We start from the raw sequence: 144,179 nt of genomic DNA, 5'->3' as shown, positions 1-144,179 counted from the left end.
AAACTAACTTGAACTCAAAAAAAATATGTAGAACACAAATATAAAACATAACTTGACTTTTGGAGAAGTTTCTAAATATGTGAATTTGGATATATTTGATCTAATACCAATTCTCGAAATGCATATCAAGGTTTTTTTTATGGATCACTTTGAGGTACTAAGTCCAGTAGCACATCTGGCCAAATTATTTGAACAAGAAGAAAATATTCAAATTTAAATATGAGGATTTGAGTATTTTCACATGGAATTAATTCTATAATTATGTTGCACATAATTCCTTTTGCAAGAATTATCCTTATAAATCATACCTATCAACCAAAAAAAAAATGCATAGTTTATCTTGATCCATTCGTGCCTAGCCATCCGAATATCCTATATGCTTTCCACAATGATCCATAAAATATATAAAAGACTAAAACCAAATGTATAACAAATCTATCCAAATAGTTTGTTTGCCCTGCTTGATTTTGTTGCTATTGGAATGTGTGTTTATGTTGTGTTATTTATCTTATAGATAGTACGGAGAGTTACGTTTATTACCGAGACAAAGAGAATGCTCTACAATTTACCAAAAAGGCAAGTGTCACTCATGTCCTATGTTTTCTATGCATGTAGTTTTTACTTAGTAGATATTGCATGTGTAGGATGTTTTCAAAGTATATGCTATGCTATGCTAATCCTATAGTCTTAGGATTTCCTCTAGTTTCCCTTAAGTTGCCATCGTAGGTAGTTTTGCTTAGCCATGCTATTAGATACGTGGTTGGGATATCATGATGAGATGAGATGAAGAAATATGTTTTTGTTATAAATGAAAACAACTCGATAAATGAAACACCTGGGCGGATTGGTAGGAGTGGAGCGTCTGCACGGTGAAAATTGGTGGGGTCCGCCGCCCAGGAACAAAAGAGATTGGACAGGTTTCATGTTTAGTAGCTTCTTGTACAACCGCATGTCATATGGGCTCTGTCTTGACTAAGTAGGTTGTAGGGTCCTGTCCCGACGTGACCAGCAGATGTAGATGTGTAGGTTGGTACGGGTCCGTCCTGAGGGCTCAGGGCCTTACTTCCGAAAATAGTCTCGTCTTAGTCTTCTCCCAACCATTTGAGCAAAATGAGCATCATGGTGGAAAATGGGCTGACTAAGTCGTGCGGGTAAAGTGTACAAACCTCTGCAGAGTGTTAAAAACTAAGTACTTAGCCGTGTCCCCGGTTACGGACAATTTTGAGCAACTGGACCTGGAGCTGTTGGAAGATTTCTCTCATCCCAATTTCATAATAAAACTTGATGGGTAAACTTGGGTAGTAATGTATGAAGCTGGATCGTCTGGTGTCTATCCCTGGTTAGCCAGTGTGATGAGAACTTGGGTTCATGCTCTTATACAATTTGAAATGTTTGAAGCTGGATCGGCCGTATCCTTCCCTGGTGAGCCAATGTGATGAGAACGTGGGTTCATGCTCTTAGACATTTTATATTTTCAAAGACAAATGATGTTTACAAAAGATAGGGAAAATGCCCGCTTTTCTGCAAAGAGCCTAAACTCCACCAGCCAAATATACATGTAGGTATTAGGCGCCATTTGTGTCCACTAAATAGTGACATCTTGCCAATACATTCAAAGTATTGACCAAATGTTTTTGGCTGTAACTTTACCTGTTGCAGATATTTGATAGACGAGTGAGTTACGATGATTAGGGTTACGAGTCTATCCTTAACATGCTCGCCTGTGGCACATGAAGACGAAGGACTCCATGCTATATGCTTGTTCGTTGAAAAACTCTGATGTAATGCCAGCCTTGTGCTATGCAATTTGTAAGTCATTATGTAATTCTGGATCATACGATGTAATAAAGACCTTTGTTTCTTGGTATTACATCTTAAACTGTGTGTGCTAGCGATTGATCCAGGGACTAGCACAGTAAAGCACAGGGATCGACACCCTACCGGGTGAGGTTACTACAGACAGACACCCGCAAAGCCTCTTATGCAATACAAGTTGCATGTCGAACGAGGAACAAGTCTCATGAACGCGGTCATGTAAAGTTAGTCCGAGCCGCTTCATCCCACTATGCCACAAAGATGCAAAGTACTCAAACTAAAGATTACAAGAGCATTGATGGCGTGTAACTCACACGTTCGTTGGGAACCCCAAGAGGAAGGTATGATGCGCACATCAGCAAGTTTTCCCTCAGAAAGAAACCAAGGTTTATCGAACCAGGAGGAGCCAAGAAGCACGTTGAAGGTTGATGGCGGCGGGATGTAGTGCAGCGCAACACCAGGGATTCCGGTGCCAACGTGGAACCTGCACAACACAACCAAAGTACTTTGCCCCAACGAAACAGTGAGGTTGTCAATCTCACCGGCTTGCTGTAACAAAGGATTAGATGTATAGTGTGGAAGATGATTGTTTGCAGAAAACAGTAGAACAAGTATTGCAGTAGATTGTATTTCAGTATAAAGAATTGGACCGGGGTCCATAGTTCACTAGAGGTGTCTCTCCCATAAGATAAATAGCATGTTGGGTGAACAAATTACAGTTGGGCAATTGACAAATAAAGAGGGCATGACCATGCACATACATATTATGATGAGTATAGTGAGATTTAATTGGGCATTACGACAAAGTACATAGACCGCCATCCAGCATGCATCTATGCCTAAAAAGTCCACCTTCAGGTTATCATCCGAACCCCCTCCAGTATTAAGTTGCTAACAACAGACAATTGCATTAAGTATTGCGCGTAATGTAATCAGTAACTACATCCTTGAACATAGCACCAATGTTTTATCCCTAGTGGCAACAGCACATCCACAACCATAGAACTTTCACACTTTGTCCCAGATATCAATGGAGGCATGAACCCATTATCGAGCATAAATACTCCCTCTTGGAGTTACAAGCATCTACTTGGCCAGAGCATCTACTAGTAACGGAGAGCATGCAAGATCATAAACAACACATAGACATAAGTTTGATAATCAACATAAAAAGTATTCTCTATTCATCGGATCCCAACAAACGCAACATATAGAATTACAGATAGATGATCTTGATCATGTTAGGCAGCTCACAAGATCCGACAATGAAGCACAATGGGGGGAAGACAACCATCTAGCTACAGCTATGGACCCATAGTCCAGGGGTAGACTACTCACACATCACTCCGGAGGCGACCATGGCGGCGTAGAGTCCTCCGGGAGATGATTCCCCTCTCCGGCAGGGTGCCGGAGGCGATCTCCTGAATCCCTCGAGATGGGATTGGCGGCGGCGGCGTCTCAGTAAGGTTTTCCGTATCGTGGCTCTCGGTACTGGGGGTTTCGCGACGGAGGCTTTAAGTAGGCGGAAGGGCAAGTCAGGAGGGGGCACGAGGGCCCCACACCATAGGTCGGCGCGGCCAAGGCCTGGGCCGCGCCGCCCTAGGGTTTGGGCGCCTCGTGGCCCCACTTCGTCTCCTCTTCGGTCTTCTGGAAGCTTCGTGGCAAAATAGGACCCTGGGCGTTGATTTCGTCCAATTCCGAGAATATTTCGTTACTAGGATTTCTGAAACCAAAAACAGCAGAAACAAGAATCGGCACTTCGGCATCTTGTTAATAGGTTAGTTCCAGAAAATGCACGAATATGACATAAAGTGTGCATAAAACATGTAGATAACATCAATAATGTGGCATGGAACATAAGAAATTATCGATACGTCAGAGACGTATCAGCATCCCCAAGCTTAGTTACGCTCGTCCGAAGCGGGTAAAACGATAACACAGATAATTTCTGGAGTGACATGCCATCATAACCTTGATCATACTATTTGTAAAGCATATGTAGTGAATGCAGCGATCAAAACAATGTATATGACGTGAGTAAACAAGTGAATCATATAGCAAAGACTTTCATGAATAGCACTTCAAGACAAGCATCAATAAGTCTTGCATAAGAGTTAACTCATAAAGCAATAATTCAAAGTAAAGGTATTGAAGCAAAACAAAGGAAGATTAAGTTTCAGCGGTTGCTTTCAACTTATAACATGTATATCTCATGGATATTGTCAACGTAGAGTAATATAATAAGTGCAATATGCAAGTATGTAGGAATCAATGCACAGTTCACACAAGTGTTTGCTTCTTGAGGTGGAGAGAAATAGGTGAACTGACTCAACAATGAAAGTAAAAGAATGGTCCTCCATAGAGGAAAAGCATCGATTGCTATATTTGTGCTAGAGCTTTGATTTTGAAAACATGAAACAATTTTGTCAACGGTAGTAATAAAGCATATGTATTATGTAAATTATATCTTACAAGTTGCAAGCCTCATGCATAGTATACTAATAGTGCCCGCACCTTGTCCTAATTAGCTTGGACTACCGGATCATCGCAATGCACATGTTTTAACCAAGTGTCACAAAGGGGTACCTCTATGCACTTTGTACAAAGGTCTAAGGAGAAAGCTCGCATTGGATTTCTCGCTATTGATTATTCTCAACTTAGACATCCATACCGGGACAACATAGACAACAGATAATGGACTCCTCTTTTATGCATAAGCATGTAACAACAATTAATAATTTTCTCATATGAGATTGAGGATATATGTCCAAAACTGAAACTTCCACCATGGATCATGGCTTTAGTTAGCGGCCCAATGTTCTTCTCTAACAATATGCATGCTTAACCATAAGGTGGTAGATCTCTCTTACTTCAGACAAGACGAACATGCATAGCAACTCACATGATATTCAACAAAGAGTAGTTGATGGCGTCCCCAGGAACATGGTTATCGCACAACAAGCAAATTAATAAGAGATAAAGTGCATAAGTACATATTCAATACCACAATAGTTTTTAAGCTATTTGTCCCATGAGCTATATATTGTAAGGCGAATGATGGAATTTTAAAGGTAGCACTCAAGCAATTTACTTTGGAATGGCGGAGAAATACCATGTAGTAGGTAGGTATGGTGGACACAAATGGCATAGTGGTTGGCTCAAGTATTTGGATGCATGAGAAGTATTCCCTCTCGATACAAGGTTTAGGCTAGCAAGGTTTATTTGAAACAAACACAAGGATGAACGGCGCAGCAAAACTCACATAAAAGACATATTGTAAATATTATAAGAATCTACATCGTCTTCCTTGTTGTTCAAAACTCAATACTAGAAATTGTCTAGACCTTAGAGAGACCAAATATGCAAACCAAATTTTAGCATGCTCTATGTATTTCTTCATTAATGGGTGCAAAGTATATGATGCAAGAGCTTAAACATGAGCACAACAATTGCCAAGTATCACATTACCCAAGACATTATAGCAATTACTACATGTATCATTTTCCAATTCCAACCATATAACAATTTAACGAAGAAGAAACTTCGCCATGAATACTATGAGTAGAAACTAAGGACATACTTGTCCATATGCTACAGCGGAGCGTGTCTCTCTCCCATAAAGTGAATGCTAGGATCCATTTTATTCAAACAAAACAAAAACAAAAACAAACCGACGCTCCAAGCAAAGCACATAAGATGTGATGGAATAAAAATATAGTTTCAGGGGAGGAACCTAATAATTGTTGTCGATGAAGAAGGGGATGCCTTGGGCATCCCCAAGCTTAGATGCTTGAGTCTTCTTAGAATATGCAGGGGTGAACCACCGGGGCATCCCCAAGCTTAGAGCTTTCACTCTCCTTGATCATGTTGCATCATACTCCTCTCTTGATCCTTGAAAACTTCCTCCACACCAAACTCGAAACAACTCATTAGAGGGTTAGTGCATAATAAAAATTAACATGTTCAGAGGTGACATAATCATTCTTAACACTTCTGGACATTGCATAAAGCTACTGGACATTAGTGGATCAAAGAAATTCATCCAACATAGCAAAAGAGGCAATGCGAAATAAAAGGCAGAATCTGTCAAAACAGAACAGTTCGAATTGACGAATTTTAAAATGGCACCAGACTTGCTCAAATGAAAATGCCCAAATTGAATGAAAGTTGCTTACATATCTGAGGATTACTCACGTAAATTGGCATATTTTTCTGAGTTACCTACAGAGAATTAGGCCAGATTCGTGACAGCAAAGAAATCTGAAACTGCGCAGTAATCCAAATCTAGTATGAACTTTTCTATCAACGACTTTACTTGGCACAACAAAACACTAAACTAAGATAAGGAGAGGTTGCTACAGTAGTAAACAACTTCCAAGACACAAAATAAAAACAAAGTACTGTAGGTAAATACCATGGGTTGTCTCCCATAAGCGCTTTTCTTTAACGCCTTTCAGCTAGGCGCAGAAAGTGTGTATCAAGTATTATCAAGAGACGAAGTATCAACATCATAATTTGTTCTAATAATAGAATCATAAGGTAACTTCATTCTCTTTCTAGGGAAGTGTTCCATACCTTTCTTGAGAGGAAATTGATATTTTATATTACCTTCCTTCATATCAATGATAGCACCAACAGTTCGAAGAAAAGGTCTTCCCAATATAATGGGACAAGATGCATTGCATTCAATATCCAAGACAACAAAATCAACGGGGACAAGGTTATTGTTAACGGTAATGCGAACATTATCAACTTTCCCCAAAGGTTTCTTTGTAGAATGATCAGCAAGATTAACATCCAAATAACAATTTTTCAGTGGTGGCAAGTCAAGCATATTATAAATTTTCTTAGGCATAACGGAAATACTTGCACCAAGATCACATAAAGCATTACAATCAAAATCTTTAACCTTCATCTTAATGATGGGCTCCCAACCATCCTCTAGCTTTTTAGGAATAGAGGCTTCGCGCTCTAGTTTCTCTTCTCTAGCTTTTATGAGAGCATTTGTAATATGTTGCGTGAAAGCTAAATTTATAACACTAGCATTAGGACTTTTAGCAAGTTTTTGGAAGAACTTTATAACTTCAGAGATGTGGCAATCATCAAAATTCAAACCATTATAATCTAAATCAATGGGATCATCATCCCCAACGTTGGAAAAAATTTCAGCAGCTTTATCACAAGCAGTTTCAGCAGTTTTAGCAATTTCAGGCAGTTTCTCGCGCTTTGCATTAGAAGTGGAAACATTGCTAACACCAATTCTTTTATTATTAATAGTAGGGAGTGCAGCAACATGTGTAGCATTAGCATTACTAGTGGTGGTAATAGTCCAGACTTTAGCTACATTCTTCTCTTTAGCTAGTTTTTCATTTTCTTCTCTATCCCACCTAGCACGCAGTTCAGCCATTAATCTTATATTCTCATTAATTCTAACTTGGATGGCATTTGCTGTAGTAATAATTTTATTATGATGATTCTCATTAGGCATAACTTTCGATTTCAAAAGATCAACATCAGCAGCAAGACTATCGACTTTAGAAGCAAGTATATCAATTTTCCCAAGCTTTTCTTCAACAGATTTGTTAAAAGCAGTTTGTGTACTAATAAATTCTTCAAGCATGGCTTCAAGTCCAGGGGGTGAATTCCTATTATTGTTGTAAGAATTCCCATAAGAATTACCATAGCCGTTGCCATTATTTTAAGGATATGGCCTATAGTTGTTACTAGAATTGTTCCGGTAAGCATTGTTGTTGAAATTATTATTTTTAATGAAGTTTACATCAACATGTTCTTCTTGTGCAACCAATGAAGCTAACGGAACATTATTAGGATCAATATTAGTCCTATCATTCACAAGCATAGACATAATAGCATCAATCTTATCACTCAAGGAAGAGGTTTCTTCGACAGAATTTACCTTCTTACCTTGTGGAGCTCTTTCCGTGTGCCATTCAGAGTTGCTTCACCAAGAGTGATGGACATAAAGGTACCTCCAGCAGCTGAATCCAATAAATTCCGCGAAGAAAAATTTAGTCCTGCATAGAAGGTTTGGATGATCATCCAAGTAGTCAGTCCATGGGTTGGGCAATTTTTAACCAAAGATTTCATTCTTTCCCAAGCTTGAGCAACATGTTCAGTATCTAATTGTTTAAAATTCATTATGCTACTCCTCAAAGATATAATTTTAGCAAGGGGATAATATCTACCAATAAAAGCATCCTTGCATTTAGTCCATGAATCAATACTATTCTTAGGCAGAGATAGCAACCAATCTTTAGCTCTTCCTCTTAATGAGAAAGGAAACAATTTTAATTTTATAATGTCACCATCTACATCTTTATACTTTTGCATTTCACATAGTTCAACAAAATTATTGAGATGGGCAGCAGCATCATCAGAACTAACACCAGAAAATTGCTCTCGCATAACAAGATTCAGTAAAGCAGGTTTAATTTCAAAGAATTCTGCTGTAGTAGCAGGTGGAGCAATAGGTGTGCATAAGAAATCATTATTATTTGTGGTTGTGAAGTCACACAACTTAGTATTTTCAGCGGTAGCCATTTTAGCAACAGTAAATAAAGCAAACTAGATAAAGTAAGTGCAAGTAACTAATTTTTTTGTGTTTTTGATATAGCAAACAAGATAGCAAATAAAGTAAAACTAGCAACTAATTTTTTTGTATTTTGATTTAGTGCAGCAAACAAAGTAGTAAATAAAATTAAGCAAGACAAAAACAAAGTAAAGAGGTTGGGAAGTGGAGACTCCCCTTGTAGCGTGTCTTGATCTCCCCGGCAACGGCGCCAGAAAAAGAGCTTGATGGCGTGTAACTCACACGTTCGTTGGGAACCCCAAGAGGAAGGTATGATGCGCACAGCAGCAAGTTTTCCCTCAGAAAGAAACCAAGGTTTATCGAACCAGGAGGAGCCAAGAAGCACGTTGAAGGTTGATGGCGGCGGGATGTAGTGCGGCGCAACACCAGGGATTCCGGCGCCAACGTGGAACCTGCACAACACAACCAAAGTACTTTGCCCCAACGAAACAGTGAGGTTGTCAATCTCACCGGCTTGCTGTAACAAAGGATTAGATGTATAGTGTGGAAGATGATTGTTTGCAGAAAACAGTAGAACAAGTATTGCAGTAGATTGTATTTCAGTATAAAGAATTGGACCGGGGTCCACAGTTCACTAGAGGTGTCTCTCCCATAAGATAAATAGCATGTTGGGTGAACAAATTACAGTTGGGCAATTGACAAATAAAGAGGGCATGACCATGCACATACATATTATGATGAGTATAGTGAGATTTAATTGGGCATCACGACAAAGTACATAGACCGCCATCCAGCATGCATCTATGCCTAAAAAGTCCACCTTCAGGTTATCATCCGAACCCCCTCCAGTATTAAGTTGCTAACTACAGACAATTGCATTAAGTATTGCGCGTAATGTAATCAGTAACTACATCCTTGAACATAGCACCAATGTTTTATCCCTAGTGGCAACAGCACATCCACAACCTTAGAACTTTCTGTCACTGTCCCAGATATCAATGGAGGCATGAACCCACTATCGAGCATAAATACTCCCTCTTGGAGTTACAAGCATCTACTTGGCCAGAGCATCTACTAGTAACGGAGAGCATGCAAGATCATAAACAACACATAGACATAACTTTGATAATCAACATAACAAGTATTCTCTATTCATCGGATCCCAACAAACGCAACATATAGAATTACAGATAGATGATCTTGATCATGTTAGGCAGCTCACAAGATCCGACAATGAAGCACAATGGGGAGAAGACAACCATCTAGCTACAGCTATGGACCCATAGTCCAGGGGTAGACTACTCACACATCACTCCGGAGGCGACCATGGCGGCGTAGAGTCCTCCGGGAGATGATTCCCCTCTCCGGCAGGGTGCTGGAGGCGATCTCCTGAATCCCCCGAGATGGGATTGGCGGCGGCGGCGTCTCAGTAAGGTTTTCCGTATCGTGGCTCTCGGTACTGGGGGTTTCGCGACGGAGGCTTTAAGTAGGCGGAAGGGCAAGTCAGGAGGGGGCACGAGGGCCCCACACCACAGGTCGGCGCGGCCAAGGCCTGGGCCGCGCCGCCCTAGGGTTTGGGCGCCTCGTGGCCCCACTTCGTCTCCTCTTCGGTCTTCTGGAAGCTTCGTGGCAAAATAGGACCCTGGGCGTTGATTTCGTCCAATTCCGAGAATATTTCGTTACTAGGATTTCTGAAACCAAAAACAGCAGAAAACAGCAACTGGCACTTCGGCATCTTGTTAATAGGTTAGTTCCAGAAAATGCACGAATATGACATAAAGTGTGCATAAAACATGTAGATAACATCAATAATGTGGCATGGAACATAAGAAATTATCGATACGTCGGAGACGTATCAAGCATCAACGCCCACAAAACCATTGTGTTCTACTCGTGCAACCATCTATGCATAGACACGGCTCTGATACCACTGTAGGGATTCGTTGCATAGACAACAAAAAATTTCCTACCGCGAACACGCAATCCAAGCCAAGATGCAATCTAGAAGATGGTAGCAACGAGGGGATTATCGAGACTCACCCTTGAAGAGATTCCAAAGCCTACAAGATGAGGCTCTTGTTGCTGCGGTAGACGTTCACTTGCCGCTTGCAAAAGCGAGTAGAAGATCTTGATCACGGCGCCACGAACGGGCAGCACCTCCGTACTCGGTCACACGTTCGGTTGTTGATGAAGACGACGTCCACCTCCCCGTTCCAGCGGGCAGCGGAAGTAGTAGCTCCTCTTGAATCCGGCAGCACGACGGCGTGGTGTCGGTGGAGGTGGAGAATCCCGGCAGAGCTTCGCTAAGCGTGCGGGGAAGAAGGAGGAGTGGGGCAGCTAGGGTTTGGCGAGACGGGGGCGCCATCCACTTGAGGGGTGCGGCCACCTTGTGGTGTTGGGGTGGCCGGCCCCCTCCCCTTGTCCCTCATTATATAGGTGGAACACCCAAGAGTTGGTCTACAAGTCTTCGAATAAGACCCCAAACCAAAACCTTCCATATCACATGAAACCTACCCAAGCTAGGACTCCCACTAGAGGTGGGATTCCCACCCTTCCTTGGGAGGGGGTGGCCGGCCCCCTTAGGGGAGTCCACTTGGGACTCCTCCCCCTTAGGGTTGGCCGGCCATGGGAGGTGGAGTCCCTCCGGGACTCCGCCTTCCTTAGTGGTTTCTTCCGGACTTTTCTAGAACCTTCTAGAACCTTCCATAGAACCTTCCGGATCATTTTAAATCTTATAAAATGACTTCCTATATATGAATCTTATTCTCCGGACCATTCCGGAACTCCTCGTGATGTCCGGGATCTCATCCGGGACTCCGAAAAAATATTCGAACTCCATTCCATATTCAAGTTCTACCATTTCAACATCAAACCTTAAGTGTGTCACCCTACGGTTCGTGAACTATGCGGACATGGTTGAGTACTCTCTCCGACCAATAACCAATAGCGGGATCTGGAGATCCATAATGGCTCCCACATATTCAACGATGACTTCAGTGATCGAATGAACCATTCACATACGATACCAAATTCCCTTTGTCACGCGATATTTTACTTATCCGAGGTTTGATCATCGGTATCACTCCATACCTTGTTCAACCTCGTCTCCTGACAAGTACTCTTTACCCGTACCGTGGTATGTGGTCTCTTATGAACTTATTCATATGCTTGCAAGACATTAGATGACATTCCACCGAGAGGGCCCAGAGTATATCTATCCGTCATCGGGATGGACAAATCCCACTGTTGATCCATATGCCTCAACTCATACTTTTCGGATACTTAATCCCACCTTTATAACCACCCATTTAAGCAGTGGCGTTTGATGTAATCAAAGTACCTTTCCGGTATAAGTGATTTACATGATCGCATGGTCATAAGGACTAGGTAACTATGTATCGAAAGCTTATAGCAAATAACTTAATGACGTGATCTTATGCTACGCTTAATTGGGTGTGTCCATTACATCATTCATACAATGATATAACCTTGTTATTAATAACATCCAATGTTCATGATTATGAAACTAATCATCCATTAATCAACAAGCTAGTTAAGAGACATACTAGGGACTCTTTGTTGTTTACATATCACACATGTATCAATGTTTCGGTTAATACAATTATAGCATGGTATATAAACATTTATCATAAACATAAAGATATATAATAACCACTTTTATTATTGCCTCTTGGGCATATCTCCTTCAAACCGGAAGGTGGATTATTAGTCATAGACGCAGTTGGATTACGGTCTATGTATTATGTTGTAATGCCCAAACGAATCTCAAAGTAATCATCTTGTCATGTATGATCTTTATTCTGTCAATTTCCCAAGTGTAATTTATTCATCCAAGATGTTATTTATCTTTATGGAGAGACACCTCTAGTGAACTGTGGACACCGGTCCTTTCCTTTACACTGATAAATCCATCCACTGCAATCCTGTTCTGTTTACTTACTACAAGCTCTGTTTTCTTTAATTACTACAAACATCTCCTTCCACTCGATACATTTAATCATTTGCGTTCAGCAAAACCTCACTGTAAGTTGGGACAAAGTATTTTGGTTGTGTTGTGAGCAGGTTCCACGTTGTTGCTGACGCTGGTAGTGCGCCCTGCCACTAGTCAGCTAGCAACACCTTCAGAAGTCACGCCTTTCTTCTACTGGTCGATTAAACCTTGGTTTCTTACTGAGGGAAAACTTGCTACTATGCTCATCATATCTTCCTCTTGGGGTTCCTATGCCGAAGAAGACGCGCGCTGGGACGTGGCGGGGGCCGGTGCCGCCCCGCCGTGTTTCTCCACAGGCGGTACTAGGGCATTTCATGCCGGCTGCTGCGACAAGGTTTCCACTTAATGTAATTATAGCATGAGATATAAACATTTATCATAAACACAAAGATATAATAATAACTATTTTATTATTGCCTCTCGGGCATATCTCCAACAACATCGGTCCAAAAAACTGAAGGGGTGCCTTGCTGATGCCGGCTGCTTGCTTTGCCAGATTTCTGGTCTCCAAGCTTTGACGTAATAAAAAGCACAAATCACAAAGAACAACTTGAGAAATATGCATGAAATTGATCAAAGAAGGGCCAAAAATAGCAAACAACCGACATCCAAAATTGATTGACCTTAGACCCAATCGCAAAGCAAACTGCAGCACCTTGCAAAACATGTCAGTCCTGCCCGGAAGGGGAGGAACGGCAAGCGGAACCAAGACAAAGCTCTGTGGAAGACCTATTGGCCTACTTTGGCTTGAACGTATGCCCCCGGGTGGGCACGAACGACTACACAGAGGGGGAGAAAAGGGAGCCAACCTTGTACTGTGCGCCACACCGCCGGTGACCATAGTCGCAAGGAGACGGAGAGGCGCCGGCGTCGGATGGATTGAAGGCCAGGCTGCCGTATGGCCAGCCCTGGCGGCCGCGCGGTCGCAGAGATGGAGAGGTGGCAGCGGCCGGTTGAGCGAAGAGCAGCATTGATACGTCCAAAACGTATCTACTTTCCCGAACACTTTTGCTATTGTTTTGCCTCTAATTTGTGTATTTTGGATGCAACTAACATGGGCTAACGCTGTTTTCAGCAGAACTGCTCTGGTGTCTCGTTTTTGTGCAGAAATCCAACTTTCAGGAAAATCCTCGGAATTTATGCAGAAGGCCCTATTTTCCCAGAATATTGGCGGAGCCAGAAGGGCAAGCCAGGTGGAGGCCCGAGGGCCCCACACCATAGGGCGGCGCGGCCCTATCGTGTGGCCCCCTCGGCCGGCCTCCGACGCCCTCCTTCGGACTACTTATTGCCTTCGACCTAAAAACACACGGAGAGAAGTCGAAGTCGCCAGAAAGCCTCCAGAACGCCGCCACATCGCGAAACTCCATCTCGGGAGCCAGAAGTCTCCGTTCTGGCACTCCACCGGGACGGGGAATTGGAGGAGATCATCGCCATCATCATCACCGATGCCTCTCCATCAACCAGCCATGCTTCCCCCATTCATGTGTGAGTAATTCCCCCGCTGTAGGCCGAAGGGGTTGGTAGGGATTGGATGAGATTGGTCATGTAATAGCATAAGATTGTTAGGGCATAGTGCCTAGTGTCCGTAATTGGTACTTTGATGATATTGTTGCAACTTGCTATGCTTAATGCTTGTCACTAGGGCCCGAGTGCCATGATCTCAGATCTGAACATGTTATTATTTCATCATGATATTCATTGTTTATGGTCTTACCTGCAAGTTGTATACACATGTCGCTGTCCGGAACCAATGGCCCCGAAGTGACAAGAATCGGGACAACCGGAGGGGATGGTAGTGATGTGAGGATCACATGTGTTCACGAAGTGTTAATGCTTTGCTCCGGTACTCTATTAAAAGGAGTACCTTAATATCCAGTAGATTCCCTTGAGGCCCGGCTGCCACCGGCTGGTAGGACAAAAGATGTTGTGCAAGTTTCTCATTGCGAGCACGTACGACTATAATTGGAACACATGCCTATTGATTGCTTTGTACTTGGACACCGTTTTATTATTATCTGCAAATGCCCTGCTTGATTGTTACATGAGTTTCTCTCATCCATGCAACGCCCGTTATCCGTCCCCGTGCCTACAGTATTTTAATCCTGCTGTTTACTAAAATCACTACTGCTGTCTCTGTTACTCTGCTGCTGTTATTCCACTACTGCTACTGCTATAAAAATGTTACTACTGATAAACTCTTGCGAGCAAGTCTGTTTTCAGGTGCAGCTGAATTGACAACTCTGCTGTTAAGGCTTTCAAGTAATCTTTGTCTCCCCTTGTGTCGAATCAATAAATTGGGTTATACTACCCGCGAAGACTGCTGCGATCCCCTATACTTGTGGGTCATCAAGACTGTTTTCTGGCGCCGTTGCCGGGGAGCATAGCTTTATTTGGAAGTTCACTTGGATTGATATTGTTCGCTGCAAATCCTCCATCATGGGTAAAATTCGTGATCCTAAAGTCGCCATATTATCATCCACTACAAGAAAAGGTACGACTCTGAGTACCTCTGCTACACTTGATTCACCATCTGTGATAAGTCAACTTGTTTCACCGCCACAAGCTTCATTTGCTGGTACTTCTGCTGAATCTGAAAACTCTCATAATATTGATAATGTTTCTGCTGTGCTTGATGATAGTGGTTCATTGGGATCCTTTCTAGATGCTACAATTGCTAGGTCTAGACAAATTGAAAATGCTGAAACTCCTAATGAAAATGCTACTACACCTGTTAATTCACCTGAACTTGATTATTCTAGTGATGATCCTGATGAAGATTATGTGGAGCTTAATGATGATTTTATTAATAGATGCAATGCTACTGCTGATGCAAGTAAAATTAAAAAGTTTCTCACACAATATACTGTTAGACATAAGCTATCTCCTGATCCTAAATTTGCCACATCTCCTATATGCATTAAGGATAAAGATTATGATTTTTCTCTTGATCTATCTCATATAGCTATTGTAGAGAAAGCACCCTTTTGTGGTACTGAAAAAGAAAGTGCTGTAGAGCACATGATTGAACTTTCTTCTATGAGTAGCTTGTTTTCTGATGATGACAAGATGTGTACTTACTTTGTCATTAAAAATTTTCCTTTCTCATTAAAGGATGATGCTAAAACTTGGTATAATAATTTACCTCCTGGTTCTATTAAAAGTCCAACTGATTTGCGTGATGTTTTCTTTCGAAAATACTTTCCTGCTAGTGCTCAACATATTGCTTTACAGAGAATTTATAGGTTTGACCAGGGAGATGAAGAGAAATTGCCTAAGGCTTGGGCAAGATTTTGTTCTCTTATCAGAGCTCGACCTGGACATGATTTAGAAAAGAATGATCTACTTGATATATTTTTATAGTGGACTAACCATTGAGTCTAGGGCATTGATACGTCTCCGACGTATCGATAATTTCTTATGTTCCATGCCACATTATTGATGTTATCTACATGTTTTATGCACACTTTATGTCATATTCGTGCATTTTCTGGAACTAACCTATTAACAAGATGCCGAAGTGCCGATTCTTTGTTTTCTGCTGTTTTTGATTTCAGAAATCGTAGTAACGAAATATTCTCGGAATTGGACGAAATCAACGCCCAGGGTCCTATTTTGCCACGAAGCTTCCAGAAGACCGAAGAGGAGACGAAGTGGGGCCACGAGGTGGCGACACCATAGGGCGGCGCGGCCCAAGCCCTGGCCGCGCCGACCTAGGGTGTGGCCCCCTCGTGCCGCCTCTTGACCTGCCCTTCTGCCTACAAATAGCCTCCGTCGCGAAACCCCCAGTACCGAGAGCCACGATACGGAAAACCTTACTGAGACGCCGCCGCCGCCAATCCCATCTCGGGGGATTCAGGAGATCGCCTCCGGCACCCTGCCGGAGAGGGGATTCATCTCCCGGAGGACTCTATGCCGCCATGGTCGCCTCCGGAGTGATGTGTGAGTAGTCTACCCCTGGACTATGGGTCCATAGCAGTAGCTAGATGGTTGTCGTCTCCCCATTGTGCTTCATTGTTGGGTCTTGTGAGCTGCCTAACATGATCAAGATCACCTATCTGTAATTCTATATGTTGCGTTTGTTGGGATCCGATGAATAGAGAATACTTGTTATGTTGATTATCAAATTCATGTCTATGTGTTGTTTATGATCTTGCATGCTCTCCGTTATTAGTAGATGCTCTGGCCAAGTTGATGCTAGTAACTCCAAGAGGGAGTATTTATGCTCGATAGTGGGTTCATGTCTCCGTGAATCTGGAGGGGTGACAAGAACCTCTAAGGTTATGGATGTGCTGTTGCCACTAGGGATAAAACATTGGTGCTATGTTCAAGGATGTAGTCACTGATTACATTACGCGCAATACTTAATGCAATTGTCTATTGTTAGCAACTTAATACTGGAGGGGGTTCGGATGATAACCTGAAGGTGGACTTTTTAGGCATAGATGCATGCTGGATAGCGGTCTATGTACTTTGTCGTAATGCCCAATTAAATCTCACAATACTCATCATAATATGTATGTGCATGGTCATGCCCTCTCTATTTGTCAATTGCCCAACTGTAATTTGTTCACCCAACATGTTGTTTATCGTATGGGAGAGACACCTCTAGTGAACTGTGGACCCCGGTCCAATTCTCTATACTGAAATACAATCTACTGCAATACTGTTCTCAAGTTTTCTGCAAACAATCATCATCCACACTATACATCTAATCCTTTGTTACAGCAAGCCGGTGAGATTGACAACCTCACTGTTTCGTTGGGGCAAAGTACTTTGGTTGTGTTGTGCAGGTTCCACGTTGGCGCAGGAATCTCTGGTGTTGCGCCGCACTACATCCCGCCGCCATCAACCTTCAACGTGCTTCTTGACTCCTACTGGTTCGATTAAACCTTGGTTTCTTACTGAGGGAAACTTGCCGCTATGCGCATCACACCTTCCTCTTGGGGTTCCCAACGGACGTGTCAACTACACGCATCAAGCAAATTTCTGGCGCCGTTGCCGGGGAGATCAAGACACGCTGCAAGGGGAGTCTCCACTTCCCAATCTCTTTACTTTGTTTTTGTCTTGCTTAGTTTTATTTACTACTTTGTTTGCTGCACTAAATCAAAATACAAAAAAATTAGTTGCTAGTTTTACTTTATTTACTGTCTTTGTTTGCACTCTATATCAAAAACCCAAAAAAAAAAGTTACTTGCATTTACTGTATCTAGTTTGCTTTATTTACTACTGCTAAAATGAGTAATCCTGAAGTTGAAGTTCGTTCGTTTAAGCAACAAGGGGGAGAATGTTTAAAAGATGCTTGGTATAGAATTAGTGATGCTCATAGTAGGTGCACTAAGAAACACTCCACCACTATCCTGCTCAGGAATTTCTATGTTGGTATCTCTAGCTGGAATAGATATGTTCTTGATTGTCTCGCGGGAGGTAACTTCCTAGGCGCTCCCGCTTTAGAAGCTAGTTGCATTATTGAGAGTTTATTTGGAACACCACCTGTTAATGAAACTAAAATTGAAATCTCTCTTGAGGATGTTATGAAAAAATTGGAAACCATAGAGAAAAATTTTCCGAGTGTAGAAACTAAATTGGAGATGTTACTTGATAAAACTGATGAACTTGATAAATCCTTAGGAGGAATTGATGAAAGAATTAGTGTCCTAGGAACTTGTGTTGTCCATGATGATCAAATCAATAGGATTGGTGAGCTTGAAAAAGCTATGGGAACCTTGGGTTCAACCTTTTCATCTATAAAGTTTGGAGAAAAAGCTTATGTGGGTAAGGAGCAAAAGTTTATGTATGTCTCTAAAGTGCCTAAACCAAAGAAAAATTATTATAGGCCTAAAATTGACAAAGCCCTTAGTACCACTACAGATGGGGGAAATTATGATGTTGATGCTTCGTCTCTTGATAATACTTGATACACACTTTCTGCGCCTAGCTGAAAGGCGTTAAAGAAAAGTGCTTATGGGAGACAACCCATGGTTTTTACTACAGTACTTTGTTTTTATTTTGTGTCTTGGAAGTTGTTTACTACTGTAGCAACCTCTCCTTATCTTAGTTTAGTGTTTTGTTGTGCCAAGTAAAGTCTTTGATAGTAAAGTTCATACTAGATTTGGATTACTGCGCAGTTTCAGATTTCTTTGCTGTCACGAATTCCGACCTGCCTCTCTGTAGGTAGCTCAGAAAAATATGCCAATTTACGTGCGTGATTCTCAGATATGTACGCAACTTTCATTCAATTTGGGCATTTTCATTTGAGCAAGTCTGGTGCCATTTTAAAATTCGTCAATACGAACTGTTCTGTTTTGACAGATTCTGCCTTTTATTTCGCATTGCCTCTTTTGCTATGTTGGATGAATTTCTTTGATCCATTAATGTCCAGTAGCTTTATGCAATGTCCAGAAGTGTTAAGAATGATTATGTCACCTCTGAACATGTTAATTTTTATTGTGCACTAACCCTCTAATGAGTTGTTTCGAGTTTGGTGTGGAGGAAGTTTTCAAGGATCAAGAGAGGAGTATGATGCAATATGATCAAGGAGAGTGAAAGCTCTAAGCTTGGGGATGCCCCGGTGGTTCACCCCTGCATATTTTAAGAAGACTCAAGCGTCTAAGCTTGGGGATGCCCAAGGCATCCCCTTCTTCATCGACAACATTATCAGGTTCCTCCCCTGAAACTATATTTTTATTCCATCACATCTTATGTGCTTTGCTTGGAGCGTCGGTTTGTTTTTGTTTTTTGTTTTGTTTGAATAAAATGGATCCTAGCATTCACTTTATGGGAGAGAGACACGCTCCGCTGTTGCATATGGACAAGTATGTCCTTAGGCTCTACTCATAGTATTCATGGCGAAGTTTCTTCTTCGTTAAATTGTTATATGGTTGGAATTGGAAAATGATACATGTAGTAATTGCTATAATGTCTTGGGTAATGTGATACTTGGCAATTGTTGTGCTCATGTTTAAGCTCTTGCATCATATACTTTGCACCCATTAATGAAGAAATACCTAGAGCTTGCTAATTTGGTTTGCATATTTGGTCTCTCTAAAGTCTAGATAATATCTAGTATTGAGTTTTGAACAACAAGGAAGACGGTGTAGATTCTTATAATGTTTACAATATGTCTTTTATGTGAGTTTTGCTGCACCGTTCATCCTTGTGTTTGTTTCAAATAACCTTGCTAGCTTAAACCTTGTATCGAGAGGGAATACTTCTCATGCATCCAAAATCCTTGAGCCAACCACTATGCCATTTGTGTCCACCATACCTACCTACTACATGGTATTTCTCCGCCATTCCAAAGTAAATTGCTTGAGTTCTACCTTTAAAATTCCATCATTCACCTTACAATATATAGCTCATGGGACAAATAGCTTAAAAACTATTGTGGTATTGAATATGTACTTATGCACTTTATCTCTTATTAAGTTGCTTGTTGTGCGATAACCATGTTTCTGGGGACGCCATCAACTATTCTTTGTTGAATATCATGTGAGTTGCTATGCATGTTCGTCTTGTCTGAAGTAAGAGAGATCTACCACCTTATGGGTAAGCATGCATATTGTTAGAGAAGAACATTGGGCCGCTAACTAAAGCCATGATTCATGGTGGAAGTTTCAGTTTTGGACATATATCCTCAATCTCATATGAGAAAATTATTAATTGTTGTTACATGCTTATGCATAAAAGAGGAGTCCATTATCTGTTGTCTATGTTGTCCCGGTATGGATGTCTAAGTTGAGAATAATCAATAGCAAGAAATCCAATGCGAGCTTTCTCCTTAGACCTTTGTACAGGCGGCATAGAGGTACCCCTTTGTGACACTTGGTTAAAACATGTGTATTGCGATGATCCGGTAGTCCAAGCTAATTAGGACAAGGTGCGGGCACTATTACTATACTATGCATGAGGCTTGCAACTTGTAAGATATAATTTACATGATACATATGCTTTATTACTACCGTTGACAAAATTGTTTCATGTTTTCAAAATCAAAGCTCTAGCACAAATATAGCAATCGATGCTTTCCTCTTTGAAGGACCTTTCTTCTACTTTTATTGTTGAGTCAGTTCACCTATTTCTCTCCACCTCAAGAAGCAAACACTTGTGTGAACTGTGCATTGATTCCTACATACTTGCATATTGCACTTATTATATTACTCTATGTTGACAATATCCATGAGATATGCATGTTACAAGTTGAAAGCAACCGCTGAAACTTAATCTTCCTTTGTGTTGCTTCAATGCCTTTACTTTGAATTATTGCTTTATGAGTTAACTCTTATGCAAGACTTATTGATGCTTGTCTTGAAGTGCTATTCATGAAAAGTCTTTGCTATATGATTCACTTGTTTACTCATGTCATATACATTGTTTTGATCGCTGCATTCTCTACATATGCTTTACAAATAGTATGATCAAGGTTATGATGGCATGTCACTCCAGAAATTATCTTTGTTATCGTTTTACCTGCTCGGGACGAGCAGACCTAAGCTTGGGGATGCTGATACGTCTCCGACGTATCGATAATTTCTTATGTTCCATTCCACATTATTGATGTTATCTACATGTTTTATGCACACTTTATGTCATATTCGTGCATTTTCTGGAACTAACCTATTAACAAGATGCCGAAGTGCCGATTCTTTGTTTTCTGCTATTTTTGGTTTCAGAAATCCTAGTAACGAAATATTCTCGGAATTGGACGAAATCAACGCCCAGGGTCCTATTTTGCCATGAAGCTTCCAGAAGACCGAAGAGGAGACGAAGTGGGGCCACGAGGTGGCGACACCATAGGGCGGCACGGCCCAAGCCCTGGCCGCGCCGACCTATGGTGTGGGCCCCTCGTGCCGCCTCTTGACCTGCCCTTCCGCCTACAAATAGCCTCCGTCGCGAAACCCCCAGTACCGAGAGCCACGATACGGAAAACCTTACTGAGACGCCGCCGCCGCCAATCCCATCTCGGGGGATTCAGGAGATCGCCTCCGGCACCCTGCCGGAGAGGGGATTCATCTCCCGGAGGACTCTACGCCGCCATGGTCGCCTCCGGAGTGATGTGTGAGTAGTCTACCCCTGGACTATGGGTCCATAGCAGTAGCTAGATGGTTGTCTTCTCCCCATTGTGCTTCATTGTTGGGTCTTGTGAGCTGCCTAACATGATCAAGATCATCTGTCTGTAATTCTATATGTTGCGTTTGTTGGGATCCGATGAATAGAGAATACTTGTTATGTTGATTATCAAATTCATGTCTATGTGTTGTTTATGATCTTGCATGCTCTCCGTTATTAGTAGATGCTCTGGCCAAGTTGATGCTAGTAACTCCAAGAGGGAGTATTTATGCTCGATAGTGGGTTCATGTCTCCGTGAATCTGGAGGGGTGACAAGAACCTCTAAGGTTATGGATGTGCTGTTGCCACTAGGGATAAAACATTGGTTCTATGTTCAAGGATGTAGTCACTGATTACATTACGCGCAATACTTAATGCAATTGTCTGTTGTTAGCAACTTAATACTGGAGGGGGTTCGGATGATAACCTGAAGGTGGACTTTTTAGGCATAGATGCATGCTGGATAGCGGTTTATGTACTTTGTCGTAATGCCCAATTAAATCTCACAATACTCATCATAATATGTATGTGCATGGTCATGCCCTCTCTATTTGTCAATTGCCCAACTGTAATTTGTTCACCCAACATGTTGTTTATCTTATGGGAGAGACAACTCTAGTGAACTGTGGACCCCGGTCCAATTCTCTATACTGAAATACAATCTCATCGCAATCGTTTCTACTGTTTTCTGCAAACAATCATCATCCACACTATACATCTAATCCTTTGTTACAGCAAGCCGGTGAGATTGAAAACCTCACTGTTTCGTTGGGGCAAAGTACTTTGGTTGTGTTGTGCAGGTTCCACGTTGGCGCCGGAATCTCTGGTGTTGCGCCGCACTACATCCCGCCGCCATCAACCTTCAACGTGCTTCTTGACTCCTACTGGTTCGATTAAACCTTGGTTTCTTACTGAGGGAAACTTGCCGCTGTGCGCATCACACCTTCCTCTTGGGGTTCCCAACGGACGTGTCAACTACACGCATCAGGCATATTTGGATAGTTGTGCTGGTTGTGTTTTCAGGAAAAGAACTCCAGACGAAGCTGAAGAATTATTGGCTAAAATAGGCCGGAATCATGATGATTGGACTATACTTGAACCAACTCCAACGCCAATATTGAAGAAGAGGGGTTTAATTAAATTGAATGATGAAGATATGAGGGAAGCCAAGAAGTCTCTCAAGGAGAAAGGTATTAAATCTGAAGATGTGAAGAATCTACCTCCATTAGAAGATATATGTGAGATAATTCCCCCTTCATCCATGATTGAGGTAAACTCCCTTCAACGCTTTACTAGGGAAGATATTCCGTATTCAAAACCTCCTGCGCAATGCTTAGATGAGTTTGATAATTATATTGTTAAGCAAGAAAATTTTAATATGAGAGTAGAGTCATCTAATGGAAAATTCTCAAGCTATTAGCAATTTGCATGATATTGTGGAGAGAACCTCCAATGATGTTAAGATGCTTGTTAAACATTTTCAAATGATTCAAACTCAAATTGATCAACTTACTAAAGTGCAAAATGACTTGTTAAAAAATAATTCTAAAGAGAAACATGCTTATGAAGTAACAACTAGAGGTGGTGTCTCTACCCAAGATCCCTTATATCCTGAAGGGCATCCCAAAAGAATTGAACAAGATTCTCAACGCATCGAACCTAGAGATCCTTCTAAGAAAAAGAAGAAGAAACATAAAAATGTTGTAGAATCCTCTGAACCTGTTAATGATCCTAATAGTATTTCTATTTCATATGCTGAAACTGAAAGTGGTAATGAAAATGATAATGATAATGATAAGAATGATGCTTCTGATAAAGAAGAATTTGAAGATGAGCCTGAAAAGCATGCTAAAAATAAAAAGTATACTAAAGAAGATTTTATTGCTAAGAAACATGGTAATGAAAGAGAACCTTGGGTGCAAAAGCAAATGCCTTTTCCTGCTAAGAAATTAAAATCAAAGGAAGAAGAACACTCTAATAAATTTTGTGATTGGATGAAACCTTTATTCTTGCAAATCCCTTTGACTGATGCTATTAAATTGCCTCCTTATTCAAAGTATATGAAAGATATTGTTACTAACAAAAGGAAAATCCCCAATGAGGAAATTTCCACTATGCTTGCTAATTACTCTTTCAATGGCAAAGTGCCAAAGAAGTTGGGCGACCCAGGTATACCTACTATTCCTTGTTCTATTAAGAATAATTATGTTAAAACTGCTCTATGTGATTTGGGAGCCGGTGTTAGTGTTATGCCTTTTTATCTTTATAAGAGGCTCTATTTAGATAAGTTGATACCTACTAATATATCTTTGCAAATGGCTGATAAATCTACTGCTATTCCTGTTGGTATATGTGAGGATGTTCCTGTTCAAGTTACTAATAACTGCTTGATATTAACTGATTTTGTTGTGTTGGAAATGCCTGAAGATGATAATATGTCTATTATTCTTGGGAGACCTTTTCTTAACACCGCAGGGGCTGTTATTGATCGCAATAAAGGAAAGGTTACTTTCAATATTGATGATAAGGAGCATACCGTCTATTTCCCCAAGAGGATTGATAAAGTATGTGGAGTTAATACTATTTCTAATGTGAGAACTATCAAAGTTGGAACTATTGATTGTCCTATATATGAGCCTAAAGAGGGATATCAAAATCTTATGATTGGATCCATATCAATACAATTCAAGGTAACATGATTGATTTGAGGTTTATTTCTTCATATGCTATGTAAAATTTATTTGGTGGCAAGACTTGATCAACCTTGTTAGCAAATACTTTTTATATGCATAGAGGAGGTAAACAACATCTCTTTCTTCCTCCACTTGTCTTATTTGCTGTAGCACTTTTGATTTGCAAAGTTCCTTAGTTAATTAGAGATTTCAAAAATTTTCCTGGCCAGTAATAATAAACTTAATGCCCAGAAATGTGCATTTTTCAAAGTTTTCAAAAATTCACAAAAATTATACCGTTGGTCCTATTTTTCGAAAATACACCTGGGAGCACCTGGGGATGACCAGTGGGGCACCCCAGGGTGGCACCCCACAGGTCGGCGCGGCCTGGAAGGGGGGCGCGCCACCCTGGCGTGTGGGCCCCCCTTTGCCCCACTTTAGCATCTCTTCCTCCCAGACTCTTCTCTCTCCCAAAAAAATCGACACCAGCTTCCTCTCACTCGCGTTTTTGCTCAAGAGCTCAGGATTTTTTGATCTCTTTGCTCAGCCCAGATTTCTGTCTGAAATTTGGCACATTTGCTCTCCGGTATGTGACTCCTCCGATTATCCAAGTAGAATTTTGTTTGGTTGAGTATATCTTGAATATTTTGCTGATGTAGGTAACATGTTTAGTAAGCTTGCATGCTTGTTCTAAGTTGTATAAACTAGTTTTGATGCATGATTAGTACTCTAGCAAGTTCCTATAGTAGTTCCCCTTGATTATATGTCACCAAATCAAATTTTATATTGTTTGTTGAAAAATTTCAGAAAATGGAGTGGAATAGATATCGACTAAACCAACAAGAATTGGAGGTGCAACAAGTCATGAGAGTGAACCGCGAAGAGGGAGTATACCCCTCTTACTACCCGTGCGCAGATTTCATGAGAAGCGCAGGAATATTGGAAGATGTTCAGAATCTAATTTCTCGTGCAGGGTTGAATGATTTTGTTGATGGAGAACCATGCCAATATGCAAAATTGACTATGTCTGTTGTGCAGGATTTTAAGTTCAATTGGTCACGATCTAACCCCATGGTTCAGTATAAGATTTATAATAAAACTGTCAACTTGCCATTCAATGATTTTTGTACAGCAATTAGAGTACCGCAATGGGGATCATGCGAGAAGATAAGGGGATCGCCGCGAGAGCTCTTAAGCCTCTTCGAGATGATTTGTTATGGAAGGAGTTTCTCAGAGGATGGTGGTAAAATTACTAGCATTCAACTCCCAGCTATCCGCTACTTTGCTTATTTCATTACTAAATGCGTTCTTGCTAGAAAGAGTGGTGGTAAACTATCTATCCAAGATTTAGCTTTTCTAGCTGCTGCACTGCAAGGTAGTAAGACTTATAATTTGGGGGCATTGATAGCTTATAGACTTGCCACTAACCGTGAGAAAGGAGGAATTTGTGGAGGTCTCATCGCCTCTCGTTTACTAGCTTTGCATCGTGTAGAACCTCATCATCTTGATATTCAACTTTCCATAGAAAAACTTGACATAGTCTCTATGATCAAACATGAATTTGTTTCTGATTCATCTAACTTGGGTAACCTGTTTTATAAGATGACATATTACAAGAAGTCTTGGAGAACAACTAAGAAAACTGAAAAACTAGTAAGATTGCCTGCGCCTGTTCTATTTAACCTTGATTTCAGGGAGGATTGGTCAGTCACAGAAGGTGCGCTGAATGCACACATAGAGGGAGGAGGCCATCATGCAAGAGACGACACGGAGGCCAAGGAACACCTCGACTCATCATCCGATGCAGCAAGTTTCTCGCATCAACATTTTGGGCATGTGGAGCCTCCACGCTTTTCTTCTGCACAGGAACCTTACTATGACTACGCCATGCATTATCCACCGGCAAGGAACAGTGACCCTCGCTGGGGTTGAACTCCACTTAGGCCAAAAACCTAAGCTTGGGGGGAGGTATACCGGCATCACTCATTCTTTGCATATTATGATTGCTGGATACTTGTATATACTTGTTTAGTTTGTTTGAGTGGTTTTCTAATGAGAGGGAGATGATATTTGGGGAAGTGCTGCCTGAAAACAGATTCTGGACTGTTACCGAAAAATTTCCCAAAAATAGCCAGAACAGTATTTTGCGAAGCCAATTTTTGTGCATGTTCCCCAGGTTGTTATCTAACTTTCATTAGTTGAACACTTTTCGATTTGAGCAGTGGAAGAATTTCTTAAAAATCGGGTACTGTACTGCTGTCAAGTTTGACGAATTTCTGCTGCTTTGTGTTTATGTGACTTTTCTAGTTTGCCATTTCTTGTTTTTGCTTTGTTTCTTTCCCAAAACACAAAAAGACCAAAAATATTTCTGTTGTTTCTCTTCACCATTTGTTTGTTTTGATTTCTTGCATTTATTTCGCTTTATTTGCTATTGCTAGTTTGCTATAACAAAACCCAAAAAGATTTTGCTTTATTTATTTGTTTTCCTTTGTTCTTGTTTCCAATTCGAAAACTCCAAAAATATTTGCTATTCTTCTTTGGTTTGTAAAGTTCATCTTGAGTTCAATGGTCTTCGGTGGCTGGAGCGTGGTTTTCATTTCATATTATCCAAGCTACACAAGTGAAAGGCAATAATAACGATCTATGACAATTGGATTGTGGTGAGAGGCTGGTATGAACTCTATTTGTTTTCATTTTTGTACATATACTCATCCATGTGAGCATGCTTAGTTGGTTCATGTGAGGTATATGTCATTTGAGAAAGTCTAGTAGTTCATGATCTCTCATGTTTAGCTCCAATTTATTAATATGAGTAGCATGTCATGGATGTTTGCTTGCATTGTTTTATTCATAAGTATGTATGGCATTGTGGTATCCTCCTCTGAATAATTCATTTATATCGACTTGGCACATGCTCACGCATGCATATGACTGAACAAAAGTCAATTAAGCCTCGATGATTTACATTGTTTCAGAGTTCTTGTATCACTTTTATGCCTCCGTTAATTTATTTTGCCGCAAGCATGATTATGACAGTTACTGCTCTCTTGATTTGTCGCTCCCTAGTCTTTTGCTAGCCTTCACTTGTACTGAGCGGGAACACTGCTCATGCTTCCAAACACCTGAAAACCAAGTTGTTCCAAAGTGTCCACCATAAATACCTATGCATGGCATTTCAAACCATTCCAAGTAAATTCTCATGCGCTACCTTTAAAACCTTCAAAATGCCTCTCAATTTGTGTTAGTGTTTCATAGCTCATGAGGAAGTATGTGGTGTTTCACTTTCAACCTTGTCATTTACTCTTGACGGACTTTCATATGGACTAGTGGCACATCCGCTTATCCAATAATTTTGCAAAAAGAGCTGGCAATGGGGTTCCCAGCCCCGATTAATCAAACTTCATTAATAATTCTCTTCACATGTTTTGCTCTGATTCATCAGTAAGCAACTTAATTTTGCAAATAGACACTCCTCCATGGTATGTGATTGATGCAAGGCACCCGAGGATTCGGTTAGCCATGGCTTGTGTAAGCAAAGGTTGGGGGGAGTGTCACTCATAATAAAACTAAAATACGTGTGTAAACAAAAGAGAAGAGGGATGATCTACCTTGCTGGTAGAGATAACGTCCTTCATGGGAGCCGCTCTTGGAAGTCCGGTTGGCGAGGTAGTTAGTGTACCCATTACCATTCGTTGACAACAACAAACACCTCTCAAAATAAGTTTACTCATGTTTTAAAAAAAATGAAAAGCTCTAGCGCATGTTAATCCCTGCTTCCCTCTGCGAAGGGTCAATCTTTTACTTTTATGTTGTGTCCCCATTCTTTCTTTGAGCACTATCTTGAGAGCACAACTGTCATTCTTAGTACAATATGCTTGTCTCAAAATATGATTGATTGTGGTATAACTTTGATGCTTTTATCTTTGACAATCACTACTTCTAGTCTTTCTATGAACTTCAGAGGTGCCTGGGCATTTATGTTTTGCCGATCAAATACGGGCAAGCGAGATACCACTTTATCATACTCTCTTATGAACATTGCAATCCTGCTTATATACATGATTCATGATGCTTATTATTAATTGTTGGTACCTCTCCATGATTGACATAGCTGTTAGACGATCTTATTTGCATGCATCTTATTATGAACTGCCTAAGTGTTAGCCATAGCATGAGAATATATACATCATATGAGCAAATGTGTTCGTGAAAGTTCTTTTATCGCTCAGTTGTTAACTGAATTGCTTGAGGACAAGCAATAAGCTAAGCTTGGGGGGAGTTGATACGTCCAAAACGTATCTACTTTCCCGAACACTTTTGCTATTGTTTTGCCTCTAATTTGTGTATTTTGGATGCAACTAACATGGACTAACGATGTTTTCAGCAGAACTGCTCTGGTGTCTCGTTTTTGTGCAGAAATCCAACTTTCAGGAAAATCCTCGGAATTTATGCAGAAGGCCCTATTTTCCCAGAATATTGGCGGAGCTAGAAGGGCAAGCCAGGTGGAGGCCCGAGGGCCCCACACCATAGGGCGGCGCGGCCCAGGAGGGGCCCGCGCGGCCCTATCGTGTGGCCCCCTTGGCCGGCCTCCGACGCCCTCCTTCGGACTACTTATTGCCTTCGACCTAAAAACGCACGGAGAGAAGTCGAAGTCGCCAGAAAGCCTCCAGAACGCCGCCACATCGCGAAACTCCGTCTCGGGAGCCAGAAGTCTCCGTTCTGGCACTCCGCCGGGACGGGGAATTGGAGGAGATCATCATCATCATCATCACCGACGCCTCTCTGAAAGTATAGAGATGGTAAACCTAGAGGGGGGGTGAATAGGTTTCTACAAATTTTAATTCTTTCTTTGCAATATTAGGCTTTGTGGAATATAAAGATGAGCCTAATGCAAACTAGGTGAAGCAACCTATATGAAGATACAACTATCTCGAGCACGAAGGCTCTCCCAGGCAGTTTAAATCACAAGTAAGGAGTTCGGTTAGAGATAACCGATAGCACGCGGAGACGAGGATGTATTCCCGTGTTCCCTTGCTTTGCAACAAGGTACGTCACGTTTGGAGGGGTGGAGGTCCCACGAAGGATTCCCCACGCCACGAAGGCTCACCCTATTCTCCGGAGCCTATCCCACGAAGGAATACCTCACTCACTTGTGGTAGACTTTGAGGTAGCCTCCAAACCTTCACAATCTTGCCCGGAGCAAATCCACAACCCGGATGCTTCCGGACTCCTCTTGCCCACCTAGGGTTTCCAAGGAACCCTAGGAAGCAAGCTTCTCGATGAATACAAGGGGGAATGAGATTTGGCTTGGTAGAACAGTAGATCGGGTCTTCCTCTAGTGATTCCCCGGAGAGATTTGAGTTTGGGTGGAGGAGGAGGGAGATCGGAGGCTTTTGGTGTTTCTAACAATGGAGTAAGAGAGAGAGAGCTCAAGAACAGTTTGTAGTATGTTGCCTAACCTTTCCAAGGTAGGAGAAGGGGTATTTATAGTGTTCTTCAAAATCTGGCCGTTGCCACTTGCCACCTCAGCATTTTCCTCATCAAACCCGGTTGACCGGGCCACAGACCGGACAGCCCGGTCGTCAGGCCGGTCAGACCGGATCAGTGACCGGATCTCCTTTGCGTCGTCCTGGCGCTTCTCCGGTTGGTGGCCGGTTGCCGCCCGGTTGCCGCCCGGTCGACCGGACGGAGCGCCGGACCCGCCGGTCAAGCAGTCTTGGCTGACCGGGCGCAAACCGGATCTGCTGGCTCCTCCTTTGGAGCCCGGTTGCCGCCCGGTTGACCGGCCAGCACGCCGGACAGGCCGGTTGCTGGCCCGGTTGGACCGGGCTGTAGACCGGATTTCTCCTGTAACCCCTTTTTGATTGTTGTTGAAATGGGGGGTCTCCTTTAGCCTTCTTGTTCCTTTGATACACCATTTACGCCTCATTGCCTAATACCTGAGATTATCCTTATAAACATATTAGGCCAAATACTTTAGCACGGTGTCATCGTTACCAAAATAATGGATAAGGGTGAAATACCCTTACAATCTCCCCCTTTTTGGTATACGATGACAAACCGAGCTAGAGTCACAAATAGATATTATGATAAGCTCTAAACCTTGATTCCATATAAGATATTACGAAAGCTCCCCCATAATGTGTGCACTTGGAGAATTTGCGTTTGAATGCAAAGTGCACCATTTGTGAAACATGAGAACCTCCCCCAATATCTTTAGGAAACAAGCATGGTATGGAGATGTGCATATCAAGATATATAAGCATAGCACACATAATCATCCTAACATAGAGTAGCACACATAATAGTCGTCCATACACATCCATACACGAATTATTGGAAATAGCAAATGGTTCTTGAAAAACTCAAAGTAAACAAGCACAAGCCATATAAAATCCAAATAAAGCAACTCCCATGGCTAGCTTGTGGCAATCAAAGAACCCCGTGGTCCTAGACTCTACTCTCTTCTCCCCCTTTGGCATCGGAACACCAAAAAGGCGAAGAAAAGAGGAGAGATGCTATCGCACCCATCAGTAGTGACCAAGCCCGGTCGAGGAGGAGCTCTCGCCATCACCATCGCGTGCACCCGCATCAACCTCATCATCATCATCATCATGACCATCATCATCATCATCAGGAGTGGGAGCACGAGCAGTCCTAGTAGGAAGAGCGCGCACTACTAGGGAAAAGCCTATAGGTGGAGGCAAGTGGTGCCGGCGCACCACCATAGGCATGCGCCGGTGGAACTTGTTGCCGGCGCACCAGAAAACCGCCGCGCCGGCGATGCCTTCCCACTGCCGGCGCACCAGCTGACACGACGCGCCGGCGCTATTTCCTGGCAACACCTCCCCCCAACTCGGCCAGGCCCACGAAGCATTGCCGGCGCACCAGCCCAGGAGCGGGCCGGCGGTAATTTTCTATTGCCGGCGCGCTCTTGGGCTGGTGCGCCGGCAATGCTTCATGGGCCTGGTCTCTGGAGCAGATATAGCCGGATGGGCTATACACTGCCCGGCGCACCCAGTCCTGGTGCGCCGCGGCAGTAACCTGGGACTTATTACAGCCACCAACCAGCACTCACAAGCCACTACACTCACTCCTCATCCACACAACCCGACCCTTCTCCCAACCCACCTAATTTTTGCCCATTTCTACCCCAACTTTAGCCAATTTGACCAAACAAAATCATATTTTTTGAGCAAATCTTCCCTTCCTACATGCATCTCCCACATCCCTATGTAGATCTAGATCTATCTATCACGCATTGACCGCTCAATCTAGATCTAGATCTAGAAAGTTGGCTTCCATACGCCGTGGTAGCGGCGCGACGTCTCGATCTCGTTGACGAATATATCAAACAAATAGGTGATTAATGAACAAATTGAGGAATGAAATCAACTTATGTTGGACATTTGAAGCAAAGCTCTCGTGTGTGGCATATATATATGTTGTGCTTGTGCTTGTGTGTGTTGGCGTTGAAAATGAGTTGCCAACGTTGCGCCGAAATGTTGATTCTTTAAGTTTCCGTTTCGGCACATTTCTGGCGCTCCTATGTCCTACCGTGTAGGAAGGTCATGCCGAAATTTTCCGTGATAACTACCGACGGATGCATGGTTCTAATGAATTATGTAATCTTACCATGCAGGCGATAATGGTTATCGAGATGAGTGAAAGCATCTTGATGAGATATCTGAAACACGCGATCATCGACATGTATGAAAATAACCGCACGGAGGTATTGTGTCCGTGCCGGAGATGCAAACGAGGGAAATGGTTTGACCCGTATTCAGGCAAATTGCAGGGGCACCTGCTCACTAATGGTTTCATGCATGGACACACTCAATGGATGAGTGATGATGGCGCGGAGGTCAATGTGGCGACGGCGGCAGGTGGTAAAAATGGCCGGCAAGAAGGAGGGCATCATGATATTGATGACGATGAAGAGTTTGTCGCACATGACGATAACCTTGACGACTACAATAACCTTGACGACGACAATAACCTTGACGATGACGAAGAGGTGCCGCTAGCTTCAGTCGTGCGGGACCCTCATCTTCAAGATCTGCTTCTCGAAAAGACGAAAGGCGCCAAGCGGAAATCAAAGCTTGAGCAACTCGAGATAGACTCGAATACTCCGTTGTACGACTCAAGTCGCGGGTTGGGGGAGTCTCGCTTGAGAGTAGCTCTCGATGTGCTGCAGATGAAGGCGAAACACGGATGGACGGACACAAGCGTCGACGACATCCTGGAATACGTGAAAGATCTCCTTCCTGCCGGGAACACGTGTCCTGGTAGTCTAGCCGAGGCCAAGAGAATCACGTGCCCTCTCGACTTACCCCACGAAAAGTATCACGCCTGCATCAACGACTGTATCATGTATCGCAAGGAGCACATGGACAAGACCAAATGTCCTGTGTGTGAAGCTGAACGGTACAAGAAAGGGAAGAAGAAAGCTCCTCGGAAAGTTGTGTGGTACTTCCCGCTCGCCCCCCGGCTTCAACGGTTCTACGCGGACCGCAAGGAAGCAAAGCTCATGCGCTGGCACGCAGAAAGAAAGGAGGCAGTGTTGAATGATAAAGAGCGGATTGAGCACCCAGTGCTGACGCACCCTTCGGATGCAAGCCAGTGGAAAGCATTAGACAATGAATTCGGAAGTTTTGGGGCAGATCCCAGAAACATCAGGTTGGGTGCGAGCACGGACGGATTCAATCCGTTCAGAAACCAGAGCAGCACACATAGCACATAGCCCGTGTTTGTATGGATCTACAACCTCCCGCCCTGGCTGTGCATGAAGAGGAAGTACATACAGATGAGTATGCTAATTCAAGGGCCGACACAGCCAGGAAACGATATCAACATGTATCTCGAACTATTAAAGGAGGAGCTTGAAACATTGTGGGCGGAGGAAGGGGTAGATACATGGGACGCCGTCGCGGAAGAATATTTCCCTTTGAGAGCCGCGTTGATCACGACGGTGCAGGACTACCTCGGATACGGTTACATTTCGTGCCAGGTGTGCCATGGACACAAGGCATGTGTCAGTGCATGGAAGAGACGCTGTTTTTGCAGCTTGGTAAGGATCCCGGCTCTTCGAAAACAGTTTACATGGGGCATCGAAGGTGGCTACAGAAAACTGACCCGTGGAGAAAGCGTGGAGATCTGTTCGATGGTACAAAAGAACCCCGAGGACCTCCACGTAAGAAGAGCGGCGAAGAGATCGATACATTACTGAAAGGTTGGAAGGAGTGCCCTGCGCCGGGAAAGATTCGTCAAAAGCCTGGAGAGAAGAAGAAGAAAAAGGAAACGACGCCGCTCATTGGTGTATGGAAAAGGAGGTCCGTGTTTTGGGACTTGCCGTGCGGAAAATTCTCGATACACCTCATCGCCTTGATGCCATGCATATTACAAAGAACGTGTGCGAGAGGTTGCTTGGCACTCTTCTCAACATGCCGGACCGGACCAAAGATGGGCCGAAAGCAAGACAGGACCTGAAAGTTTTGGGCATCAGGGAAGAGCTTCAGATCCCGCCGGCCCAAGAGGGACAGTCGGAGGAGGAGGCGGACGGCGGTCAGAAGCGCAAAAGGATTAAGCAGCCGGACTATTACCGTCCCCCTCCCGCTTCACTTTTAGTCCGGCCGAGGTCGATCAATTTTTCAATTGCCTTGTAGGAGTCGAGTGCCCTTCGGTTACTCGGGCTAATAAGCGGATACATGGACCCCAAGAAACGAAACTTCAGCGGCATGAAGTCTCATGACTGTCACGTGATGATGACGCAGATTCTTCTCGGTTGCAATCCGAGGTATAATGGATGACCATGTCCGTGCAACGCCTGATCGGGCTCTGTAACTTCTTCGACGTCATAACTCGGAAGTCGATAAGCGTGAAGAAACTCGCAAGGCTCCGGTGAAGAGATCGTGGTGATCCTATGTGAGATGGAGATGTACTTCCCACCTGCATTCTTTGACGTGATGGTCCATCTCGTTGGTCCATATCATGGATGATATCGTCGATCTAGGGCCGGCATTCTTACACAACATGATGCCGTTTGAAAGAATGAATGGGGTCATTAAAGGATACGTTCGTAACAGGTCACATCCGGATGGAAGCATCGTACGGGGCTGGCTCACCGAAGAGTGCATCTCTTTACGCACGAATTATCTAGACATCGAGGACCCCGTTGGTTTGCCTCAAAACAAGCACCTCCGCAGTTGCGAGGGCGTAGGCCACAAAAATGGAAGGAAGGAACTGCACGTGCATATGTCCGGGTCGGAGTTCCGACTTTGACCGGGCCAACTTAGTAGCGCTACAACACATTGACTTGATCGATCCTTGGTTGAAAGAGCACAAAACCATGATAGAGAACAGTGGCAAGCCGATGATGACGGAAGCAGAAATATACAGAGAGCACAACTCCTCTTTCGCGCGCTGGTTCAAAGACCACATTGATGCTAATCCCCCACCAATGGATTCTGACAAGGATAAACTAGTATTGGCCTTGTCACATGGCCCCGCGCCCAACATCATGACTTACCAAGCGTACGATATCAACGGGTACACATTCTACACGGAAGAAAAAGACAAGAACAAGTGTTTACGTAACTCGGGGGTAACGATGGATTCCTGGACGGGTGACGTAAAGACTAGATACTACGGAAGAATCGAGGAAATCTGGGAGCTTAGCTACGCTGGGGAGAAAGTGCCGATGTTCCGTATCGGATGGGCTAAGAGCGTCGAGAAAGAAGACCGGTATTTCACCACCATGTTTCTACCCGAAGCCAACAAATCAAAGTCCACGAATGCCATCGCGCGAGAATGAGCCATGGGTGCGGCAACACGTGCACCAATGCTTCTTCATAACCGACCCATCTAGGCCTAGCCGTGTTATCGTGAGGAGAGGCAAGAGGACCATCGTCGGAATGGATGGAGTCGCCAACGAGGAAGACTTCGAAGGACAAGTCGGAGACCCAATGATGGAAGAATCCGAGGACGAAGACACAACATACACCACAAGAAGAAGCAGGACCACGCTACCGAGGTCAGGTCGACCCTTCAAAAGAAGAAGTCACGACACGGGGCTAAATTATTCAACGACGAGCAAGAAAAGCAAGAAGAAAGCGAAACACTCTTCTCAATTGATGATGTAAAACTTTATTTGCAATCTATAACTCATATTTTGTGTAATTCATAACTACTCATATGGTCATGGCCAATATTTTATGTATGACTAATTAATATTGTGTTGGTCAATATTTTGTGTATGTATATATAACTCATATATATATATCTTCATGTTTTTACATAACTCATGCATATTGCTTCATTATTATCTTGAAAAGATAAGAAAAATAAAATACTACAGTATTTGGGGTAAAAGAAAAGAAACATACAATAAAGAGAAAAGAAATAAATAAACATGTCCCACAATACCATGCTAAACACATGTCCAGGTTACAGCTGTGCTAGCCTTATTGCCGGCGCACCAGGCTTATTAATTCGCCGGGGGTATACTTGTCCCCGGTGAACCAGGTATGTGGTGCGCCGGCAATAACCCTAGATCAGCTGTAATTAGGACTTAACCTTTTTTCCCCTTCTTCCTTCTCCCCACACAGCCACATCTTAACCCCCACCGTCGATCGAGCGCCGCCGTTCTGCGCCCCGCCACCTCAACTCCCCCTCTCGAGCGCCGCCGTTCTGCGCCCCGCCACTGCCCTCCACCATCCCCTCGACCATCCCCCACCACCTGCCCCGTACGCCGCCGCGGAAGACCCGTGGAGAAGGAGGTGCCGCGCGCCATTGGAGAAGAAGGTTGCCCGCGCGAGGGGACATCAGCGCCGCCGTTGGAGAAGAAGGAGCCGCGCGCCATTGGTGAGCTTCCCTCTCCCCTTCCCTCTCCCCTTCCCTCTCCCCTTCCCTCCCCCTTCCCTCTCTGTTTAGGGTTCTTCCTCATCTCCGGTGACCCAAGCCACCAACATGAATTGCTAGATGCTCTCTGGTTAGGGTTCTTCCTCGTCTCCGGTTAATTGCTAGGGTTAAAGAATGGCATCAGTAAAATTTAATTCGTGTTTAATACCCTGGTTCATTTAGCTAAAATGCAAGAATGGCATCAGTAAAATTTAATTCGTAGTTCATACCCTGGTTCATGGATGATTACCTTTGGTTAACATTGCAAGAAATGCAAATTTTAGCAATTCTCTGGTTTAAAATGAATGATGAAATGATGTTAGCAATTCTCTGGTTCATAAAAAGAACAAGTGTTCTCTGGTTTGAAAAAATAAAAGAAAATGAATTTGTTATCTGGTTTGAAATTTAGTTCATTTAGCTAGGCTCCTATTGTTTTATATATTGATCAAAATAAAAATGACCCCGGGCAGAGAGCTTCACTATGAGGATTACAATGTAAATGCTACTGGTGGTATTTAGTTCATATAGTTTTGCATTGCATTGCATTCATATGTAAAATGACCCCTGGTTGCATTGCATTGCATTGCATTCATATAGTTCTCTGGTTTAAAAATGCTACTGCATTTATTCTCTGGATCAATGGATCAAAAAAGAAAGAATGAAATGCTAATATACAAAATGAATTGCTGCCAGTGTAGGTGTTGCATGCTCATGCTCATAACATGAATGAAATGAAAAATTGATTGCTCATGCTCATGCTCCTAACAAGAATGAAATGCAAAAATGCTGCCATAAATTGCTACTGGTTAAAAATGCTCAATTGTTTGGTTCAAAATGCTCTCCATCTCTGACCACCTGGTTCATTCTCCACCAGTAGGCACTTAGGCTGTAGCTCTTTGATACTCGAGCTGTATGCAAGATATTAGAAATGAGGTAGACAATTTGGTGAATTTAGAAAATGATTTTAGTTGCAGGTTGCTAGGGTTTAAAAAATTGTTCATTTAAAAAATTGTTGCTACTACTATTGTCTCTGGTTATATTACTTGAGTTATGTGGAGAACCTTCTTCTCAAATCAAAAGATCCTGGTTACCCTCTCTTGGTGGCGAAGGTGCCAACTGGCATGAACTTCGTCGAGAAGTACCCCGCGGACTTGTGCTTCATCCGGTTCAACGACATCTTCAGCATCTATCGCATGCAAGCGCTCCACTTTAGTGTGGTTCGCCTAGTTGCTCTTAGCTTGTCTGCCCAGATTGTTAAGGAGGAGACGCCGACCATCGCGATAATGAACCCCTTCTATATGCGGGAGAGCATCATCTGCAACGCTGGGGATCGGGCGATTGCCACCCAGCAGGTCGAGGATTTCATGCTGGCGAACATTAAAAAGGGCGCCATTCTCATCCCTTACTTCCCCGAGTAAGTAATCACTCGCTAGTCCCCCATTACCATTCTATCCTATATCTCCATTTGCATTTCCAAAGGTTAATCCGTGTGTTTTCCGCAGAGACAAGTTCTGCACCCTCATCGTCGTGCACCCGCAACACTCGCATGCAGTCTATCTCGACTCGGGTAGGGACCACAAGAAAGACTACACCCACATCAAGGCCCTTCTCAATGATGCTCTCACCGGCTTCGCCAACAAGGCAGGCCCCCTCAAAGTAGAGAGGAAATCCCGAGGAGGCTTGGTCTTAACCCACACAATCAACTTCCCCGCCTCGTGCAAGCCGACGCCCGACAATGGGATGGACGCGTGGTACGCCATCCTTCGTATGCAGGAGTACATAAAGTACGCAGATGACATGTTGCTGCCAGAGAATCTCAGAAACAGGTTTGCAAACATGGCGGATGTCCCCTGATAGAGAGATTAGAAAGAATCGGGTCGCATCCAGCAGTTCATTTGCACGATAATCCTGCAGGATGTCAACAATAGGTCTCGCGAGTTCTTCTACGGCTACGGTCTACCACCTAATGACGAGATAGAACTCCGCTTGGAGATGTCGCGTGATGAGAGGCCGTTCAACTCGCTTTGAGGGCTGCCGTCCATTCCCCCTAGGCGTACAACCTGATCCTACGACGGGAACACTTGTTAAAGCTTGAACGATATGTCCTTGAACTTCCGTATAGTAATAATTGCTATATATTCCCATAGAATCGACTAGTTGCTTTTATTTAGTTGTATGAATGTGCATGTGAACATGTGTCTATAGTTTCATTTACTTTGCTATATATTTCAAGATTATGGCGTACATAGCTTAATAATTATTTGCATTTACTCGACCACTACTTGCCTCGTATTTGGAGTTCGCCGATGATTAGAATGTTCGGTCACTCGTACACTCGGGGGTGGAGCCAGTGAGCCTTGGTGCGACGGCCACAAGTATCAATCTATTGTGCATCCTACCTAGCCTCACTGACTCCATCCCTAGATGTTAATATTTGTTTCGACCGACAAAGTATGAGGCACGCTATTTAATTCGTACTACTTGTCTTCTATTTGAGTTCGCACTTCTTAATTGCATTGGCCGATGATTAAAATGTTCGGTCACTTGTACACTCCGGGGTGGGGCTAGTGAGGCTTGGTGTGATGGCCACAAATATCAATCTATTGTGCATCCTACCTAGCCTCACTGACCCCATCCCTGTATGTTATTATTTATTTCGACCAACAAAGTATGAGGCACATGCTATTTAGTTCATACTACTTGTCTCTTATTTAAGTTGGCACTTGTTCATTGCATTGGTACTAACGTTTTACTTGTCTTGTGAATGGAGATGCCGACGACATATGTCGTGTACAAGGGGAGGGTTCCTGGAGTCTACGATGACTGGGAGGACTGTCGGAGACAGGTGCACCGTTTCAGCGGCAACAGCTACAAGGGACACCCCACTAGGGTGGAGGCGGAAGGAAGATACGCCCGTTATCTAGCGGGAGAGATGAGGGACATGAGGAGGAACCGGATGAAGACCATGGCCTTCGTGATGATGGTCATCATGACCATGTTGGTCATGTTCTATGTGATTGTAGTTTAGGTTAGGACCTACATTGTGAGGTGTATGACGATACTTGTGACGACTATGTACCGAGACTTCTAACTTTGTGAAACTTCGTCGTTCGGTGTTGCATAGGCACATGTGTTGTATGAATCAACACATTCCGGAACGAGACTTGCGTAATTGTGTATTGATACCGAAATGAAACTTGGCTCTCTATGTGCTTCTCATATTGCATGTAATGCTGTCTAAATATGAACTGCGTTGTAAATATATACTGCTTTCAAATATGTATTGTAATATGCTAGAAAAAAAGCTGTAAAATGAATTTTCGAATATAATTACCGGCGCACCTAAATGCCCTACTACCGGCGCACGTGGCATGCGCCGATCTTTGGAAGACCTACTGCCGGCGCAGCTGCACGTGCGCCGGTGGAATTTCGCTTTGCCGGCGAAGCTTGGGTGGTGCGCCGGCAGTAGCTGACATATCGCCGGCGCACTACCTGGTGCGCCGGCAGTGGCCATTTATCACCGGCGCGTTCGCACCGGCGGGCTGGTGGTGCGCCGGCAATGGGCCTTTTAGGTTCGCCGGCGGTAGGCCTTTTCCTAGTAGCACCATGAGCGTACACGGAGAAGTCGAAGTTCTGGAGCATCTCATCGGTAAGAGGAGGCATCTCCCACTGAGGTGCTACCACAGGCTCCATCTCAGGTCCAGGAGGAGGAACAGGGTGATTCCTTGAGGCCATGAAGTCATTCTGGCGCCTCCGGGTCTCCTGGGTCATAGTAAGAGTCTGATGTGCAACATCATTGCTGTTCTTGCACATTTGCCACATGCTGGTGAAGAATCGAGCGGCCCCATGCTGGGAGCGCCGAGAGTGACTGGAGCTAGCATCATGATCATGGTGTGCCTTGGAACGGCGCTCAGTGGTGGGCATCATGGAGGGAACGTCTGGACGAGTGGCCTCCTGAATGGGGAACCTGAATGGGTCCATGATGACTCGTTCACCAAGAACGTTCCGAGGAGCGGGAACAATGTAGTTGATTAGCCGCTGAACATACTGAGCGTAGTTGGGAGTCATGCGGTCCATAATGGCTCTCTTCAGTTCACAGTAGATAAGATCACAGCCATCAATCTTCCTTACCCTGTCAGGATGACAATAGTACATCAAGTTGAGGTGATAGTTCCGGACTTCACTGGAGTCGCCAGACTTGCTGATGAGGCTCTCACGGAACATCTTGGCAAGTACCAGATAGGAGTAGTACATCCCAGAGATAGTGGGAGGTCCAGGCGTAGGGTTCGTAGGATAGCAGAAGGAGATGTCACCCTTAGTAAGCCTGGACCGTGAATGAATCCTGTACCCTGGATTACTGTCATCACCACAACCCATGGCTGCACGGAACTGAGAGTAGGAGCATGAGTACTTCTCCCTGCCGGTCATCCAGGTGAGGGTGCGGTCCACATCATCATGGAAGAAGACGGTGCAGTGAAACTGACGGACAAGGATGGGACAAAAGGTAGGATCATCTTGGGTATCATCAGGCTTGAGGCACACAAGGTCATACAATCCCATACCCTTCAAGGTTTGAACCACAAAGCGGTACTTTGTGGCGTCATGCAAGGCAAGCTCGTCAGGATTGATGCCCTTGGGTGATACAACATTACCATGCTTCATAAACTCATGAGAATCATAGTAACCCTCCCAGAGGGCGGATTGTGTCTTGGTCCAGAAGGACTTATCCCCACCAGTGTAAGTCGGCTTCGCAAAGCGATACGGATTCACTGTCCTCCATTCCTGCCACTCAAGACGGTTTGCATTCCCAACATTGATGGTTGGCACTATCTCATCATCCTCTTGGGCGACATGCTTATCCTTTTTCTTGTTAGCAACAGACTTGCTTCTACCCTGAGCTGAGCTGTCAATGTCAGTGCCTTGATGAGCTTGAGGTGGTGCGCGACTACTAGAACGGCGGGGAGGATCAACAGTCCTTCCTCTCTTGGCAACATTGCCACGGTTGGGCTCACCACTCCAACTACCTGTGAATGAGAAAATAGAGCAAGGATAGCAGTGGGGTAAGTGTACATGTCATCAGTAAGAGGGAAGCCAAAAGAGCATAGCATATATCCAAGTGTAGTGATGAGATTGTGCGAAAACTGGGCAAGCCGGCGCACAGGCCGGTCCAACCGGGCAGCAGACCGGACATGCCGGTTTGCGCCCGGTTGACCGGGCCATGCGCCGGGCCGGCCGGTTGAGCGGCCGGTCGACCGGGCGGGTGACCGGGTCTGTCGAGTTGTGATGTTGTGCCCAGATTTTCTACCACAAAACCATGCAAAAGCTCATAAACTTGAATATAGACTATATCAATATAGTGGAGAAGTGCATTGTGGTGTGAGACACTCTAAAGGCATGAGGACTTACAAACCCTAACCCTAACCCTAAGTTTTCTCAACTTTCCTCAACATGTGGCAATGGGAGAGGGAAAGCAAGAAGAAGAGGGAATAGAAGGGAGATTTACCCGATGACATTGTCCTTGTTGCCCAAGTGAGCAAGAATAACACGTGAAGAGGGCTTGAGGGCCAAATCCCCAAGATCTCCCAAACGAGCTTGAGAAGGACCAAATCCTTCGGTGAAGAAGCTTGAGAGACCCCGATCTATGGTTGGGTGATGTTTGGGGAGGAACTAGCGGTGGGAAGGACCTAGGCTGTCGTGGAGATGGTCAGGGCGCCGGCCATGGAGTGTGGAGGTTGGGGAACAATGGGGAAGATGACCCCAAGGGGTATCCCTTCCCCAATATATAGTAGGCTGCGCGACCGGTCAGGAGTCCGGTCAAACCGGGCTGGTGACCGGATGACCCGGCCCAGACCCCGGTTGCCGCCCGGTCAACCGGACCATCCGGTCAGGGACCCGGTCCAACCGGGCCATGGACCGGCCAGCCCAGAATTGTCTAATTTTGCCTCGTTTTTGCCCCTATGCTTTGTGTAAATGTGTGTGAGTGCTCAAATGATGACATGTACATATAGATAGATAGATGATGATGAGATGAGCATAGACATGGGGTTGGAAACACAAAGTTCTCTAGGCATACCCATTGGAGAGAAAATCCAAAAAAGATGTGAATAGCAACAATGGGCATGTTCGAAGTGTATATCAAGAATCATAAGTCATTTTGGAAATGATGCTCGCAATAAGATCATTGGGCCTTATATAGTTAAATCAAGTTGTAATGAAGGCTCAATGAGGGGCGGGGGATTACTCCCCCTATGTGAAAGCGCAAATGTCATGTGACCGCGAAGAGACATGCTTGGGTCCATATAATGACATTGGGTCTATTTATGTGGCACACATAGGTATGCATCATACCAAGACATGGTAAGATGACTATCCCCATATGTGCTATGCCTCTAAGCTAGATAGCAAGATAAATGCAAGAATATAGTGCAAGAAGTTAATCAATCCAAGTTTTTAGGATCAAGAATACCAAGTTCTCCTCTCAAGTTAACAAAGCGGGCTTCATCCAAAGGCTTAGTGAAAATATCCGCCAATTGGTAGGTTGTTCCCACATGAGTGAGATCAATATCCTTATTGGCAACATGATCATGTAGGAAGTGATGGTGAATGTCAATATGTTTGGTGCGACAATGTTGAACTGGGTTATTGGCGATCTTTATTGCACTTTCATTGTCACAAAGAAGAGGCACCGTACCAAGAGACACACCATAGTCTTTCAAGGTTTGCTTCATCCATAACAATTGAGTGCAACAAGATGCCGCGGATATGTATTCGGCTTCGGCGGTGGATAGGGCGGTGGAGTTTTGTTTCTTGGATGACCAACTCACCAATGACCGGCCAATAAATTGGCAAGCCCCGGAGGTAGACTTCCGATCAACCTTATCACCGGCCCAATCGTAATCCGAATAGCCAATGAGTTCAAAGGTTGACCCCTTTGGATACCATAGCCCGAGAGTAGGAGTGAGAACAAGGTATCTTAGTATCCGTTTGACCGCCACTAAATGGCTCTCCTTGGGAGCGGATTGAAAACGAGCACACATCCCTACACTTAGCATGATATCCGGCCTAGAGGCACAAAGGTAGAGCAAGGATCCTATCATGGAGCGGTATACCTTTATGTCCACATCCTTCTCACCGTCACATGAACCAAGTTGCCCCTTTACGGGCATGGGTGTCTTCATTGGACTCGCATTGGTCATGTTGAATTTCTTGAGCATGTCCTTCACATACTTTTCTTGAGAGATGAAGGTGCCTTTTGCAAGTTGCCTCACTTGGAAGCCTAGAAAGAACTTCAACTCTCCCATCATGGACATCTCAAATTTCCTAGTCATCAATAGCTCAAAAGCTTTGTTATGATTGGGGTTAGTTCCACCAAAGATAATATCATCAACATATATTTGACATATAAAGAGGCCACCCCCTTTAACCCGCTTGGTGAAAAGGGTGGAATCGACCGTACCCATGCAAAACCCATCATGTAGTAAGAAATCCCTAAGGAACTCATACCAAGCACGTGGAGCTTGCTTGAGACCGTAGAGTGCCTTATGGAGTAAATACACGTGGTTGGGTCGGCATGGGTCTTCGAAACCCGGGGGTTGAGCCACATATGCGGTTTCTTTTATGGGGCCATTCAAAAATGCACTTTTCACATCCATTTGATATAATTTGAAATTGTGGAAAGATGCAAATGCAAGCAAAAGACGAATAGCTTCAAGACGGGCTACCGGCGCAAAGGTATCCTCAAAATCCATACCTTCTATTTGGGCAAACCCTTGCGCCACTAACCTTGCTTTGTTTCGTATGACAATGCCATTCTCATCTTGCTTGTTCTTGAATACCCATTTGGTCCCAATGACATTGATGCGATGATCCTTGGGTCTCTCAACTAGAGACCATACTTCATTACGAGTGAAACACTCCAATTCTTCTTGCATGGCAATTACCCAATCCGAATCGACCAAGGCTTCATGTACCTTAAGTGGTTCAAAACTAGACACAAAAGCATGATGTTGACAATAAGTGATAAGTAATGCATGGTGTCTACGAGTTACCACTCCTCTTGAGATGCTACCAAGGACTTGATCCACTTTCATGTCACCTGCCCTTGTAGCGGCCTTGATCTTCCGAACAGTTCCTTCATGATCAATGAATTCATCTCTTGCTAGTACTTGATCGTGAGGGACCACTTGAGCTTGATCATGAGTTGAGGATGTTTCTTGATCGTCATCATGATCTTGCTCCATGGAATGAGGATCTTCTTCTTGTTCTTCGGATTGTGACTCATCTTGAGTAGAGGATGGTTCTTGAGTTGCACTTGATGGTTCGGCTTGAGTTGAGCTAGGCTCCACTTGTGGCGTGCTTGAAACATCTACTCCGTCATCTTGATCATCATTATGAACCTCCATGGGCCGGATGTGTCCAATGCCCATATGCTTGATGGCACTAGATGGATCATCATCATTACCTGCAACACATGGAACAACTTGCTCCACTTGGGAGCCATTATCCTCCAAGAACACCACGTCACAAGATACTTCAATAGTCCCGGTGGACCGGTTGTAGTATCTATAGGCGTGAGAGTTCTCCGCATATCCAACAAATATACCCTCTATGGTTCTAGTTTCAAATTTACCGAGCTTTCCTTTGTTGTTTTTAACAAGACATTTGCATCCAAAAACACGAATGTTCATGACGTTAGGCTTGTTACCGGTAAGGAGCTCGTATGGGGTTTTGTTGTGGAGGGGACGGAGGAAGAGCCGGTTGGAGTAGTGGACGGCCGTAGAGATGGCTTCTCCCCAAAAGTTGTGGGGTGAGTTGAATTCACTCAACATGGTTCTTGCCATCTCAATGATAGTCCGGTTCTTCCTTTCAACAACACCATTTTGTTGAGGGGTGTATGGCGCCGAAAACTCATGCTTGATGCCCTCATCATCAACAAACTCTTGCATAGTGTAGTTCTTGAACTCGGTGCCATTGTCGGTCCTAATTGCCTTGATCTCGGATTCATACATACGTTGAGCTTTCTTGGCGAAGGTGATGAACTCTCTATGGGTCTCGTCCTTAGACTTAAGGAGAAAGACCCAAGAGTATCTTGAGTAATCATCAACAATGACAAGTCCATACTTGCTCCCACCAAGAGTATCATAATGTGATGACCCAAAGAGATCCAAATGAAGGAGCTCCAAAGGCCTAGATGTGGTAACAATACTCTTGATGGGATGCTTCTTCTTGAGTTGCTTTCCGGCTACACATGCACTACAAACACGATCTTTCTCAAAAGAAATGCCGGTTAGTCCCACAATATGCTCACCCTTTAGGAGTTGTTTAAGATTCCTCATGTTGACATGACCAAGGCGGCGATGCCACAACCAACCTTCGTCATGCTTGGCCGCCATTAGACATGTGGAGAAGGAGGGGCTCTCTTTCGAGAGGTCAACCACGTAAAGGTTGTTCTCCACATATCCAACAAGGACCAATTTGAGATTGTCACTCCTAAAGACTTGCACATAATATTTACTAAAATATGAATTGTAACCGGCATCGGCAAGATGATATATAGAAAGTAAGTTATAGCCAAGGTGTTCAACAAGCATAACCGTCTCAAGGCACAAGTCCTTAGAGATTTCTACCTTGCCATACCCAAGTACCTTTCCCTTTGAGTTGTCACCAAAGGTGATGCTTGACTTCTTGTTGATATCTTCAATGAATTGATCAAGCACACCTTTTCCTCCGGTCATATGATTGGTGCATCCACTATCAAACACCCATTTAGGACCACCGGAGGAATACCCCTACAAAATCAAGTAGAGGATTTAGGAACCCATCGATTAATGGGTTCCTTTGCAATGGCAACAATATCTTTTGGTACCCAAATTGAGTACTCTCTATAAGCATAGCCATTAGGAGGGCCAACATAGTTAGCATAGACATCACCATAATAATCAACAAATAATGCATAGTGATCGTTTGGCCCCGTGCGGTCACTACTAGTGGCTTTGCCCTTTGAGGCTTTGCCATTGTTAGTGACCTTCTTGTTCTTATCTTGAGCGGGTTTCTCCTTCTTGTAGTTGTTCTTCTTATGGGACTTGGGAGCATATCCAAGTCCATACTTTTGATTGTTTGACCTTTGCTTACTCAAGAGGTCATCCAATCCCATCTTGTTCTTGGCGGTGGTGAACTTTGCAAGTTCCTTTGTTAGCCTAACATTTTCCTCAAGAATAGATGCTTGCTCACAAGAAGATTCATTAGGATGATAGTCAAGACCATATTTAGTCACCAAGGACTCAAGATATGTATTGGTCTCAACATGCAAAGAAAGTTCCTCTTGTAAACGAACATGTTCCTCAACAAGTTAAGCATGCTCACTAGTAAAGGAAGTGGAGGAACAAGCAAACTTTTCAACATCAATGGGATCTTCCATTGATCCAAGAGCCTTTTTGTAGGATTCTTGAAGTAGATCATGGTTCTCTCCAAGTTTCTTGAGCTCATCCTTGACAAGCTTGTTAGCTCTTTCAAGGTGGTCAAGATCCCTAGTGAGAGAAGCATGAGCAACTTCAAGCTCCTCCTTTGAGGCATTGAGCTCTTGGGTCAATAATTGAGCCCTATCAATAGTTTCTAGGTCCTTAACTTTATCAAGTTCATAAGTTTCAATTTGTTGCTTAAGGCCTTGAGATATGCACCTTTCGGTTTTTAGCTCTTGTCTTAGGAGATTGAATCTCCGTTCCTTCTCATTCAATTGATATTCTAATTCCTCAATGGACTCATCCTTTTCTTTGAGTGAGTCCATCAAGAAATCAAACTTGACAAGAGCTTCACCACGAAGGGTGCATCTAACATCATAGAGTTCCTTAAGCACAATTAATTCATCTTGATTTTCGTTCTCATCATCTAGAACACTAGATAGGGAAGGTGGAGGTTCCATTACCTTGGTTTCCCTTGCCATAAGACAAGAGCCAATGATTGTAGATGAGGTAGAGTCATCGGAGTCATCATCTTGAGTTATCCTCGCCATGAAAGAGGATCCAGCATCATTCTCCATGGAGTAGTCCTTGGAGTAGTCATATGTGAAGAGTGACCCGGGCTTAGAGAAAGCCAAACCGGCCACCCCGGCCTCCTTCTCCTCATCTTCCTCTTCATCATCGGACAAGTACTCGGCCCCAACAAAGGCCCTTCCCTTGTTCTTCTTGTATCGATCATTGATTGGGTTTGGCTTCAACCTTGGCTTGACCCCTTTGATGAACTTTGGCTTGTCTACCCTTTTCTCATAAGGGCACTCATTTGCAAAGTGGCTATCTTCATCACAATTGTAGCAAGTTCTCTTCTTCTTCTTGTCGTTGAAGAGCATTGGAAGCTTTCCCTTGTACTTCTTGGCAAAGAAGGCAAAGTCGGTAACAATGTCACTAGTTGAGGTCATCTCTTCCTCTTCTTCAAATTCATATTCTTCTTCTTCTCCATGATCGGCCCTAGCCTTGAGAGCAAGATTGCGTGGCGCTTCATGGTTGTGTGAGGCTTCATCAACACGGTTCATTGCCATGAGCCTCTTTCCCACTTTGGCCATGTTTTCATTGGCGGCCACATAGGAGACTAGATCATCGGAGTTGAGGTCGGCACTCTTGGTCATGATTTGCAAGTTGAGTGCAAGGTTGGTGTCTTCTTGTTTGACGGCAATCATAGCAATGACCTTGGACTTTATGAATGCTTCATTCATCTCGAAGCCGTCATTGTACTTCTCAACACCGAGTCCCTTGACCCTTACTCTAAGAGCACCGAGTCTTGCATAAGCATCGGCCACGGACTCTCCTTCTCGAATCATGAATTGATGAGCCTCTTGCTTTGCGGTCTCATAAAGAGCGGATTGGATCAAATCGGTTCCCTCTTGGAGTACTACGATTCGATCCCACAACTCTTTAGCGGACTCTGTGTCATTGACTTGATCAAGGAGCTTGCGGTTGATGCCACTCCTAATCTTGTCACGGGCGGAGGCGTTGAGTTGACGGTTGTAGAATTCGGTGGAGGTCAACCGAATGGGATCTTGTGGCTCCCGGTATCCATGAACAATGATCTCCCACAACTCCACGCTGCAGCTGCGAATATGAGATTCCATAGAAGATTTCCAAAAAGGAAAGTGAGTTCCATCAAAATGGGGAACATTCCCACTATGGTTTATATGAGGCATGGGTGAAGTGTTTTTGGGATAGTCATGGTTGACTTCGCGATAACTCCCTAGTGAGGCCGAAGCCGTACTAGGAGGCCCACTAGTCAAGTTCTTAAGCATGGTAGACATTTCTGCCATTTGGCTTTGTAGCTCATCCTCCTTTTTCTTCTTCTCGGCATCATATGCCAAGAATCTAGATTTCATCTCTTTAACCGAAAGGTTAGAGTTTTCATCTAGACCCTCGAATAGTTTTTCCATCTCACTCTTAAGGCGGTGAAGCCCTTAATAAGAGTCCAGGCTCTGATACCAATTGAAAGTATAGAGATGGTAAACCTAGAGGGGGGGTGAATAGGTTTCTACAAATTTTAATTCTTTCTTTGCAATATTAGGCTTTGCGGAATATAAAGATGAGCCTAATGCAAACTAGGTGAAGCAACCTAAAATAAGATACAACTATCACGAGCTCGATTCATATCTCAGGCAGTTTAAATCACAAGTAAGGAGTTCGGTTAGAGATAACCGATAGCACGCGGAGACGAGGATGTATTCCCGTGTTCCCTTGCTTTGCAACAAGGTACGTCACGTTTGGAGGGGTGGAGGTCCCACGAAGGATTCCCCTCGCCACGAAGGCTCACCCTATTCTCCGGAGCCTATCCCACGAAGGAATAGCTCACTCACTTGTGGTAGACTTTGAGGTAGCCTCCAAACCTTCACAATCTTGCCCGGAGCAAATCCACAACCCGGATGCTTCCGGACTCCTCTTGCCCACCTAGGGTTTCCAAGGAACCCTAGGAAGCAAGCTTCTCAATGAATACAAGGGGGAATGAGATTTAGCTTGGTAGAACAGTAGATCGGGTCCTCCTCTAGTGATTCCCCGGAGGGATTTGAGTTTGGGTGGAGGAGGAGGGAGATCGGAGGCTTTTGGTGTTTCTAACAATGGAGTAAGAGAGAGAGAGAGCTCAAGAACAGCTTGTAGTATGTTGCCTAACCTTTCCAAGGTAGGAGAAGGGGAATTTATAGTGTTCTTCAAAATCTGGCCGTTGCCACTTGCCACCTCAGCATTTTCCTCGTCAAACCCGGTTGACCGGGCCACAGACCGGACAGCCCGGTCGTCAGGCCGGTCAGACCGGATCAGTGACCGGATCTCCTTTGCGTCGTCCTGGCGCTTCTCCGGTTGGTGGCCGGTTGCCGCCCGGTTGCCGCTCGGTCGACCGGACGGAGCGCCGGACCCGCCGGTCAGTAGCCCGGTTGACCGGGCGCTAACCGGATCTGCTGGCTCCTCCTTTGGAGCCTGGTTTCCGCCCGGTTGACCGGCCAGCACACCGGACAGGCCGGTTGCTGGCCCGGTTGGACCGGGCTGTAGACCGGATTTCTCCTGTAACCCCTTTTTGATTGTTGTTGAAATGGGGGGTCTCCTTTAGCCTTCTTGTTCCTTTGATACACCATTTACGCCTCATTGCCTAATACCTGAGATTATCCTTATAAACATATTAGGCCAAATACTTTAGCACGGGGTCATCGTTACCAAAATAATGGATAAGGGTGAAATACCCTTACACTCTCCATCAACCAGCCATGCTTCCCCCATTCATGTGTGGGTAATTCTCCCGCTGTAGGCCGAAGGGGATGGTAGGGATTGGATGAGATTGGTCATGTAATAGCATAAGATTGTTAGGGCATAGTGCCTAGTGTCCGTAATTGGTACTTTGATGATATTGTTGCAACTTGCTATGCTTAATGCTTGTCACTAGGGCCCGAGTGCCATGATCTCAGATCTGAACATGTTATTATTTCATCATGATATTCATTGTTTATGGTCTTACCTGCAAGTTATATACACATGTCGCTGTCCGGAACCAATGGCCCCGAAGTGACAAGAATCGGGACAACCGGAGGGGATGGTAGTGATGTGAGGATCACATGTGTTCACGGAGTGTTAATGCTTTGCTCTGGTACTCTATTAAAAGGAGTACCTTAATATCCAGTAGATTCCCTTGAGGCCCGGCTGCCACCGGCTGGTAGGACAAAAGATGTTGTGCAAGTTTCTCATTGCGAGCACGTACGACTATAATTGGAACACATGCCTATTGATTGCTTTGTACTTGGACACCGTTTTATTATTATCTGCAAATGCCCTGCTTGATTGTTACATGAGTTTCTCTCATCCATGCAACGCCCGTTATTCGTCCCCGTGCCTACAGTATTTTAATCCTGCTGTTTACTATAATCACTACTGCTGTCTCTCGTTACTCACTTTGTTATTCCATATAAAAGCTGTTACTCGATAAACTCTTGCGAGCAAGTCTGTTTCGTGTGCAGCTGAATTGACAACTCCGCTGTTAAGGCTTTCAAGTAATCTTTGTCTCCCCTTGTGTCGAATCAATAAATTGGGTTATACTACCCGCGAAGACTGCTGCGATCCCCTATACTTGTGGGTCATCAAGCATGTCGTAGGACCTTTTAGGGCGGCGGCATGGTCGGAAGGAGGCGGAGAGGCACCGACGACCGGGGAGTGAACGGCGACCTACCATATGGTTTTAGTCGGTGGCAGCTGTGGGTCCGTGGCGCTGGAGCAACTCGGAGCACCTCCAGGCGCGGCCGTTGGTGGCCTTAGCCTCTCACCAAAGAGAGATGAGGGGGAGGCTGGAGCACTGCGTTGGCCACCACCAACTCAAGGTGGTCCACGGCAGGGAGCTCCAACGGAGGAGGCTTGCCGTCGTGTTGTGCCATGTCGAGAAGGGATTGGGCGACGGGGATGGAGGTGCGGGCGCTGGCAATAGGGAGGAAGAAAGATGATGAGAGAGAGGCGGAGAGATCTGGACTCGAATCTATCGATCGTGGAGGCGGTGGCACCGCTTTGACCACCACCGGTTTGACTGAATCAACTATCCAGAGAAATAGAAACGTGAAGGCCTACAACCGGTCGCATCGGTCCAAAAAAAGCGAAAAATTACTAAGTCACAGGGTGACAACCGAAACGTGCCGGTGGCCAAGGACTGTGCACACGAAAAAACAGGGCAATCCATACGTATGTATAGTATCGGAGGAGCTCATCTATAGTGAAAATTCCTACCATATCAAGTTCTGATTGGATAAAAAGGTACCATCAACAGTTCCCAAATGGCTAAGATTTTAGCAAAAGGTGTCAACTTTGATATAGTTATTACTAGGAAGTCTCGGCGCGGCGGCGTGGTGTCACTTTTTTATAATTTTTAAAAAATGCAGTAAGTAAAATTTGATGGCATGTTGTATTAGAAATGTTTATGAAATATTATTCTTGGGTTCGGAAATCATCAGCCGCACTAAATTAATCTGAAAATTTCTTAATATTTATGGTGCATGCAGGCAGAAGCGTTTGGATGTGAAAGTTAACTATACATATGTAATTTTGACTTGAAAATTTGAAGGTTGGGCTTGAAAGATCCAAAAAAAAGTATATTTATGTGTATATAGTTGTCAAGTGTAATTGTACCACAATATGAAGCTCCGGTTGCTTGTGTTTTTTTTTTGTGTGGTGAAGTTTAGGTTCTATACCTGGTGGAGTCATGAAAATAAATGATGATATATATACAAGATGACAGCATTAACTTGAAAGAAAAAAAATTCTGGGGCCTCTGTAGAGGTAAGATGAAGTAATTATTTTTATGTTAATGTGTTGTAGAATTGTAAATGCAGAAAGAATGCAAATGTTTGAAGTTAAAGATTCAGTGTTGAAACCATCACATTTATTTTAGAATATATTCGTGTTCAAAGGATCATGTTCGGTAGTACTCGTATATATCTAATTAATCGTGGTTCTGATACATGCTCGTGGTCAACTGTATACGGGTATACACAGGTTAGATCTACACAGCATATAACTACAGTACATCACTCAGACAGCCAGCCCACTCCCTCAGCCTCTCAGCTCTCAGAGTCGCAGCAGGCAGACGCTATAGATGTGCCTCGTGTAGTCCGCCTTTGATGCCCTTTCCTCCAGCAACGCCCAAATCAGGTTTCCCGGGATCTCGATTATGAACGCACCCATGAACGCTCGATTCTAGCTGCCGCCGCAGCGAGTCATACCCATGACCGCACCCCTCTGCTTCCATGAGTATCCTCTGCTGATACTCGAATCGTAGGTGCCGCGGGCCGGGTAGGCAGCGTGAGGATGAATCCATGGTGCGGTCCATGCTGTGGTGAAGATCGAGGAATGCCGGTGAAGCACGACATGGACCTCGCTGCTGCTGCACTCGTCTTGGCGACCTCAGGTCAGTCCGGTGGCAGGCCCGAGGTCGACTGCAGCAGCGCGGCTCGTCCTTGTTCATGTACAAACATCCCACATCCAGCGCGGCCGCACAGCAGACTATGTGCAAGCTGGACATTATGATGGTGCATGGGCAGTGGCAGGTTCGGCAAGCTCCAGCACACCTAGCAGTGCACGGCGCATATGCGAAGTCCCCCCCGCATCCTGGTCGCCAGCAAACATCAGCTCTAGCCTCTAGGTATGATCCTATCCTTCTCTCCTTGCTTTTTTTTTTTCCTTCCATTTGTTTCACAGAATTAGAGGTTGAGCTCCGTTAGTGAAGCAAAAGTTGTTTGTTCTTTGCAGCTGATGGTAGACAGCCTAGAACCTGCGTATACTTTTTTGGTTGTACTTTTGCTGGGCTGTGTGGTTGCTTGTTAGCCTTCTCTGAGTCTTTATTTGCTAGTCTGTAAGTCCGTATATACAAAGAGGACATAGCCTGAAAAAAACTTATCACTATTACTGTATTGTTGTCAGTCTCATGTCAAACTGAATCTGGGACGGTGAGTTTCTACATTTAAAACAGAAAAGAATTAGCTTCAGTCTGCTATAGGTATTTATTTATTTTTCTTAGTGGAAAGCCAAGAAGTGCAAATCATGTTTGTGCAATAGTTAACTTCACTCTTTGGGAAACCTAAGGACTCGTCGGTCTAGTGCTAATTGTTTTAGGACCCATCATTGCTATACCTGTGTTGCTCATTAATTTTTGAACCAGAACTTGGGTTTGCATGGGAGGCGAAATAGTATTTAGTTGGTTATGTGTTGCTTTACCCACTCCAATTGTGCTCCACCTTATTTGTACTAATGAATAATACTTTATGTAAGATAAGACCGCGGATTGTGGCACCAGATCCTCTGTTAAAAATATTGCAAACCTTTGATGTCTAGTTGTTGTTATTATAAAAGTGTATAAGTAACTAAGTATGGCACTGAAGAACGCCCCCTTTGTTATGCATTGCATTTCCCTTTTCCACTCTTCTTGTTTGGCCACTAACGGTGTTTGTTATTAGCCATAGTGTTTAGCTTTATCAACAACGATTTATCTCTTAGTGTCTTCCTATTAGTTGATGAAATGAATAAAAATATATTTGTTATGACCATTGGCACTATGAACCTTGCGTGCACAATTTGGATGTTGACACATCGTTGGTTCGAAGCGTTTTCTTGTAGCTACAGCATTCTATAATTTATTGCTTTCTCAAAATTTTACTTGTTGTAATTCTCCTACAGATCTTGGCCCCTGATATATGGCAGCGCTAATCGAACCTTTGGCGAAGAACGACAACACCATGGGAGCTCGGCGCACACAGTAGGACATAATGAACCATAAGGTAGCCTCCTTATCCACTTAAATTCCACCGCACTATGCTCCATTTTTTGTTTTGATTTGATATATCACTGTGCTTCGAAAGGATTCATCACCTTTTTTTGGACATGATAAACAAATGGCGATATTGCTATGCTGTTGTTGGCATGTAAATTTTGATGCGGAAAAATATCGTCATTTCCTTACTTTGAGATGTTGCTTCAATGTTTATGCTGATTGTAGTCGATAAGTTGTATGAATTTGATCAGGTCATTGCTTTGTTGTGTGGGTTATGAATCCAACTGGATTCTCATTTCAGCTTGATTTGCTTTCCTTTTGCATTGTTCTGTTACAATGTTGATTTCCTCTCATACACCGTAAGGGCACTGCCATAAATTACCACTTTGTGGTGTCAGCCACATTCGTTTAGGGAAAAATAGGAACTTGCAGCTTGATTCGCTTTCCCTTTGTCATATTATATTGCAATGTTGGTTTCCTCTAATACACCGATAGCATACACCGCCATAAATTACCGTCAACCATATTTGCTTAGGAAAAATAGGAACTTGTGAGGGTACATCTTACCATTGTGTGAAGCTAGCCTCACCTTTGTGGAAACAATTAGCCGTCTCTAAGGCTAGCTTGCAGCGAGCATGGAAGATAGGAGAGATTATTCGATGAAAATATTATTAGTGTGTATGTAGACTTGCTAGATTGGTCAATATTTATCGTATTTTCATTCTTATTTGAAAGAAACAACAAAAACTAAATTGATTCATTGGATTGTACTATTTCAGGCAACTGTTAGTAATTGAACACAAAAGAAGAAAAGACCTGTGTCTCCAACGATTGGAGAGAGAAACAACTGGATGGCTGTTGGAGGAAAGAGAATACACATGGGGGACATGTTGCCAACGATTGGAGAGAGAAACACATGCATGCGATTGCAGAGAGAAAGACATGCATGGCTGTTGGAGGAGAGAGAATAATACACATGGGGTTGTCACCGGAAGAAGGTCATAGCATCTCCACTCGTCTTCCCGAGGAGGTCCTCGAGCGACTTTTTTTCTCATCCGGCGGCGAAATTCGGTCCAGTCGCGCCTCCGGTTCCTCGTTTTCGTCCGGATTTGGCCCTTCATCCATCCGGCGAGCCCACGCCATCCCCGGTCTCTCGGGAGCTATTGGGGAGTCCGGACGAGTGAAAAGCGGGGAAGGGCCCGATCTGTTGGCGACTGGACACACGAACCCCACCACCACCTCGCTCAAAATCCCCCCACCCCTCGTATCTCTCTCGCCGCCGGCACCATCCCGCCGGCTTGTTGCCCAGATTTCGCCGTCCCTCCTTCCCACATTCCTATATTCCGCCGTCGTCTTTCGACGACGCCCTATCTGCCTGCCTGTTTTTCGACTTTCGCCTACTCCTCGTCGTTCGCGTCTCGGCTAGCCTCTCCGCCTACTCCTCGTCGTTCGCGTCTCGGCTAGCCTCGCCGAACTTGTTAAATTTTATGTCAAATTTGTTTTAAATATATCAAATGGCCGAGGTTGGGGGTGTCCTGCCGGGGGGACGGCTGGAACTTCGGCGCTCTCCAGAGCAAATTTTTCCTCCAATCCAGAGAAAAATTTCACCGAATTTAGACATGGAGAGCGCCAACGAGTGGAGATGCTCTTACAGGAGGAGACTGTACGGCCGGTAGCAAATGGAGTGGGCACTGCTAAAAAAGAAGTGACCGGTCTTATCCGGTGCAGATCTAGAGCGCGGGGTGCAGATCTAGGGAGTCAAACCTGGGCCTGAGGGCTGGTCAAATCGAGTTTTTCAGGGTTATATCTAGGGGATAATATAGGGGATAATAATTGAATGGAGGTAACGAGTGCACCTTACTGCACGCCCTGACCGACGACTTTGAGATGCATGATTTCCAACTTGCCCGGCTGGCCGGCAGGATTCTATTAAAGAGCAGCCCTTGGGCACAGGTCATGGATCAACCAAGCTAGCAACCAAGTAAAATATTCCACATGATTCAAAAAAAAAAAAATAGTATTCCACAAGCAATAGCCATGGATCTGGCAACGGGTGCCATGGGCACCCTTCTCCCGAAGCTTGCCGAGCTCCTCAACGAGGAGTACAGGCTGCAGAAGGGGGTCAAGGAAGGCGTCAAGTCTCTTGAGAAGGAGATGCAGAGCATGCACGCTGCCCTCCGCAAGGTGGCCAAGGTGCCGCGGGACCAGCTCGACGAGCAGGTCAAACTCTGGGCAGGGGAGGTGAGGGAGCTCTCCTTCGACATGGAGGACGTCGTCGACAAGTTCCTAGTGGCGAATTTTTTTTAAATAATACACTTTTTAATATTAATTCCAGGAATAATAGCCGTTTTGAGCTAATTTCAGAAATAATACACCGTCCGGGTGGGGGAACCCGAATTTACAAAATCGGGTTTGAGGAACCCGAAATTAGGAAATCGGGGTTGGGGAACCCGAAAAATAGATTCTTCTGCGCCTTCTGCGCCGTGATGGAAAAAAGAAAAATAAAAAAAGCATAAATCGGGGTACTAGAACCCGAATTCTAAAAATCGGGCAAGATGAACCCGATATATAATAATCGGGCAACTTGAACCCGAGTTCAAAAAATCGGGTTTATTGAACCCGATTTTCTGCCCAGCACGAAATTTTCCCGCCTTTTCGCGTTCGCACCGCCGTGTTTTCCTCCCGCCTTTGCCGCCACCCTTCCCGCCACTTCTTCCCGCCACTCTTTCCCGCCATCATCTCCCGCCACTATCTCCCGCTAAATTTTCCCGCCACACTGTTGAATTTTTGCCTATAAAAGCAGGCATCGCTACTCTGGATTGCACAAGTTCTTGTATCTCTATTTTATCCCGTTTGCTCACTCTTAGCCATCATGAGTGTGCCGTGCTCTGACCAGGAGTTTAGGCCGGTGAAGGCGAAGGCTGCAAGTTTACCCCCGGGTGTGACTGCGGAGCGTTGTTGGTGCGGCCGTGTTGCTAAGGTTAAGCAGGTGGAGGATTTCTCCGACTGGTTCGGCATGAAATTTTTCATGTGTGCGAGCTATGAGCATGATCCACCCCGTAGTTCAGCTTCGTCGTCCACCAGGCCGCCGGTATGTTTCGACATAATTGTATGTTGGCTTAAATTTGTTTGTGAATTTGATTTAATCTTACTGTTTGTGTTGTAGTCTCCCCCGCCCCTATGCAAATGGTTTCACTGGATAGACACGGAGCAGCCGGATTGGGCGCGCGAGGAGGTTGAGGAGAAACAGCGCCGTGCGTGGGCAACGTTCTTTGAGGAGGAGCGTTGGGAAAAGGTTCGTGCTAATGAGAAAGCAGAGCGAGAGAGGCGGTACTGCAAACTATAGGGCGGAACAAGCTCGTAACCGAGAGGTGAATCAGAAGAGGATGGATGATGAGGCTGCACGTAGGTTTGCAGACGAAGAGGTTCGCAGGGAGGCTCGTGAAGCGGAAAGGAAGAGACTAAGGGAAAGAGCTGCTGAAGCGCAAGCGGCAGAAGAACGCGGCGACAAGTCTGGAAAATGGCCACGGTGGACGCAGGGAAAGTAGTGTGATGTGTCGTATTGGCTATGTATCGTAATTTCAGTTGTATCTTAAATTCCGTTGTAGTGTCGTTGTATCTTAAATTCCGTTGTAGTGTCGTTGTATCTTAAATTCCGTTGTAGTGTCGTTGTATCTTAAATTCCGTTGTAGTGTCGTTGTATCTTAAATTCCGTTGTACTGATAAATCCTATTTTTATTTCAGCTGCAATGTATCTTCATTCGTGTTTTAGTATTATTGTTTCCCGGCTAATTTTTCCCGCTCGGTTTTTTCCCGCCTTTTACCCCCGCCGTAATCTCCCGCCAATTTTTCCCGCTCACTTTTTTTCCGCCTTTTACTCCCGCCCTAATCTCCCGCCAGTTTTTCCCGCTCACCTTTTCCCGCCGAAAGTCGTCCCTTGTAGCCTATAAAAACCCCCCAGTGTTTCCTTCGGTTTCGATGTATTCTCTCAAAGCAAGATGGATCCCCCATATAAGAATCCCCCCATCTTTTCACCGAATCCATGGCCAAACCTCTTCTAGACGAGGCCCGCAAAGTGATGAGGGAGAGTAAGGTAGACACATTTGAGGAGTTCATCGCATGCGACGCCTTGCTCCGTAAGGTGGGTAGGGAGTTTGAGAAATATTCTTATGGGTGGCCATTGAAGAAGATGCCTGCTCGCAGCCCACGGGAGATAAGGTGTGAGCTTATCAGGTTGAATGAGAAGTGGAAGTCACTAACTTGGAAGAATGAACGAGATAGGGAAAGAGATTACAACTTTCCATGGCTGTGGACGGTTGAGAGTGAGGACGACGATGATATCTTTGAGCGTAGCAGCAAGGCGAAGAAAGCTGCATCGTCGAAGGGCAAGAGTGCCAAGTCCTCGAAGGGGAAGAGTGCTGCACCACCGGTCATCGACTCGGACGACGACTTCGAGCCTAGCACGAAGGCGAAGAATGCTGCATCGTCGAAGGGCAAGAGTGCCAAGTCCTCAAAGGGCAAGAGTGCTGCACCGCCAGTCGTCGATTCAGACGATGACTTCGAGCCTACCACCAAGGCCATGAAAGCTGCATCGTCGAAGGGCAAGGGAAAGGGTGTGCTGCGTTCTTAGTGTTTTAGTTATCAGTAATCATGGATCTTGTAGTATGTTGTAGCGGTGTTGTACCATTTAATATGTTAGCAGAGAGTTATGTTGTAGTAGTAAGTTGTATCTTAATTATCGCTTGAAGTTCAATATGAAATGTTTGTTAAATAGAAATAGTAGTCATACATGGCGCATACAAATAGTACTCATACATGGTGCATACAAATAGTAGTCATACATGGTGCATACAAATAGTACTCATACATGGTGCATACAAATAGTACTCATCTCACTGACCACGGCCCCTCCCTCCACCTCGCCTCGGTGGCGGTCGAGCCTGAAAAGGTGACGGCGAGTACATACGAACAGTGGTGGCGATGTCGGGAGGAAGCATGTACCCTGCTCGTGCCGTTGTATCGCGTGGGATCCGGAGGTGGAGTTTGCTGTTGACTTGACATCCAGTCTTGATAGCTCTGCTGTGTTTCGTCCTGATCGTGAGCACTGGACCAGAAGGATCGTGATCCGGACCCCGTCGACATATGTCCCTCACCTTTGATTAGATAAAAAAACGTTAGTCGATCATGAGGAAATTCACACATGGTGCACAATTAATATGGATAGTGATGAATTGCGTACCCTCTGGCTCATCCATACGGGGACGCCAGCCGAAGTTAGGCATGGGAAATTGCTGCTCCATGCCGAAACCGGCACGCTGCCAATACTCGTAAGTAGGCTCCTGCTGCTGCTGGTTTTGCCACCCAGAACCTCCTGCCTGGTTAGGAGATGGTGGCCTCGGGCTCGGCGGTACCTCCATACGTGGGCGCGGGGCGTGCCGCGGCTGATGCACCTGCAAAGAGGGACGAGGTGGCCGCTGTGCTGCTCGGTACTCGGCAACATCCGAAGATCGCGTGCATGTGATAGTCGCGTAGATACGACGTAGTTTGTCCTGAAGACGCTGTGCAAAGGAGGCGTGGTGCTCATACCGTCCAAGAAGTGGGCCGGAGGAGAGCGAGCGTGCATACTGGGCGGCGTCATCTTGCAGCTCCGCCGTCAACACGGCCTAGAATTGTGAGCTCAAATTAGTTATGTGTTGGCCAAATGTAGAAAAAATATATTTGACTTACTGCGTGATGCCGAGTGCCTGAAGTGGAGTGACGAGGGTAGGTGTCCCACATTGTCGAGGGATCCCTCTGAACTGGGTCACACGCCTGGCTCAGACGAAGTCGTGTCCTAGGCATGTATGCCCGCAAGTAGTGCTCAAATTCCTGAAGATCAAATGCCTCCATGGTGGCCCATGAAACTGCCGGCGCATTGGCCCAACCGGTGATGTACGGAGCGAGGAGTTGCAACCATCCAGCAGCAGTCTTATTCGCTCCTTTTCTGTTGTACCTGAAAAATGAAGACGAACATGTCTTAGGATAAAATTATGATTGTCCAACATGATGTAATAACTTTGGATAAATTTAAATTGTACTCACGCGTGGACGCGTGGTGGTAGAGGAACTGTGGGAGGTGGTGGCTCGATCACCGACGCTGTCCAAACTGTCTCATGACCCTCTGCTGCGACATCTCCTCCACGAAGATATCGAAGATGATCTTCGCCTTCGTCATCCAGTAGGCCCAATCTCTGGTACACATGTTCGATATACCGCCTGGGTATGCCTCGTGGAGGTGCTCCTCACTGTATGGCTCCCAGGTGACATCGCTCTCTAGTAGTAGGTCAAACTGCTCTGTGAATGCTGGGTAGCAATTCCTTAGCTGATTATGCCCAAAATGTCTCTGCATAACATAACACAACTAAGTTAGTGTTACATCTTATATAAAAATATAAAGAAGGAGTAAATATTGCGAATACCTTCCGCGATGTCCATAGAGAACCAAACGTCGGCATGTCGATGCGCTCTGCGTCGTACAACTCGTCTGGCGGCCAAGATCCATCTCTATTCTCAGGACGGCCGATGGGAAACCTCGCCCATGACCAGAGCTGCAACAGGAGTGGACAACCAACGATGCCAGAACCATGCGAGGTTAGCTGGCAACCCTTACACATACCTCGGTACGTAGCGGCTAAGACCGCAGAACCCCAGCTCCTCTGAATGATGTGCTCTGCTTCGGTGGCCTCTGCTATCTCCTGAGCTATAGGGATGTACCGCGCACTGATCGTATTCCCGTGATTGTCCGTGAACATCGTCTTCCCGAGTAGCCACATGAGGTACGCCTCCAAGCTGCGAGTGATCTGGGCCGCAGTCATCGCTACATCGGGGTATCCGAACTGCTCGATCTGTCAAGAAATATTCAATGTTAGGACTACATATTACACGGTAATTAAGGCTTGATAAAATAAATGAAACTGTTACGAACCTGGAACTCGTGTAGCCACGCCTGACGAGGGCCGTGAGCCTCAAAAGAGATAGGCCCAACGCCCTCGCGAACACCAACGAAACGTGCATCCATGGTGTGCATCCATCCCACGGGTTCCTCCAATGGGCCGATGGGCTCACCAGCCAACGGAAGGCCCAGCAACATAGACACGTCCTGTAGAGTAGGAGCCATCTCACCCCAGCGAAAGTGGAAGGTGTGAGTCTCGGGCCTCCATCGATCCACTAAGCAGGTGATCAGAGCAGCATCGTAGTTCAGACGCGAAACGTTCGCTCGGGCCTCCACTAATCGAGCGAAAGGTAGTAGTCCAGCCCACTTCAACCTGCAAAAAAAATGATGAAAAAGGTAAAGCAAGGTCCAATTCGAAGGTAAATTTCAAATTAAAGCTAAAACACATACCTGTCTTCCCACTGAGGGTGTATCATCCAGTTCTTCTTTGGAGTACGGGTCTGCAGTGGCTCCATGCTCTGCGGGTCAGCCTCGAAGTGCGATGCACGATGTTTCTGATCAATAAGTGGATCGAGCAACGATCGAGCCGCCATATCTGCATAAAGATATCACAAATTGCTGCATAGTTCATAAATATTACAAATTATAACATAGTTCACAAATATTACAAATTATAGCATAGTTCATAAATATTACAAATTATAACATAGTTCATAAATATTACAAATTAAAGCATAGTTCATAAATATTACAAATTAATGCATACTTCATAAGTATTACAAATATTACTATCTCCCTCTATTTCTTCCCCTCCCACGCCTTCCTCGGTTGCCTCGCCCACGGTTAGCCGCCGCCGCTGCAGCTGCTGGGTAGAAAGTGGGACATAGGGGGTCCCTGTGTCCAAATTGGTTGCACAGAAAACATTGCCTAGTTGGACCACCCGCTTCTGCTTCATCCATATCATTTCTAATGCGCCTTGTCTCCCGTCGACCTCTGTTCGTCCGCAATGATCTTGGGTCAGGGATGTACCGTCTTTCATTTGGTATCACCGTAGTAAAATTTCCCACAACTCTGTATCCGACCATCTCGCCGGTCCAGGTGTGCAGCACAGCCTCTTTCGCGTAATATGGAGAGACGAAAGAGATTGAGTCCAGCCCTAGTTGCCTGGTAGCTGCCAGCACATGGGAGCATGGAAGGTGAAGCAACCTCGGTTTGTTGCATGTGCAATCACACGATGGCCATTCTTCATTTCCAATTCTGACCTCATGTGTTCTCACCGCATTCACACAACCAAACTTGTCGGTTGGTAAGCGCACCTCAAACCTCCTTTCCTGATTACCGATGGCCGTAACAGCAGTGTGACATACCCTTCTCCATCTTGACATCCATATATTCCATAATGGCCTTACAAAGAAGGAGTGTTTGGATTTTCAAGCATATGCTTCAAAGCCAACTCCCGTCTCTCTTTGAAATAATTCATAGTGCCATATAAAATACCCTCCACAAGGGCTGTCAGCGGCAATGCCCTATTTCCCCTAAGCACGAAGTTGTATGACTCAGCTAGGTTGGTAGTCATCACACCATACCTAGCTCCATGTGTGTCATGCAGCAAAGACCACCTTTCTAATGGCTCGTGCTCTATCCACTCTGCAAAATTTTTAATCCGTCGTCCAGGCCTCCTTCTAGTATTGGGTGGGTCAAATCCAGGCAGGTCACATAGCCCAATAGGATCTGGCTCGGGGCCTACTGGAACCTGTGTACCCTGTGCCACAGCTGCTGCATGAGCTGCTACTAATGCAGCTCGGGCGGCTAACCTGTGCCGCACATGGTCCTTAGTGAACTCATCCAGCTTGCCGCGGAGAAAAGTGTACTTGCATGCTTGATTCTGCTTGCACAACTTCTTGAACAGATTCATAAGACCCTTGCTCCTAAACTGCGAGAAGAAATTGGCCCTCAGTGTGGCGCATGCACCACCTACTCGCATATCCCGCCATGGCGTCTCTTCATCGTGTCCGGCTTCTACCGCAGTCTTGATAGCCGCAAGTATACCTGCATGCTGTCATGTAGCACGCACACATTTTCGCGATCTTTCACTATCGATTTTTTTAATCGCTGAAGAACCATAACCAGCTAGCAGTGTTCTCGCTCTCAACAAATGCAAATGCGAGAGGCACACATCGATTGTTGCCATCCACTCCAATTGCTGTCAGAATCTGTCCCTTGTACCTCCCAGTTAGAAAAGTTCCATCTACACACATCACCGGACGACAGTGCATGAAAGCCTCGATGCATATGCTGAATGCGAAAAACACCCTCTGCAGAACCCTGACATTAGGGAACTCTGGTATCACAAAGTCTTGTATGTCCACATGGGTGCCCGGATTCCGGTCCTTCAATGTGTGCAGGAGACGGACGACACCGTCATAAGCATCATAGAAGGTCCCGAATCTGTTCTCCAAAGGCCGTCTGTTTAGCCCTCCATGCCTTGCCATATTCAATTACATACTTATATTGAAGGTGAACTCTATTCTGGATGGCTTTAACCCCCATTGCTGTATTCTCTACAATCTCCTTGTAGAACAAAGCAGCAATAAGAGTGGATGTAAGGTTTCGGTGATCCTTCAACATACTCTTACGGCCACATGTGTGCGGCACGAAGACGCTCACCACCCATGTTGTGTCATACTTCGGACAAGACCCATGCACCCTTGATGGACATCTAGCATCGCTGCAGACCACCGTCAAGAATTTCTGACTTGAAACGGTGGTTCTGAATACCCTTTGCGTGTTCATTGCCCACCGAGTGATTGCTTCCTGCAGATGTCTCTTGTCAAGATATCTAGCACCAACCGAGATGGTGTTCATGCTGTACTCCTGTGCAGAATCGTGCCGATCATCGACTATCATTGCCTCCGACAAATCATGGTTCCAAGAAGACGGGATCGGATCCGCCTCTTCGTTATCATCTGAAGTATCGGATCCACCGGATTCATCTGAGTCAACCTCATTGTCCACTCCATCCTCGTCTTCCTCGTCCATCATGTTCGCATCCGTTCTTCTTCTTCGTCCACGCTTTCAAGCTCAACAGCATCGTCATGACCACCTGCTGCATGGCTACTCTGCCCGGATTGGAAATCGCTGCCGCCGCAAAGATCGTAACTTTGACTGCTCTGGCCTGGATGGAACGCACCCTCGCCTTCTTGGAAATTCACCACCTTCGCCTCGGGAAGCATTAAGGCGATGGGGTGAGTTCCCCTGCGCTCGCACGCTTCCAACCAGTGCACCCACTGAGAGGTCCGCTCAATCGGCTTCAACCGCCAGAAAATCTGGGTACTAGAGCTGCTCCACAAAGCATGCACACCAACAGTGTATGCTTCGGGATTAAGCCCGAAATTCACGGTCAACCACTCCTTCAACTGACTAACTCGCCATGTTTTTGGGTTTGTCAGATGCAAATCCTCACACTGAAACTCGCTCAGATCAGCTCCCATCGGAGTTGTTCGGACCGTGCCATGACCGAAGTAAACAACGAATTTTACTCTATCTGACATATCTGCTCACCTATACAAATTACAGACTCGTCAAAAAAATCTAGCACCTACACTCTAAAATAAATAAAAATCTAGCACCTGCAGTCCTAAATAAATACTATCTACCGGTACATATTACACTAACTAATGTGCGAAGCTAACGAACGCAACATGCATTATGATTACACCATCTAATACCAGGAATTAGGGTTTACCCTTGAAGCGTGCCAAACACCTCTGTCAGCAGCTCAGCTCCACCACCACGCAGCAGCACCACCACCACCAGCTCCACCACCACCACCACCAGCTCCACCACCACCACCACCTCCACCACCACCAACACCACCTCCACCAAAACGCCTCAAAAACTAACCCATATATAGATCAGCTGATTCTACCGCATTTGGTGGTCAAACTACAACAAATGGCTGGATAAATCGCTCAGAAATGAGATAAAACGTTGCTGGTCTGAGAGCAAACGAGAGAGAGAGCTGAGATGAACTGAGAGAGCAGCAGGAGGAAGAAGAGAGGTGCGTCGGCCAGCCCAGCAGGAGCGCGCGTCGGCCGAATTAAAAACTCCACGCTTCGGGCGCGGCCAGCCCGACTCGGGGTCAGGGACGCCGAAGTTTGCGCCTCGGGATGGCGCACCCCGACACCGGCTGCTCCTGCGGAGGAGACAGACCGACAACGGCCCGGCGTGGCCGACAGCCTCGCTTCGGGCGCGCTGACCCCGACTTTGGCCATCCCCACCAGATTCCCTCCACTTCGGGTTCGCCGTCCCCGATTTTGTAATTTCGGGTTAGCGGACCCCGACGGTGTATTATTTCTGAAATTAGCCAAAAACGAATATTATTTCTGGAATTAATATTAAAAAGTGTATTATTTAAAAAAAATTCGCTTCCTAGTGCGTGTCGATGATGGCACCGGGCCCGCCACCAAGTCAAACAAGCTCAAGAGGCTCACAGAGAAGATGGCAGGCTTGTTCACTAAGGGGAAGGCTCGCCATGAGATCGCCGACGCCATCAAGGAGATCAATAAGCAAGTCCAAGAGGTTGCTAGCAGGCGTGATAGGTACAACATCAACAATATTGACACTAATCCTGCGCCTGTGGCGACCATCGATCCTCGCCTTCGGGCTCTGTACACAGAAGTGACCGAGCTTGTGGGTATTGCTGGAGGAAGAGATGAAGAGGTAATGAAGCTGCTCATGGACGACGGAGATGGCATGTCAACGAAAAAGTTGAAGACTGTCTCTGTTGTCGGATTTGGAGGACTAGGCAAGACCACTCTTGTCAAAACGGTGTTTGACAAGATCAAGGGAGATTATGCTTCTAGTGCTTTCGTACCCGTCGGTCGAAATGCCGATGCGAAGAAGGTTTTCACGGACATCCTTCTTGCTGTTGACAAGTACGGAAGTCCGCCCACCGGATTGGATGAAAGGCAGCTCATTGACAAACTCCGGGAATATCTCGAGAACAAAAGGTACGCCCATCTCAACAACTGTCACTAACTTATTGATGGCATTTTAATAGATACGTACATCTAAATCTATGACAACTAATATGAAATGAAGTATTAATATTGTGTCAATTGTAAAGCTACGAAAAAAACTGAAGGTTTTACTGTAACTTTCATTTTCTACCTCCTAGTAGCGACCATGCTGTGATGACTTTTAGAAATTCCATAATTTTCCGTTTTAAATTTCGGATAGATTTAACCTCATTTATTGATTATACCAAACTGAAAGAGAAAAAGAAGAATCCACTTGTTTGGACGACCGACCAGATCACTTGGCATCTAGGTTTATCTTTTCAACTTTTCGAGAAATAAAAACATGAGTTAAAAAGCCATGAAAAATTGAAAATAAGTTGTAACTTGTAGTGTATTGAACGCAAAGGTTGCAGCACGCAAAATAAAATGATGTGTATGATAGGTATAGTTACAGTCTAGGAAACATATATATCCTAAATGAAAATATTTACTGCTAGTATGGAATTATACATACAACTAATTTACTATGAGGTCCTTTGCATACCCCTTTTCATGTAGAAATTTTGAGGTACTTTGAAAATATGCCAAAAAAGGTTCATGCGCAAGGTTTTCATTGTGATGTTCATTAGTTTTTTTTCGAATTTTCACCGGGGGGGGGGGGGGGGGGGGGGGGTTCCCCACCTGAATATATTTGAAAAAAAAGGGGCAGACCCCAGATGGTTTGGTTACAGCAGTGAGATAGAGCGACAGAGCGGGTAGAGGGAGGGTTTTTGCTCCCTACACACGAGCGACCCTAAAACATGAGAGCCAAGCATCGACAGAGGCACGGAGGTTGGCCGGGAAGCGGCCGCGCCAAAGCGTGGCATTATCACGACAAAGCTTGAGGAGGAGGGGCAGCGACGGCAGAGCTTCACGAAACACCACCCCGTTGCATTGTTTCCAGAGTTGCCAGCAGCACAGGAGCATGAAAGCTGGGGCAGTGTCGGGGGCGATGGCGGACGGCGGCGTGATCAGGTGCAGCGTCCCAACATGGGCATCCGAAGGGATGACAACTCCAACCGAGGCCCAGAAGGGGGCGACGGCGGGGCAATGGAAAAGCATGTGGCTCGTCGTCTCCAGCTCGACGCCGCACAAGGGACAACATGCCTCATCCAAGGTGATGATGGTCTTGCGGAGGAGCAGGTCGCGAGTGTGGATCCGGGACTGCACCAGGAGCCACCCGAAGAACCACAGACGAGAGGAGGCGTGGCTGTTCCAGATGAAGGAGACATGCGGCGAAGCCACGCCGCCGAACCTGCAGAGCTTGTACAGGGCGCCCGTCACCGGCTTGCCTTTGGGCCCGACGCACACGGTGAGCCGGCGATCGTCGACAGCGGAGGTGAGCACAACAGGGGCCAGGCGCACCTGCAACAGCGCTAGCTCGCCCTCCCCGGCGGCCGTGAGCCTAGGCACAAGGACGCTGCGGACGTCCAGAACTCCTGCACACCGTGGCCTCCGAGCACGTGGTGTGCGAGAAGAGGATGCGCAAGGACGAAGAAAGGGCCCCCCAGGCAGCCAATGATCGTGCTAGAAGGAGGTGCGCCGCCTATCCCCAACTGCCACACACGTAGAGGCACGGTACAGCGGAACCAGTGCACGGAGCGCGCCCCAGTGATCACCGGCCGGGGCCGCGCGGGTCTCAACAGCGACAGAGCCGTCGCCAATCATGGACCACCTCCAGGCAGCCCATGGCGAGTCACCGTTAACGTGGAGGCGATGGAGAAGCTTGACGAGGAGGCAGGAGTTCTGGACGGCGATAGCACGCACCCCCAACCCACCCTCATCCTTGGATCAGCAAACCTTGTCCCATGCGACCAAACACTTGGCCCCGCTGACGCGCTCGCCCGCATCCCAGAGGAAGGCGCGGCGAAGGGCATCCAAAGCCTTGATGATGCCGAGAGGGAGCTGCATGGCCGCCATAGCATGGGTGGGGAGCGAATCCAGCACCGCATTGACGAGGACGAGGCGACCGGCCGGAGATAGGAGGAGGGTACGCCAGTCCGAGAGGTATCTGTCTGCTTTTGCAATCAGCGGCACGAAATCGGCGAGGGTGAGCTTCTCCGTGGAGAGCGGGAGCCCGAGGTAGGTTTGGGGGAAACCTTCCAGCGTGCAGCTCAGGGCGGCGGCGGCCAAGCGCATGCCCTCGTCGTCGATGGGCATGGGGATGAGGGTGCTTTTGGCGAAATTGATGACTAGCCCCGTGGCTGCAGCAAGGTCGCCGAGGATGCCCTTGAGTCTCCCAGCGGTGCCATCGTTGGCGCGGAGGATGATCAGCGTATCATCGGCCTACTGCAAGACGAGCGGCGAGAGCCCGTCCATGACGGGGTGATGGAGCACGCCATCGCGTTGGATCATGCGCTGCAGGATATATCAGCCACCAGGAGGAAGAGGTAGGGGGACATGGGATCCCCCTGCCGAAGCCCGCGCTTGCAGTTGTTCCAGCGCCTCGGGACACCGTTGAGGAGCGCCGCCGACATGGAGGAGTGGAAGATGGCGTCGATCCAATCGCACCACAGCGGCGGGAAACCACAAGCGAGAAGGATCCTGCGCAAACTGCACCAGTCGATGGAGTCAAACGCCTTCGCGAAATCGAGCTTGAGTTCGAGGGCGGGAGCTTTGCGTTTGGCACAGCACTGGATCATCTTGGTAGCATACGCGAAGTTCTCCGAGATGGAGCGCCCCACGATGAACCCCGACTGATCCGCGTCGACAATGTCGGAGATCTGCCCCTGCAACCGGGAGGTTAGGGTTTTGTAGACGATCTTCATGTTGCAGTTTTGGAGGGAGATCGGCCGAAAGGCGCTCGGGGGGAGCACGCCATCACGTTTTGGGAGCAGGACAACGTGCGCCCGATTGATCCGAGCAAGATCAACCTCACCAGCATGGAAGGCGCGCAGGAGGCGCATCACATCGTCTCCCACCGTCGCACAGGCCGCATGGTATAAACTTGGGCCGAGGCCGTCCGGCCCGGGGGCACTGGTGCGGTCGAGCCCATCGACGACGGCCCGGACCTCGGCTTCGGAGAAGGGGGCAACCAGACGAGGCCCATTGACAGCGGGGGCGCCCTCGTCGAGAGCATCCAGGTCAAAGGCCCAACGCGTGGGCCTGGCGCGACCCAGGAGCTTGAGGTAGAAGGATTGCAGCGCATCAGCTTTGCCCCTGTGCGCGGCGATGATCGCGCCATCGACATCAAGGGAGCGGATCTGGTTCCGGCGGTAGCGGTGCGAGGCTATGGCGTGGAAGAAGCGGGTGTTCTTGTCCCCCTCGCACACGCCACGGAACTTCCCACGCTGCTTCCAGAAGGTGACCTGGGAGCGAGTGGATAGTTCCAACGCTCCCCTCATGAAACTCATCTCTAACATCCATCACTCCCTCCCTCCCCTTTCATCCACATCCACGGCAAGGCCCCCCGAGCGCATAGTTTAAAACCTGGTCAAACCGAGGCTTCACTGGTTCACTGCCTAGCTTTTTGAGCTCCAACCTCGCCGCCTCCTTCTCCGTCGCAGCTCTCTGCCGGTCACAGCGGCGTCGTCGTCGCCAGCTCGTCGCACCTAAGTCATCGTCGCCACCTGGCCCGGCCCAGCATGACGTGCACGCCTAGGCGGGGTACGTGGCGTGGATGTTCGGCGCCGCAATGGGGTGTATAGGATTTTCCACCCAACCCCACAAGGAGATCGTGGTTGCCTCGCGGGTGAGAAGGGGCGGCCGGCGTTAGGCCCTTTAGAGGCGGTGGAGGCCCAGCCGCGCTCTGGGGCGGCGAACTCATCTTTACCTCGATCGGCGGGATAATAGGACATGGCTGGTACGAGCTCGGGATCCGCTGCCTCCTCCCTGTCCTTGTCTCCGTTTCGGACGTCAAATCCGACACCGCTTAGCACCTCTCACATCTCCTCCCCAAGGATGGCCGCTAAGGATGTGATTCATCCCGGCCTCCGGTGGCGAAGAGGAACACCATCTCCCCATCGTGGCGATACCATGACGTGGGTGATAGGAGCTTGGGCTCCGCTGCCTCCTCCCCTAACCTTGTCCTTGTCTCCCTACCCGTGGCGCACCAGTATGGGATGCGCTACGGGTAAGGGGGGCCACCCCTACCAGCCCGGCCCAAATATACCCGTGGTGCACCACTTATTACGGTGCGCCACGAGTAAGTTGCTACCCGTGACACACTTCTTTGTGGTGTGCCACTGGTATATACCCATGATGCACCACTGTTGTAATGCGCCACGGGTATGCAACCCTCCTATAGTTGTTTCCTAAGAGTGTTTGTTTCCTCTTGCTTCTTCTGACTCTTCTTTATTATTGTTTCATGTTGCCACTTCAACTTCAACAACGTGATCATCCTCTTCATGTTGATAACCAGACAACCACGTTTGAGCAAGTGTGTCTTCAGAGTACCACTGAAGGGTCGAGCAAAACAAAGTTACGGCAATCACGACACGAACATGCTACCTCCTTGAGACCTTCTTTATACATATCAAGCAACACATACTTAAAAAATGTAGATACCTTTTCTCCAATATCGATCAACAAGTCTTAATTAAGCAAGATGATTAGAATGACAACAATAAGCTCATAGAAAATTTCGGTGTGGCATTGTCTAAAATTAGAACATATTGAGTACGAGAAATTTAACAAAACGGAAATTAATCAACGATTCTCGAACACATCGGCTACTCATTCCCTGAAAAAAGAAACACAAATATGCGTCCGCAAAAAGGTTCACGTGTAACACATACAACAGCTGGCCACAAATCATCATCTTTATATATACCTATAGGAGCGGGGGGGGGGGGGGGGGCGGGGGGGACGATGATACTTAATGCATAATTAATCACCCTTTCTGACATAGAGAGAGTGAGTGAACTGGGAGGTGGGTGGATTGGACCGGGCAGGTGATTGGAGTAGAGTGAGTGGACAGGTTAGAGGAAAAAGAAAAGAAAAACTAGAGAAGAGGGAGAGAGGAGAGAAGTGATGGAAAATTAAGAGGAGAAAGAAAATGAGAAGGAAGAAGGAAAGTGGCAATGCATCGTAGTTTCAATCTGCGACCACATTAGTGGTGTGTCATCCTAATAAACACACCACTGGTACATGGGCTCCATAGGTGCATCCATATGCGGACCCATCGATTCTATTGGTGGCGTTAATCATTTGGAAGGCACACCGGTTAACTCACTACCTGCGGCGTGTAGAAATGTGTCACGCCACCAGTGGGGCCTGGAGGGGGTCCACGGGTGGCCCCACTGACAGATTAGTGGTATTACTTGTTCAGCAGAAACGTCAGTAGTAAAACAACTATTGGTGGCATGTAGAAGTGTGACACGCCACTAGTATGTGGAGCCCATAGGTGGGACTGACTTTTAAATAGTGGTGGCACATATCTTACCTAGTGCTCGCCACCAGTATAACCAATATTGGTGGCATTGATCATCCCACACCAGTGATGCAAGAATATTGGTGGCGTGGCCATATATAGCTGGTCCGCTAATATTTTCCGCCGGGGTGTGCATCTGGGTCCTACATACTATTGGCACTGCACTTTTGAATACACTCCACCGGTATGTGTTGAGTGAAATTGAACGCTACAACTTATACCAGTGGTGCGGTGATATTTAGAAACGACATCAACTTAATGCCACATGTAAGCCTTTTCCTACTACTGTAAGGATCCTTTTATCAAATAATTTTATAGAAATTTTCGACGATGTAAAGCATAAGTTTATTTATTCTATGTAGGTCATTAGATATGTAGGAATCAAATCTTATTTATGGTTCCTAAACATTTCTTATTAGTCTATTTGGTGCAAATATTCCATCCACAAAGACCTCTTAGTTTGTTTTTATTTTCATGTGGTTTCAAATGCTCTTTGATTCAGATCCTATAGTTTTCTAATCCTATAAGAGGGGAAATAACACACTAGTTTTTTTCCCTATCCAATTGTGTCTGTATTGTTTAGAAAAAATATAAAAATCTGAACCTCATTTTTTGACTATGTGTTGGTGTGGATTAATGAATAAATTGGTAGAATCTTCTACTGTACTTGGTGTTACATGCCTTTTTTTTCTCGATCTCCCTGATCCGTCTTACCACCTCTGCATGGTTAGAACACGTGTACCTTTTGAATTAAAGGCACATGTTTCGCGGAATCATATGGATCCATAGAAAAATGTTTGCTTAAAACATTTTTATAGAAATATGATCTTAATGCATCATTTTATCCGTCCTTTTGTCCTATGCATCTTAACTAGTCTTATTTTTTTTCATGTTAGTCTTATCATGTGTACATGTATTGTGTTAATGATTTCATAATTTGAATAGGTACCTCATTGTGATTGATGATATATGGGATAAAGAATTGTGGGACATTATCAACTTGGCATTCTCTAGCAGTAACAATTTTGGCAGTCGGCTAATCACAACAACTCGTATAGTGAGTGTAGCTAAATTATGCAGCTCATCTACTCATGACTCAATTTATCAAATGACACCTCTTAGTGATGATGATTCCAAAAGGCTCTTCTACAAAAGGATATTTTCCCACGAGAGTGAATGTCCCCATGAATTTAAAAATGTTTCCATAGATATATTGAAGAAATGTGGAGGAGTGCCATTAGCAATCATTAATATAGCAAGTCTTTTGGCTAGTGATGGGCTGGTAAAACGAGAGGATGAATGGCATGTTTTGCTTGAGTCCATCGGTCGTGGACTTAAAGAAGACCCCAATGTAGAGCAAATGTTGAAGATACTATCCTTTAGCTATTATGATCTGCCTTCTCATCTGAAAACATGTTTATTATATCTAAGCATGTTCCCAGAGGACTGCGAAATCAGAAAAGATCAGTTGATATGGATGTGGATAGCCGAAAGTTTTGTCCAACCTGGAAAAGAAAAAATTAGTCTCTTTGAGATGGGAGAAACTTATTTCAATGAGCTTGTGAACAGAAATATGATCCAGCCGGTATATTCTAATTTCCCAGTGGGCCAGGTATATGCTTGTCGTGTGCATGATATGGTTCTCGATTTAATTTCTTCCTTGTCAAGGGAGGAAAACTTTGTTACTATATTGAATGGTACTGCTGAGTCTGACAGCATGTCTTCTGAGCGGAAATATCGCAGAATGTCCCTCCAATATGCTAGAAAAGAAGAGCTTGAAACCACACCTCCCAAATCTGTGAGTGTATTACAAGTGAGGTCCATTGCTGCATTTAAACCTGGTATTGATCTAATGCCACCATTCTCGAGCTTTAGTGTTTTACGTGTCTTGGACTTGACTGGATGTAATCTTGGAGGTCACGGTAATCTTCACCTTCAGGAGCTGGGAAGTTTACTTCACCTGAGGTACCTAGGTCTAGCTGAAACAGGAATTTCTGAACTCACGGAAGAAATTGGAAAGTTGCAGTTTTTGCAGGTGCTAGATCTGAGAGAAAATGAGATAGAAGGGCTTCCATACAGTCTTATTAAGCTTGGAAAATTGATGTGCCTACTTTTTTTCCGTAGTTGCAAGAGGCTTCCAGATGGGTTGGGAAACCTGTCATCGCTGGAAGTGCTGAGTAAGATCCATGTTGACTCTGTAAGCACCGTGAATGAGCTCGGACGCATGGTAAATTTGAGGAACCTTGATATTGAGTTTGATAATGTGACACCTGAGTTGGAGGAAGCTTTTGTGGAGTCACTAGGTAAACTGTCCAACATCCAGAGTATACAAATTCGCACCTATAATGCTATATCAATGCATACGTTGGGGGAACGTTGGGTGCCCCCTCGAAGTCTCCGTGAATTTTCCCCAGGAAGAGGCATCAAATTCTGCACACTGCCAGCATGGATAAAAAATAATCCCTCACGTATGTCGCACCTTTCCAGGATAGACATCCGTGTCGGGGATTTGAAGCAGGAGGAGCTGGAATCGCTTGGAAGTTTACCGTCTCTTGATGAGCTCACCTTATTTACCCACCGCTCAGGGCTGCTAGTCATCCGTGCTAATGGGTTCCGCCAGCTATTATCCTTCGTAGTTCTTTCCGGGACGCCCGGCCACATTGTGTTCCAACCAGAAGCTATGCCTAAGGTTCAGATGGTTTATATCTCTATCAGTTTGCGGGTCGCCAAAGAGGAAGCAGCTGCCAACGCTGGTGATTGGTTTGATCTGCGCATGGGGAATCTGTCATCCCTCCGGGATGTCGCAGTCAGTGTCAAAAGTTCTGGAGTGACGGTCGGGGAGGCCAAGCAAGCGAAGGCTGCGCTGGAGAACTCACTCCGTGCGCATCCTAATCGGCCCACCATTTCTGTCCACATGTATCCGCCCATACCACAAGGTACGTTTCTAAAAAGGAAAATACTCCTTTCCCCCGATCACGCGTTCGCTTCCTCCGCCTCCTACACGCGACGCGTGTCCGCGCAGTTATAGCCATGGGCCCACCTTATCTTTCTAGCTGCATCTTCATCAATCTCCAATTTTCCTCGTCTGGTTCGGTGCTTCTCGCACCACCATGGCCACACGCTGCCGCTGTCCGTCCTCCCGCCTCCTCCTCCGCCTCTTCAGTGTGTTGCTGCGAGGGGCGCCGGCCGTAGCTGCGATACGCGCCGCCGGCCGCTGCTGCGAATCCCGCTGCCTCGCCATGGACATGCTGCAGACGTGGGTGGTCGGAAGAGGTGGTTGCTGCCATCGGGCATCGGCGGCTTGCCTTGCTGCTTGGCGGCTGTGCTGCCAGCGGCGGCCTGCATTGCTACAATGGGAGGCCGGACTTGCTACAAGGAGTTGGCAGCGTTGCTACCAACGGCGGAGGCACTTGCTGCTTCCGGCGAGCGGAGGCGGTTGCTGCCAGCGGCGGCCGGCATTGCTACAAAGGAAGGCCGGACTTGCTACAAGGAGTTGGCAGCGTTGCTACCAACGGCGGAGGCACTTGCTGCTGCCGGCGAGCTGAGGCGGTTGCTGCCAGCGGTGGCAGACATTGCTACAAAGGGAGGCTGGACTTGCTACAAGGAGTTGGCAGCATTCCTACCACCGGCGGAGGCAGTTGCTGCTTCCAGCGAGCGGAGGCGGCAGTCTCGTCGGACTTCATCCATTTTTACTACTCTAGTTGCATCATCGGGGCTCCATGCGTTCGCAGAGACGACGATGGATTTTTTCCTTCTTTTCCCTGCTGGGTATGTAGATGGGGTCCACCCACGTGGTGGCGGTGGACAAAATATCTTCCCCTGCATGTCGTTGTTGATCGGACGGATGCGCACGTTAAGTTGACTCGATCGGTGGGCGTGCGAGGCGGGGGACGCTCAGTACTACCCTTTCCAAAAATCTTTGATGCTAATTTCCTTGCTTTAACGATTTTATGCATGCATATACTCATTGCTGATTGACCTTTTCTCTTTCCTTCTTCTGAAGACGATCATGATGACGAACTTATGCATCGAAGATGAATAAAAAAACCTCCAGGTTTCATACATTTCTCACATTTACAGGTATCAAACAATAGATATATATACGCATTGTGTCTTTTCTTCTCCTCTTATTCATGTAGCCTTGCTATTTTTTCGTGACACATTATTCTACAGGCTGTCATTGCTCACGGGAGACGCGTATCAGCAGAGCATGCGTATTTCGCCAGCTGCAACATTGATGAGAACTTGTTACTTGTTGAGATTATGTCTCGCTTGAACCCAAAAAAAAATCCAAAAAAAAACAGTTGAATGAAAAATTACAAAAAAAACAGTTGTTTGTGTGTATGATCTTTAGTTAATGATGAATCTAGACTTCCTTTTTATAAAAAAAAAACTAATAGTATGGTCTCTTATTTTGCTTAATATTTCTCAAAAATTAATCAAAAAAAAAGTTTGCTCTTGTAGTCTATAGCTAGTGTACCAGTATGCTATTTCAAGAAAAAAGAACAAAAAATATATATGTGTTGTTTGGATTTTATGGTTTACTAGCTCTATATATTTATGTGGGATAACTATTTTCAATTGAGTTTGGTAGTCGGGTGGATTTTCTGGGGTAGGTGGTAGGTGGGGGAACTCCGCCTATGATATTAATGTTAAGTTTACACTTGATATTTCTGCATAGCCGGTCCCAAGCCCGGATAAAGGAGGAGGGTCCCGCCAATAACTATAACTAGTAAACCTGCACCTGCAACACACGTCTCAAAAATGAAGCACATTATTATTATAATAATAATAATAATAACCTATATAAAAGCTGCACCTCTTTGCTGAAACCACGTTTTTCTGGGTATTTTTTGGAATTAATTTTCACACTGATTTGTTACTGTAGATGGCTGCCTGGTACTGTAGATCTGGGCGAGTTAATTCACTGCCCTCTTTTTCTTTACATGCAAAACGCTGCATAACCGGGAGTATCCGGTTGTCTTTTCCGGTTATTACTCATCTAAAAAAAATTCTCGCAGCTTTTGCCTTTGATCAGTTACCGGTTGCCTCCCTTCACTCCCGTCCCTTTTAGTTCGGTCAAAGCGGTGCCGAGGAGGCAATGGAACAGTCCAGGCTCTCCACGACTCCGCTTCTTTCTCTTTGATTTCCACTGACCCGGTAAAAAAAAGCAGCCCTAATGGCCCTCCGCCGGACGATGGAAAGTTGCTGCTGGGGAAGAACGGAGTAGAGTACGGGATGTGCATCTCAGTAAACCAAGGTTTCTTGATTAATATGGAGCATGCCTTAGCAAAGCATGAATCTGTTTGGCTTGATTTGTGTATGTTAAATATGCAGTTGAAATCTTGAGAAAATATCTTCTCTAGATGACTTGCAAGCCATACTATGAAATCAAGCGAGGACATCATCTGTAGGTGTTTGCAAAGAAACATTAAGGTGATTCGTCTGTTTGTACTAATGTTGGATTTGTTGTTATTGTGCATGTCTGCTTAAGCTTTTATCAATTCTTGCAGGAAACTGAGTGTTCGAGGGGTTTGATTGCAAGGTTACTTCTTAGTTGGGTCACATCTTATGAGGTAGTATTCCTAAAACCCATTACTTGCTGTTTGAAAATAATTTTTCCATGACAGCTTCCTAATTGCACTTTTGGATTATTTTTTAAAGGAAAATTGTGGGTGTTAAAGCTTTTAAAATTTCTTCATTATTAAAGTTTTATGATGGTCCTTGATAGAGTACGCAGCTGTTACGTATCCATGTGTAAAAGAAACGGTTCTGACATACAAGGATTAATTAGTTTCGTCTAAATATTAACCGTAAATGTTTCATGCTGCAGGTATTGCTCATACAGATACATGAGCATCGTCAATCATGAGACCACCAGCGGATTGCCAATATCATCTACCAGATTGATCTACATGTGGTGACATCCATTTCGTTGGAGAATTTTAGTGCCAAACAATATGCACCATCACCTCTAAGCAGTGCTTTGTAGGCAAGCATTCAGTATGTGATAGCATGGCCTTCTCATATATCTTTTCGCAATTGTGGGATTTTAGAGAGCCTTTTGCATAAAGATAAAACTTAAATCTAAGGAAATCATATGTGTTCAGGGGTCAGTAATGGTGCTCTTGATTTACATTTTCAGCTCTGTTCAGAAATTAGATGTTCTTAGTCATGTGTAGTACTATTTACTTTTGAATGCAAGTCAGAATTGTACTTTTACCATGGGTTGTTGGTCTCCTTGATAGTACTCAGTACTGACCAGGCTAATCTTGGGATTAAGTTTTACATGGACTTTACATGTGGCCGTTCTATATGCTGGAAAGCTGCATTGAACTGAGACGATCCGAAGACATAGAAAGCACACTTCTATTCTTGATACATAATTACCTACCTTTGACTTGCTAAATGAACAATGCAGTTTGTGTCCATCTGAGTTTCCATTAGTCCATTATGTATAATTTTCTGGGGATGGTCTGTTCACCCAGGTAGGCTGCATTACCTATCTACATAAAACCTCAAGATTGTTTAAATTTTGAGTGTTAAAAATATGTTTTAATGTGATCTTAAAATTAAAATAATAGTGGAACCTCATACTTATGTGAACATCAGGTTGTTCGGTGTTCATGAATTTTGATGTCTCCAGTGCATTTTATGGAGTTCTTTAGCTATGGCCTAACACTAAGACTTGCTTTAGTCTCTTCTCCATGTTGCCATTACCAAGTGAAAATGTATCAGCATCAGACACTACACTTCACATATGTTTTATTCTGCATTGCTGAGAGAAATAGCTGCAGCAAGCATCGGTTAATTGTTTATGTGACCTTATATCACTACAAGAAAAGTTCTGATAGACAACGTCTCAAAATCGTCCGCTAAGGGGTATTTTTCATCGCCTATGGGCCTAACCCGACGATATGGGTTCTGTTGTGGAAACTGCGTCAGGCAAAGTCCTACGACGATTTTTTCGGTCCGTCGCGCTTGGGCGCCCTTCCGCCACGGAAAATCGGACCGTTGCCCAAGTGTTTCCGGGAGCCCGTTGACTGCTGACGTCATGCAAACTGACACGTGGCAGACGCCGTTAACTGGCAGTTAACGGCGTTAACCGGCTGAAACCCCGTGGTAGATGGTAGGCCCACACGAGGCCTGCCACGTCTTAAGCGGGCCGGCCCAATAAGTTTGCGGGCCGGGCCAGCTGACATAGTTTGACCGATCAACTATATAGCTGGGCTGGTCCATTAGTTACGTGGACCGGGCCTAACCTCTAAGGTTGACTGGTCAAAACTTTAATGGGCCGGCCCACTAAGCATGTGGGCCGGGCCGAATGCACTCGTTTGACCGTTTAACAGGCAAAAGGGCCGGCCCACAAGACATGTGGGTCCCACTTTCCTGTTATCGGGCTGGCCCATTTACAAAGTGGGGTCCACATTAAAGCAACTGGGCCGGCCCAAGAAGTTAGTGGGCCGGCCCAATTAGCATGTGGGTCCCACTTTCCTGTTAAAAGGCCAGCCCATTTAGTATGTGGGGTCCACCATATAGCAAGTGGGCCGGCCCAACAAGATAGTGGGCCGGGCCAAAAACACAGGTGGGTCCCACTTTCCTGTTACAGGGCTGGCCCATTTATCATGTGGGGTCCACCATAGAGCGAGTGGGCCGGCCCAACAAGATAGTGGGCCGGGCCAAAAAACTCTGGTGGGTCCCACTTCCCTGCTAAAGGGCCGGCCCATTTAGTATGTGGGGTCCACCATATAGCAAGTGGGCCGGCCCAACAAGATAGTGGGCCGGGCCAAAATGCTGGTGGGTCCCACTTTCCGGTTAAAGGGCCGGCCCATTTAGTATGTGGGGTCCACCGTATAGCAAGTGGGCCGGCCCAACACGCTAGTGGGCCGGGCCAAAAACACGTGGGTCCCACTTTCCTGTAAAAGGGCCGGCCCATTTAGTATGTGGGGTCCACCATAGAGCAAGTGGGCCGGCCCAACACGCTAGTGGGCCGGGCCAAAAACACAGGTGGGTCCCACATTCGTCTTAAAGGGCCGGCCCGTTTAGTACGTGGGGACCACCACAAAAGCAATTGGGCTGGCCCAACTAGTTGGTGGGCCGGCCCAGTAGTGGGTGGGGTCCACCTTAAAGCAAGTGGGCCGGCCCAATAAAAGTGTGGGGTCCACAGTTAATCAAGTGGGCTGGCCCAATAAGTAAGTGGGCCACCGTTTAGTTCTTTGTTTATATGCCGGCGTAAAAGGCGCTTTAGGATTTTGCGGGCCGGCACGTATGTGATTTCGCTTAATTGGGCCGTTTAAGGGATGGGAATTCGTGATTTAGATATCGAGAATATTTACGCGGCATTGATTTCGTCGGATAGCCTCACTTACGACAAGCACCAAAGAAAAATGCGCGAAAGAACTATAAAAACTAACTAAATATTACATCACCGCAAGGCTTTGAAAAAATATTACAGTAACCCAGAGAAATTGAATGGTAATTAAACCTAGCAATACAATGAAGCGATCCAAGCAATCTTTTAAGTTGTCCATGCAAGACCTATATCTGAAACAAAGACATTACAAGTTAAGACAAGAACAATGGAAACGCAAAGACACTGCAATATTGTTTGCCAAAGAATTTGGAACTCATCATTTCGTCGTTATAACAAGATCATTGTAATGCGCACAATAAGCAAACAAAGAGTGCATGCCGCATACCAATAGCCAATATAACAGAGCATGTTAGAATGAAACAAATAGACTTACTACCGTCGAGTCCCATGCAAACCAACATGTTCGGGGAGTACAAAATTGGCATGAACAACATAGTAGCAGGCTATAAATTTTGTAACAACGATCGAGCAAGATGAAGTTATGATGGCTACATCTACAGAAAGGTGGAATGTAAACCAAAAATAGAAGTTACGATGGCAAAAGCTAAAGAGGAGGGAATGTGAACCAACATGTGCCAAGTGCAATTACTTCATTTTGGCCGTGAACTAAATAATACTCCTGAACTTATAGTGAAGGGGATGCAAATCAAGATGTTTCGGGATATAAACTTGTAATGAGCAACACATAGAGGATAGTTAATGCCGGAGCTTAGGATGGACCAGATACGAGAATATAGTGGGATCACTGTGAACTTGTATAAGAGGGAATGCAAACCAATATGTTCAGCTTTCCATATGTGAGCGTCATGCCAAGTCGAGAGAAACAAGTCAATAATGCAGCTTTTGAAGAACAAGATGGCACGCAAAATTATTATCTAGTAGTATGACAAGTTTATTTGTACTACAGGCTAGATAGCAGAGTGATAGCATGCCAAACTAAGTCCTTACTTTGTTAGCTTACAATGAACTAGATACAAAACAATGGCATCACCTGTAGTACAGGGAATGCAAGCCAACATGTTCATGGAGTAAAAAATTGGCACAAACAACATAGTAGCAGGCCATAATTTTTGTAACAACGACTGAGCAAGATAAAGTTATGATGGCTAGATCTACAGAGCAGGGAATGTAAACCAAATATAGAAGTTACGATGCCAAAAGCTATAGAGCAGGGAATGCGAACCAACATGTGCAATTACTTAAAATTGGCCATGAACTAAATAATAGCAGGATGTTACTATAATACCTATAATTTTTGGAACAACGACTGAGCAAGATAGAAGTTATGATGGCTACATCTACGAGCAGGGAATGCAAACCAAAATGTTCAATCGCTTAAAGTTAGCAATGAAGTAGAAAATAGCAACGTGTTACGGTCATAGCTAGGAATGAACTAAAAGAGCTTCAGACAAACAAGCATCTGAACCCAGAACATGGCGCTAAAACAAGGGACTTACATTAGGAGAAGCACTATGTGGGAGTCACAGCAGATCTTCCTGGGGTTGATAGATCCGATGATGAAGTACGCTACATGTGCTACTTGGGGTTGGAGAGACGGCCATTACACTTCATGATTACTCATCTCATCTGCAAAAACGTAACGGCGCGTCGTTAGCACAAACAGGTTCCCCCAAGATTAAACAAGAACTTGCAGGCAAGCAATAGAAAAGCGACAAGAGAAGAGTTTAGATCATGCAAGGCGCCGGTGAAGCAGATCCGGTTCATGCACAGCGGTGTCGGTGAGCTAGATCCGATGCGGTGGACGACGGATCCGGCGAAGCGGCTCCGGTGGGGTGGACGATACCGCAGCTGAAGCGACTGCGGTAGACTGCTGGATGAGTATATGGTTTCGAGGTTCGGCGGGGATGATCCAGTCCGGTTGATGACGGCGTCGATGAAGCGGCTCCGGCAGATACCGGATGACGAGGATCGCGAGGCGTGGGGTTGGCCAGGGTAGTCGGGAGGGGATGTTCCGGTGCGGTGGTCGTGGAGGTGGGAGAGAGAGGGACTTGGGAAGTTCCGGTGGGTGGTCTCGAGAGGAGAGAGTGAGGGAAATGAATTTTTTCGGGGAGTTTCGGAGCTAGGGAGGTGGTGATCGAAAAAATGACGGGTAGAACCCCCACCAACCGACTTATGCATGGACATTGTTGTCATCTTTACGAGGGTAGAATGGGAAGTTAGAGGCGTGTGAAATATTTGTATTTTTCGGGCGGGAAGTTTTGCCGCTGGAATGAGATTTCGAATTTGGCTACAGTCCAAGTAATACAAAAATATGAGACCGTACTAGTACGGCCAAGTGTCACATCAAGTCATCATCACGTTCAAAATCGGTTACCACGATCATAATCATGATATATCTTGAAAATCAATTTTGAAAAGCCCTTCTGAAATATTTCGGGATTGGTACTAGGAGATTTTGCAGCTTGACTAAGAATTGATTTTGAATAAGGCTATGGTCTAAGTAATTTTTTTCTTCGAAAAGGGGATATGACCCCAGCCTCTCGCATCGTGGTGATGCACACGGCCTTCATTAATAATCCAGTGGCAACAAAAGTATTTTTTTTTGCAAGGAGCAACAAAAGTATGTTGTACAGATGGTCCAAGTAATATACTCGTGATTGTAATATAAGGCCAGGGGTAGACCGGAACCATATCCTCTAACGTAGAGATGACAAGTCAGGTAAGCACAGTGCTTAAGTAGTGCAAAACGTAGAAGAAAAATCAGGAAAATGTAACAAATACTGTACGTATTTACTGTAGCACACTGTATATTTTTACTGTATAAAAAATCGTATAAATATTAAAAAAAGATAGTCAAAATTTTGATTGTTACTAATTATCGTAAATGCATATGGCTTACATATATTATGGAAGTTAATTTAGATCAAATTAGACTTAATCATGTAGATGTGGAGAAGGAAAATTAGAGAGCTGTAGCTTACCCGACTTGTCTGTTGCACGTTAGAGGATCTACTTCCGGGGTAGACCATGCTACTTAGACTACTCATAGTGGGAGTAACTAAGGAGTATTAACATAGAGCTGGTTGTGGTAACTAGCTATGTTACCATAACACTTTTCAAGATAGAATGAGTCTACATACTAACTAAAACAATCATGCATGATAGTACTACATCTAAGTTACTATGCATTATGAAGGTAGTAACATAGAGTAGTGTCATATGCATGCGGAAATTCAATTTGGCTCCCGGGTGCATATGCTCCCTCTACCAAAAAAATCATATTTTAAAATGTCGAAAATATTAGCAAAAAAATTTACATGTACATATTCATAATATATGTTCGTTCGTCAAGTTTCACGAAAAACCAATATTTTTTGTGGTCTATGTCAAAAAGAGAAAACTTATCTTGTGAAAAGCATTATTTTTAGTACTGTATTTTATCTTTTTACACACGTCACATGACAAGTCGCAACTTTGTAAGGGCGTAGCACGAGAAGATGTACATGCGAATTTTTTGTTTCATTTTTTTTGAAATTCAAAATATGTGTAAGATGCATTTCAAAATGGAGGGAGCATATGCTCCTATGTTTCAAAACACCACTCCCGCATGCGCATGACACTACTATACGGTCACATCAAGTCATAATCACAACCAAAATCAGTTCCCATGTACTATCTCCTAAAAAAACTTAAATTTAAAAACGCGTAGCGAATATTTTGGATTTTATTGGCGGGAGATTGTAGCGCTTGACAGATATTTTCAAATTTGCTGGCGCTAAAAAAATACAGTACTAGAAAAATTGGTAGCTTCGTAGTACTGCCTCCTTTCAGGGATACAAGGACAAGGACCCATCAACTAAAATAATGTATGAAAATGGTCACCAATGGGCCAACTAATAGTTATACTTTTCCCATGCAGCGCAATATAAAAAATACTACAAATCAGATTAAACCTTGATTAAATATTGGTGCATCCAATCCATTCAGTTTTCATTTAATCCACATCACCAAGGAAACAACCACCAGGTACATAACAAGTGCAGATAGAAGCACCAACAAAATAGTTCAGCATCACAAACCCTTTCACACAACCAGGGACACCTTTGATCGTCGTTGTTCACCGTGGTATTCAAGCATCTCCCACGGTTTCTCAGATGTTGCCCAGGTGGGCTTGACTTGCTTCTAATCCTGCAGTTATACGGTGGATGACTACTCTTTGTGCAGCCACTATTGCTCGTTCCTCTTTGAGTAGTTCCTCGAGAACATAAAAAGACAATGACTTGGACCTCAACCTGCGCTTGGGCTTTGACTTGGACTTGGACCTCGACAAATTAGTTGTGAACCAGCATTACGCAGGAATGTGTTGTTGGCTATACCATGACATTGTAGTACCTTGGAAAATGAATTCAGACATTCTTCCTGGGTTTTTTCTATACCATCTTTCTTTGGTTTTGCCAGCTCCACTTTCATGTCAGACTGAGGAGTTTTCAGTTGTTACACATGTGTAAGAGAAGAGATTATAATGTGAAGACATGTGTATGAACTACCTCTAATAATCCTACAAACTGGCATGGCTGATTACCGCATATACATTTTAGTAAGAGCATGTTACATCATATTGACATGTCTTCTATTGCTAACACGTAATAGCAGGACTATAAAAATATGCATGGATCCATGTGTAGAATTCGTAATGTGCATGATATTGCTGAGAAGTATATAAGTGAATTGTACTAGCCCTTTCCACCAGTTCGGACATTTGGTTGTGTTGGCTAGTGCATGAAGCTTGACAAATATGACAAGATATTTCTGCATACAATTGAAAACCATAACTGACATTAGTAGAGAATACTTACAATAACACTCTGTGCAAAATGTCCAGTCAAACCATTTCTGCCCGGCACACCTTGAATTGCTCAAGTAGACTCATCTCTCTGTCTGTACTCTCACAAAGATGCTTGCCTTGCCTTCTGATATTTTGGCAAGAGAAAATATAAATTAGTTTCACAACCACGTCACATGCCGACATGCGACAATTGAAAGTTTTCAAAAAAAAAAAAAACAGAGACATCAATTTACGATGTATATTGTGCATCTATAAATTCTAAATGATTTACTAATTTAAATATAGTTGTACAGATAACATTCCTTACCATACAGTAGAGGTGTCCAATCAAGCTACGAGATCCTGTACGCTGTTGTAAACGTACATTATTACGAGCACGCATGTTACTTCGAGCGATGAACTACAAATGAAGACTTGTGAGACACATGCTTAAAAAGGAATCAGTAATGTGATCTTGTCTCACTGTCTTCACAGAACATACCAAATTCTTTTGAGCAGACCAATACTCAACAAGATCACACCATTGATCATCAGTCATCTGTTGTATAGGGGAGGTTGTTGGAATATCGCTAGGAGTCCTCCCAGCAAAGTATCTCATCTTTAGCCTATGGCGCTCCTGGCGCAACGCTGAAGAGAATATGCTCCTGATAACAGTGATTACATTCTTCATGTCATCATCAAACTCAAGACATGTCTGTTTACAACAATGGGAACCGTTCATGTGTTAGATAGCTAGCCAACAGAAAGCTAGAGGGAATGTGAACGAGCAACATGGTATTGTTTACGAAAATGACTTACATATAACATGTGCAAGAACCTTCAAAATGGGAAGGGGTGTTTACGTGTTGTTTCCATGATGGAAAGATAGGAATTTGAGTCCGACAAAAACGCTCGTGATCGATGCTATATTAGATGATTCTTGTGGATCCGGTGGCCTTCGATACCTGCTATAACTGATGTGATGGGAAATCTTGTTCCCATTCGGGCAATCTTATTTTTAAGTGATTTCAAAGTCGTTGGCCCCCTTCGTTTTCTTGGTCGTGGTGGAACTGCAAATTTAAGCATTACATCAAGCTATCAAGGTATTTATGTAACGGAGCATGTAAGCGAACACGTACCTAATTCGGCCCCACCATCATCTTTAAGGAAGAAGTTGTCTCTGGCAGACTAAATGTCGGCGGGCGATCGTGATTAGTTAGGTGTTGAGAACCTCTTTGTTGAAACCGGGTCTGCTTGTGAATTGTTCTTGGGTAGCTGGATTGGCAACAGTGGCTGGGGAACATGTGGTTTGGTATTTGCTCTGTCTACAGCTTTTAGACCAACCGATGTGGGGTTAGGTCGAAGCTTTTTATGTTGGTGTTTCGCATTACAATATTTTTGCCTGGTCATCATTTTCAACTAGATTAGAGTGACTCTGAGTCTGAGACCTTGTTTGTACCCTGTTCACTGCATTTGTTTGTGATCTGACATGACCAGCTTGAACCCTTTTTATTTTTAGGTGAGCTGTCAGATATTGATCTAACTGTTGAACTATGTTCTTCACCTTGTGGGTATTTGAAACGTCCTTACGTGAAGTCCCCGATGACTTGCGAGAGATAAACGGTACTTCAATCAACAAAATCATATACATGCTTGATACGATTATGGAACATAAGAACAGCAAGCCAAGACATGATGAAACATATGTTATTATTATGTGTTAAGCGAGCAGATGATAATGCTATAACTTGGGCTGGGTTGGACAGATACATCACAGTTATTGAAGATGCAACAATAATGCCAATGAAAAGAGCGAGCAATCACCTTGGGGGTGGAGTAGGGTGCTTGACAAGGGCATCCTCTTTACTCAGGTCTCCCTCGGACTCTTGTTCGGTAGGATCAAGTTCTGAATAAGAAAATTGATTGTCATCGATGGAGACAGGAGAGGTGTTTGATTGTTCACTGGTGATGCCTATATTTTCTCTCCGGCCCTCTTTGTACTCTACTACAGTATCTTTAGCATGCATTAGAAAAAAATGCTAACGAGATTTATCATGGAACTTTGAGTAGAGCAGTAGAAGGGCAAATTAGTAGTAGCAAGTAGATGATAGCTCAAAAAGGAATAAAGCGTAGATCAAAAATAAATGATTTCCCTGTGCATGCCAATTGATGATTACAAGATTTATAAACATGCAGTTTAATAATGTCGACTAATCACTCTGCAGGCTTGACTTCTACTACAGTCATACCATAGGCATGTCACCGATGAACAGTGCTGTAACATGCACTTTCGGCCGTTGGATCGAAAATGAGTAGACAAGATCAAGCACTGTAGTGATGTACTGTAGATGACCCCGTAGTGATGTATTGTATCGATGCACGTAGATTTGTCCCTGTAGCGATGCACTTGTGGATTGTCCATGTAGCGTCTCTTGTTCATGTTGATCTGGCCCTCCATTTTCGGTCCAACGATCGAACATGGTCGCATGTCACAACATCTTGTTCTCAGGTGACATGCCTATTGCATGTCACCTGATCTCTGTCCAGTGTTTTAGTGGGGATTAGTGGGGATAATACTCTAGAGTATTGGGTGACAGCAGAATTCACCCAATACCCACAAAACCCCATCCCCAATCCACTAGGTAGTGGTAGAGTATTGGGGATTGAAAAAATACACTAAATTTTGCGGAAAAGTAGGGACAAGTGGGGATTAAACTCGCTCATACTCTAGCACCAAACATGCATTGGGGATAAGTGGGGATTTAAAGTTTGGAGCGGATTATCCCTGCTAATCCCAGTAAAACTCTAGTACCAAACAAGCCCTAAAACAGATCGCACGAAACTGATGTTCGGAAATGAAATGCATAACGGAAGCGGCTAAACACCAACCTTCGCATGGGGAGTGGACGGCTTTACGCTTTGGTTTCGCGCGGTGGACCGGTTGGGCGCGGGGTCTACCCATTTCACCGTGCGGTAGACCAGGGAGTCGGGAAGCAGATCCGACGCAGCGGCGGAGGTGGACGGCGTCCCTGAGCAGGATCCGGTGCGGTGGGCGTCGGCTACGGTGGAGCACAAATGGTGCGGTGTGCGCCTTCGTCGGGGAAGCGGCTCCGGCTTGCTTGACAACGTCTTCTCGGACACTACAGCGGCTGGTCAGGAGGCTGTGGTGGCGAGGTGGGACGGTGGTGCACTGCCGTCGTCGGGCGAGATGCTCCGATTCGGTGGGTGACGCGTGAGAGATGTGGGATTCGGCGCCTGTGCCGGTGGTATGTTTTAATGGTGGGGTGAGATTGGCCTTGGCCCGAATAAGAGAAGAACCGCTGGGGACGTTTTTGATGAAAGGATAAGATGGGAAATTCGAACATTTGAAAATTGGAGGCGGCAACCCGAGCTATTTTCGCCGGTGTTTTGGCGCTTCGTTGAAATGGTTTGGTGGATGCGCGAAAAAAAAAATGGACGCGGTCCGACCCCATCAAGGTCTCATTTGTAAGCATGGGCGGTACGGCAGCCATCCTACCTTGATTTTTTAGTGAATATCCATTCATATATATGTGTTTTTTTCTGAACATTTGAGTACTTAAAACGGACTTCATATGACAAAGTTGCGCCTATTTTAGTGAACCTTTGCGTGGAGCCGATTTTGAAAACAAAACATGGACTAGGTACCAAAAAACATATATAGACTCGTTCTCCGCATTAAAAAGATTGATGTATCATGGATCTTAGTATATGTAAAATAACCTTGAGCTATTCATTATCATACGCGTAGAATTGAAGACTTCAGATATTTCTTTATATTTGAAAGAAACGCCATGTTTCATCCGACAACATTTATCATCTCATTGAGTTGGCGCTGATTTTATATGTGGTGACGAAAACAACTGAGGCTCCTTTGATTTATAGGATTTAGATCCTACGGGAATTATTCTACACTATTGGTTATATTCATAGGGAACATATCCCATATGAATCTTGTACTACAAATCCTATATGAACAAAACATTAGGTCATCCCTCAGGGAAAAATCCCTTTGGTACAATCAAAGAAACTCATATTCCCATAGGATTCAAATAGACAAGATGTACATACGTTTTTCCTATCCTATGACTTAAAGGACTCCTGAAATGGCTCGACAACAAAGATCATAAATTCCGAGTTGTGCATCGAGCAAAAGATATTGAAAAAATTCTTGATCGATCGAATTACAAAATGATTTTCAAAAGAACTAAAGTTTTGCCATTGGTCACATAATTGGTATGTATATAGGTTTTACTTATAATAAAATATGTTTTGGTTTATTGGGATTGCGTTAGAATTACATGCATCACAATGTCTCGGGACTATTTCGGTATTTACCTCTTCTTTTAGAGTTCGCCCTATCTAAGATTATTTCCGACATTCGCCAATGTTTGCAAGGAATGGCATGCAGTCGATTCCCACCCTGTTTTGGAAAAAATGAAGAAAAAAAAAGTGAACTTGTCGCTATAAAATGATAAGCTTGAATTTTGATATGTTTTAAAAAAAACTAGCTTCAAAATATGGCCTACCATTTTATATAAAAAATCATGGGTCTTAACGAAAATGCCCAAGGTAAAATGTGCATTACCGTTTTGGGGAAAGGTGCAATAAGATTTCATTTTATTGTGGGAAACAAATTGTTGTTGTTTTTTTGCCTTTTCTGAATAGCTAAAAAGGTGTCATCTTTTTTCCATACATTCCATAATGTCATAGAACATAAGCATCCGGTGTCCAGATATAGCAACAATTCAGTATAAGACAATACTAACATAGTTTCCATAAAGTACTGCTAACACATAAGAAAACAAAAGATCTAGATGATGACCCAAGCAACATCCTTGTATATAATAACAATCTATTGACCATATGGCGGCTTTTGCATCACCCTATCAAAATCATCTGCCTTCAAGCACGAGAGCAGAATGTCGACACGTGCTTCAACATGTTCCAAGATCCTCTTGATGATCTCATGGATATCTGCATCACCGAATAGGAATCAAAGTTGTCACCACTAGCTTCGATGAAAAAGAAACATCAGTGTTGAAGGCGTCGATCTTAGGAGTCCCCACATTTCATTACTTGCAAGACCAAGATGATCAAATTCCCTTTACTTCATAAGAATGTCTGGATCGCTGACACGATCGAAATCTTTGCTAGTACCCTCCTTTGGCCGAATTCAAATTTGCATCAGATCTTGGTGCCCATGCCTTTGGTACATGCGGGTAATTTTTTGCCAATATGTCGTGCATTGCACATAGCGTCCTCTTGTACAGGGTACTTCTACATATCTTCTTCCAAATATAATTTAATTTATTTCGGGTTGGATTCAATTTGTTTCAAAATTGTCCGATATACCATTTGTATTGGTAGGAGATGCAGCTTTGAATTTTAATCATTGTTTCTAGGTGCCACACTTGCGAAGTACAGTCAAGGATTTTATCCAATGTTTCATGTCTTGACAAATCCTTTTCGTAATGGAAGTTGAGACCCCGACCTCTGCATCAAAATGATGCACATGGAATTTTTAGTATGGTATTCAACAAAATATGATAAGATGCAAAAATCAAACCTTGGACAAATATGACACATGCTCACTTGGGTAGAAAGCCAATCAAAGCGATACAAATTACATTGCAGAGTCCTTGCATGTTAAACTATATATTGCCAAACACCACATATATTAAGGGATACATATTAATTTCGATACTACTACTTTTATGATAGAAGATTTGTAACTACTCCCTCCGTTCTTTTTTAATTGACTCGAATTTAGTACAAAATTGTACTAAATCCAAGTCAATTAAAAGAGACTGGAGGGAGTACAAACGTTGTGGGTTGTGGCTGCCCTCCTCAATCTACTCACTTGTCTCATCGGCAACCGTCTCCACCTCTCTACATGCACATATGGGTACAACTTCTTCACACCCGAAGAAGATTACTTGTTTCCTGTCATGCTCCGCCACTTGTAGTAGGTGTGCTCATTTTTCAGAGATGAATTATCTTTTAGGATGGAGATGTTCTCCTTTTTCAGAGATGAGTTCTCTTTTAGGATGGAGATGTTCTCCTTCGTTAGAGACCCGTTCTGATTTACCATGGAGAGGTTCTCCTTCGATAGAGATGAGTTCTCATTTGATAGAGATGAGTGCTCATTCAAGAGTACGGCATACTCATTCCATAGCTTCATAGCACGGTTTACCAGATGTGCGTTCACATCTCGGAGCTTGGACGCATGGTCAATCAACTCGCGCGACTCATCCAGGAGCGACCGCCGGATTACTTGCAGAGACGCTTCATGTTGTCGTCCTTCATTAGATGGTAGATTCACAGAGCGACCCTGTGTGACACATGATATTATTATACTAATAAAGTGCAAGAGTGTAACTTCAATAGTAAAAATATAGTACTCCGAAAGTTTGCAGGACTTAAACTTCAATACTCATAGTAATATGTACAAGACTAACTTCAATAGTAATTGTAATATGTATAAATTTCAATTGCAATACTGTAGTAATATGAGTACTCCGGAGCTTGGAGTAATAAAGTTTCAAACTAAGAACGAAACATGAACTAGTAATAAAGTTTGCCCTATGCATCAATCGATGGAGAGGCTGGATCTCAAGTTCGAAAGGGGAAAAAGACTGCAGTGAAGTTTCAAGTTTGCATTGAAGTTCGAAAGTGGTAATGCAGCTAGTATTAGTGCAGTAGAAATCCCTTGTGCCTTGTTTGGTTGACGTGTTTTCACATGGTTCAGTGAGTAATGTCTGGGTCTTTCTTAATAAGAACACATTTTATCTGTTTGGCAGAAGAGTATTGGACAGATCGTAGTCGCGGGGATCCTCAGGAAACCCGTCCGCGCACGTCGGGTGGACGTGGAACCGCAACACCTCTATGCTCTCGCGTTTCGGGTCGGTCCACATACGTGCTCCAATTGCTGCTTCTCCTTCCAGGCATCCACCCCGTTCTAGCATGGATCAGGCTGAGGATTGATTCCAATGCAAAATTACAAGTCCCGAGGCCTGCGGCATGGATTACGTGAATAGAAATTGGACGCTTCACTAATAAGGCCCGAGGAACCCCTCAAAAAAAAAACTAATAATGCCCCCGGGACGGAGGCAATCTCTCGGGTCAGGTTGTCACGAGCCGCAAATACTCACGCCAAAACATGGTGAATGAAGTATTTTGCATCAAATCCTCCGAATAATACTCGGTAGGGGGCTAACTAGTTTTAAACCAATGATTAAACTACATTAACCACTGACCTCGAAGCTCTCCTCCTTGGAGAGGACCGACTCCGGCGACGGCGAGGTTGTCTTGCGGCTGCAGGGACCGTCACGTCGAGCCCACGGAGAGGTCGTTGATCCGCCGCTTGGTGGGCACATCGGACTCAACGGCGAGGCCGCCATGCGCCTGCTGCGGCAGGCGTAGGGGGCGTGCGAGTTGGCGGCGAGGTCCCGTAGTTGCTGCTGGGGATTACGACGGTGGGCCGCACACCTAACGGGCCCCTTGTCCACTCGTGGGATTCATCGCCGGAAGATGGGGGTGCAGGGAGGCGCTAATACAGAGGTACAGGTTGGGGCTATAGGATTTTGAAGATGAATGGGGAGAGGCGGCAGGGGCCTATAAATCGAGAGGAGTGAGGTAGCGAGAAGTGAAGTGAATGGGGAGAGGCGGCAGGGGCCTATAAATCGAGAGGGCTATAGGTTGGGACATGATTTTTTCGCAATATTTAAATTTAGATTTAAGCCGCATGTCACCAGGTGCCATGCGAAAGGTGCATGTCACCTGATCTCTATCCGTGAAGGACACAGGTCACTCGCAACACTGTCCATGGTGTACTGTAGGGACGCGAAACAGTATTGTTCACTGTTCGTAGTGTTTTTCATTTTTCTGATTTTTTTGAATTTTATGCCCATTTGAATCTTTTGGTCAAATCCTAGGTTTGACAAAGATTTAAACAAGTTTAAAATATATGAAAAGGTAAGCATGGATCCTTCATAGTCACTCTAAAATGAAGCTTTTGGGATGTTCTTGAAATTTCCATGCTTGACTTCATAAGACAGAGTTTAGGGTTAGGGGTAGATATATACATGATTTGTTTGGTTTGAATATGTCTAGACCTTGTTTATCAACTTTAATTCTTACTATATGACATAAGAAAACTATTTGCTTCGGTTTTTCATTTTTCTGATTTTTTTTTGAATTTTGATGCCCAATTGAATCTTGTCAAATCCTAGGTTTGACCAAGATAATTTAAACAAGTTTAAAACATGGAAATGAAAAGGGAAGCATGTATCCTTCTTAGTCACTCTAAAATGAAGTTTTTGGGAGGTTTTTAAAATTTCCATGTCTGAAACCCAAAACCACTTCTCTTCATGCTTTACTTCATAAGACAGAGTTTAGGGGTTAGGGGGTAGATACATGGTTTGTCTAGTTTGAAACTTTGAATATGTCTAGACCTTGTTTATCAACTTGAATATGCTTACTATATGACATAAGAAGACTATGTACTTTGGTTTTTCATTTTTCTGATTTTTTTAATTTTCTGCGCATTTGAATCTTGGTAAAATCCTAAATTTGACCAAGATTTAGACAAGTTTAACACGTGAAAACGAATAAGTAAGCCTGGATCCTTCTTAGTCACTCTAAAATGAAGCTTTTGGGAGGTTCTTGAAATTTCCATGTTTGAAACCCAAAACCACTTCTCTGCATGATTGACTTCATAAGATCGACAGATTAGTTTAGGGTTAGGGGTAGATATATACATGATTTTTCTGGTTTGAATATGTCTAGACCTTGTTTATCAACTTGAATGCTTATTATATGACATAAGAAAACTATTTGCTTTTGTTTTTCATTTTTCTGATTTTTTTGAATTTTGATGCCCATTTGAATCTTGTCAAATCCTAGGTTTGACCAAGATAATTTAAACAAGTTTAAAACATGAATATGAAAAGGGAAGCATGTATACTTCTTATTAGTCACTCTAAAATGAAGTTTTTGGGAGGTTTTTGAAAATTCCATGTTTGAAGCCCAAAGCCACTTCTCTTCATGCCTCGACTTCATAAGATAGAGTTTAGGGGTCAGGGGGTGTAGATACATGTGGTTTGTCTAGTTTGAATATGTCCAGACCTTGTTTAACAAATTTAATGCTAACTATATGACATAAGAAGACTATGTGCTTTGGTTTTTCATTTTTCTGATTTTTTTGAATTTTATGCCCATAAATCTTGGTCAAATCCTAGGTAGAAAAATCGATATACGAATCTATAATTAAATAGGTTAAACTAGGGTTTTGCCCTGTACTACAGATCAAGGTTCAAAAAAATCCAACTACGGGGTTCGAACAACACGATTCTAATCCAAGAATTTTTTCGACCTCATCCAAATGGCCTCAAACTATAGGGTTAGGGGGTATAGATACATGATTTGTCTGGTTTGGATATATCTAGACCCTGTTTATCAACTTGAATGCTTACGATATGACATGAGAAGACTATGTGATTTGGTTTTTCATTTTTCTGATTTTTAGGAATATTGTGCCCACCCATTTGTATCTTCATGAAATCCTAGGTTTGACACAGATAATTTAAACAAGTTTAAAACATGAAAATGAAAAGGGAAGCCTGGGTCCTTCTTAGTCACTCTAAAACGAAGCTTTTGGGAGGTTCTTGAAATTTCCATGTTTGAAACCCAAAACCACTTCTCTTCATGCTTGAATTCATAAGACAGAGTTTAGGGTTTTAGGGGTAGATATATACATGATTTGTCTGGTTTGAATATATATGTCTAGACCTGGTTTATCAACTTGAATGCTTACTATACATATGACATAAGAATGCTATGTGCTTTGGTTTTTCATTCTCTTTTGATTTTTTTTTCTAAATTTTTAGGCCCCCATTTGAATCTTGGTCAAATCTTTGGTTTGCCAAGAATTTAAACAAGTTTAAAACATGAAAATGAAAAGGGAAGTCTGTATCCTTCTTAGTCACTCTAAAATGGAAGCTTTTCGGATGTTCTTGAAATTTCCATGTTTGAAACCGAAAATGACTTCCCTTCATGCTACACTTCATAAGATCGACAGGGGGTAGATACATGATTTGTCTCGTTTGGATATATCTAGACCTTGTTTATCAACTTGAATGCTTACGATATGACATAAGAAGACAATGTGATTTGGTTTTTCATTTTTCTGATTTTTTTGAATATTGTGCCCACCCATTTGTATCTTCATGAAATCCTAGGTTTGACCAAGATAATTTAAACAAGTTTAAAACATGAAAATGAAAAGGGAAGCATGTAACCTTCTCAGTCACTTTAAAATGAAGTTTTTGGGAGGTTTTTGAAATTTCCATGTTTGAAACCCAAAGCCACTTCTCTTCACATGCCTGACTTCATAAGATAGAGTTTAGGGGTCAGGGGGTGTAGATACATGTGGTTTGTCTAGTTTGAATATGTTCAGACCTTGTTTAACAACTTTAATGCTAACTATATGACATAAGAAGACAATGTGATTTGGTTTTTCATTTTTCTGATTTTTTTGAATATTGTGCCCACCCATTTGTATCTTCATCAAATCCTTGGTTTGACCAAGATTTAAACATGTTTAAAACATGAAAATTAAAAGGGAAGTCTCTATCCTTCTTATTTACTCTAAAATGAAGCTTTTGGGATGTTCTTGAAATTTCCATGTTTGAAACCCAAAACGACTTCCCTTCATGCTAGACTTCATAAGATCGACAGGGGGTAGATACATGATTTGTCTGGTTTGGATATATCTAGACCTTGTTTAGCAACTTGAATGCTTACGATATGACATAAGAAGACAATGTGATTTGGTTTTTCATTTTTCTGATTTTTTTGAATATTGTGCCCACCCATTTGAATCTTGGTCAAATCCTAGGTTTGACCAAGATTTAGACAAGTTTAACACGTGAAAACGAATAAGTAAGCCTGGATCCTTCTTAGTCACTCTAAAATGAAGCTTTTGGGATGTTCTTGAAATTTCCATGTTTGAAACCCAAAACGACCTCTCTTCATGCTAGACTTCAGAAGATCGACCGAGTGTAGGGTTAGGGGGTAGATACATGATTTGTATGGTTTGAATATGTCCAAACCTTGTTAATTTATCAACTTGAATGCTTACTATATGACATAAGAAGACTATATGCTTTTGTTTTTCATTTTTCTGATTTTTTTTTAATTTTATGCCCATATATTTGAATCTTGGTCAAATCCTAGGTTTGACAAAGATTTAAACAAGTTTAAAACATGAAAATGAAAAGGTAAGCATGGATCCTTATTAGTCACTTTAAAATAAATCTTTTGGGGGGTTTTTGAAATTTCTAAAAATGATACTTTTCATAGCTATAGTGCATCACAAATTTATGATTTCATGCTTTGCTTTGCCAATTTCGATTTTTTCTAACCACCTTCTCTTTGATTTCAAATTTAGGTCAAACTATCGATGCCTACTATGTGTTCTACTTGAATTGGATGCAGCGTGCGCACATGTTTTGCCATTGTTTTGGGCTTCCACACATCTTTGGGGCATCCAAGTATTTAAGTTACCTTGTTTTTTTGAATTGTAATTCATATCCTTCCTCCCAATTTTTATGCCCATTTGAATCTTGGTCAAATCCTAAGTTTGACCAAGATTTGAACAAGTTTAAAACATGAAAATGAAAAGGTAAGCCTGAATCCTTCTTAATTAGTCACTCTAAAATGAGAGAAGCTTTTGGGAGTTTTTTGAAATTTCCATGTTTGAAACCCAAAACCACTTCTCTTCATGCTTGACTTCATAAGACAGAGTTAATTTAGGGTTAGGAGGTAGATACATGATTTGTCTAGTTTGTTGTTTAGACCTTTTGTTTATCAACTTGAATGCTTACTATATGACATAATAATACTATGTGCTTTGGTTTTCATTTTTTTGATTTTTTCTGAATTTTTATGCCCATTTGATCTTGGTCAAATGCCAGGCTTAACCAATATTTAAACAAGTTTAAAACATGAAAATGAAAAGGTAAGCCTGTATCCTTCTTAATTAGTCACTCCAAAATGAAGCTTTTGGGAAGGTTTTTGAAATTTCCATGTTTGAAATCCAAAACGACTTCTCTTCGTGCTTGACTTCATAAGACAAAGTTTAGGGCTAGGGGTAGAAACATGATTTTTCTGGTTTGAATATGTCTAGACCTTGTTTATCAACTTGAGTGCTTACTATATGACATAAGAAGGCTATATGCTTTGGTTTTTCATTTTTTTTTTGAAATTTTATGCCCATTTTTGAATCTTGATCAAATCTTAGGTACGGTTTGACCAAGATTTGAACAATTTTAAAACATGAAAATAAAAGCTAAGCCCGACCTGGATCCTTTAGTCACTCTAAAATGAAGCTTTTGGGGGGTTCTTGAAATTTCCAAGTTTGAAACCCAAAACCACTTCTCTTCATGCTTGACTACATAAGACATACAAAGTTTAGGGTTAGGGGTAGATACATGATTTTTCTTGTTTGAATATATCTAGACCATGTTTATATCAACTTTAATGCTAACTATATGACATAAGAAAACTATGTGCTTTGGTTTTTAATTTTTCTGATTTTTTATTTTGATGCACATTTGAATCTTTGTCAAATCCTAGGTTTGACCAAGATTTAAACAAGTATACAACATGAAAATGAAAGGGGAAGCCTGTATCCTTCTTAGTCACTCTAAAATGAAGTTTTTGGGATGTTCTTGAAATTTTCATGTTTGAAACCCAAAACCACTTCTCTTCATGCTTGACTTCATAAGATATAGTTTAGGGGCTAGGGGATAGATACATGATTTGCCTAGGTTTGAATATGCATGTCCAAACCTTGTTTATCAACTTGAATGCTTAGTATATGACATAAGAATACTATATGCTTTTGTTTTTCATTTTTCTGATTTTTTTTTAAATTTTATGCCCATTTGAATCTTTTGGTCAAATCCTTGGTTTAATTTGACACGGATTTAAACAAGTTTAAAATATGAAAATGAAAAGGTGGTAAGCAGGCATGTATCCTTCTTATATATATTAGTCACTCTAAAATGAAGCTTTTTGGAGGTTTTTGAAATTTCCATGTTTGAAACCCAAAACCACTTCTCTTCATGTTGTTGACTTCATAAGATAGAGTTTAGGGGTTAGGGGTATAGATACATGATTTGTCTTGTTTGAATATGTGTCTAGACCTTGTTTATCAACTTTAATGCTTACTATATGACATACGAACACTATGTGCTTTAATTTGGTTTTTAATTTTTATAATTTTTTTTGAATTTTGATGCACATTTTGAATCTTGGTCAAATCCTAGGTTTGACCGAGATTTGAACAAGTTTAAAACAAGAAAATAAAAGGTAAGCCCGCCAGACTAGATCCTTCTTAGTCACTCTATAATGAAGCTTTTAGGGGGGTTGTTGAAAATGTAAGCATGTATCCTTCTTAGTACGTCACACCACAATGAAGCTTTTGGGAGGGTTTTTTAAATGTCCATGTTTGAAACCCAAAACGACTTCTCTTCGTGCTTGACTTCATAATTAAGACAAAGTTTAGGGTTAGGGGTAGATACATGATTTTTCTGGTTTGAATATGTCTAGACTTTGTTTATCAACTTGAGTGCTTACTATATGGCATATATAAGAAGCTAGGCTATGTGCTTTGGTTTTTCATTTTTTTTTGAATTTTTATGCCCATTTGAATCCTGGTCAAATCCTATGTACGTACGGTTTGACCAAGATTTGAACATGTTTAAAACATGAAAATAAAAGGTAAGCATGGATCCTTCTTAGTCACTCTAAAATGAAGCTTTTGGGAGGTTTTTGAAATTTCCATGTTTGAAACCCAAAACCACTTCTCTTCATGCTTGGCTTCGTAAGATAGAGTTTAGGGTTTGGGGTAGATACGTACATGATTTTTCTAAGTATTTTTACGCCCATTTGAATCTTCGTCAAATCCTAAGTTTGACCAAGATTTGAACAAGTTTAAAACATGAAAATGAAAAGGGTAATCCTGGATCCTTGTTTAGGGTTAGGGGGTAGATACATGATTTTTGTGGTTTGAATATGCCAGACCTTGTTTATCACCTTGAATGCTTACTATATGACATAGGAAGACGGCGTGCTTTTGTTTTTTCTTTTTTTTTGATTTTTTTTTGAATTTTTATGCCCATTTGAATCTTGGTCAAGTCATAGGTTTGACCAAGATTTAAACATGTTTAAAACATGAAAATGAAAAAGTAAGCCTGGATCCTTCTTAGTCACTCCAAAATGTACCAATTGACCAATGAGTTAACTTGGCTTCATGGAAAAAATAATGTCATGTAAATGATTTAACTTGGCTTTCGTACCCTTGAATCCATAGGAAACTTTGTATAAATGTAGTAGTATAATAATCAACCGAGTGTTTACATCAACAAGTCTGTCACTTACGTGTGGTGCCCATGCATGAGGTCCCACACTTCAGTGAGCACAAGTCACGTGCAATAGGTACGCAAACTCCCAGCCATTTTCTTTGACAAGAGAAGACGCATCAGGATGCGTATCGGAAGTATGTGGGTCCTTCTGGATCCTTGTGTTGTCCCTCTCACAAAAAAAAAACAAATCTCTCTCATTCTCGGCCTAGCTCGACTCGCTCGCTCGCTCGCTCGCTCGCTCCTGCTCACTGACAAACCCTGCACAAAAGTCAACATCATCACACGAAAAAGGGGAGACACCATAATTCTCTCCCTTCTTCTCTCCTTCCGAGTGATCCCTCTTCCTCCGAGTTTCACTCGACGGGCAAACACACATGTGCTGCATAGTAATAATAAAAAAGTAGAAAAATCGACCTACGAATCTATGATTAAATAGGTTAAACTAGGGTTTTGCCCACTACTACAGATCAAGTTCAAAAATATCCAACTACTAGTTCGATTTTGGGCTACTAATATAAAATTAAAATAAGTTGAACTAGTATTCCTCTAAAAAATCATTTTGGTATGCATTGTTTGATACTTTTCATAGCTATAGTGCATCACAAATTTATGATTTCATGCTTTGCTTTGCCAATTTCGTTTTTTTCTAACCACCTTCTCTTTGATTTCAAATTTAGGTCAAACTATCGATGCCTACTATGTGTTCTACTTGAATTGGATGCAGCGTGCGCACATGTTTTGCCATTGTTTTGGGCTTCCACGCATCTTTGGGGCATCCAAGTATTTAAGTTACCTTGTTTTTTTGAATTGTAATTCATACCCTTCCTCCCAATTTTTATGCCCATTTGAATCTTGGTCAAATCTAAGTTTGACCAAGATTTGAACAAGTTTAAAACATGAAAATGAAAAGGTAAGACTGAATCCTTCTTAGTCACTCTAAAATGAGAAGCTTTTGGGAGTTTTTTGAAATTTCCATGTTTGAAACCCAAAACCACTTCTCTTCATGCTTGACTTCATAAGACAGAGTTAATTTAGGGTTAGGGGGTAGGTACATGATTTGTCTAGTTTGTTGTTTAGACCTTGTTTATCAACTTGAATGCTTACTATATGACATAATAATACTATGTGCTCTGGTTTTCATTTTTTTTGATTTTTTCTGAATTTTTATGCCCATTTGATCTTGGTCAAATCCTAGGCTTATCCAATATTTAAACAAGTTTAAAACATGAAAATGAAAAGGTAAGCCTGTATCCTTCTTAATTACTCACTCCAAAATGAAGCTTTTGGGAAGGTTTTTGAAATTTCCATGTTTGAAAGCCAAAACGACTTCTCTTCGTGCTTGACTTCATAATTAAGACAAAGTTTAGGGCTAGGGGTAGAAACATGATTTTTTCTGGTTTGAATATGTCTAGACCTTGTTTATCAACTTGAGTGCTTACTATATGACATAAGAAGGCTATATGCGTTGGTTTTTCATTTTTTTTTGAAATTTTATGCCCATTTTTGAATCTTGATCAAATCCTAGGTACGGTTTGACCAAGATTTGAACAATTTTAAAACATGAAAATAAAAGGTAAGCCCGACCTGGATCCTTTAGTCACTCTAAAATGAAGCTTTTAGGGGTTCTTGAAATTTCCAAGTTTGAAACCCAAAACCACTTCTCTTCATGCTTGACTACATAAGACATACAAAGTTTAGGGTTAGGGGTAGATACATGATTTTTCTTGTTTGAATATATCTAGACCTTGTTTATATCAACTTTAATGCTAACTATATGACATAAGAAAACTATGTGCTTTGGTTTTTAATTTTTCTGATTTTTTATTTTGATGCACATTTGAATCTTTGTCAAATCCTAGGTTTGACCAAGATTTAAACAAGTATACAACATGAAAATGAAAAGGGGAAGCCTGTAGATACATGATTTGTCTGGTTTGTCTGGTTTGTCTGGTTTGGATATATCTAGACCTTGTTTATCAACTTGAATGCTTACGATATGACATAAGAAGACAATGTGATTTGGTTTTTCATTTTTCTGATTTTTTTGAATATTGTGCCCACCCATTTGTATCTTCATGAAATCCTAGGTTTGACCAAGATAATTAAAACAAGTTTAAAACATGAAAATGAAAAGGGGAGCATGTATCCTTCTCGATCACTCCAAAATGAAGTTTTTGGGAGGTTTTTGAAATTTCCATGTTTGAAACCCAAAACCACTTCTCTTCATGCTTGACTTCATAAGACAAAGTTTAGGGTTAGGGGGTATAGATACATGATTTGTATGGTTTGAATATGTCCAAACCTTGTTTATCAACTTGAATATGCTTACTATATGACATAAGAAGAATAATGTCATGTAAATGAGTTAACTTGGATTTCCTACCCTTGAATCCATAGGAAACTTTGTTCTAATGCACTATAATAATCAACCGAGTTTTTACACCAACAGGTCTGTCACTTACGTGTGGTGCCCACGCGTGAGGTCCCACACTTCGGTGAGCACAAGTCACGTGCAATAGGTACGCAAACTCCCAGCCATCTTCTTTGTCAAGAGAAGACGCATCACGGCATCGGGATGCGTATTGGAAGCCTGTGGGTCCTTACGGATCCTTCGGTTGTCCCTCTCACAAAAAAACAAATCTCTCTCATTCTCGGCCTCGCTCGACTCGCTCGCTCGCTCGCTCGCACCTCCCGCTCACCGACAAACCCCTGCACAAAAGTCAACATCATCACCCGAAAAAGGGGAGACACCATAATGCTCTCCCTTCTTCTCTCCTTCCGAGTGATCCCTCTTCCTCCGAGTTTCACTCGACGGGCAAACACACATGTGCTGCATAGTATAATAATAAAAAGGTAGAAAAATCAACCTACGAATCTATAATTAAATAGGTTAAACTTGAATGCTTACTATATGACATAAGAAGACTATATGCTTTTGTTTTTCATTTTTCTGATTTTTTTTGAATTTTATGCCCATATATTTGAATCTTGGTCAAATCCTAGGTTTGACACAGATTAAACAAGTTTAAATTATGAAAATGAAAAGGTAAGCATGGATCCTTATTAGTCACTCTAAAATAAATCTGTTGGGAGGTTCTTGAAATTTCCATGTTTGAAACCCAAAACCACTTCTCTTCATGATTGACTTCATAAGACAGAGTTTAGGGTTTTAGGGGTAGATATATACATGATTTTTCTGGTTTGAATATATATGTCTAGACCTGGTTTATCAACTTGAATGCTTACTATACATATGACATAAGAATGCTATGTGCTTTGGTTTTTCATTCTCTTTTGATTTTTTTTCTAAATTTTTAGGCCCCCATTTGAATCTTGGTCAAATCTTTGGTTTGACAAGGATTTAAACATGTTTAAAACATGAAAATGAAAAGGGAAGTCTGTATCCTTCTTAGTCACTCTAAAATGGAAGCTTTTGGGATGTTATTGAAATTTCCATGTTTGAAACCGAAAATGACTTCCCTGAATGCTAGACTTCATAAGATCGACAGGGGGTAGATACATGATTTGTCTCGTTTGGATATAACTAGACCTTGTTTATCAACTTGAATGCTTACGATATGACATAAGAAGACAATGTGATTTGGTTTTCCATTTTTCTGATTTTTTTGAATATTGTGCCCACCCATTTGTATCTTCATGAAATCCTAGGTTTGACCAAGATAATTTAAACAAGTTTAAAACATGAAAATGAAAAGGGAAGCATGTAACCTTCTCAGTCACTTTAAAATGAAGTTTTTGGGAGGTTTTTGAAATTTCCATGTTTGAAACCCAAAACCACTTCTCTTCATGCTTGACTTCATAAGACAAAGTTTAGGGTTAGGGGGTATAGATACATGATTTGTATGGTTTGAATATGATGTACTTTGGTTTTTCATTTTTCTGATTTTTTTAATTTTCTGCGCATTTGAATCATATCTTGGTCAAATCCTAGGTTTGACCAAGATTTAGACAAGTTTAACACGTGAAAACGAATAAGTAAGCCTGGATCCTTCTTAGTCGTCACTCTAAAATGAAGCTTTTGGGAGGTTCTTGAAATTTCCATGTTTGAAACCCAAAACCACTTCTCTTCATGATTGACTGAGTTCAATTTGGGTTTTAGGGGTAGATATATACATTATTTTTCTGGTTTGAATATATATGTCTAGACCTTGTTTATCAACATGAATGCTTACTATACATATGACATAAGAATGTTATGTGCTTTGGTTTTTCATTCTTTTGATTTTTTTCTGAATTTTTAGGGCCATTTGAATCTTGGTCAAATCCTTGGTTTGACCAAGATTTAAACATGTTTAAAACATGAAAATTAAAAGGGAAGTCTCTATCCTTCTTATTTACTCTAAAATGAAGCTTTTGGGATGTTCTTGAAATTTCCATGTTTGAAACCCAAAACCACTTCTCTTCATGATTGACTTCATAAGACAAAGTTTAGGGTTAGGGGGTATAGATACATGATTTGTATGGTTTGAATATATATGTCTAGACCTGGTTTATCAACTTGAATGCTTACTATACATATGACATAAGAATGCTATGTGCTTTGGTTTTTCATTGTCTTTTGATTTTTTTTCTAATTTTTTAGGCCCCCATTTGAATCTTGGTCAAATCTTTGGTTTGACAAGAATTTAAACAAGTTTAAAACATGAAAATGAAAAGGGAAGTCTGTATCCTTCTTAGTCACTCTAAAATGGAAGCTTTTGGGATGTTCTTGAAATTTCCATGTTTGAAACCGAAAATGACTTCCCTTCATGCTAGACTTCATAAGATCGACAGGGGGTAGATACATGATTTGTCTCGTTTGGATATATCTAGACCTTGTTTATCAACTGGAATGCTTACGATATGACATAAGAAGACAATGTGATTTGGTTTTTCATTTTTCTGATTTTTTTGAATATTGTGCCCACCCATTTGTATCTTCATGAAATCCTAGGTTTGACCAAGATAATTAAAACAAGTTTAAAACATGAAAATGAAAAGGGGAGCATGTATCCTTCTCAGTCACTCTAAAATGAAGTTTTTGGGAGGTTTTTGAAATTTCCATGTTTGAAACCCAAAACCACTTCTCTTCATGCTTGACTTCATAAGACAAAGTTTAGGGTTAGGGGATATAGATACATGATTTGTATGGTTTGAATATGTCCAAACCTTGTTTATCAACTTGAATATGCTTACTATATGACATAAGAAGAATAATGTCATGTAAATGAGTTAACTTGGATTTCCTACCCTTGAATCCATAGGAAACTTTGTTCTAATGCACTATAATAATCAACCGAGTTTTTACACCAACAGGTCTGTCACTTACGTGTGGTGCCCACGCGTGAGGTCCCACACTTCAGTGAGCACAAGTCACGTGCAATAGGTACGCAAACTCCCAGCCATCTTCTTTGTCAAGAGAAGACGCATCACGGCATCAGGATGCGTATTGGAAGCCTGTGGGTCCTTCTGGATCCTTCGGTTGTCCCTCTCACAAAAAAAAACAAATCTCTCTCATTCTCGGCCTCGCTCGACTCGCTCGCTCGCTCGCTCGCACCTCCTGCTCACTGACAAACCCTGCACAAAAGTCAACATCATCACCCGAAAAAGGGGAGACACCATAATGCTCTCCCTTCTTCTCTCCTTCCGAGTGATCCCTCTTCCTCCGAGTTTCACTCGACGGGCAAACACACATGTGCTGCATAGTATAATAATAAAAAGGTAGAAAAATCAACCTACGAATCTATAATTAAATAGGTTAAACTTGAATGCTTACTATATGACATAAGAAGACTATATGCTTTTGTTTTTCATTTTTATGATTTTTTTTGAATTTTATGCCCATATATTTGAATCTTGGTCAAATCCTAGGTTTGACACAGATTACACAAGTTAAATTATGAAAATGAAAAGGTAAGCATGGATCCTTATTAGTCACTCTAAAATAAATCTGTTGGGAGGTTCTTGAAATTTCCATGTTTGAAACCCAAAACCACTTCTCTTCATGATTGACTTCATAAGACAGAGTTTAGGGTTTTAGGGGTAGATATATACATGATTTTTCTGGTTTGAATACATATGTCTAGACCTGGTTTATCAACTTGAATGCTTACTATACATATGACATAAGAATGCTATGTGCTTTGGTTTTTCATTCTCTTTTGATTTTTTTTCTAAATTTTTAGGCCCCCATTTGAATCTTGGTCAAATCTTTGGTTTGACAAGGATTTAAACATGTTTAAAACATGAAAATGAAAAGGGAAGTCTGTATCCTTCTTAGTCACTCTAAAATGGAAGCTTTTGGGATGTTATTGAAATTTCCATGTTTGAAACCGAAAATGACTTCCCTTAATGCTAGACTTCATAAGATCGACAGGGGGTAGATACATGATTTGTCTCGTTTGGATATATCTAGACCTTGTTTATCAACTTGAATGCTTACGATATGACATAAGAAGACAATGTGATTTGGTTTTCCATTTTTCTGATTTTTTTGAATATTGTGCCCACCCATTTGTATCTTCATGAAATCCTAGGTTTGACCAAGATAATTTAAACAAGTTTAAAACATGAAAATGAAAAGGGAAGCATGTAACCTTCTCAGTCACTTTAAAATGAAGTTTTTGGGAGGTTTTTGAAATTTCCATGTTTGAAACCCAAAACCAGTTCTCTTCATGCTTGACTTCATAAGACAAAGTTTAGGGTTAGGGGGTATAGATACATGATTTGTATGGTTTGAATATGATGTACTTTGGTTTTTCATTTTTCTGATTTTTTTAATTTTCTGCGCATTTGAATCATATCTTGGTCAAATCCTAGGTTTGACCAAGATTTAGACAAGTTTAACACGTGAAAACGAATAAGTAAGCCTGGATCCTTCTTAGTCGTCACTCTAAAATGAAGCTTTTGGGAGGTTCTTGAAATTTCCATGTTTGAAACCCAAAACCACTTCTCTTCATGATTGACTGAGTTCAATTTGGGTTTTAGGGGTAGATATATAAATTATTTTTCTGGTTTGAATATATATGTCTAGACCTTGTTTATCAACATGAATGCTTACTATACATATGACATAAGAATGTTATGTGCTTTGGTTTTTCATTCTTTTGATTTTTTTCTGAATTTTTAGGGCCATTTGAATCTTGGTCAAATCCTTGGTTTGACCAAGATTTAAACATGTTTAAAACATGAAAATTAAAAGGGAAGTCTCTATCCTTCTTATTTACTCTAAAATGAAGCTTTTGGGATGTTCTTGAAATTTCCATGTTTGAAACCCAAAACGACTTCCATTCATGCTAGACTTCATAAGATCGACAGGGGGTAGATACATGATTTGTCTGGTTTGGATATATCTAGACCTTGTTTAGCAACTTGAATGCTTACGATATGACATAAGAAGACAATGTGATTTGGTTTTTCATTTTTCTGATTTTTTTGAATATTGTGCCCACCCATTTGTATCTTCATGAAATCCTAGGTTTGACCAGGATTTAAACAAGTTTAAAACATGAAATGAAAAGATAAGCCTGGATCCTTCTTAGTCACTCTAAAATGAAGCTTTCGGGAGGTTCTTGAAATTTCCATGTTTGAAACCCAAAACCACTTCTCTTCATGATTGACTTCATAAGACAAAGTTTAGGGTTAGGGGGTATAGATACATGATTTGTATGGTTTGAATATATATGTCTAGACCTGGTTTATCAACTTGAATGCTTACTATACATATGACATAAGAATGCTATGTGCTTTGGTTTTTCATTGTCTTTTGATTTTTTTTCTAATTTTTTAGGCCCCCATTTGAATCTTGGTCAAATCTTTGGTTTGACAAGAATTTAAACAAGTTTAAAACATGAAAATGAAAAGGGAAGTCTCAGATCCTTCTTAGTCACTCTAAAATGGAAGCTTTTGGGATGTTCTTGAAATTTCCATGTTTGAAACCGAAAATGACTTCCCTTCATGCTAGACTTCATAAGATCGACAGGGGGTAGATACATGATTTGTCTCGTTTGGATATATCTAGACCTTGTTTATCAACTGGAATGCTTACGATATGACATAAGAAGACAATGTGATTTGGTTTTTCATTTTTCTGATTTTTTTGAATATTGTGCCCACCCATTTGTATCTTCATGAAATCCTAGGTTTGACCAAGATAATTAAAACAAGTTTAAAACATGAAAATGAAAAGGGAGCATGTATCCTTCTCAGTCACTCTAAAATGAAGTTTTTGGGAGGTTTTTGAAATTTCCATGTTTGAAACCCAAAACCACTTCTCTTCATGCTTGACTTCATAAGACAAAGTTTAGGGTTAGGGGTATAGATACATGATTTGTATGGTTTGAATATGTCCAAACCTTGTTTATCAACTTGAATATGCTTACTATATGACATAAGAAGAATAATGTCATGTAAATGAGTTAACTTGGATTTCCTACCCTTGAATCCATAGGAAACTTTGTTCTAATGCACTATAATAATCAACCGAGTTTTTACACCAACAGGTCTGTCACTTACGTGTGGTGCCCACGCGTGAGGTCCCACACTTCAGTGAGCACAAGTCACGTGCAATAGGTACGCAAACTCCCAGCCATCTTCTTTGTCAAGAGAAGACGCATCACGGCATCAGGATGCGTATTGGAAGCCTGTGGGTCCTGCTGGATCCTTCGGTTGTCCCTCTCACAAAAAAAAACAAATCTCTCTCATTCTCGGCCTCGCTCGACTCGCTCGCTCGCTCGCTCGCTCGCACCTCCTGCTCACTGACAAACCCTGCACAAAAGTCAACATCATCACCCGAAAAAGGGGAGACACCATAATGCTCTCCCTTCTTCTCTCCTTCCGAGTGATCCCTCTTCCTCCGAGTTTCACTCGACGGGCAAACACACATGTGCTGCATAGTATAATAATAAAAAGGTAGAAAAATCAACCTACGAATCTATAATTAAATAGGTTAAACTAGGGTTTTGCCCAGTACTACAGATCAAGGTTCAAACCTTGTTTATCAACTTGAATATGCTTACTATATGACATATATAAGAAGACTATGTACTTTGGTTTTCATTTTTCTGATTTTTTTAATTTTCTGCGCATTTGAATCTTGGTCAAATCCTAGGTTTGACCAAGATTTAGACAAGTTTAACACGTGAAAACGAATAAGTAAGCCTGGATCCTTCTTAGTCACTCTAAAGTGAAGCTTTTGGGATGTTCTTGAAATTTCCATGTTTGAAACCCAAAACGACCTCTCTTCATGCGACTTCATAAGATCGACTGAGTTTAGGGTTAGGGGGTAGATACATGATTTGTATGGTTTGAATATGTCCAAACCTTGTTAATTTATCAACTTGAATGCTTACTATATGACATAAGAAGACTATATGCTTTTGTTTTTCATTTTTCTGATTTTTTTTTAATTTTATGCCCATATATTTGAATCTTGGTCAAATCCTAGGTTTGACAAAGATTTAAACAAGTTTAAAACATGAAAATGAAAAGGTAAGCATGGATCCTTATTAGTCACTTTAAAATAAATCTTTTGGGGGGTTCTTGAAATTTCTAAAAATGATACTTTTCATAGCTATAGTGCATCACAAATTTATGATTTCATGCTTTGCTTTGCCAATTTCGATTTTTTCTAACCACCTTCTCTTTGATTTCAAATTTAGGTCAAACTATCGATGCCTACTATGTGTTCTACTTGAATTGGATGCAGCGTGCGCACATGTTTTGCCATTGTTTTGGGCTTCCACACATCTTTGGGGCATCCAAGTATTTAAGTTACCTTGTTTTTTTGAATTGTAATTCATATCCTTCCTCCCAATTTTTATGCCCATTTGAATCTTGGTCAAATCCTAAGTTTGACCACGATTTGAACAAGTTTAAAACATGAAAATGAAAAGGTAAGCCTGAATCCTTCTTAATTAGTCACTCTAAAATGAGAAGCTTTTGGGAGTTTTTTGAAATTTCCATGTTTGAAACCCAAAACCACTTCTCTTCATGCTTGACTTCATAAGACAGAGTTAATTTAGGGTTAGGAGGTAGATACATGATTTGTCTAGTTTGTTGTTTAGACCTTTTGTTTATCAACTTGAATGCTTACTATATGACATAATAATACTATGTGCTTTGGTTTTCATTTTTTTGATTTTTTCTGAATTTTTATGCCCATTTGATCTTGGTCAAATCCTAGGCTTAACCAATATTTAAACAAGTTTAAAACATGAAAATGAAAAGGTAAGCCTGTATCCTTCTTAATTAGTCACTCCAAAATGAAGCTTTTGGGAAGGTTTTTGAAATTTCCATGTTTGAAATCCAAAACGACTTCTCTTCGTGCTTGACTTCATAAGACAAAGTTTAGGGCTAGGGGTAGAAACATGATTTTTCTGGTTTGAATATGTCTAGACCTTGTTTATCAACTTGAGTGCTTACTATATGACATAAGAAGGCTATATGCTTTGGTTTTTCATTTTTTTTGAAATTTTATGCCCATTTTTGAATCTTGATCAAATCTTAGGTACGGTTTGACCAAGATTTGAACAATTTTAAAACATGAAAATAAAAGGTAAGCCCGACCTGGATCCTTTAGTCACTCTAAAATGAAGCTTTTGGGGGTTCTTGAAATTTCCAAGTTTGAAACCCAAAACCACTTCTCTTCATGCTTGACTACATAAGACATACAAAGTTTAGGGTTAGGGGTAGATACATGATTTTTCTTGTTTGAATATATCTAGACCTTGTTTATATCAACTTTAATGCTAACTATATGACATAAGAAAACTATGTGCTTTGGTTTTTAATTTTTCTGATTTTTTATTTTGATGCACATTTGAATCTTTGTCAAATCCTAGGTTTGACCAAGATTTAAACAAGTATACAACATGAAAATGAAAAGGGGAAGCCTGTATCCTTCTTAGTCACTCTAAAATGAAGTTTTTGGGATGTTCTTGAAATTTTCATGTTTGAAACCCAAAACCACTTCTCTTCATGCTTGACTTCATAAGATATAGTTTAGGGGCTAGGGGATAGATACATGATTTGCCTAGGTTTGAATATGCATGTCCAAACCTTGTTTATCAACTTGAATGCTTAGTATATGACATAAGAAGACTATATGCTTTTGTTTTTCATTTTTCTGATTTTTTTAAATTTTATGCCCATTTGAATCTTTTGGTCAAATCCTTGGTTTAATTTGACACGGATTTAAACAAGTTTAAAATATGAAAATGAAAAGGTGGTAAGCAGGCATGGATCCTTCTTATATATATTAGTCACTCTAAAATGAAGCTTTTGGGAGGTTTTTGAAATTTCCATGTTTGAAACCCAAAACCACTTCTCTTCATGTTGTTGACTTCATAAGATAGAGTTTAGGGGTTAGGGGTATAGATACATGATTTGTCTTGTTTGAATATGTGTCTAGACCTTGTTTATCAACTTTAATGCTTACTATATGACATACGACACTATGTGCTTTAATTTGGTTTTTAATTTTTATAATTTTTTTTGAATTTTGATGCACATTTTGAATCTTGGTCAAATCCTAGGTTTGACCGAGATTTGAACAAGTTTAAAACAAGAAAATAAAAGGTAAGCCCGCCAGACTGGATCCTTCTTAGTCACTCTATAATGAAGCTTTTAGGGGGGTTGTTGAAAATGTAAGCATGTATCCTTCTTAGTACGTCATGCTTTGCTTTGCCAATTTCGATTTTTTCTATCCACCTTCTCTTTGATTTCAAATTTAGGTCAAACTATCGATGCCTACTATGTGTTCTACTTGAATTGGATGCAGCGTGCGCACATGTTTTGCCATTGTTTTGGGCTTCCACACATCTTTGGGGCATCCAAGTATTTAAGTTACCTTGTTTTTTTGAATTGTAATTCATACCCTAGCTTCCTCCCAATTTTTATGCCCATTTGAATCTTGGTCAAATCCTAAGTTTGACCAAGATTTGAACAAGTTTAAAACATGAAAATGAAAAGGTAAGCATGAATCCTTCTTAGTCACTCTAAAATGAGAAGCTTTTGGGAGTTTTTTGAAATTTCCATGTTTGAAACCCAAAACCACTTCTCTTCATGCTTGACTTCATAAGACAAAGTTAATTTAGGGTTAGGGGGTAGGTACATGATTTGTCTAGTTTGTTGTTTAGACCTTGTTTATCAACTTGAATGCTTACTATATGACATAATAATACTATGTGCTCTGGTTTTCATTTTTTTTGATTTTTTCTGAATTTTTATGCCCATTTGATCTTGGTCAAATCCTAGGCTTATCCAATATTTAAACAAGTTTAAAACATGAAAATGAAAAGGTAAGCCTGTATCCTTCTTAATTACTCACTCCAAAATGAAGCTTTTGGGAAGGTTTTTGAAATTTCCATGTTTGAAATCCAAAATGACTTCTCTTCGTGCTTGACTTCATAATTAAGACAAAGTTTAGGGCTAGGGGTAGAAACATGATTTTTTCTGGTTTGAATATGTCTAGACCTTGTTTATCAACTTGAGTGCTTACTATATGACATAAGAAGGCTATATGCTTTGGTTTTTCATTTTTTTTGAAATTTTATGCCCATTTTTGAATCTTGATCAAATCCTAGGTACGGTTTGACCAAGATTTGAACAATTTTAAAACATGAAAATAAAAGGTAAGCCCGACCTGGATCCTTTAGTCACTCTAAAATGAAGCTTTTAGGGGGTTCTTGAAATTTCCAAGTTTGAAACCCAAAACCACTTCTCTTCATGCTTGACTACATAAGACATACAAAGTTTAGGGTTAGGGGTAGATACATGATTTTTCTTGTTTGAATATATCTAGACCTTGTTTATATCAACTTTAATGCTAACTATATGACATAAGAAAACTATGTGCTTTGGTTTTTAATTTTTCTGATTTTTTATTTTGATGCACATTTGAATCTTTGTCAAATCCTAGGTTTGACCAAGATTTAATTAAACAAGTATACAACATGAAAATGAAAAGGGGAAGCCTGTAGATACATGATTTGTCTGGTTTGTCTGGTTTGTCTGGTTTGGATATATCTAGACCTTGTTTATCAACTTGAATGCTTACGATATGACATAAGAAGACAATGTGATTTGGTTTTTCATTTTTCTGATTTTTTTGAATATTGTGCCCACCCATTTGTATCTTCATGAAATCCTAGGTTTGACCAAGATAATTAAAACAAGTTTAAAACATGAAAATGAAAAGGGGAGCATGTATCCTTCTCGATCACTCTAAAATGAAGTTTTTGGGAGGTTTTTGAAATTTCCATGTTTGAAACCCAAAACCACTTCTCTTCATGCTTGACTTCATAAGACAAAGTTTAGGGTTAGGGGGTATAGATACATGATTTGTATGGTTTGAATATGTCCAAACCTTGTTTATCAACTTGAATATGCTTACTATATGACATAAGAAGAATAATGTCATGTAAATGAGTTAACTTGGATTTCCTACCCTTGAATCCATAGGAAACTTTGTTCTAATGCACTATAATAATCAACCGAGTTTTTACACCAACAGGTCTGTCACTTACGTGTGGTGCCCACGCGTGAGGTCCCACACTTCAGTGAGCACAAGTCACGTGCAATAGGTACGCAAACTCCCAGCCATCTTCTTTGTCAAGAGAAGACGCATCACGGCATCAGGATGCGTATTGGAAGCCTGTGGGTCCTTCTGGATCCTTCGGTTGTCTCTCTCACAAAAAAAACAAATCTCTCTCATTCTCGGCCTCGCTCGACTCGCTCGCTCGCTCGCTCGCACCTCCTGCTCACTGACAAACCCTGCACAAAAGTCAACATCATCACCCGAAAAAGGGGAGACACCATAATGCTCTCCCTTCTTCTCTCCTTCCGAGTGATCCCTCTTCCTCCGAGTTTCACTCGACGGGCAAACACACATGTGCTGCATAGTATAATAATAAAAAGGTAGAAAAATCAACCTACGAATCTATAATTAAATAGGTTAAACTTGAATGCTTACTATATGACATAAGAAGACTATATGCTTTTGTTTTTCATTTTTCTGAATTTTTTTGAATTTTATGCCCATATATTTGAATCTTGGTCAAATCCTAGGTTTGACACAGATTAAACAAGTTTAAATTATGAAAATGAAAAGGTAAGCATGGATCCTTATTAGTCACTCTAAAATAAATCTTTTGGGAGGTTCTTGAAATTTCCATGTTTGAAACCCAAAACCACTTCTCTTCATGATTGACTTCATAAGACAGAGTTTAGGGTTTTAGGGGTAGATATATACATGATTTTTCTGCTTTGAATATGTCTAGACCTTGTTTATCAACTTGAATGCTTACTATACATATGACATAAGAATGCTATGTGCTTTGTTTTTTCATTCTCTTTTGATTTTTTTCTAAATTTTTAGGCCCATTTGAATCTTGGTCAAATCCTTGGTTTGACCAAGATTTAAACAAGTTTAAAACATGAAAATAAAAAAGGAAGTCTGTATCCTTCTTAGTCACTCTAAAATGGAAGCTTTTGGGATGTTCTTGAAATTTCCATGTTTGAAACCGAAAACGACTTCCCTTCATGCTAGACTTCATAAGATCGACAGGGGGTAGATACATGATTTGTCTGGTTTGGATATATCTATACCTTGTTTATCAACTTGAATGCTTACGATATGTCATAAGAAGACAATGTGATTTGGTTTTTCATTTTTCTGATTTTTTGAATATTGTGCCCACCCATTTGTATCTTCATCAAACCTAGGTTTTACCAGGATTTAAACAAGTTTAAAACATGAAATGAAAAGATAAGCCTGGATCCTTCTTAGTCACTCTAAAATGAAGCTTTCGGGAGGTTCTTGAAATTTCCATGTTTGAAACCCAAAACCACTTCTCTTCATGATTGACTTCATAAGACAGAGTTTAGGGTTTTAGGGGTAGATATATACATGATTTTTCTGGTTTGAATATATATGTCTAGACCTTGTTTATCAACTTGAATGCTTACTATATATATGGCATAAGAATGCTATATATGTGCTTTGGTTTTTCATTCTTTTGATTTTTCTGAATTTTTAGGCCCATTTGAATCTTGGTCAAATCCTAGGTTTGACCATGATTTAAACAAGTTTAAAACATGAACATGAAAAGGTAAGCATGGATCCTTCTTAGTCACTCTAAAATAAAGCTTTTGGGATGTTCTTGAAATTTCCATGTTTGAAACCCAAAACGACTTCGATCTCTTTATGCTAGATTTCATAAGACTGAGTTTTAGGGGTTAGGGGGTAGATACATGATTTGTCTAGTTTGAATATGTTCATAGTACTCCCTCTATAGGAACTTGGAGAAAGCAACTGTTGTGCCACACAATTTTGTTGTTTTCCTATTTTTCTTTCATGAAGCTTTACGATGTGGTTCGTGTGTGGGGATCAAGCTCGTAATCTCGTCTCAATTACACAACCAACTACTCTGCTCATCCTTGCATGTAATTAACCAATATAGGAATTTGATTCCACGGAACTTTTTCAGCGTGAAGTCTCCTCCTTAACTCCTCTAGTCTCTACCAAGCCGGCCGCCTCGCTACTTCCCTAGCTTCCTCCCTACAGACACCTCGCCCCGTACGCGAGCTAGGTCCAGCCGGAGATGGGGCACAGCCGCCCCGCCGGAAGAATGCTCAGAGGAAGTCCGGGCAGGAGGACAAGGGTGACGCCATCCCGGATGAACTTCTCGGGCTGGTGTTCCTGCGCCTCACCTCGCCTCTGGATCTCGTCCGCGCCGCGTTCGCCTGCAGGAGCTGGCGCAAGGTCATCGCGGCGGAGGACTTCCGTGTCCTCTCCGCTTGCCACGGCGCGCCATCCTCCATAGTCGCCGGCCACTACCACATCAGCTTCTCCCATTGTCACTATCGGTCGTCTGGCTTGCTGCCCCACTTCGTTCCCTCTTCCTCGTCATGTTGGGCCGGGGTCGCCGCAAATAATCTCGCGCTCGACTTCCTCCCACGGGCGCCAAACGGCGACTTCAGTTTGGAGCTCGCCGACTCTCGGGGCAGCCTCCTACTCCTTGCGGACTTCGACCACACCGAACACGGAAAGCCTTTCGAGCAGCCTTCACGTCTCGTCGTCTGCGATCCCCTGGCAGGTCAGTACGTGACGGTCCCTCCACCCCCTGCTGTTTCGCACACAACATTCGTAAGCTTGTTCCTGGGCGCCGCCCTCCATGGCGAGGACGCTGCGGCGCGCATCGATCTGTCAAATTACGGGGTGACGTGCCTGATCTATCATGACGGCATCCGCAAGACCTGCGTGTTCTCGCCTGGCCCTGGTGGCCACGCTTGGACCTCCTCCGGCGCCATCGTGCCTCTCCACGCCACGCACACAGGCACATCGGATATCCTCTTTGTGGGGTGCAACGCCCGTTTCTTCCAAAGTGGTACGTGTTCGGTGGGCTCGGAAACTTCATTCTTGCTCTCGACGGAGAATCCGGCGAGCTCTCACGCTTCGAGAGAGCTCGAGACGAGGACCGGCTTCACACCGTGCCGATTGAGATCTTGGGCGGGCCCTCGCGCGTGCTGAATTGGTACGTGCTAGAGCTTCCGTGGCCACCTACCTTCCGAGCTTGCTTATCCTAGGATTCTGGCTTCCTGGGTTGGATTAGTGTCGGCCATGGTGCTGTCGACACGGTCTGGAGGTTGAAGACGAAGGGCATCTCAAGGATTTTGTTGTAATTTCGTTTTTGTTCAGGTGTTTTGTACTATTTGATGTTTCTCTTAATGCCAGATGGTTTATTTGCACTAGTCATGCTTGACATAGCTGTACGTTTTGAAGATTACATTTAACTTGTTCATCATGATCCGAACTTCTAACATACTCTTAATGCCAGAGGGTTTATTTGCACTAGTCATACTTGACATAACTTCTAACTTGTTTTGAGTAATACGTAGTATGGTATACTAGAATAGGAGGAGTAACACTTTTCGCATTTGGGCCACACTACCTCCATTTCAAGGAATAAGGCGCACGCGTACTCCAAGAAGTATCTTTTGGTCAGATTACCTTGACCATTGAATTGACAAGACAATACACAGAGCATTGGGGCGTGCTCGATGGTGCTAGCTGCGGCTATACAGACATGTGATAGGCATCGCGGAAGCGTCGCAAATAGAAATCTCATCATATGTTGTGGGGGAGGATGTGTTGGCTCCTGGTTGCGTATGCTCCCTTTAGTTTGAACTGCAACATCTATATATTTTGAAATGTAAAAAAATTCCAAACAAAAAATTAATCTTTTCATCTTCACATGCTAAGAGCGCATAAAGTCTTTCCATAAAAAACTAAATTGTCGTTTGGGCTATGTAAAAAAGATAAAATTTATTGCTAAAAATAAAGCTGTTTGTAATACGGAGTACTTGCTTTTGTCTTCTTACATCAACCACAAAAATTATCGGCTTTTCACGAAACTACACGAACACACATAGATTATCGAGAAGTACATGCGGATTTTTTTGTTAGAATTTTTTGAAAATTAAAAATATGTTTTTTTGGGTCGAGGTAGCATATCCGCCCAATAGCCGAATTAAATTTCCGATTTTATTGGACTGACAATTTCATCGGGAAGACATGGATGCGCGCGAGACGGCGTGCAAGGCAAGGCATCGATTTGACCGGACGTACTTAGGGCAGGTGTCAGGGCTGCAGCGTACTTATTTCGGGCAGGTGAGGTACTAGAACTCAAAGTCCTCCTCAGCGTCTCTCTCTCTCTGTCTTTATTGAGTGTACTAGCGCGCGTTCAGGGACTCAAAGTCAGGGAAATGTTTGAGATGCAAAGTAAGAGAATATTTACCAGAATAATTGGAAGATTAGAAGATTAAGTGGTGAAATCACAACAGATAGGAGCAAGACATGGTGGAAACCGCAAAATATCCTTCCAAATGGTGTTTTTGTGCAACATACGAAGTATGAGGTGGTGGAACTTGAGGCCAGTGACTTTACTTACTCCAAAATGCAACTTTACGTACATGAGCCATCGGATCAAGATCCAACGGACACAGTTGATCCAGAATTTGTAGTCACATTTTAAGTTGCTCAAAAAAAATCGAAAACATTACAGTAAGATATATATCTTTCTTAAGTATTCTAGTAAAGTTTTACTTCATTTGAAAATCAGAAATCCTACACCTACAGAATAATTCTCACGGACCAACCTTACGGACTGCCTCCTCCTTGTGTGATTGGCTGAATCCCTCCCACCTCCCATGATTCTAGGACCTCAATCCCTCCCTTGGCCTCCACGTATGTCCGTAAGGTGAATTCCGTAGAAAATTGTCCGTAGATGTAGCGTTACTCTTTGAAAATTGAGTTTAATTTTAAGTTTAAAATTTGGATCAACCATGTGCGTTGGATCTTGATCGAATGACTCACGTACAAGTCGCCAGTGAAGTCACTGGATCTCGTTCCTTGGTGGAATCTGCAATTCCCTCGCCTATATATACTATACAAGTCGAAGACTACGACCCTCTATCCCTATCTCCTTCACATCCTCTAAATTCATATTCCCATTTAGAATCGTTGGGCATGGAGGTCCCCCCTGGTAGCTTTAGAGCTTTTGTCGACGATGCTAAATTGAGAAGACTGCTCACCTGCGGTTTGTGCTCTCAATCCGCACAACCTCCATTTTGGCGGGTTAGTACTTTCTTCACTAGGTTCATCAAGATGTATTTTAATTTGGGCTAACAGTCGTGTTAATTTCCTTGTATTAAGCAGTGTTGTTCGTGCAAGAAGGTTGCATGCGACAGCAGCGCTAGGACCCTGCCCGGTGGCGCGTGCCCGGGATGCTGTGGCGTCTTCCAAGGTGAAAGTCCTCCATCTGAAAGCATGGACTTTTCCCGTGAATGTGTTATGGAAAAGAATGTGGTGAGAAGAACGTTCATCTGCGGTTTGTGCTCTCAAATCGCACGACGTCCACTATACTTAGGGTTAGTACTTTCTTCACTAGGTTGTACCCAGCTGTATTTTTCTTTGGGCCAACAGTCATGTAAATTTCCTTGTATTAAGCAGTGCATTCGCATGGGGGAGGGACATCACATTGCATGCGGAAGCTGCTTAAGAAACCTGCCCAGTCTCGTGTGCCCGAATCGGCGACGACATCTACGAAGAGGATGAGGATTTAAGTAGATTTGCCTCCTTGTTTAAGGTGGATTGCAGCAACGATGGTTGCGACATGAGCGGCGACTTGCTCGAATACTTTCAACATGAGGCGACGTGCCCGCATGCGCCAACGAGACGGTAGGTGGTTGATCTTGCCGGTCTCGATGGAGAAGATGATCGCGCTTTGAGGCTAATCTGAGCTCGGTGGAGAAGGACCGGATGGAGTTTCCTTTTCTAGAACTAGAGTTCTTTTTGTACTTTTGGATGTCTTGTCTGTAGTTTCCTTTTACTTGGAGGGTCCTCCTAGCTTGCGATCTGTAATCCCACCGTCATCATAATATAAAAGCAAAGGTCGCCAGGTCCTTCGGGACATTTCTGTGTTCAAAAAATGTATTTATGTGTGCGATGTTGTATCATCTATTACCATGATTAGTTTGAACGTGTCCATGTCCTAGAACAAAACTTCGGCATGATGTGTCTTTGATTGTGGCAAAGGAACTTTTCCATGATGTATTAGCTAATGGTTTTTTCCTATAAGATTTGCACTACAAGATTCCTATATGAATAGTTCCTATGAATCAAATGACTTGTATAGGAATTTTTCCCATAAGAACCAAATCCAACATAATTCCTATGACAATCATATGAATCAAAGGAGCATGATTCCCATAGGATTCAAGTAGACATGACATCCCAATTCTATGATTTTCCTTTTCCTATACTTTCCATTTCCTATGAACCAAAGGAGGCCTAACTAGTTGGCCATACTGAAACAATTGCCAAATAAATGCCGTGCATCCTATGGCCCCCGTGAGTTTGACCTAAATTTGAAATCATGGTAAAAGGTGCTTAAAATAGGCAAATAAAAGCATGTAGACAATTTTTTTTTGGATGTACTACCTAGGGAAAATACCAAACATGTCATAATGCAAACTGTGTTTTAGAGAGTAGCCCTTCAAAAAAGTTGGCATCCACTTGTTGATTTTGCTATCGACATGACAAAATAACTGATCAGATGACCAAGTGGTAAAAATTGCAACAGATTAGACCACCACATGGTGGAAACTGCTAAAAATCATGAAAACTGCGAAGAAAAAGTTAAAGTGGTGGTTTGTGCAGCATATGGAGGATTGAGTAGTAGAAGTTGGATGTGCACTACCGTGTGCCCGTGGTAATGTTCGCCTATTATGATTATGCTAAGAAAAAACTCTGCTGAAACTGTCCCGAGCTGATTTGACGAGACAAAATACAGCTACACGGCGTGCAAGGGAAAGTCTCTCCACTTGATAATCTCTGTTGAAAAACTCGCACGTCTTGTGAAATGTGAAGGCTGCACGCGTGGGGAAGGGAGACGCAAACGCCGCACCGCATCATTAGTAGTATTATACCTTTCTCTCCTCAGGCACCCCGGCTGGCCGCCCGCCGCAATAGTTCCTTGCATAGCGCTTGCCGTCTCCTCCAAAAACCCCCAGCGCACTTGCATCCGCCATCCACCTAAATCCACCGCCGAGTACCTTTCTGTCCTCACCACCGCCGCTGCGCCTATTCCCCTGTCCAGCAGATCCGCTCTGCTACCTGCTACACACTTCGAGCATACGACTGCGGCGTTGCGTGTGTCGCCGCCGTGTCAGATGGAGGCGGAGCCGCTCAACTCCCGAAGGCGGGTCGAGCCAGATCGGGAAGATCCTCCGTCGAGCCTCGACCTCATCAGCCGCCTCCCCGACGAGATGCTGCACATCATCATCTCCCTCCTGCCCATGATATCCGCTGTAAGGACAACATTGCTCTCCAAACGGTGGCGCCACCTCTGGCGCTCCGTCCCACTTAACCTCCTCGTCGGCGACAACGACCTCATCAGCCGCCTACCGGACCAGATTCTCCACATCATCATCTCCCACCTGCCCACTATATCCGCTGTAAGCACAACCTTGGTCTCCAAACGGTGGCGCCACCTCTGGCACTCCGTCCCACTTAACCTCGAGATCGACGACCAACTCGCCAAGCAAAACCACAAACGCATCGCCGCGGTCTCCAGTATCCTCGCCGCTCACCCTGGCCCCGCCGTAAGCGTGTCAATCGACCCCTTCGTAACCACTTGCAAGGTCGACACCACGCTCGACAGCTGGTTCCGGTCCAGCACCCTATCTTGCGTCGAGAACCTCGTATTCGATCTTTGGAACAGGTGATGCGCTCCTTCCCGCTCTCCGCGTCCCGCTGCGCTCCCACGCTGCGCATTGTCGCATTTCTTCTTGTTATTTGCCCGAGATTCATGCCAACTCCATGCTTCTTTCCCCCAACTCAAAAGGCTCTTGCTCTATGACGTCTACATCTGTAAGGCGACGAACATCGACCGCCTGTTCACCCGTTGTATTGTGCTCGAGGCACTTCACCTTGAGGGGGTCCACGGGTTCACCCAACTCAACATTCAAATGCCAAATCTTCGTACAATTAGTGTGGCTAGCTATTGGAAACGCAACACCACCGAACTTATTCAGTTAGACACGGTGCAAATTATGGATGCATCTTGCCTCGAGAGATTGGTCATATGTGTTCATGATGTTCCACTACTAATCCAGGTCGCCAACGCACCAAAGTTGATGGTGTTGGGCTTTGCGTCGTACCCTGGCTGCCAACTTGTTATTGGACGCATAAACTTTTTGGTAGAACAGCCTTCTTCTTGTTGAATTAACTCACATTTTTGTTATTTTTTTTGACATATGTACCATTGTCCTGTAGAGGATGATGCCCATAAGCTTGGAAAATTCTCTGTGCACAGTGAAGAACTTGGTTCTAAAATCTGACGGCCCTCGTCTGGATCAACTACTTGCATTTCTTAGATGCTTTCCCTGCACGGAGAAGCTATATATCCAGGTAAATTCGTTGTTGTTAACTGTTTACCACTATGAGCAAAAACTGTAGAGTTACATGGAGTTAACTTTGTTATTAGCCTAGATCAGTTGAACAATTGTACTAGAAGAACATCCACAATGGAGTTATATTATGTTGGTTCAAAACTAAACTTCTTGTCATACAATGTGTTGTATCTTGTGCATCTGTGAAGTTTCATATAAACACATGATAATATGTGATCTGTGTAAAAAAGAGAAGACATATGTAAATAGTGTGACTTACTATTTACACATCATTTGTTCTTTTTTTTGTGTAGATCACATATTATCATATTTTTGGATGAAACTTCACAGAAGCACATGATAGAACACAATGTATGTCCAGACTTTTAGTTTACATTTTTTTTTGGAAACTTGGAAGTGTCAAAAGAAAAATGGGGTGTACCCGCAACTAGTTGCGGATTGGAGTTTCCCATGTTGGTAACCTTTCCCCAACTTTACAATGACAATAACAGATGTAAAAAAGTGCATCTATCAAATTGGAACGTGTCGAGGATTATGTTGTTCCACGGTCCTCAATTAACACATGATTCAACTCACCCGAGATATTCATTAGTTGATAGCTATGAAGTACTTTGTTATTGTACTGACTACTTAATTTGACTTCTTTGCGGTTTTATAGAACCGGCAATAAGGTTCATGTGTTGCATAATGAGCCACTGTCCCATTGAATGCCTTGATCTCCACCTCAAAGAAATTTCGATTTCGACTACCGAGGAAGGAGAAATGATGTTATTGTCTCGAGGTTCTTTATACGTAACACTAGAATGCTCAAAGTAATGAATTTTGGTGTAAGATATCATCACAAGAAGATCTGGTGGGATACCCGGTTCAAGCAGCTAGACACGAAGAACACCGCTTATAGAGATGTTGATTTTCAGTTTGGATATTTACCATCCTTAGATAAGTTCAGCTCGGACGGTGTTCTTAGCTGGTTGGTACATGACTTGTCAGTGGCTGATCCCTTTGCTAGAGGGATATATGCAAGAGATGGGCCAATTTCGCATAGTGTTAGTTTAACTCCCTATATTTTGTACTTGGTCCGAACAATATATTTTATCACTCTGTTAATGTAGTTCAGACTTGATGTTATTCTTGTGAACATGGTCTAATATTCTAATGCTTTCGCGATGTATGTACTACTAGTGATATATACAGAAGCTAGCAATTGGTTGACAAAATTTACTAAAAAAAGCCTTGTTCACATTCAGTTCGTCAATGCTAGTGTTCACAGAGGAAAGGTTTATTGTTCACGAGAGGTGACATGTGGGGCCCATGAGCCACGAGAGTCCTCAAAGTTTCAAAGGCGGCAGGGGATAAAAAAAGGAAGTAGCCACAAATTAGGGTAAAAAATAACTCCAAGAAAGGAAACTTTTTTTGTAAATAGAGGACGACATGCGGGTCCCATTTTGCACGGGATCGAAAGAAAAAAGGCAAGTGACCAAATATCAGGAGTCAAAAATAATCCACGAAAAGAAACTTTTATTGTACATAGAGGATGACATGTGGGTCCCATTTTGCAATAGCGGTCTCATAGTTTCCAGGCGGCACAGGATCAAAAGAAAAAGGAAGTAGCCAGAAATCAGGGTGTCAAAAAATCCATGAAAAGAAAGATTTCAAATGGTCTGCATCTCGGACATCTCGGGCCTTCGAACTATCGTCTTTGGAAGCCTTTTGACTCGTACAATTTAAGCCCACTCCAAAACAGGAAAGTCCAATGCTTGGCAAAAACAAAAAACAAGGAGATTCAGCATATAAGTTTGTTTATGTAAAAACAAAGATTTAATTTATCCCTTTGCAATAGCTCAGAGCGAAATACACTGTTTATTGTCTGCAAAATAATCAAGATATCACATGTTTCTTGTACGGGGAGGCTGACATTAGGGACCCATGAGCCAGCAGCGTCGTCAACGTTTTAAAGGCGGCAGGAGATCGAAAGAAAAAATAAGCCAAAAATCAGTTGGTAAACAAAACCAAGAAAAGAAACATTTACCTTTCTGAGGGGATGACATGCGGGACCCATGAGGCAGCAGCATCCTCAACTATTCCAAGGCGGCAGGGGATCAAAAGAAAAAGGAAATAGCCAGAAATTAAGTAGGGTAAAAAATAAATCCAACAAAGGAAACTTTTATTGTTCATAGAGGATGACATGCGGGACCCATGAGCCAGCAGCCTCAACGTTTCAAAGTCGGCATGAGATCGAAAGAAAAAGACAAGTGACCAAATATCAGGAGCCAAAGATAATCCAAGAAAAGAAACTTTATTGTACATAGAGGATGACATGCGGGTCCCATTTAGCAGCAGCTGTATCAACGTTTGAGAGGCGGCAGGCGATCGAAAGAAAAAGGCAAGTGACCAAATATGTGGTGCCAAAAAAATTCCAAGAAAAGAAAGTTTTATTGTACATAGAGTATGACATGCGGGTCCCATTTTGTAGCAGCGGTCTCAACGCTTCCAAGGCGGCACAGGACCAAAAGAAAAATGAAGTAGCCAGAAATCAGGGGTTGAAAAAAATCCAAGAAAAGAAAGATTTCAATTGGGCTGCATCTGGACATCTGGGCCTTCGAACTATCTTGCTGGGCCTTTTGACTCGTACAATTTTAGCCCACTCCAAAACAGGAAAGTTCGGATTTTTTTTAAAAAAAACAGGAAAGTCCTATGCTTCGGAAAAACAAAAAACAAGGAGATTCAACATATAAGTTTGTTTATGTAAATATAAAGATTTAATTTATCAGTTTGCAATAGCTCAGTGCGAAATACAATGTTTATTGTCTGCAAAATAAGATATCACATGTTTCTTGTACGGGAGGTCGACATCGGGACCCATGAGCCGACAACGTCGTCAACGTTTCAAAGGCGGCAGGGGATCGAAAATAAAAAAACCAAAAATAAGTTGGTAAAAAAAATCCAAGAAAAGAAAACATTTATCATTCTGAGAGGATGACCTGCGGGACCCATGAGGCAGCAGCATCCTCAACGTTTATTGTTTATAGAGGCTGACATGTGGGACCCATGAGCCAGCAGCGTCGTCAACGTTTTAAAGGCGGCAGGAGATCGAAAGAAGAAAAAAAAGCCAAAAATCAGTTGGTAAACAAAATCCAAGAAAAGAAACATTAACCTTTCTGAGAGGATGACATGCGGGACCCATGAGGCAGCAGCATCCTTAACGATTCCAAGGCGCCAGGGGTTCAAAAGAATAAAAGGAAATATCCGTAAATTAATTAGGGGTCAAAAATAAATCCACCAAAGGAAACTTTTATTGTTCATAGAGGATGACATGTGGGACCGACCATGCCAACAACGTCCTCATCGTTTCAAAGGGGGCAGGGGATCGAAGAAAAAGGCAAATAGCCGTAAATTAGGGGTCAAAAATAACGCCAAGAAATGAAACTTTTATTTTTCTTAGAGGATGACATGCGGGACCCATGAGCCAGCAGCTTACTCAACGTTTCAAAGGCGGCATGAGATCGAAAGAAAAAGGCAAGTGACCAAATATCAGAGCCAAAAATAATCCAAGATTTATTGTACATAGAGGATGACATGTGGGTCCCATTTTGCGGCGGCGGTCTCAATGTTTGAAATGCGGCTTGAGATCAAAAGAAAAAGAAAGTAGCTAGTAATTAGGGGTCAAAAAAATCCAAGAAAGAAAGTTGATGGACATAGAGGATGACATGCGGGTCCCTTGAGCCAGCAGCTTACTCAACGTTTCAAAGGGGGCGAGAGGGGATCAAAAGAAAAAGGCAAGCCAAAAATCAGAGGGTAAAAAATATCCAACAAAGGAAAGTTTTATAGCACATAGAGGATGACATGCGGGTCCCATGAGCCGCGGGTTCCTCAACGTTTCAAACGTGGCATGAGATCGAAAGAAAAAGGCAAGTGACCAAATATCAGGAGCCAAAAATAATCCAAGCAAAGAAACTTGATTGTACATACAGGATGACATGCGGGTCCCATTGTGCGGCAGTGGTCCCAACGTTTCAAATGCGGCTTGAGATCAATAGAAAATGAAAGTAGCCAGAAATTAGGGGGTCAAAACAAACTCCAAGAAAGGAAAGCTTTATCGTTCATACAGTGACATGTGGGACCTATGAGCCACAGCTTACTAAACGTTTCAAAGGCGGCGGGGATCAAAAGAAAAAGGAAATAGCCAAAAATCCAAGAAATCAAACTTTTATTGTACATAGAGGATGACATGCGGGTCCCATGAGCCCAGATTCCTCAACGTTTCAAACGTGGCATGAGATCGAAAGAAAAAGGCAAGTGACCAAATATCGAGCCAAAAATAATCCAAGAAAAGAAACTTTATTGTACATAGAGGATGACATGCGGGTCCCATTTTGCGGCGGTCTCAACGTTTCCAAGGCGGCACAGACCAAAAGAAAAATGATGTAGCCGAGAAATCGGGGGTGAAAAAAATACAAGAAAATAAAGATTTCAATTGGGTGGATCTGGACATCTGGGCCTTCGAACTATCCTTCGGGCCTTTTGACTCGTACAATTTCAGCCCACTCGAACATGAAAGTTCGGATTTTTCTCAAAAAAAAAAAAAAAAAACAGAAAGTCCTATGCTTCGCCAAAACAAAAAACAAGGAGATTCAAGATATAAGTTGTAACAATAAAGATTTAATTTATCCGTTTGCAATAGCTCGAGCGAAATACACTGTTTATTGTCCGCAAAATAATCAAGATATCACATGTTTCTTGTACGGGGAGGTCGACATCGAGGACCCATGAGCCGACGTCGTCAACGTTTCAAAGGCGAGGGTCGAAAATAAAAAATAAAAATCAGTTGGTAAAAAATCCAAGAAAAGAAAACATTTATCGTTACGAGAGGATGACATGCGGGACCGATGAGGCGTGACATCCTCAACGTTTCCAAGGCGGCGAGGGATCAAAAGAAAAAAAGGAAATAGCCGTAAATTAATTAGGGGTATAAAATAAATCCACCAAAGGAAACTTTTATTGTTCATAGAGGATGACATGTGGGACCGACACACAATGTCCTCATCGTTTCAAAGGGGGCGGGGATCGAAATAAAAAGGCAAATAGCCAGAAATTAGGGTCAAAAATAACTCCAAGAAAGGAAACTTTTATTGTTCGTAGAGGATGACATGCGGGACCCATGAGCCACAGCCTTACTCAACGTTTCAAAGGCGGCATGAGATCGAAAGAAAAAGGCAAGTGACCAAATATCGAGCCAAAAATAATCCAAGATTTATTGTACATAGAGGATGACATGTGGGTCCCATTTTGCGTGACGGTCTCAATGTTTGAAATGCGGCTTGAGATCAAAAGAAAAAGAAAGTAGCTAGTAATTAGGGGGTCAAAAAATCCAAGAAAAGAAAGTTGATGGACATAGAGGATGACGTGCGGGTCCCTTGAGCCAGCACTTACTCGACGTTTCAAAGGGGCGGGGGATCAAAAGAAAAAGGCAAGCCAAAAATCAGCGGGTGAAAAAATCCAACAAAGGAAACTTTTATAGCACATAGAGGATGACATGCGGGTCCCATGAGCCAAGGTTCCTCAACGTTTCAAACGTGGCATGAGATCGAAAGAAAAAGGCAAGTGACCAAATATCAGAGCCAAAAATAATTCAAGAAAAGAAACATGATTTACATAGAGGATGACATGCGGGTCCCATTTAGCGGCGGTATCACCGTTTGAGAGGCGACGGGGATCGAAAGAAAAAGGCAAGTGACCAAATATGAGGTGTCCAAAAAATCCAAGAAAAGAAAGTTTTATAGTACATAGAGGATGACATGCGGGTCCCATTTAGCAGCGTTATCACCGTTTGAGAGGCGGCGGGGATCGAAAGAAAAAGGCAAGTGACCAAATATGAGGTGCCAAAAAATCCAAGAAAAGAAAGTTTTATAGTACATAGAGGATGACATGCGGGTCCCATGAGTAAGCGACTTACTCAACGTTTCCAAGGAGGCAGGCATCAAAAGAAAAAGGAAATAGACAAAAATCAGAGAGTGAAAAAATCCCTAGAAAATAAACTTTTATAGCACATAGAGGATGACATGCAGTCCCATGAGCCACAGGTTCCTCAACGTTTCAAACGTGGCATGAGATCGAAAGAAAAAACGCAAGTGACCAAATATCGAGCCAAAAATAATCCAAGAAAAGAAAGTTTTATAGTACATAGAGGATGACATGCGGGTCCCATTTAGCAAGACGGTATCACCGTTTGAGAGGCGGCAGGGGATCAAAAGAAAAAACAAATTGCCAAAAATCAGAGGGTGAAAAAAAACCAAGAAAATAAACTTTTATAGCACATAGAGGATGACATGCGGGTCCCATGAGCCAGCAGGTTCCTCAACGTTTCAAACGTGGCATGAGATCGAAAGAAAAAGGCAAGTGACCAAATTTGAGGTGCCAAAAAAAACTCCAAGAAAAGAAAGTTTTATAGTACATAGAGGATGACATGCGGGTCCCATTTAGCGGCGGTATCACCGTTTGAGAGGCGGCAGGGGATCGAAAGAAAAAGGCAAGTGACCAAATTTGAGGTGCCAAAAAAAACTCCAAGAAAAGAAAGTTGATTGCACATAGAGGATGACATGCGGGTCCCATTTAGCAGCAGCGGTCTCAACGTTTCCAAGGCGGCAAGGGATCAAAAGAAAAAGGAAGTAGCCAGAAATCAGGGGGTCAAAAAAAATCCAAGAATAGAAAGAATTTTGGTTCATAGAGGATGACATGCGGGACCCATGATCCTGCATCGTAAACGGCTCGATCGGAGAACGTTGAACGAGATGGCGCGATCGAGAAAAAAAACAATGCCAGAGAGGCTGCCATCTGGGCCCTACATCCCTCGGCGGTGCGGATTTGCGTTGACTCGGCCGGCGAACCCGAGAATTCGCGATGCACCACGTCCCGGGCCACCATACGCGACGTTTTGGCCGCTTTCGTCGGGCTAGGTGGCCTCAAAAACGAGAAAAAAAAAAGTTTTGACATGCACCACGGAGGGACCAAAATCGTCGGCCATGGTACACCAGCAACCACGGCGCGACTTCAACTTCGTCGGCCATGGCAACTTTTCTTGTAGTGTATAGTTACAGTGTAGTTAAGTTGTTTTTGTAGGATAACGTTGCATAGAAAACAAAAATTTTCCTATCGCGAACACGCAATCCAAGCCAAGATGCAATCTAGAAGACGGTAGCAACGAGGGGATGATCAAGACTAACCCTTGAAGAGATTCCAAAGCCTATAAGAGTAGGCTCTTATTGCTGCGGTAGACGATCACTTGCCGCTTGCAAAAGCGCGTAGAAGATCTTGATCACGATCGGTTCCGGCGCCACGAACGGGCAGCACCTCCGTACTCGGTCACACGTTCGGTTGTTGATGAAGACGACGTCCACCTCCCCGTTCCAGCGGGCAGCGGAAGTAGTAGCTCCTCTTGAATCCGACAGCACGACGGCGTGGTGTCGGTGGCGGTGAAGAAGTCCGGCGGAGCTTCGCTAAGCTACGCGGGAGATATGGAGGAGAGGGGGGCGGCTAGGGTTTGGGAGGGGGTGGCCGGCCACTCAAGGGGGGCCGGCTTGTGGTCTTGGGGTGGCCGGCCCCCTCCCTTGGCCCCTCATTATATAGGTGGATCCCCAAGGGTTGGTGTCCAAGTCTTCGAATAAGACCCGAACCAAAAACCTTCCATAAGAGGGGGAAACCTAGCCCATCTAGGACTCCCACCAAAAGTGGGGTTTCCACCTCCCATATGGGGGGGTGGCCGGCCCCCTAAGGGGGAGTCCACTTGGGACTCCTCCCCCACTAGGGTTGGCCGGCCATGGAGGTGGAGTCCCATGTGGACTCCACCTTCCTTGGTGGTTTCTTCCGGACTTTCCTAGAACCTTCTAGAACCTTCCATAGAACCTTCCGCGACATTTTAATTCACATAAAATGACATCCTATATATGAATCTTATTCTCCGGACCATTCCGGAACTCCTCGTGATGTTCGGGATCTCATCCGGGACTCCGAACAAAATATTCGAACTCCATTCCATATTCAAGTTCTACCATTTCAACATCCAACTTTAAGTGTGTCACCCTACGGTTCGTGAACTATGCGGACATGGTTGAGTACTCACTCCGACCAATAACCAATAGCGGGATCTGGAGATCCATAATGGCTCCCACATATTCAACGATGACATTAGTGATCGAATGAACCATTCACATACATTACCAATTCCCTTTGTCTCGCGATATTTTACTTGTCCGAGGTTTGATCATCGGTATCACTCTATACCTTGTTCAACCTCGTCTCCTGACAAGTACTCTTTACTCGTAGCGTGGTATGTGGTCTCTTATGAACTTATTCATATGCTTGCAAGACATTTAGACGACATTCCACCGAGAGGGCCCAGAGTATATCTATCCGTCATCGGGATGGACAAATCCCACTGTTGATCCATATGCCTCAACTCATACTTTCCGGATACTTAATCCCACCTTTATAACCACCCATTTACGCAGTGGCGTTTGATGTAATCAAAGTACCTTTCCGGTATAAGTGATTTACATGATCTCATGGTCATAAGGACTAGGTAACTATATATCGAAAGCTTATAGCAAATAACTTAATGACGAGATCTTATGCTACGCTTAATTGGGTGTGTCCATTACATCATTCATATAATGATATAACCTTGTTATTAATAACATCCAATGTTCATGATTATGAAACTAATCATCCATTAATCAACAAGCTAGTTTAAGAGGCATACTAGGGACTTCTTGTTGTCTACATATCACACATGTACTAATGTTTCGGTTAATACAATTATAGCATGATATATAAACATTTATCATAAACATAAAGATATAAATAATAACCACTTTATTATTGCCTCTAGGGCATTTCTCCTTCAGTTTTTGGCATGTTTAGTCAAGGTGTCATGTGTAGATCTGGCCACTCTGCTCACCATGAATAATGCGGTTGATTGTACTTCCTCATTCTTGTAATTTTTCCTGAATTTATATCTCCCATTTCCTCTTATAACCAGGTTGTGGGATATCAGGATATGGTACTGTATATTGGTATCCAACATCGTTTACTTGAGGATCGGTAGCATTTTGGGGTGCATGGTCACTTTGGTGAGCATATCATTGTGCATCTCAACATGAACACCGAAATGGTGATCTGCCCACCGCGTCACCTGAGGGAGTTAGGGTGGTAGCGACGCCACCGACGTGGAGGTGAAATGGCGAGCAGGGAGCACCGAGGACAAAGACACCCACGTCGAACACAGGTACGGCGGCGACCATCGGTTACGCGCGGCGGTGCGTAGGTACGTCACCTGACCTCTTCCTCCTCTACTCCCCTCTCCCTCTATGGCCTTACCTCTTCTCTCTCGGTTTGCGAGCACAGTGGCGGCGGGATTATCTCGACCTTTGCCGGCGCGTCCTCTGCTCCACAGCTTTAGCCAGCGGCATACGTTGGCCGCCGACGCGATCTTGGCCCCACTACCACATTCAAACGGTGAAAAGATTGGTGGGTGTCCGGGGTCAGCACCACGGCAGGGCGCCATGCCCCTGCTGGTCCTCGGGGGTTCTATCCAAGCCCAGCAAGGAAATGAGACTTGAGATCCTGAGCTCGTTTTGCTGCAGGGATGGGTATGAACTGACCATCAGATTACTGATTGGATCATTCCATTACGTCAAGCATCACTCGATATTTTTGTCTTTAAACAAATCTGACACCTACTCATGAATTACAGACAGTTGACGGCCTTGAAGAGAGCCGGATGAGGGAAAGCTGCTGCCAGGGAAGAACAGAGAGTACGGGATGTGCATCTCAGTACACCAAGGTTTCTTAATTAATATGTAGCATGTCTTAACAAAGCATGAATGTGTTCGGTTTGGTTTGTTTTATGTATTTTAAACATGTCTGTACTGCTTCCACTATTCTAATATGCGAATATGTATATGTAAAGACTGGGCGGTTCAGTTGATGTTCTTCGGTTTAATTAGTGATTGAAGAAGGAACGGAGAGAAAAGGCTTTTGCAGCTTTTGCACTGTCTTTCAGTTAGTGAACAGAACCAAATTGAGTGACAGTTCTTGATCTTCGGTTTTCAGAGTGCAATGTATCATTTAATTTCTTTACGACACTCTGCTCATCAGAGTTAGTACTCCTCTTAGTGCAGCAACCCTTTATTGTTCTATCATCCACACCTCTTAATTACTGCTGGACCTTCTATTCAGACTAATGGATTGTTTTCATAAGATTCAGACTGGCTGTGAGTAACTCACAGCAAGCTGAGAGGACAAAGAATTGGCTATTGTCTTCTCCACTGTGTAGGTAATTAAAAGTGCAACGTATTGGCTTAATTACTTATACATTTCTTTGGGTACTTTCGATGTAAGAATCAGAGTATATATGTATTTGTAGTGCAATGTTTTACTTCTCCATTTGAATGCTTTCCTAAGGTGTCTTCTTTCCAGTAGTACAACCATATGCTATGCATTTCAGCTCCCAGGACACGCATACAGGCAATTCAGTCATGAAAACACTTTTGCAACCAAATCTAAAGCAACATTCCCCTAGATACACAGACTAGCAATTTAGCAGCAGAGACAGAAGAAGTGTACCAGGCCGGCGCCGCCCCCCGCCCAGGTGTAGCTTCTCCACTCCTCCATCTCCATCAGGCCGAACTCCGGCTGGAGGATTGGCCCAGCGGCGCCTCTTCATCTGCCCCTTCCTCCACTGATCCACTCCTCCCTCTTCCTCGAGCCGAGTTCCACCTCGAGGAGGCCGGGCGGCGCCCCTCTATTTCTCTCTCTCTCCCTCCAATCCTCTTCCTCGGGTCGACCTCCACCTAGAGCAGGCAGATGACCACTCTGGTACGCCTCCAGGCCGATTATCGTGACTAGGATGTGCATCACACTGGGCCGCCGTGGGCGACTGGGCGGAAGCGACGAACGGAGATAACCTCGGCATCGGGCGCAGGAGCACGGCGCGTCGGCCGGTCGCCTGAGTTCGAGCTAGCTAGCTACTGTTACGTTCTTCTGAACACTACCGAGCTAGACAGAGGTAGGTGACGGCAAGCCGATCTACTCTTTTTTTTTTTTTCTTTTCCTGAAACAAACACGGAAGCCACTCACTGATTCACCGGCGACACTCCCACTGCTTCCTTATTTCACACAACAGCGGCCATCGGCAATGTCACGTTACACTCTAAATGAGTCTAAAAAACGGCCCGCCTGCAGCCATATGTTTTAGATGTTCCTTCATCAGATTTTTAAATTAAACTCCAAGCCATGTGATAAGCTTTTTTAATACAAACCCTTATTCACTATCTCTATGACTATCTATATATTACCACCATTTTCGGCAACTTTTCAACCTCTACACTAGCCACGTACAGAGATTCATAAAACATGCATCGTATATAATACGGCATGAACATATTTAGAATACGCTCTTGGATATAAATAATGAACAGATAACCACAGCCGTCATAGCAACAACGCGGTTATTTTACTAAACACAAAGACAATTTCTACACTGAACGTAAGCCCTAGCCTACTTGCTCAAACTCATGAATACCGTCATGGACCACCATCGAAGCAAAGTTCTTGATTTGCTGTTATGCTTGATCTGCAGCTCCTACGTGACAATAAACATATCCATGCTTTGTGTATCGTATCCACTCTAAAGATACCATAACTGAACAACAAAAAGAACTGCACATGAACACATGCCAAAAAATATACCCGCCATGCCAGCCTCTTATTAATAAAGATAAACTCCTAAAAAATACAAAATTCGCTGAACATTAACCTTGGCATATTTTGCCAGTGTGTTAGCCGCCCATGCAACAACACCATCAAACCGAGGCACATCACTCTGCTAAAAAAACAACAATGATTGATGAACTATTGGCTTTCTTCATTATTAGACGATAACAACCATCATCAATAAAACATTTCTCCCACAACGTAGACAGCACGGGCGCGGCGTGCGCCGCGCCGCACACTTCCTAGTATATTTTATGTTGCATTTAGTGTTGAATATATAAGAAAATTAACATATGATTTAATCCGAACAGATAATTAACATAGCATAATCATAAAGGAAGTAACAAAACTAATCATGCAAACTAACGGGGTAGATGAACAGATAGCATCTAAACAAGATAAATCTATCGTATTGTGTCTTTTCTTCTCCCCGTATTCATGTAGCCTTGCTATTTTTTTGTGACACATTATTCTACAGGCTGGCATTGCTTACTGGAGACACACATCAGCAGAGCATGCGTATTTCGCCAGCTGCAACATTGATCAGAACTTGTTACTTGTTGAGATTATCTCAACTTGAACCCCAAAAAATCCAAAAAAAAATCAGTTGAATGAAAAATTACAAAAAAAAAACAATTGTATAAAAAAATAATAGTATGGTCTCTTATTTTTCTTAATATTTCTAAAAATTATTCAAAAAAAATTGCTCTTGTAGTTTCTAGTCTACCGGCATGCTATTTCAAGAAAAAAAGAATAAAAACATATAGGTGTTGTTTGGACTTTATGGTATTACTAGCTCTACATATTTAGGTGGGGTAATTGAGTGTGGATTTTGTACACCCACGCATGCGTGTGGGTGTATCCTGTACCATTCGTTGCTAGCTCGAGATTCGTGCATAGGCAGGTCACTTGGAGATTTTGCTCGACATCGCACAAGTTTTCTGTCACATCGCTCCCTCCTTTTTCTGTGGCTTTTGTCCGCGTGACCCAGAGCATATGAGTGTAGACTCTGTTACTCTGTCCTCTGTGTCGGGACCTAGCCCTTTCTCTTCAGGGTCCGGTTGTCGAAATTTTGACAGATCAGACCACCTGCTCCAGTGAAATGCCAGAAAGGACCACATCTGAGTGCAAATGTCAAAACTACCGTGGCGGCATGCTGGCCAAGCGACACATCGTGGTGGCATGTTGCCACGTCAGCGTGCCGCCACAGCCGGTGGCGGCAGGGCCCACCACCCGGCGTCGCGGACGAAGCTGCCCAACGTGCCGCCACCACTCACGGCGGCAAGTCCTGCCGCAACCGGCTTCGGGAAAGAAGGATCACACCGTCTTTCGGTACCGATTTTTTCGGGACCGTTTGCGGCCAAATCCGACCTCTCGGAATCGTCGGCAACATCTGTTGAATTAGGCGATGAAGAAGCTTCGCAACCACGCTGCATCAAACCCGCCCACGGCGGGGCACTCGAGGATCTGTTCGGTGGCATGACTTTCGGGTCGTTCACGGAAACTGATCTGTCTCAAGATAGCGATTCGGAGAGCTTCACTAGCTTCGACTCCGTCTACACCAACAACTCCTTCGACAACAAGGTCTTCACCGATCTCTCTGATGGTGTCACCTGTCCTGGGTTCGAGGGAAGTACAACACATCAAATCTGCGTAATCACGGGAGAAGGCCGTGAAGCTGACGAGGAATCTGAGTCTTTCGATGATTTGGGCAATCCTTACATCGATCCCGCAGATCTCACGCGTGGAACAGGAAGAAAATACATCGGGCCTGAACCACGAGAAAAAGTGCGCCTACCACAGGAAGCATGAGACAGAGCGACAAGGGCTATGGACGGCACAGAGCCGATGACTACGCAAGTTTCGCCGGCAGCACTTCAAGCGTATCAATTTAAAATCAGCCGTTCCAGACGCGAGTTAGAAAAACTTCAGCAAAAACTTGATGCAAGAAAAGCTACGGCAGATGCTTCCAGCGAGCGCAGAAACAACCTCAGTCGACATTCAGGAAGTTCGGCAAACAACCAGGGAGGTCATCGGGGAAGAGCAAGATCTAGGCTGATAGGTATACCCGAAGGAGAACGGGACAACCTAATCCAAAACCTCGACATGTGTTTCATGTCAATAGACACGAGAGGCAACATAATCCCAAAAATGCCAGACGCAGGATATATGGTGGCACATACTTTCATGATGGCATCCAAACCCCAGCCAGGAGACCCCCGATTGTCACTGTACCAGATGGCTATGGCAGGAGTCAGCGTTATGGGTGCAGCAATAGCAGGGAGAGAAATCGCACCACAACGTGAAGGTGCTCCACATCGAAACAATCCAAGGCAAAATAGTCCTCGACACACTATGGCGGCAGCGCGAGATGCCCCAAGAGAAGGCGACGCGAGAAATACAGTAGCTCAAGCTCGAGTCGACAGAACACGCGAGGAAAGGGGTCGTGAAACCAGAACACGTGAACATCGGCATACACCGGAAGATAGCGACAAAGACTTGTACGGACTCCCTTGCTTTACCCGAAGGGTTCGCAAAACTCGAGTGCCCACCAGCTTCAAGTTACCTGACAACTATAAAAAGTTCAACGGGCTGCAAGATCCAGAGGATTGGCTAGTCGATTATCTGGAGACAGTAAAGTTGATGTGTGGAATAAGAGCAACAGCCGTACAAAGCATCTAGGTCCACCTAAGTGGAGCCGCAAGATCCTGGATGAAGAAGCTGCCAGAAGGATCCATAGATAGCTGGGAAAACTTTGACGATTTGTTCGAAAGAAATTTCCGATCTACTTGCAAAAAACCAGCATCAATTGAACAGCTAAGAACTTGCAAGCAGAAGTCGGATGAATCAATGAGAGCATACATCCAGTGGTGGAGCATCATCAAAAACTCGGCTGAGCATGTGTCCGACGAAAGAGCAATCGACGCGTTCGCTGCTGGAGTACGAAGGAGAGACCTAATCGAAGAATTGGGGAGATCCAACCCAAGAATAATAGCAGAACTCATAGAAATTGCGAATCGGTGGGCCGACGGAGAAGATGCTGTCCACAATAAGCGGCAAAGGTCACCCGAAGAAGATCGCAATAGAAACAACAATCAAAACAGGCGACGTTTCCGCAACTATGCGGAATACGACGGTCCCGGACAAGTATCGGCTGGTTTCTGAGGAAACAGTGGAGGAAATCATCGAGATGATTATCACAGGAGCAATGATCAGCGAAGCGATCACAGGGATGCACCAAGTTCCAGCAGACAAAATAATCGACCAAGGTTCCTAAGGCTGTATAATGTATCACCCGAGGATTTGCTGAACGGGCCTTGACAGATGCACTTCTACGTCAACAGTGAAGGAAAGAGACAATCAGATCACCTCAGAAAGACTGCCGAACTTTTCAGGCTCTGCGATGGGCGACAGAAAGCACACATGCAGAAGCAGTAAACAGAGGATATGTGCAAGGACCAAGGAGCAAAGTACATGTACCTCCGCCACCACCACCCGCAATTACGAGCGCAAACCAGCATCAACTGCAAATTGCGGGAGCTCCAGGCACCAATGGGGATTTCACAAATACGAGAGGAGCAATATCGATGATACAGAAGGGCAAATCTTCGAATAGGTCGCAGAAGTTAATTTCTCGACAGGTGTTGTCGTTGCCTATTCGACGGTACCTCGGAGGAGGGATCCTCACGAGGGGGAGAAGAAGTAGGGGCCATTGGGCGGAGAGTCCTCGGGACGGTGGTACACGATTTACCCAGCTTCGGAACACCTGCTCGAGGACAGGGCCTACTACTGCTTGTCTGGAATTATCTGGGCGCTTTCGCGTTGTTACAATGAGTTGTGGTTGTTCCCCTTAGGGCTCCCAGGATCCGGCTTATAAAGACGTCCGGATCTAGGGTTTACACGGAGAGTCCTAGCCGGAATACAAGTTGCCTAACTACGGAATATTACAATGCCGTGTTCGTCAAGGATCCGCCTTCCTTCAATGTCGTACTGGATCCGGGTACTTCATGGGCCTTCACGGATCCGACCTCCTTTGTAGGTCGGTTAAGATCCGGCTCCTTGCTTCTGGGCTGGACTTCATCCTCTATGATCTACAGCAACTGGCCCGCCCGATGGGCCACATGCCACATCACCATTCGTGGGCCACCCGGGCTTCCCGGACCTAGGCCATGCCGTTGATATACCCATAAAGTATACCCACAACAGTAGCCCCCGAAGTTCTCCGAGATTCATCATTCCTCCGGCTTCAGTTTAACCCGGATCCGAAGAGAATCTTGAAGAGCTTCCAAATCTTTCTTGTTTCTGACTCCAATCGACCGGAAAACATTTGCCTTTCTGCGGTGGTATCTTGGCAGATTCTTCACCTTTATTGTGTTCAAACTTCCCTTTTCTCCCGCGCTAAATTTTCGGAGATGCGAATCTTCAACCAGAAAATTCGGAGTTACTCAGTTCAGGTTACCACTGCCTCGATTTCACCGCATTACCCTAAGACACGTGGCGAACATCCAACGGTGTGACTGTTCCGTTTCCACCGTTAGATCCGACACACGAATCTCCGCGCAGGGCCTATAAATACCCCCCGCGTCCGGTAACTTTTCATTCTTTTCACCGCACCACTGCTTCATCTTCTTCCTCCCGACTGCGCCGCCACTTGGATCTCATCTCCGGCGAGCTCGCCCGCGGGAAGCTTCGTTCGCCGCCGTTCCAAGGTCGCCCTTAGCCCAAGATCAGCGCGGTTGAATGGGAAATTCAACCCGCTACCGATCCGTGATCGAGCGGAAGGCTTTATACCAACTCCGGCGACCTCATCTGTTGGGACTCGTAGCATAGAAAACAAAAAATTTCCTATCGCAAGAATGAAGAACAAGCCAAGATCCAATCAAGAAGATGGTAGCAACGAGGTGAAGATCAACATACCCTTGAAGATCACAAAGCGTTAACGAGATCAGATCTCGTGGTGGATGTAGACGATCACTTGCCGCTTGCAAAAGCGCGTAGAAGATCTTCGGTGCCACGAACGGGCAGCACCTCCGTACTCGGTCACACGTTCGGTGTTGATGATGACGTCCTCCTCCCCGTTCCAGCGGGCAGCGGAAGTAGTAGATTCTCCTCGGAATCCCGACAGCACGACGGCGTGGTGGCGGTGGTGGTGGAGATCTCTGGCAGGGCTTCGCCTAAGCGCTGCTGGAGTTGCCGGTGGAAGAGGGGGTGGTTAGGGTTTGGGAGAGGGGGAGCCTGGGGCGCCGGCCTCAAGGGGGCAGGGGTGGTGCGGCCACAATGTTCTGCTGCCCCCTCCCTCTCTCCCTCATTATATAGGTGGATCCCCAAGGGTTAGGTCAAAAGTCTCCGAATAAGACCCCAACACAAAACCTTCCATATTGCCAAACCTAGGGGGAGTGGGACTCCCCCCTTCCTTTGGTGGGGCTGGCCGGCCACCCTTGGAGGAGTCCACCTGGGACTCCTCCTCCCTTAGGCTGGCCGGCCATGGTGGGTGGAGTCCCTCCGGGACTCCACCGTCCATGGTGGTTTCTTCCGGACTCTTCTAGAACCTTCTAGAACCTTCCAGGAAAAATACCGGATCATTTTCAAAACTAGAAAATGACTTCCTATATATGAATCTTATTCTCCGGACCATTCCGGACCTCCTCGTGATGTCCTGGATCCCATCCGAGACTCCGAACAAACATTCGAACTCCATTCCATATTCCATATCTACTTAAACGACATCAAACCTTAAGTGTGTTACCCTACGGTTCGTGAACTATGCAGACATAGTCGAGACTCTTCTCCGACCAATAACCAATAGCGGGATCTGGAGATCCATAATGGCCCCCACATATTCAACGATAACTTAGTGATCGATTGAACCATTTACATACGATACCGATTCCCTTTGTCACGCGATATTTTACTTGTCCGAGGTTTGATCATCGGTATCTCCATACCTTGTTCAACCTCGTCTCCGACAAGTACTCTTTACTCGTACCGTGGCATGTCATCTCTTGTGACCAAGTCACATGCTTGCAAGCTAATCAGACGACATTCCACCGAGAGGGCCCAGAGTATATCTATCCGTCATCGGGATGGACAATATCCCACTCTTGATCCATATGCCTCAACTCATACTTTCCGAATACTTAATCCCACCTTTATAACCACCCATTTACGCAGTGGTGTTTGATGTAATCAAAGTACCCTTCCGGTATAAGTGATTTACATGATCTCATGGTCGAAGGACTAGGTAACTATGTATCGAAAGCTTATAGCAATTTGAACTTAATGACGTGATCTTATGCTACGCTTAATTGGGTGTGTCCATTATATCATTCATCTAATGACATAACCTTGTTATTAATAACATCCAATGTTCATGATCATGAAACTATGATCATCTATTAATCAACAAGCTAGTTATACAAGAGGCTTACTAGGGACTCCTTGTTGTTCACATAACACACATGTATCAATGTTTCGGTTAATACAATTATAGCATGGTATGCAAACATTTATCATAAACATAAAGATATATAATAACCACTTTATTATTGCCTCTTGGGCATATCTCCTACATCATCTTCACCGGCGCGCCGAAGGACCACCGCGCCATTAACGGTACATGTGCCGGACTTGTAGAAGAAGAAGTAGCCTAGTATAGATCCAGTTACTCGGAATATTTCATCAAATGGGTGCAGCCGGAAGCTTGTCACCTAGTTCGCCAAAATGTACTGGTAGTTCTCCGAACAGCCCTGAACCCAGTTCATTAGAACCAAGTTGTCTGGAGCCCCTTGCATTCTTGCCACCGTATATTTCCGATACCAACTTAGCTCAACCATTCTCCACATCTTCCAGCAACGCGTTAGGCCGGATCCCAACTTTCCAAGAGATCCGCGAAGAAATCGAGGGTCAAGCTAGGATGGCCGCCAAAGTGCAGGAGACGGAGATGAAGAAGGCTTCCAAGGCCCGGACCCGAGAGGGCGAGAAAGGACAATGGTGGCCTTGCGAGATTAAGGACTCGGATCTCAGAGACCTCCAGAGTGAGGGAATGATCTCTCCAAACTGGAGCTTCACGGCGGACTCCATCTCGCCCAAGCCGAAATCGGACGAATGCGTTCTGACGAAGGCTTGGGTAGAGCGCGGTCTGTCGCTCCCCTGTTCGGTGTTTTTTATGTCCATCCTCTCCACCTACGGCCTTCAGCCCCACAACATTTGTCCAAACTCCTATCTCCTACTCTCAAATTTCGTGACGCCCTGCGAGGGGCATCTCGGAATTCGCCCCGACGTGCGTTTGTGGCAGTTTTTCTTACGAGTCAAGAAGGAAACAAAAGATAAAGCCATGGTGAAATGCGGGAGCATGACTTTCATGCTCTACCCTGGCCGGATGTATCCGCCTCACTCTTCCCACGAGTCCGTCCGGTATTGGAATGCCGGATGGTTCTACGTGAAGAATATCAAGGTTCCGGAAGTCCACGACGGGCTACCTAAATTTGTCAACGAGCCTCCGGAAGAACTCGACAGCTGGAGCCTGATTCCCGCGCTCGCACAGTATCCGGAGTTGAACAAGGCTGCGCGGAGAATCTCCAGGTTAGTCCATGATGGGCTAACCGGAACAGACTTAACGCTTAGCTGGTTTTCTCGCCGGATCCAGCCCTTGAAGTACAACAGCAGGAAAATCTGCGAGTATACCGGGGTGGACGATCCCCTCCGAGTCACCCGCGACAACTTTCCAGTGGATTCTCTGAAGAGGAGAATCAAAACTCTCGTAAAGGTTACCCGGGGCCAGCCGGTCCCGGAGATTGTGATGGACATCAGGACAAACAACGATTGCCCTCCGGTACGTGCTTGTACTTTTACGTTTTAACTTCTTCAATATTGGAAGTGTTTCTAACTTATCATCTTTTACCTCTCCAGCTCGATTCTTTGGCGGAGGAGGATTTCAGGAATGTACTCCGAGTACCTGCGAGCGCCGAAGGGGCGGAGGAGGATCCGGAAGACGATGGTGAAGAGGAGGAGCAAGCTCCCAAGAAAGCTGCTCCCCGACCCGCCAAGCGTCCCCGCGCCAAAGCTTCCGGCTCCGAAGCCGGTGCCAGCGGCGAGGCCTCCACCAAGAAGGCCAAGACAAAGCCACCTCCGCTTGACTCAAAGAAGGCGGAGCGTGAACGCCTTAAACTGCTAGCAAACGCAGGGAAAAGATCACGCCCCCTACTTCCCGGAGCCTCGTAAGTATCCGTGAGCATCTCACTTTCTACTGTGTAGTTTTGTTACTTATGTCCTTTCCCTTTGCTTGTTACAGGAGCCAGAAAATCCCGGCTTCGCGGGATAATACCCAGAAGCCTATTACCAAATATTTGAGGACATCTCCGGTCGTGCCTCCGATCACCCCGACGCCACCAAGCGCCTCTACCCAAGTTCCACATCCATCTCCGCCTGAAGCCCAGCCCTCTACTGACCTAACCGCCCAAGCTCCGGAAATCATTCCTGTGAGCAGCGAAAGGGTTGGCGGAAGCTGTTCTGCTACAAAAAGGGGAGCTCCGGAAAGTCCTCGGGACAAGATCCCAGAAGAGGCCGAAGTAAACTCCCAAGACAAGGCTGAAGCTCCAGCTAATGATGCCGTAACCTTTCCGGCCAACTTCGGGGACCCATCAAATCTGTACTCAACTCCAAAGGCTTATTCGCATAAGTTCTTCCATAAGCTAACTGAAGCGGAGAAGTGGGAACTGGAGCAGGATCTGCTAAACTCCATGATGAGCAATGCTTGGGGTAGGGCTGATGTTGAATCTTCCGAGATTCAACTTCACAAAAAGGAGATCGGGGATTTCTTCGACCAGCTGCTCGTCAAGCGCAAGGTAAACCAATATTCCCAGTAGCCCCCAAGTATCTAGGCGGAAACTAGCAACAGTTAGCACCTTGATACTTTGAGAAAACTAAACTGAAAACTTTAAAGTGCCGTGGTAGCCCCCAAGCGTCATGGCGGAATCATTTCCGGCAATGATGCTTCAGAAGAAACTACACACACGACTCAGTGCATTCGGAAACTTATCCATGCTCCAACTTTTACAGGAACAGCAGGCGCTGCATTATGAGCTGAACAAGAACATCTCCCTGCAGCGTCGCGTCACCTTGAGCCAGGCGGATGAGATCCAAGCATGCAGAGATACAATTGCGGATCTGGAGAAGCGACTGGCGGAAGCCCAAGGTAAGTCTCCGACCAAGCTTGCCATTGCTCCAAATTTCCGACTTTGAATTGATTTTAACGTATCTGTTGTCAGGTGCATCTTCCTCCCTTGCCACTGCTTCCTCCGAGCTCGAGAACCTGCGCTCCTCTTACAAAGATCTAGAGACAAAGCTCTTGGAGGCGGATCGGAAGCGAGAAACTGCGGAGAAGCAGCAGAAGGAGAGAAATTCTGAATTCCTTAGAAAGGAAGGTGAATTTGCGCTAAAGCGAAAGAATGACAGTGAAACAATACAGAAGCTGCAGAAAGAGGTCAATGGGCTCCGGAAATATATGGATACTGCGGAGAAAGCTTGGGACGTTCTCAACGCAAATGTCTTTGGTAAGTATCCGGAACTTTCCAAATCAAACTAATCCGCTAAACTCAACTGATATGTGGCTCCGAACATTTTTGTGCAGAGCCCCTTGGTTATGATGAAGACCGACGCAACCAATTCCCTCGTGACGATCTGCTCCGGCTTGCCGGAGATGATTGTAAAGATCTAATCTCCGCGAGCCAAAAAATCTGCCACAACCTGAACATTAAGGAGAGCAGGACCTGCAATGTCCGTGAACTGATCAAAAGGATGGACCTGCTCCCGGAGCTGGTTGTTGACCTTCAGGCCTCATCTGCCAGGGGCGCCACCCAAATGTCTCTGGCCATGTGCTTGGCGCGCTCTCCAGGTTTGGATATCGATCTTGCCACCACCGGAGTCCCTCCGAATACAGATGTAGACGCATTACTGGATGCGTGCAGTGGTTACGATACCCGGATCGCGCGCCGCATCCACCACGACGAATTCTTTGAAACGGTGGTGCTTCCTGCTAATGAAGTCCTCAAAGCAGAATATGCCAAGGAGCGAGCAGCGGAGACGCGACCCACCGGATCCGGCGACGAAGGCCAGATGACATGGACCAGCTCGAAGGACAAATCCAAGGATGGCACCACTTCTCCGACTGAGGAAGCCGAGGATGAAGATGATGATGATGTTTCTTCTCCGACCAAGGAAACGGAAGATGAAGCAGCACAAACTGAAGAGGGAACCAACTCTTCTCCGGCTAAGGAGAAGTAGAACACATGATCCTGCGGAAAAAACAAAGCATCATTTTGGCCCCATCGAGGGTTTGTAATATATAACTTAAATTCTTAAGTAGCTAGGAACGAAACGATTTGCATGGGCTGAAAACTTATCCTGCTATCCGTTTAACATATATATGCATGTTTCGTTTGTTGGAAAAGCAAGTGCTAGTTTCTAAGTTTTCTGGCTTGCTCACTTGACCCTCCACGAGCTGGAAGACCTTTAGCCGGAAATGCTCGCCTGCGGCGACGAAGCCTAATGGCGATCTGTCAATAACCGCGGAAACAAGCCCCCAGCCGAGGTGCCGGAAGTCGCTACCAGGAATCCGTGAATTCGCAACAAAAAACTTGTCCACCAGAAAACTTAAGCTCACGTCCCAAAGGACGATTTTGAAAAATCACAACTTTTATACACGCTTAGGCGGAAACATCCAGCTCTGCGGTTTTAGTCGGAGAACTTGACATGATCTAAAAATGAACAACTAAAGGAGGTAAAAGACTCAAAGACTGAACCATATGCTTTATTTCATTGATCATGTAAAACTGTTACAAAGTATGTAAAAATTGCTAAGTGTGGAAAGGACGTAGCTGTGCTATATTCCAAGGGCGGTCCGTTTCATCGTAAATGTCACCCGGATCCTCCCGTTTACGTTTTTGGTGCCAGTTGGCAGGTCTATCTTTCAACTCACGGAAATCAACGAGGTAATAAGATCCGTTATGCAGCACTTTGCTGATGACGAAGGGTCCTTCCCATGGAGATTGCAACTTATGCTCTTTCACCTGTCGAAGGCGGAGGACCAGGTCTCCTGTTGTAAACGAGCGATTCCAAACTCGACGGCTGTGATAGCGTCGGAGTTTCTGCTGGTAAATGGTGGAACGCTGGTCAGCTAAGTTCCGAGCTTCTTCAATCAGGTCCACAGAAAGCTGTCTAGCCTCGTCAGCTGTATCTTCTTTATAGGCGGAAATTCACGGGGAGTCGTGGATGATGTCGAAGGGAAGCACAGCTTTAGATCCGTATACTAGAAAGAAAGGGGTGAACCCTGTTGATCTGTTAGGAGTAGTTCGCAAACTCCATAGAACAGAATCCAACTCCTCAGCCCAAGCTCCGGCTGCGCGCCGCAACGGTTCCTCAAGGCGAGGTTTGACTCCGGCTAGTATGAGACCATTGGCTCGCTCGACCTGCCCATTAGACTGCGGATGTGCTACAGATGCCAGGTCCAGCCGGATCCCAAGGTCGTAACAATAATCCTTGAGCTCTCCTTGTGCGAAGTTCGTACCATTATCCGTGATTATGCTATGTGGGATGCCGTATCTCACTACGAGGCTGCGGACAAATTTTAGTGCGGTAGCACCATCGGCTTTTCT

The 144,179-nt window shown here is 43.7% G+C and overlaps 4 protein-coding genes and 1 long non-coding RNA gene across 10 annotated transcripts; 3 read left to right on the top strand and 2 right to left on the bottom strand.

Moving 5' to 3' along the window:
* Nucleotides 1-55,720: 55,720 nt before the first annotated feature.
* On the top strand, nucleotides 55,721-57,158 carry LOC127337267 (uncharacterized). Its single transcript, XM_051364232.2, has 3 exons — nucleotides 55,721-56,053; nucleotides 56,709-56,903; nucleotides 56,979-57,158. The coding sequence occupies exons 1-3, from the start codon at nucleotides 55,808-55,810 to the stop codon at nucleotides 57,156-57,158; spliced, it is 621 nt and encodes a 206-aa protein (XP_051220192.2). The 5' UTR covers nucleotides 55,721-55,807.
* Nucleotides 57,159-58,699: 1,541 nt separating this feature from the next.
* On the bottom strand, nucleotides 58,700-59,936 carry LOC139835098 (uncharacterized). Its single transcript, XM_071825078.1, has 4 exons — nucleotides 59,894-59,936; nucleotides 59,540-59,804; nucleotides 59,052-59,475; nucleotides 58,700-58,965 (listed from the first exon to the last, which is right to left on the bottom strand). Exons 2-4 carry the CDS (start codon nucleotides 59,699-59,701, stop codon nucleotides 58,700-58,702), a joined length of 852 nt encoding a protein of 283 aa, XP_071681179.1. The 5' UTR covers nucleotides 59,702-59,804; nucleotides 59,894-59,936.
* A 3-nt stretch (nucleotides 59,937-59,939) lies between these two features.
* LOC127337266 (protein MAIN-LIKE 1-like) lies at nucleotides 59,940-60,688 on the bottom strand. The gene is made up of 2 exons (XM_051364231.2): nucleotides 60,271-60,688; nucleotides 59,940-60,194 (listed from the first exon to the last, which is right to left on the bottom strand). Exons 1-2 carry the CDS (start codon nucleotides 60,664-60,666, stop codon nucleotides 59,940-59,942), a joined length of 651 nt encoding a protein of 216 aa, XP_051220191.2. The 5' UTR covers nucleotides 60,667-60,688.
* Nucleotides 60,689-65,177: 4,489 nt separating this feature from the next.
* LOC127330928 (disease resistance protein RGA5) lies at nucleotides 65,178-75,136 on the top strand. Of its 4 annotated transcripts, none has more exons than XM_051357006.2 (3): nucleotides 65,178-65,755; nucleotides 72,120-73,209; nucleotides 73,299-73,492. In XM_051357006.2, exons 1-3 carry the CDS (start codon nucleotides 65,244-65,246, stop codon nucleotides 73,353-73,355), a joined length of 1,659 nt encoding a protein of 552 aa, XP_051212966.1. In that variant the 5' UTR covers nucleotides 65,178-65,243; the 3' UTR covers nucleotides 73,356-73,492. The 4 variants fall into 4 exon arrangements, with proteins under 4 accessions (XP_051212966.1, XP_051212963.1, XP_051212964.1 ...); XM_051357004.1 differs by having other exon boundaries at nucleotides 65,231-65,344; nucleotides 65,422-65,755; nucleotides 72,120-75,136; XM_051357003.2 differs by having other exon boundaries at nucleotides 72,120-75,136.
* Nucleotides 75,137-75,194: 58 nt separating this feature from the next.
* On the top strand, nucleotides 75,195-130,852 carry LOC127330929 (uncharacterized). Of its 3 annotated transcripts, XR_007869466.2 has the most exons (7): nucleotides 75,195-75,254; nucleotides 75,348-76,434; nucleotides 76,512-76,610; nucleotides 76,688-76,750; nucleotides 77,008-77,177; nucleotides 129,794-130,403; nucleotides 130,508-130,852. It is a non-coding gene; the product is annotated as an uncharacterized lncRNA (long non-coding RNA). The 3 variants fall into 3 exon arrangements; XR_007869467.2 differs by lacking the exon at nucleotides 75,195-75,254 and having other exon boundaries at nucleotides 76,282-76,434; nucleotides 77,008-77,286; XR_011751256.1 differs by lacking the exon at nucleotides 75,195-75,254 and having other exon boundaries at nucleotides 76,282-76,434; nucleotides 77,008-77,296.
* The last annotated feature ends 13,327 nt before the right edge of the window (nucleotides 130,853-144,179 follow it).

Source organism: Lolium perenne, chromosome 2, assembly GCF_019359855.2.
Source record: "Lolium perenne isolate Kyuss_39 chromosome 2, Kyuss_2.0, whole genome shotgun sequence".
Lineage (NCBI taxonomy): Eukaryota > Viridiplantae > Streptophyta > Magnoliopsida > Poales > Poaceae > Lolium > Lolium perenne.
This window is presented reverse-complemented; position numbering and strand designations above follow the sequence as displayed.

What these genes read in the sequence shown, in the direction of transcription:
- LOC127337267 (XM_051364232.2), top strand. Translation starts at nt 55,808, where the DNA reads ATGATTCAAAAAAAAAAAAATAGTATTCCACAAGCAATAGCCATGGAT. An exon ending in TCAAACTCTGGGCAGGGGAG is followed by an intron (nt 56,054 to 56,708) that starts GTGAGGGAGCTC and finishes TGCTCTGACCAG; the next exon opens with GAGTTTAGGCCGGTGAAGGC. An exon ending in CGTCGTCCACCAGGCCGCCG is followed by an intron (nt 56,904 to 56,978) that starts GTATGTTTCGAC and finishes TTTGTGTTGTAG; the next exon opens with TCTCCCCCGCCCCTATGCAA.
- LOC139835098 (XM_071825078.1), bottom strand. Translation starts at nt 59,701, where the DNA reads ATGGAGGCATTTGATCTTCAGGAATTTGAGCACTACTTGCGGGCATAC. An exon ending in CAGGCACTCGGCATCACGCA is followed by an intron (nt 59,476 to 59,539) that starts GTAAGTCAAATA and finishes TCACAATTCTAG; the next exon opens with GCCGTGTTGACGGCGGAGCT. An exon ending in CCGTATGGATGAGCCAGAGG is followed by an intron (nt 58,966 to 59,051) that starts GTACGCAATTCA and finishes ATCTAATCAAAG; the next exon opens with GTGAGGGACATATGTCGACG.
- LOC127337266 (XM_051364231.2), bottom strand. Translation starts at nt 60,666, where the DNA reads ATGACTGCGGCCCAGATCACTCGCAGCTTGGAGGCGTACCTCATGTGG. An exon ending in CTCTATGGACATCGCGGAAG is followed by an intron (nt 60,195 to 60,270) that starts GTATTCGCAATA and finishes TATGTTATGCAG; the next exon opens with AGACATTTTGGGCATAATCA.
- LOC127330928 (XM_051357003.2), top strand. Translation starts at nt 65,244, where the DNA reads ATGGCAGGCTTGTTCACTAAGGGGAAGGCTCGCCATGAGATCGCCGAC. An exon ending in GAATATCTCGAGAACAAAAG is followed by an intron (nt 65,756 to 72,119) that starts GTACGCCCATCT and finishes TAATTTGAATAG; the next exon opens with GTACCTCATTGTGATTGATG.